A 144179-nucleotide genomic window follows, 5' to 3' on the forward strand; every position below is an offset into this window, starting at 1 on the left:
GTCTGGATTTGGGTGAAGGAGAAGCGGGGGTGCTAAGATGTTGGCTAAGATGCTAAGATGTAGGAGTAGCCAGGTGTAAAGCATGGCCAGCTGTAGAATAATGCTTATTGACATTTTCGATTATCGTAGATGTATCGGTGGTGACAGTGTTTCCTGTCCTCAGTGTAGTGGGCAGCTGGGAGGAGGTGCTCTTATTCTCCATGGACTTTACAGTGTCCCAATTTTGGGGGGAATTAGTGCTACAGGAAGCACATTTCTGATTGAAAAAGCTTGCCTTAGGTTTCCTAACTGACTGAGTATATTGGTTCCTGACTTCCCTGACTTCGCTGGGGCTATTCGATGCTAATGCAGAACGCCACAATATGTTTTTCTGCTGGTCTAGGGCAGTCAAAGTCTGGGGTAAACCAAGGGCTATATCTGTTCTTAGTTCTACATTTTTTGAATGTGCATGCTTATTTAAGATGGAGAGGAAAACACTTTGAAGTGCTACCAGGCATCCTTTACTGACGGGATGAGGTCAATATCCTTCCAGGATACCCGGGCCAGGTCGGTTAAAAAGTTGTGCTCGCAGAAGTGTTACAGGGAGGATTTGACAGTGATGAGGGGTGGTCGGTTGACCACGGACCCATTACGCACGCAAGCAATGAGGCAGTGATCGCTGAGATCCTGTTTGAAGACAGCAGAGGTGTATTTAGAGGGCAAGTTGGTCAGGATGATATCTAAGATGGTGCCCATGGTTATGGATTTAGGGTTGTACCTGGTAGGATCCTTGATAATTTGTGTGAGATTGAGGGCATCTAGCTTAGATTGTAGGACGACCGGGGTGTTAAGCATGTCCCAGTTTAGGTCACCTAACAGTACGAACTCTGAAGATAGATGAGGGGCAATCAATTCACATATGGTTTCCAGGGCACAGCCGGGGGCTGAAGGGTGTCTATAACAAGCGGCAACGGTGAGAGACTGGCTTCTGGAAAGGTGGATTTCTAAAAATAGAAGCTCAAATTGTTTGGGCACAGACCTGGATAGTATGATAGAACTCTGCAGGCTATATTTGTAGTAGATTGCAACCCTGCCCCCTATGGCAGTTTTTTCTTGTTGGGAAATGTTATAGTTAGGGATGGAAATTTCAGGATTTTTGGTGGCCTTCCTAAGCCAGGATTCAGACACCGCTAGGAAATCCGGGTTGGCGGAGTGTGCTAAAGCAGTGAATAAAACACACTTAGGGAGGAGGCTTCTAAAGTTAACATGCATGAAACCAATGCTTTTACGGGTACAGTAGTCAACAAATGAGAGTGCCTGGGGAATGGGAGTGATGCTGGGGGCTGCAGGGCCTGGGTTACATCAACAGAGGAACAGAGGAGGAGTAGGATAAGAGTACGGCTAAAGGCTATCAGAACTGGTTGTCTATAGCGTTCGGAACAGAATTTAAAAGGAGCAGGTTTCTGGGCGGAAAAATAGAATCAAGGCATAATGTACAGACAAGGGTATGGTAGGATATGGTCGTGGCATCCTGCATACTTTTTACTAAATGGTATGTGCAACATAGTATGCGATGATGAGTACATAGAATGCAATTTAAGTATTGGGTACACTTGTATGGGAATTCGGCCACTGTCTGAAACAATTACAGGGCTCAGCTCGATGTCCTATCTACTGAGAACACTCTCACATTAACCAAACATAAGAGAGTGGGAAGTATCGGCCATTTCCTGTAGAAAGATGCATTTGTAGCTTGAGTGTACATTCCACAAAACTCCCACACTTCAACAAAAACTGTTAAAGAAAGGGAAATGTGTAGGCTCTGTCACTCCTGCTCATTTTCTCCATCTCTCTCTCTCTCCCTCCCTCTTTGTCCTCTCATTCACTCTTTCGCTTTCTCTCTCCCCCCTTTGTCACTCACTCACTGACTCTACCCCATCCTCCCCCACCTCTCTCTTCATCTTCCCCATCTCCTCATTCTAATTTCCCATGCTAGTTTGGCCTGTGTAAATATTGCCAGTGATAGATCCTCTGTGGAGCCATTGATTGGGGGGACTAATCATGCAGGCTAGCATGAAAATGAATCTAAATCTGTCTCACCACTCCGTCTCACTCCGTCTCTACGTGTGCGATGGTACTTGCATTCTCTGCTAGAGGGATCAATTCCCTCCATTTTACCTAATTTGGTTTAATTTCATTTTTTCACTTTTTTCTGCTTCGATTTTCAAATTTTCTCCTCTTTCTATCGGAAAGAAAAAATAGATTTAACGGTGCACTGGCGGTGAGAATATATGACCTGGAGATGACCTGGAGATTGGCTATAGGAGACAATTATTTTAATGACAGTATTTATGTTATTTCATCAGGTGGCACCCACGTGCCTGGCAGATATCTCAGCTTGGATGTGCGCCCAACACATGAAGATCAACCTTTACAAGATGGTGCTGCTCTTCCTTCCGGGGAAGGCCTGCCCCTCCAAGACCTCTCCATCATAGTTAGCAACTCGACTGAGTCCCCCTCCCAGAGTGCAAAAAAAGGGGTGACAGGTAGCTTAGTGGTTAGAGCATTGGACCAGTAACTGAAAGGTTGCCAGATCGAATCCCTGAGCTGACAAGGTAAAAAGCTGTTGTTATGCCCCTAAACAAGGCAGATAACCCACTGTTCCCTGGTAGACTGTCATTGTAAATAAGAATTTGTTCTTAACTGCAAACATCAAAACAGGGACTTGTTACTGCAGGTTCATGCTCTATAACATCTATAACATTTGTAGAGTGTGACCCTCCCTTACACAGGAAGCGGCGCAGGTCCTAATCCAGGCACTTGTCATCCCCAGTCTTGACTATTGCAACTCTCTGTACCATCAACTTATCCAGAACACTGCAGCACACCTGGTGTTCAACCTTCCCAAGTTCTCCCACCCCACTCTGAATGCACACTCCACTGGCTTCCAGTCAAAGTTCGCATCCACTACAAGACCATGGTACTTGCTTACGGAGCAGCAAGAGGAACTGCCCTTCCCTACCTTCAGGCTATGCTCAAACCCTACACCCCAACCCGAGTGCCCCATTCTGCCACATTTGGACTCTTGGCCCTCCCACCCTAAAGCTTCTGCTCAGCCCAGTCCAAGCTCTTCCTGTCTTGGCACCCCAATGGTGGAACCAGTTTCCCCCTGAAGCTAGGACAGCAGAGACCTTGCCCATCTTCCGAAAACATCTGAAACCATACGTCTTAAGACTAACTGCACTAACTGTAAGTCGCTCTGGATAAGAGTATTTGCTAAATAACAAAAATGTAAATGTAAAATGAAAGGATATGGTATATGGTTAGGCAGTGGAATACAGGGAGAAGGAAATCAGATAACCCCTGCAAAGACAAATACAGCCGTAAATGTGATTTATCCATTCACCCATTGATTTATGTCCACTCCACTCTCCTGTCTTAGCAGATATGCAGAGCAACAGCGCTCAGTGGCCCTGACATCCTCATGGCTTCACTCCAGACTCTACAGTACAAATAGACCCATAATCAAATAAATGTTATTAGTCACTTGCCGAATACAACAGGTGCAGCCTTTACAGTGAAATGCTTAATTACGAGTCCATTCCCAACAAGGCAGAGTTTAAAAAAATACAACAAATATTTGCTGAATAAAAATGTAATAGTAACACAATAAAAGCAATAACTAGCCTATATACAAGGAGAACCAGTACCAGCTAGTTCAGGTAATTAAGGTAATAAAGTATGTGCACGTGGGTAGGGGTAAAAGTGACTCAGGAATCAGGATATGGTGCATTTAGAAAGTATTCAGACCCCTTGACTTTTTCCACATTTTGTTACGTTACAGTCTTATTCTAAAAGGGATTTAATAAAACATTTTCCTCGTCAATCTACACACAATACCCCATAATGACAAAGTGGAAACAGTTGTTTTTTTGTTTGTTTTTTATCTCACAGAAATACCTTACCTGCATAAGCATTCAGACCCTTTGCAATGAGACTTCGAAATTGAGCTCAGGTGCCTCCTGTTTCCTCCTGCTTGATGTTTCTTAAACTTGATTAGAGTCCACCTGTGGTAAATTCAATTGATTGGACATGATTTGGAAAGGCACACACCTGTCTATATAAGGTCCCACTGTTGAAAGTGCAAAAACCAAGCCATGAGGTCAAAGGAATTGTCTGTAGAGCTCCGAGACAGCATTGTGTCGAGGCACAGATCTGGGGAAGGGTACCAAAACATGTCGTCAGCATTTAAGGTCCCCAAAGGTGCTTCAACAAAGTACTGAGTAAAGGTTCTGAATACTTATGTAAATGTAATATTTCATTTTTTTATGATTTATAAATTAGCAAAAATATTGAAAACCTGTTTTTGCTTTGTCATTATGGTGTGTAGATTAATGAAAAAACAACAACAATTTAATACATTTTACAATAACGCTGTAACGTAACAAAATGTGGAAAAAGTAAAGGGGTCTGAATCCAAATGCACTGTATAATAAACAGAGTAGCCGGAGCACCAGATCTGGGACATAAATTCACCTGAACAGCTTGTGTGTGTGTGTTGGCATGTCAGTGTAGTATGTCTGAGTTTGTGGGTAGAGTCTAGTGAGTGTGCATAGAGCCAGGGCAAGGGAGTCAGTGCAAAACAATTCAAATAAAAAACAATTTAATAAAGCAGTAAATAGTCGAGGTAACTATTTGATTAACTGTTCAGCAGTTGTATGGCTTGGGGGTAGAAGCTGTTCAGGTGAATTTAGTTCCCAGACCTGGCGCTCTGGTACCGCTTGGCGTGCGGTAGCAGAGGGAACAGTCTATGCCATCGGTGGCTGGAGCTTTTAACAATTTGTAGGGCCTTCCTTTGACACCGCTTGGTATAGGTTTCCTGGATGGCAGGGACTCGGCCCCAGTCATCTACTGGACCGTACACACTACGCTCTGTAGCACCTTGTGGTCAAATGATGAGCAATTGCCATACCAAGCAGTGATGCAGCCAATCAAGATACTCTCAGTTGTGCAGCTGCAGAACTTTTTGAGAATCTGAGGGCCTTTGACAAATCTCTTCAGCCTCCAGACGGGGAAGTGGTGTTGTCGTAACCTCTTCACGACTGTGAACACCAAGATTTGGACACAGAGGAACCCACTCCACAACAGCCCACTCGATGTGAATGGGGGCGTGTTCAGCCCTCCATTTCCTGTAGTCCACAATAAGCTCATTTGTCTTGCCCACATTGAGGGAGAGGTTGTGGTCCTGGCACCACACTGCCAGGTTCCTGATCTCCTCCCTATAGGCTGTCTCATTGTCGTCGGTGATCAAGCCTACCACCGTTGTGTCGTCGGAAAACTTAATCATGGTTTTGGAGTCATGTGAACAGGGAGTACAGTAGGGGACTGAGCATATATCCCTGAGAGGCCCCTGTGTTGAGGGTCAGCATGGTGAATGTGTTGTTTCCTACCCTCATCAACTGGGGGCGGTGCATCAGGAAGACCAGGATCCAGTTGCAGAGGAAGGTGATCAGTCCCAGGTTTCTTAGCTTAATGATGAGCTTGGAGGGTACTATGGTGTTGAAAGATGATGTGTACTGAATGATCAGCATTCTCACAATCTGTATGTATTGCTTTTGACCAGGTGGGAAAGGGAAGTGTAGAGTGCATATAGAGATTGCTTCTTCTGTAGATCTTTTGCGGCAGTATGTGAATTGGAGTGGGTCCAGGGTTTCTGGGATGATGGTGTTGAAGTGAGCCACAACCAGCCTTTCAAAGTATTTCATGGCTACAGATGTGAGTGCTACGGGGCAATAGTCATTTAGGCAGGTTATCTTGGCGTTCTTGGGTACAGGGACTATGGTGGACTGCTTGAAATATCTAAGTATTACAGACTGGTTCAGGGAGAGGTTGAAAATATCAGTGAAGACCCTTGCTAGCTGGTCAGCACATTCTCTGAGGACGTGTCCTGGTAATCAGTCTGGGCCTGCGGCCTTGTTAATGTTATCTTGTTTAAAGGTCAACGAAGAGTGTGACAATACCGTCATCTGGAACAGCTTTTGCTCTCACGCATGGTTCAGTGTTGCTTGCTTCAAAGTGAGCATAGAAGGCATTTCGTTCGTCTGGTAGGCTTGTGTCACTGGGCAGTTCTTGGATGGGTTTCCCTTTGTAATTCGTCTTAGTGCCAACATTGGTTGTGGTGGTAAATAGACAGCTAAGAAAAATGCTATACAGCTTTCATGAGGTATTTTAACTCAAAGTGAGCAGAACCTCGAGACTTCCTTAATATTGGAGTGCACCAGCTGTTGTTAATAAAAGAGACACAACACCCCCTCCCCCACAATCTTACCGAACTCTGCTGTTCTGTTCGACCAATGCATAGAAAAACCAGCTAGGTGTACAGTATATTATCCATGTAATTGTTCAGCTATGACTCTGAGAAGCACACTATATCACAGTTGTTAATGTCCATAGATAGGATTTTCTCGAATGGAGTTCGTCCAGTTTATTAATCAATATGTCCTTCGCCTCTGACTCATTGAAGTAGAAATCCTAGTCCAAAACAAGGTTAGTGATACCTGTTCTGATATCCAGAAAGAATATATTTTTGGTCATATGAAACGATAGCGGAAACATGTACAATGAAAGTTAAGATCGGTGTAAAATATACAAAATAGCACAATTGGTCAGCAGCCCGTAAAACGAGCGCCATTCCCTCCGGCACCATTCAGTGTGATACAGTATAGCACACATACACACTATACAAAAGTATGTGGACACCTCTTCAAATGAGTGGATTCTGCTATTTCAGATACACCCGTTGCTGACAGGTGCGTAAAATTGAGCCCACATCCATGCAGTCTCAATAGACAAATACTGGCAGTAGAATAGCCTTACTGAAGAGCTCAGTGACTTTCAACATGGAGAAGCACGTAGCGTGTAAAAACCGTCAGTCCTCAGTTACAACACTCACTACCGAGTTCCAAACTGCCTCTGGAAGCAACGTCAGCACACAAACTGGTCGTCGGGAGCGTCATGAAATAGGTTTCCATTGCAGAGCAGCCGCACACAAGCCTAAGATCACCATTCGCAAATCCGAGCATCAACTGGAGTGGTGTAAACCTCGCAGCCATTGGACTCTGGAGCAGTGGAAACGTGTTCTCTGGTGTAATGACTCACACTTCACCATTTGGCAGTCTGACGGATGATTCTAGGTTTAATTGATGCCAGGAGAACGCTACCGGCCTGAATGCATAGTTCCAACTGTAAAGTTTGGTGGAGGAGGAATAATAGTCTGGGACTGTTTTACATGGTTCTGGCTAGGCCCCTTAGTTCCAGTGAAGGGAAATATTAATGCTACAGCATACAATGACATTCTTGACGATTCTGTGGGTCTGTAACGGCAGATTTCCACCTCTTCTTCTGAAGAGGAGGTGTAGCAGGGATCGGACCAAAACGCAGCGTGGTAAGTGTCCATATCGTTTATTATAAAACATAAACTGAACACTAAGAAATACAAAACAATAAATGTGAACATGAACGAAAACCAAACCGAAACAGTCCCGTGTGGTGACAAACATTGACACGGAAACAAACACCCACCAACCAACAGTGAAACCTAGGCTACCTAAATATGGTTTTCAATCAGGGACAACGATAAACAGCTGCCTCTGATTGAGAACCATATCAGGCCAAACATAGAAATAGAAAAACATAGAAAAACACACATAGACTGCCCACCCCAACTCACGCCCTGACCATACTAAATAAAGACAAAACAAAGGGAATAAAGGTCAGAACGTGACAGGTTCCAACTTCATTGCAACAGTTTTGGGAAGGCCCTTTACTGTTTCAGCATGACAAATCCCCCATGCACAAAGCAAGGTCCGTACAGAAATGGTTTGTCGAGATCGGTGTGGAAGAACTTAACTGGCATGCACAAAGCCTTGACCCCAACCCCATCGAACACCTTTGGGATGAATTTGGAACGCAGACTGCGAGTCAGGCCTAAAAGCCCAACATCAGTGCACAAGCTCACTAATGCTCCTGTGGCTGAATGGAAGCAAGTCCCTGCAACAATGGTCCAACATCTAGTGGAAAGCCTTCCCAGAAAAGTGAAGGCTGTTATGGCAGCGAAGGAGGGATCAACTTATATCAATGCCCATGATTTTGAAATGAGTTGTTCAACGAGCAGGTGCCCACATACTTTAGGTTGTGTAGTGTACACAGGCACTATCCTACAATGCACAGCTAAGCACATACCCAAGCATTTGCTATAGCACACACCTATCTCTTTTCTTCTGTCAGTAATTGTCATTCTCTCTCTTTCACTCTCTCTTGCTCTCACACACGAACACAAACACATCTGCCTGGTGTGTACTGAGCCTGGCAAGCTGCTGTGGGCTGGATGACTTTAGAGCGTGCAGACTTGAGGAATGCAGACTTGCTGTGCAGGAACGACAGAGCCAGGACAGGGCACGACCTCACCCATGTTCTGTTTTTATAACCTCCACTCCCCTAAAATATGCCCGTCCCGTCATTCAACCTCTCCTCCCTCTGTCTCTGATGTTACCGCCGGACAGGGCCCTATTTCCATGCTCATTCTAGAGTTCAAATGCTCATCTCCCAAACTAAATACAGATGACTAGCACAATCAATCCATCAGGCTCCTTCCCTGTCAACAAACTGCCATATTTAGGTGTTAGGATGAGGGGGTAGATCTTAACCCTCCTTCATCCTCCCTCTCTCCCTCTTCTCAATTTCTCTCCCCCCTTCCAGGTGTTCCCATAACTCACAGAGTCTCAGATCCAGGAAAGACATTCCTGAACTTCAGAGGCAAAGGCATCTTGACAAATGAGGAGATGGATTTATGATTCACTGTGGGTGAGGGGTGTAGAGAGAAGAGGGGGGGGGGGTGAAGGAGGAAAGGTGATAGGGGTCTCCAAAACTAGACCTTTAAGCCAGATCATTTAAAAATTGTGTGAGGCAATGCAGATGTCTAGAGACTAGGGAGAAGGGGGAGGGGAAGGGGGAGGAGTGGAGGATGGGTAAAGAAGGGAGGGAAGGTGATAGGGGTCAAGTTTTTTTTCTCTCTTTCGCTCTCTCTCTGTTTCTCTCTGTTCATCTCTTTTTCTCTCTCGTTCTCTCTTTCTGTGCGTCTGACAGCTGGAGTGTTCACAAACATCTTATTCTTCTCCCCGGTCTCAACACGTTTCACCATGGTATGGTCAAGCACGGACAAGGTGCTGCACTATGTCGCGGGGAAAACATTTCAGACTGAAATTGGTTTGTACTCAAAAGAATGATGGTGGCAGGGTTTAGCAGTTCTCTCAAATGTGAATTTAGCGATTTAAATTGACAGAAGAGGTGACATTTCACCAATTGCATTTCCAGTTTCTTATATTCCACCTGCATCAGGTATTCAACCTGCTCTTAGACAATCGCCTTCTCCAATGGTATTTTAATTGGTTTTGAATGACTTTTCCTGCCACGCTATAGGACACCCACGCTCATGTGCCCTTGCTGGCGAGTAGGGAGTGTTATATTGCAGTGCCCTGTGGTGTGTGAAGTTGATGGATGTGCAGACTGGTGTCATTCCTCTGAGCCTCTGGTGTAATGAACCCTGTTCTGCTCTTGTAACATTTGTGCTGATTGATTACAAACAGAAAGTGTTTAACATGCAGCGGTTGCCCGACTTTTAAGACTGTGACACAGCTTCAGAGATGAATGACAGAAAGAGGAGAGAGGAGAGAGAGCTTGAAAGAGAGAGAGAGATGGAAAAGGGAGAAAATTCCCACAATACTTTTTTTCCACACTGCACAGCTTGTTAAATCAAAGAGCTTTTGTAATAAGGCTTTTGTTCCACCCACATAAGAAGAAGAGAAGTCCAAGTCAAGGCGCCATGCTTTCTTGCTGCCTTGCCGCTTTCTATTACGTACTTATCCCTATAGTATCTGGTAGTATCTGGTGGTGGGAGTCTTAAAATGTTATCTCCTACATTGTCTTTCTCCATGTGAGAGGAGAACTGAAGGATTTGTTGCTGTGCCATCACTTTCTCACTTCACTTTCTCGCTCTCATTTACCTCTTTCTTTTTCTCTCTGAATTTTTTTTCTCTCTCTCTCTCTCTCTCTCTCTCTCTCTCTCTCTCTCTCTCTCTCTCTCTCCCCCTATCTGCTTTTCTCTCCCCAACTCATTATCAACACCCATTTAGGCTTTCAATTCCTTCTTTTATTCCCAGCTCTTGTAGTTGTTAAAGTGGAAGGAAAAAAGCTAATGGAAGATGGCTGTTATTCTTACTATATGGGGCTCCAAAAGGCACAGCTCACCCCTCCCTTTATGTTCCAACTCTGCTTGTTCACTCCCCACTCTCACAGTCAGTCACTCCTCTCTTGTCTCACAGTCAATCTTCTATCTCTCAAAGGGCGCTGTCTGGCCTGCCAGCCCTGAGACAAGGCAGGTATTTCCTGTATTTGAGATGGACTAAGAACCCTTTCCCAGCTTGGGACCCCTCCAAGCTTCACTGGTTTTGTTTGTCACCCCCCCCACCCACCCACCCTATTTGTGATCTTAGCTTTAGTTAACCTTGTGTTTCTGAACCAAACTGTTATGATTTAGTTTGTGAGCCAACCCCACAATCTCACATCTTCCTGAATTTGAATATCAACACTCTCTGCTTACTGATGAACCTAACCTGTCCTTCCTCCCCTGTCCTTCCTTCCCCCATCCTTCCTTCCCCTTCCTTCCTTCCTTCCTTCCTTCCTTCCTTTCCTCTCTCTCTCTCTCTCTCTCTCTCTCTCTCTCTCTCTCTCTCTCTCTCTCACTCTTTATCCATCTCTCTTGCTCTCGTTCTTTCCAGCTCTCTCTCTCTCCTGTAGCGAACGCCAGCAACTTACCTACTGGCTGTGGTGTGACAGAGAGGGAGATATAAATAGAGCAGCCCCACAGATCATTGTGCCAGACAGAATGTTGCATCTGCTGTACAAAGTGTTGGGTGCCTCTAAACTCCTCATCTTTCATCTCTCTCTCCCTCTGCTTCTTTCTCTCTCCGCACTATGCACTCTCTGCAATCTGCTCACTCTCTCTCCCTCTCTCTCACACACACACACACGCATGCACACGCACAGTACACACACCCACTCAAACACCCCCATACACCTGCTGCCATATGTTGGGTGTTGAGTGCTCCTAACTATTTCCACGTATAGTACACACAAATACAAATGCACACACACATACATACATGCACACACCAAGTCTGCTGTGCTCGGTTTGCAAATGCATGTGTTACTTCCATCCAGTTGAAACAGTGTAATGAATCTTCTAGTATGATCCTCTGGGTTCACCACCCAGGACAATGGATGGGATCCCAGCAGGCGACCCAAAACAACGGCGCCACAGAATGGGCAGACGGAGCGGTCTTCTGGTCAGGCTCCGTAGACGGTCACTACGCCCACCGCTCCCGAGTATACTACTCGCCAATGTCCAGTCTCTTGACAACAATGTAGACTAAATTCGAGCAAAGATTGCCTTCCAGAGAAACATCAGAGATTGTAACATTCTCTGTTTCACGGGAAACATGGCTCTGATACGTTATCAGAGTCGGTACAGCCACCTGGTTTCTTCACGCATCGCGCCGACAGAAACCAACATCTCTCTGGTAAGAAGGAGGGCGGGATATATGCCTTATGATTAACGAGTCATGGTGTAATCACAACAATATATGGTCACTCAAGTCCTTTTGTTCACCTGACCTAGAATTCCTTACAATCAAATGCCGACCGCATTATCTACCAAGAGAATTATCTTCGATTATCATCACAGTCGTGAAGCTCGACGGCCCTGAAAGAACTTCATTGGACTCTATGTAAACTGGAAACCACATATCCTGAGGCTGCATTTATTGTAGCTGGGGATTTTAACAAGGCTAATCTGAAAACAAGGCTCCCTAAATTATATCAGCATATCAAATGCGCGACCCGGACTGTTAAAATTCTGGATCATTGTTACTCTAACTTCCGTGACGCATACAAAGCCCTCCCTCGCCCTCGCCCTCCTTTCGGCAAATCTGACCACGACTCCATTTTGTTGATCACAGCCTATAGACAGAAACTAAAACAGGAAACGCCCGTGCTCAGGTCTGTTCAACGTTGGTCCAACCAATCTGATTCCACGCTTCAATATTACTTAGATCACATGGACTGTGATATGTTCTGGATAGCGTCGAACAACAACATTGATGTATTCGCTGATTCGGTGAGCGAGTTTATTAGCAACTGCATCGGTGATGTTGTACCCACTGCGACTATTAAAACCTTCCACTACCAGAAACCGTGATTAATGGCAGCATTTGAGCAAAACTGAAAGTGCGAACCACTGCTTTTAATCAGAGCAAGGCGACCGGAAACATGACCGAATACAAACAGTGTAGCTATTCCCTCCGCAAGGCAATCAAACAAGCTAAGCATCAGTATAGAGACAAAGTAGAGTCACAATTCAATGGCTCAGACACAAGTGGTATGTGGCAGGGTCTACAGTCAATCACGTACTGCAAAAAGAAAACCAGCCCCGTTGCGGACCCCGATATCTTGCTCCCAGACAAACTAAACAACATCTTTGCTTGCTTTGAGGACTATACAGTGCCACCAACACGACCCTCTACCAAAACATTCGGGCTCTCCCTCACCGCAGCCAACGTGAGTGAAACATTTAAACGTGTTAACATTCGCAAGGCTGCCGGCCCAGATAGCATCTCTAGCCGCGTACTCAGAGCATGCGCAGACCAGCTGGCTGGTGTGTTTACGGACATATTCAATGAATCCCTATCCCAGTCTGCTGTTCCCACATGCTTCAAGACGGCCACCAAGAAAGCTAAGGTAACTGAGCTAAACGACTATTGGCCCGTAGCACTCACTTCCTTCATCATGAAGTGCTTTGAGAGACGAGTCAAGGATCATATCACCTCCACCCTACCTGACACACTAGACCCACTTCAATTTGTTTACCGCCCCAATAGGTCCACAGACGATGCAATCACAATTGCAATCACACTGCACACTGCCCTAACCCATCTGGACAAGAGGAATACCTACGTAAGAATGCTTTTCATCGACTACAGCTCAGTATTCACCATAGTACCCTCCAAACTCATCATTAAGCTCGGGACCTTGGGTCTATTTTGTTGCAATCTCCAGTTGGCTCCTCTTTCTTATTGATATCATGGTTACTTAATTGAGATTGTAAAGCAGTTGAAATTTGGCCATAGAATCAATTACCAAAAAATACGTGTTTTCAATGTCTGTAAATTACATATTTTCAACGTACAAGAAAAAATATATTTTCGATGTCCAGAAATACTTATTTTTCTCTCAGCACCTAAAACGCAACCGATTTCAACGTCCAGAAAATATGTATTTTTGACTTCCGTATATAAGACGTCTTTCAAAACGTCATTATAAGATGGATTTTTGATGTCTGGAAAGGATGTCTTCTAACCTTTCATTCAGCACCAGAAATGCACGTGATGTCAATGTCTGGAAAAGACGTCTAAAATATCTATTTTCAGCGTAATTTTGCTTACTGGGATACTTTTATGATTATGTTGATGTTATAAGCAGTTCAGTGTTGCTCTAACATTGTTTGGAGGTCTTAGTAAAATAATAGCGTGGGAGAGTTTACTGTATTATCCCAGATTGGTTTGGCCACTGCCTGGCCATCTAGTCTTAGGCAGGGCCGTCCAGTCAATGCTCAGCTACAGTAGATTAAAAGAAAAGGCAAAAGTAATTGGAGGCAGAGATGCTCTGCAGGTAATTCCCCACCTAGAGGCCATTGCTATGCTAACAGGCCGTGCACTGATTAAGAGATTCATTTCCCACCTCTCAGAGATGCCATTACAAAGTCATCATCTCACTCACTCACACAGGCACACACACTGAAGGGATGCAAATCCACACACATTTCTTTTAGCAAGCTGAAGAGGAATGAGTTCCAACCCATTTTGCTAGTACATTAATTTACATGCAGTATTATTATTTACTTATATTTCCTGGTTGCATCACTTAATCTCATAATCTGCTTTTGCCCTGAATAGTTTTGTTTTCATCCAAAGATGCCTGACATACAGCTTAATTAAACAAAAACACATACACACACTCATATGTGCACTGTCAGCCTAATCAATGAGGCTTAACTTTCATTAAATCTACATTTTGATGATGATTATTTCGTTCTCCCTCCTCCTATCCTTTCCCCCTCTTTTCTCTCTTCCCTTCCCTCTCGCTCTCTGTGACACAAAGCTAACAACAAATGTTCCGACAACTTTAGAGAATGTTCCCTTAAGAGTCTCATTAGGTCATAAATGAACGTTGTAGGAACGTTTCCAAGAGACCATTCGCTTAATGTCAAATTGAACTTACCCAGAACGTGGTTATCATGTTCTCAGAACTTAAGGTAATAATGCTCTAGAAATGTTCAATAGGAACGTTGCAAAAGCATTCGTGCTCAGTTTTCTGTGGGTTAGGAGAATAGTTCTTCAAAGTCACACCACATTCACAGAACATGGTTGACATGTTCTCAGAACATAATATATTGATGTTCTAGAAACGTTTCAAGAGAACGTTGCAAGAAAATGAATGTATACAATTACAGATCAAAATACAATGACTACAGCTGATGTGATTCCTAATCAGAGACAGGAGACAAAGGGCTGTGAGACAGGGGTTTAATTCTAGATACATGAAAAGTGGGATGTATACAGAGGGTGCATGGCAACAGAAGGAGAACAGCAAAGGGGCTAAGGACCTTAGAGATGGGGAAATGGCCGATTAAACAGGGGGAAAGTTTGCGGTACTCCACACGGAGGGTCAGATCCCGAGTGGAAAGCCATCTGCCCAAGACGGTAGCGGGGAGCAGGGGTCTGGTGGCGGTCCGCCTGTTGTGGATACCTTTTCGGTGGTCTTGAGAAGACCAGGCTCTCTTCCAGGTACGGCTGACTTCAGATAATGTGCATGGCAAAACAGACTCCAACCCAGTCGATTAGGGGGTTGTGCCTCTGGGGCGCATGAAAACCCCCAAACTATGGGTACACGATGAGACTCCAGAAGCAGAAACTTCATAGCCTCACTGTAGTTGCCTGACACTTGCAGGTTGATAGGAACCGTATTGTGGGTGACTCTGCCAATAGAGCACCCATCCAGCGCTCTGGCGTCCATCAGAATGGAAAGGGGTTGAGTGGAGATACCCAGCTCTGACACCAGGGTAGTGTCCATAAAGCTCTCGTCAGCCCCAGAGTCAATGGACTGGTCTCCCCACAACAGAGTAGCATAGAGGGGGTTACGAGTATTGAGAAATTGGAAACTCCCCGTATGGCTCACCAGTGTACACATTCCTACTGATGAGCCTGGTCTTGTAATGGGCAGCTAGGTAAGAATTGTCCCGTAGCTCCACAATACAAACAGCTGTTGGTGTTCAGTCTGTGTAAGCACTCAGCAGGAGATAATCTAGCCCTGCCCAGTTGCACGGGCTCCAGAGGAGGCGAGTCGACAGCCCTCTGTGATCTCAAAGGGAACTCGGGTGACACCGAATTCTTCAACGTAGTTGGAGCAGCTTACGAGCAGCCTCTCTCCCTGACAACGGAGAATCGAACACTTTTCATACCTCCGCCACAAACTCCTCCAGACTGAGGCAAATGGTGGACTGTTGCTCCCACAACGCCGTAGCCCAGGGCCCTCCTGGACATCAGCGTTATCAAGTATGCTATCTTTGAGAGGTTCGAGGGGAACAAAGAAAGCTGCAGCTCGAAGATGAGGGAGCACTGGGAGATAAATGCCCGGCAGGTTACAGAATCTCCAGTGTAGCACTCAAGGAGGAGAGAAGAGGGGTTCTTGGTACACCAAGGTAGGCTAGGAAGAAGTGACGGTGGTGGCGGGGTTGCTGAGAGTCTGGGGATTACTGTTGTGGCTTGCTGCCTAGTTGGTAATCCGTGGAATTGCTCCAGCAATGTATTCAACCCATGGCCATGGCATTCTGCCAGGGTATGGAGTCGCTCCATAAGGCTTTGCAGTAACTCCTTCCAATGGTGACTCATTGGGAGTAGACAGCGTTGCGGAGCTGGTCCAAGCCTGCTGGGTCAGTCATGGCTAGTTCGTACTATCATGGCTCAGGCTAAGACCCAGGTAAGTCAAGGCAGGCAAAGAGTAGTAATCCAAAGAGTCAGGCAGGTACAGGACGGCAGGCAGGATCAGGGTCAGGACAGGCAGAAAGGTCAGAACTGGGATGACTAGAAAAAGCAAAAACTAGAGCACAGGAAACATGGGAACACTTGACGGGACAAGACGAACTGGCAACGGACAAACAGAAAACGCAGATATAAATACACATAAGGTAATGGGAGACAACTGGTGGGGTTTGGAGACAATCACAAGACAAGTTAAACAGATCAGGGTGTGACAGTTGCCAAATAACAACATTAACATATATTACTAAGAATGTGGTAGTAGATCCCCCCCTGTAGGTCTTGAACCCAGGCTACTAGCACCAATAATAAACAACCTAAGCAGTATCCCAATAAGGGTTATCTATGGGGAATGTGTTTATTGGGCCAGTAAAGTTAGGCCCTGTCCCCTCCTCCCAAGGCACTTACATTTACATTTACATTTAAGTCATTTAGCAGACGCTCTTATCCAGAGCGACTTGCAAATTGGTGCATTCACCTTATGACATCCAGTGGAACAGCCACTTTACAATAGTGCATCTAAATCACTTGTGTAAATCTGAAACAACTTTATCAGTGTAGGCAATGGGGTGAATGCACTTTGAAGTAAATCTCAGCTCTGTTGAAAGTACACTCAACAAAAACTTTTATTGATCATAGTGAATAAGGAATATATACCCCACCAACATTAGACAACAATGCAGAAAGCCCTTCAAATGTTGCAATAAGTCAATGAAATAAATAATGAGAGAATAGTCAAATCAACTGATAGCTGACAGGCATGTTGGCATGGCAGGAAGATCTGAATGCTATGAAACAAGAGGGTGTGAGTTCAAATCAGTGTTGAGGACATGTTGAATAACAATTATTGCATAAATGAACATGGCTATTGTAATCATGCATGTCAAATGTGTAAGCTGAAAGGACTATGTGACTATTTCTAACTTTGCCAACAGACTTTAAAGAGCTATAAGCAATCAGGCCCTTGGTGGGCTTGGCAACAGTAACAAGGTGTGATGTATTTTTGGGTAGAATATTTAGTTGGGGACCATCAGACGACGTCCTAACAACTAACTAACAACAACAACAGAAATGTTCTTGGAACGTTCCCATGAAATGTGCCTTGAACATGAATATCTTGTATTCTGAGAACATGGCAACCGTGTTCTCTGTTTGTTTGGCCGGATGTTGATTGAACATTCTCTGAACCCCCTGAAAACTGGACACATTAATGTTCTTGCAACGTCCCGTAGAACATTGTAAGCACGTTCTGGATAAGTTCTGTTTGACATCAATGGCTCCTTGGGAATGTTCTCCAGTTTCAACTTTTAACACATGCTGGTCATTTATGAAAAACAAGCTAAAAAAGGTTATCGGAAGGGAGTTTTTTGCTTTTACACCTTATCATAGATAGAATGTTCCTATATAAATAATTTGATTTAATGGAACAAGCTGGTTATCAGAAGGTTTTTGTTAATAGGAATGAACATTTTGGGTAATATTACAAAACTGTTCTCTGTCCCTAGAATTGTTAGCTGGACAGATACTCTTCCCTGGTCTGTTGGCTGTCACTGGCTCTACACTCCCTTTGGCACTTCAATAATTGTTTTAGAAGTTGATATTGGACACTGACACAGAGAGATGGAGAGAGAGAGGAAGAGAGAGGGAGAGCACACTCCATCCGTCAGCCAGGCTGAGACAGAGACCAGCGGCAGGTCATAGTTTTATCCTTTTGTTTTGGTGAAGGCAGTGTTCCCGTCCCTGCGAAGATGAAATTCAATCTTCTTCCTTTCACTCACACTTTCTTTTTCTACTCTACCTCTTATTATTATTCTCTCTACCTCATATTCACTCTCTTGCTCCCTTTCCTTTCTCCTTCACTTAACCTCCCCTTCCCATTACTTCTCTATCTCTCCATCAGCCACATCAGCCTAGCCACCCTACACACAAAGCCCTCTCCTCTGTTGTGTTCGCCTCAGGCTTCGTTGGATTGCGTTGTTTGAGGGAACATTATGTAATTCACATTCACCTTCAAATCTGTAATTACCTGAACAATTGTGCCAAATGCTAGCAGCCCCCCCACCTCCCCATGTTACTCTTATAGAGAACAGAACAGGTTTTGATGCTGCTGACTTCTGATTGACAGTTTAGATAAGCTACTCTGAGCTTCATACCAAGCTGAAGAGAGTGCAGAAATGGGGCCCGGTTAGAAGGTTAGATACCGTATGAAAAGAGAAGGACGAGAAAGGTGAGAAAAGAAAAGGAGCTGCACTCCAGAAATAAGAGGCTTGCCACTTGATATAATATGATTATCAGATATTTGTTTTATATCTCTTTTTCGTGGTTATAGTAAGTGAAAGTAACTCTTAAACACAGTCCACCACAAAACTGTCATGGGTCAGTAGCGTTGCCAGTCATTTTCAGGTCAGAGACTGAAGGCAATGATGACATACAGGTATTTTGGCTGTAATCAGTCTACTTCCCTCCTTAACAACCCATGGAGTTGGGTTGTGTCCAGGCTGGGAGCCACAACGTCTGGGGCTCTGAGTGGCAGGCAGGGGGCAGGCCTGGGGGAGAGAGCCCAGTGGTGGCTTTGGCAGGGTCTGGCTCTAGGGCCTTTTGGCTGGACAGTCAATTATGGTAGGGGAGCCACCTAGGGCCACAACAGTGCCAGGATGGCAGTCGCTATACCCAAGCTCAAGACCAACAATTTAAAGTAGGCAACAAAAATCAAAAGGGTACTCTAAAATCATTCCAATCCAGATTAAACTGCAATGTCTGTTTAGTGTATACAATGTCTGGCTATGTGGAGCATCGCTCAGAGAGCAGCTGCCAGTCTGTGAACCTTTTCTGTCACTTTTAGAAAGAAGAGGGCAGAGACAGTGTCATTTGCTTTGCCAGTCAGTCGTTTAGGCAGTGCACAGATTGCTTTGAATTTGATGTTGACATTTGAACTCGGCCTTGTAAACCTTGTAATCTGATAGCCATGCATTAATTGAACCAGGCATTGGGAGCCCTCCTTTTTGGTGACTATTTAAAATGTAGGTTGTGATAGATGTAGGCCTAATTGTTATTTTCATTAATTTGACAGTACGATAGTGCAACTTTGGTTTCATGTAGGCTTATTGGTTTGAAAATAAATGCAACTGGGCCTAGTTTCCCAAAAGCATTGTAAGGCTAAATTCATGTTAGAACCATAGGATCTTATAGTTCTAATGATTAAGTTATTAAGATGCTTTTGGGAAACCGGGCCCTGAACAACTTGCTATTTAGAGCATTTCCCAAAAATACATGTCTTTTTTTTCTCCTTCAAATACAATAACATTTGTGAGCCATAATAACAAATGTACATTGTCATGCAGTGACAGAATGATAATTGAGATAATGCAAATCATTAATGATTACTTAGTTGGGCTAGATCTTCAGTTCCTTGGAAATTTCTCGCATGGCATTGCCTTCATTTCTCAGAACAAGAATGGACTGATGAGTTTCAGAAGAAAGTTATTTGTTTGTAATCGAACCCACAAATGCTGATGCTCCAGATACTCAACTAGTCTAAAGAAGGCCAGTTTTATTGCTTTTCAGGACAACAGTTTTCAGCTGTGCTAACATAATTGCAAAAGGGTTTTCGAATGATCAATTAGCCTTTTAAAATGATAAACTTGGATTAGCTAACACAACGTGCCATTGGAACACAGGAGTGATGAATGCTGATAATGGGCCTCTGTACGCCTACGTAAATATTCCATATAAAATCTGTCGCTTCCAGCTACAAAGGTCATTTACAACATTAACAATCTCTACACTGTATTTCTGATCAATTTGATGTTATTTTAATGGACAAAAAAAATAGCTTTTCTTTCAAAAACAAGGACATTTATAACAAATTTTGCTGTACTACTGAATGAAACTGAGAAGATACACTCAGACCAGCCTTTGAACTTACGTTAACTACATTACATTAGTTGGCTGCTTTGCGCAAATATTGTATGTAATTTAATAACCTATTCTGGGAGTCGTGTGTGTGTGTGTGTGTGTGTGAACCATATGGAATATATTTGGACAATTGGCTTCCAGAAGGAGAAATTTGACAGAAGGAGAAATTTGAGTCTGTCAGAGGTCAACACGCTGATGGGGATGGTGATGGAGGTGTTTGTTGTGTTGGTGGTCCACACAAGGAAGAAGCAGGTGACCCTTCCAGTGATATAGAGCTGACCTTGGACCTGGTGCCGGAAAGGATGGTCACCACGGAGGCTGTAAAACCCTCCGTCCTTGATATAGAAATGCTTTGACTTCACTGCCTCTTCACTGGTAAGGTCCCTTGCAGCATAGGGGCACTTGACCTCCATCACTGCTGTGGTGTCAACCAGACCATCCAGCGACCCAGCGACCCAAAGCCCTGACTCCTGCACATCCATTCCTGTAGCCATTTGCCTTGATGCCTCAACAGATGGTCTGGTGCCCTCCTCTTCGTTATCTGTGCCCCACTTTACAGACAACTCCCCATCCAACAACTGTGATCTGAGGAACCTTTTTAGCAGCAACGGAGTAACGCGCTTGGCGGATCTCAACCTCCCTCTCCTCATGGTGTGCCAGTTGGGGTTGATGCACTGTCCAACTATTGCCTGCCGTACAGCATCCTGCTGCTCCACTACATTTATGAGCTCCACCGAGGCATTGACAGGCGGTAGAGAAAATCCCCTGGTCACCTATAGAGACCCGTCAAGAGGAAGGATGAAGTGCCACATGCCTTTCATTGCATGACTTTGAACACCATGAAATGCATTTGTTGTAAGAAATGTGCTATATAAACAAAGTTTGATGACATTACAGCTGTAGAATATTTAATAAACTGTCATTTTCACATGAGGACAAGTGCAGTTTTTTCATAAACTTTTAATTTATCACTTGGGATTTGATCACTTGATATTAATCATATAGTGAGAAGGATCCCATAAATCAAGAATGTGTGAATGCGTGTACGGTACCACTTGGTGGTCTTCTCACCTATTCATTGTACTTCACCGGGGCAAATCGTCCTGCCATCCATCTAGTCATAAACGGGTCCCTCTGCTACTGCACGGCAAGCGGTCCCGGAGCTGCAAGTCTAGGTCCAAGAGGCTTCTAAACACCTTCTACCCCCAAGCCATAAGACTCCTGAACAGCTAATCAAGTGGCTACCCAAACTATTTGCATTGCCCTACGCTGCTGCTCTACTCTGTTGTTATCTATGCATAGTCACTTTAATGACTACATACATGAACATATTACCTCAATTAGTCAACACCAGTGCCCCCGCACATTGACTCTGTACCGGTACCCCCTGTATATAGCCCCGCTATTGTTATTTACTGCTGCTCTTTAATTATTTGTTATTCTTATCGCTTACTTTTTTCTTGAAACTCATTGTTGGTTAACGGCTTGAAAGTAAGCATTTCACTGTAAGGTCTACTACACCTGTTGTATTTGGCGCACAAGACAGATAACATTTGATTTGATTTGATATTAATGCTCTTATGCTCATCCTTGAAAAATGCCATAAGATCTGAAATAGACACCAACGTTGACAGACTGTACAAATAATTATTTTGTTCTACTTAGCCTAGATAATTGTTTGATATACTGCTCTGCTTACTAGCTAGCTAAAGTGTAGCCAGTGGCTAGCTAAAACAGCGAAAGGGGACACAAGAAGTTAATGGATTGGACACATAAGGTCTCTGGTCGAGCTGGTGAATGGCAGCTGACTGTGTCAGTTGAGTTGACATGCTGGAGCTTACTACAGGAATTTGTAGTCTTGCTGAGGTTTTCTCTGTTGCTAATTAGCATTCAGAAATGTTGAAAATTTAGGTAAATATAATGATAAAACTTACCTTATCCGAGAGATAATTACACAGTTATCAAAACAAAACGCCAGGGTAAGAGACAAGTTATGCTTGATCTGTAAATGTGGTCTGAGACGTCGTATGCATAGTGTGACAACTGTGGCACCTCCGGAAGCAGGCAGAGGCCAAATTGAGCTCTGTTCCGCATTGCTTTACAACTCTCAAATTTTGTAACAATGCAGAGGGCTCCGTAAAGCTCCACATTGACATGATTGGTTGACGGTGGGTGAGGGCGGGAGGTCCTGTATAAAATCAAACTCACTTCCTTGACAACTTCCTTCATAACAGCTCTGCGCTGCTCCACGAAGTGCAATAAGTGTGAATGCCCCGACTTCTGCAGAGGCCATATCACCGCAAATGCTACACGGCCAATGCAGAAGTCGGATTAACCATGCAGCGCCTTTAAGTCTACACAAAACACAGACTTTATATGACAAATTTCTAAAATCCCAGACGTCAAATTGGATAGGTTTTCTGGGTATTATGACGCCTCCACTGTAGTAGACTATTCACTCCCATTGTAAAAGAGCCAAATTCGTTGTCGATTTTTTGTTATACAGATATAACCAAAAGAATGCAGAAAAGCTGGTGTGTTGTTCAATGTACATGTAACCAGGTCAAAAATCCCTCTCCAATGTAGGGAAAGGCCTATCCCTTACAAAAATGTACCATGGTACTTTCATTCATACCATGGTACCACTATGGTACTTACACTTATATAGTTTCAATGTACAGTCAAACTCAAAACCCAACAATGCAATAATCAATAACAATAATCAATAACAATGTAATACCAGAAAAAAACACATGAGAAATAAGAAGAAATATGAAGAACACAATAAGTAAGTAAGCATATTATTTACAGGGCCAGTTCCAATACCATATTTACAATGTGTAGGAATACTGGAATGATGGAGGTAGATATGTATAGGGGTAAGGTGACTAGGCATCAGGATATAAGATGAACAGAGTAACAGCAGCTTGAATGTGAGTGGGTGTGCGTGTGTAAATGTATGTGCATGGTATGTGTGAGTGAGTAGATGATGGAGTAAGTGAGTGTGTAGGGCCCTTTGTGCGTTCATAGAGACAAAAATACAAATTAAAATGTCTATGAGGATACAAGGTTAACTCAGATAGTCTCTGTAGCTATTTTGTTAGCTATTTATCAGTCTTATTGCTTGGTGATAGAAGCTGTTCAAAAGCTTGTTGGTGCCAGACTTAATGCACCAGTACTGCTTTAAGCAGAGAGATCAGTCTATGGCTTGGGTGATTGGAGTCTTGAACGATTTTCCGGACCTTCCTACCACACCGCCTGATATACTGGATGACCTGGATGGCAGGGAGCTCAGCCCCAGTGATGTACTGAGGTGTCCGCACCACTCTCTGTAGTGCAATACGATTGAGGGCGGTGCTTTTGCCATACCAGGCAAAATGCTCTCAATGGTAAAGCTAGGGCTGTTGCAGTGATCATATTACTGCCACACCGGAGGTCATGAGTCATGAAGGCAGTCAAATTCCACGTGACCGTTTAGTCACGGTAATTAGGCTTCTCCAAGCTCTGATGCTGCTCATGGTCATTAGTAGTAGTAGTAGTACTTTATTGTCCCTCTAATAACTCTGACATCAATGCAAATATATTTGAAAATCTAATCACTCACTTCATGAGAGGCCATGAGTTCATGTTGCGCAATATTTCAATTGGCTATGCAATTGCGTGAGAAAAGGGAGTGATGGCCTAAAAATAGGAGGATCAGCTTTTTATAGGCTAGACCTGCCTAACTTTTCTAATATTAAATCCTGCTTATATTTACAACAGGAGTATAGCCTACCTGGCTGGCAGGAAAATAAACCACGGAGAAAAGCGTCCTACATTCACTATTTAAGTGCATAGATGACATATTCTTTTCCCATTGGCCCTGTTTCAATACAGCTACATGATAATGGCCCATTCTAAATTTAAAACAAATTTCACACATATACTAAATAATATATGTAAAGACAAGATTAAACCAAGAATAGTCTGATGGGTGACAATATTAGCTTATCACTTGTGATCTATATATTATCACTTGTGAATTATGCCCAGCATAAGAAACAAAGCCCTTTTTTGTGTGACTTTTTCTAATCATAGTCGCACGCCTCAAGTAGCCTAGCCCATAGGCCTATATGTTTTAATAACATTTGTATCGCAACTAAAGTGGCCAAATAACTTCTTAAAATGAAGCACATTAATGGGCTTTACAAGGGGTGTAGAGCCTAACTGGCACACATAAGCAGCGTGTGAGGTTCAAGTTTGGGGAAGATAATTTTCACCATAAAAATGCACCTCCCTGCGTGTGCACACTCCCTTAAATTGTTTGGAGAAAATATCCTTTCTATTTTATTCAGTTCGTCCAATTATATTCTTCATACTATAAAATAATGCCACGGAATTCTAAGCAAATCTTGTCTGCTAAATGAACTAGTGTAGCCCACAGAAATTGGCATAGCCAGATCAGGACCTAACATAAGGACAACTCAGAGTATGCTATTCTGTTCTTCTTAAAGAGACTACATTTTCTTAATATCATGCTTCTTTAGACCTGTCTCAAATAAATAATGGATTTATTGTGAAGGTGTCGGCTATATTACATGGATTTATTAAACTTTTTAAAGGTGTGGAAGGCAGGAGATGCTAAATGTGTTTATGTTAATTAATGGTCAATTACAGTGAGACCGAAGGTTATTTGCTTGACAATCACCACCTGACGAAATGTTGTGACCGCCACAGCCCTAGGTACAGCTGAGGATTTGAGGGCCCATGACAAACTTTTTCAGCCTCCTGAGGGGGAAGATGCGCTGTTGTGCCTTCACGACTGTGTGCATGTGTTTGTACCTTTTTAAGTATTTAGTGATTTGGAAGAACTTGAAGCTCTTAACCTGCTCCACTGCGGCCACATCCGTGGATGGGATCACGTTTCCTGTAGACCACATGGATGGGCCCACATTTCCTGTAGTCTGCAATCAGCTTCTTGAGCTTACTCATGTAGAGGGAGAGGTCGTTTTTCTGGAACCACACTGGCAGGTCACTGACTTCCTCCCAGTAGGCTGACTCATTGTTGGCAGTGATCAGGCCTACCACCGTCGTGTCATAAGCAAACTTGGTGATGGTGTTAGATTTGTGCATGGCCACGCGGTCGTGGGTGAACAGGGAGTACAGGAAGGGACTAAGCACACAACCCTGTGTTGAGGATCAGCGTGGCAGATGTATTGTTACCTATCCTTACCACCTGGGGGCGGCCCGTCAGGAAGTCCGTGATCCAGTTGCAGATGGAGGTGTTTGGTCCCATGGTCCTTAGCTTAGTGATGAGCTATGAGGGAACTATGGTGTTGAATGCTTAGCTGTAGTCAATGTATAGCATTCTCATGTAGGTGTTCCTTTGTTCAGGTAGGAAAGGGCAGTGTGGAGTGCAATAGAGATTGCATCATCTGTGGTATGCAAATTGGAGTGGATCCAGGGTTTCTGGGATAATGGTGTTGATGTGAGCCATGACCAGCCTTTCAAAGCACTTCATAGCTACAGACGTGAGTGCTATGGGTCGGAAGTCATTTAGGCAGGTTACCTTAGTGTTCTTAGGCACAGGGACTAAGGTGGTCTGCTTGAAACATGTAGGTATTACAGACTCAGTCAGGCATAGGTTGAAAATGTCAGTGAAGAAACTTGTCAGTTGGTCAGTGCATGCTCACAGTACACATCCTGGTAATCCGTCTGCCCCAGCGGCCTTGTGAATGTTCACCTGTTTAAAGGTCTTACTCACATCGGCTGCGGAGAGCGTGATCACACAGTCGTCTGGAACAGCTGATGCTCTCATGCATGTTTCAGTGTTACTTGCCCCGAAAGTGAGCATAGAAGTAATTTAGCTTGTCTGGTAGGCTCGTGTCAAAGGGCAGCTCGTGGCTTTGCTTCCCTTTGTAGTCTGTAATAGTTTGCAAGCCCTACCACATCCGAAGAGCGTTCGGAGCCGGTGTAGTACGATTTAATCTTAATCCTGTATTGATGCTTTGCCCTTTTGATGGTTCGTCTGAGGACATAACTGGATTTCTTGTAAGCGTCCGGGTTAGAGTCCAGCTCCTTTAAAGCGGCAGCTCTACCCTTTAGCTCAGTGCGGATGTTGCCTGTAATCCATGGCATCTGGTGGGTGTGTGTACGTATGGTCACTACTCCTCAATGCCATCGGAAGAATCTCGGAACATATTCCTATCTGTGCTAACAAAACAGTCCTGTAGTTTAGCATCTGTGTCATCTGACCATTTCTTTATTGACCGAGTCACTGGTGCTTACTGCTTTAGTTTTTGCTTGTAAGTGGGAATCAGGAGGATATAATTATGGTCAGATTTGCCAAATGGAGGGTGAGAGAGAGCTTTGTGTGTGTAGTAAATGTGGTCTAGAGTTTTTTTCCCCTCTGGTTGCACATTTGACATGCTGGTAGAAATGAGGTAACACAAGTTGAAGTTTCCCTGCATTAAAGTCCCTGGCCACACTGCTTCTGGATGAGCGTTTTCCTGTTTGCTTATGACCTTATACAACTCATTGAGTGCGGTCTTAGTGCCAGCATCGGTTTCTGGTGGTAAATAGACAGCTATGAAAAACATATCTGATAATTCACTTGGTAAATAGTATGGTCTACAGTTTATCATAAATACTCTACCTCAGGTGAGAAAAACGTCAAGACTTCCTATTAGATTGTGCACCAGCTGTTGTTTACAAATATACACAAAAAACCACCCCATATCTTACCGGAGGCATCTGTTCTATCTTGCCGATGCAGCGTAAACCATGCCAGCTGTATGTTATCAGAGTCGACGTTCAGCCACAACTCTGTGAAACATTAGATATTACAGTTTTTAATGTCCCGTTGGTAGGATATTTGTGATCGTAGCTCTTCTATTTTGGATTCCAATGATTGTACGTTGGCTAATAGTACTGATGGTAGAGGCAGATTACCCACTCGCCGTTGGATCCTTACAAGGCACCAAGACCTACATCCCCGATATCTCAGTCTCTTTCTCCTGCGAATGATGGGGATTTGGGCCTTGTTGGGTGTCTGAAGTAAATCCTTTGCGTCCGACTTGTTAAAACCTCTTTGGGATAGGGGGCAGCATTTTCACTTTTGGATAAATAGGGTGCCCAATTTCAACTTACTGTTACTCATGCCAAGAATATAAGATATGCATATTATTAGTAGATTTGGACAGAAAACACTCTGAAGTTTCTTAAACAGTTTGAATCATGTCTGTGAGTATAACATAACTTATGTAGCAGGTAAAACCCCGAGGACTAACCATTCAGAATTATTTATTTTTGAGGTCACTGTCTGTTCAATGAGTTCACATGGGGAAACAATATTTATTAGGCACTTGTTTGCAGTTCCTTCCGCTTCCACTGGATGTCACCAGTCTTTGGAATTTGGTTGAGGTTATTCCTTTGTGCAATGAAGAATTACGGCCATCTAGGAACAGGGTAACACTGTTGAGAGTTGGGCAAGACTAGAGAAGTAGCTTTAGTTTCCTCTCATCCTATTTTGAAAACAGATAGATTGAAAACAATTTGATCGATTTATTAATGTTTAAAAATACCTAAAGTTGTATTACAAAAGTATTTAGAAATGTTTTGTCAAAGTTTACAGGTAACTTTTGAGATATTTTGTAGTGACTTTGCGCAAATTGGAAGCTGTTTTTTTCTGGATCAAACATGCCAAATAAATGGACATTTTGGATATATATGGACGGAATTAATCTAACAAAAGGACCATTTATGATGTTTATTGGACATATTGGAGTGCCAACAAAAGAAGCTCGTCAAAGTTAAGGCATGATTTATATTTTATTTCTGCGTTTTGTGTAGCGCCTGCAGGGTTGAAATATGCTACTCTCTTTGTTTACTGTTGTGCTATCATCAGATAGTAGCATCTTTAAAATCTGACATGTTGGCTGGATTCACAACGTGTGTAGCTTTAATTTAGTATCTTACATGTGTGATTTAATGAAAGTTAGATTTTTATATAATTTTATTTGAATTTGCCGCTCTGCAGTTTCCTTTCTTTTGGCCAAGTAAGACGTGACTGTCCCCCTATCCTAGAGAGGTTAATTAAAGAAACAATCGTAATCCAGTACGAGGTGAGTAATCGCTGTCCTAATATCCAGAAGCTCTTTTTGGTCTTAATTAGAGACTGTGGCAGAAACATTATGTACAAAATAAGTTACAAATAATGCAAAAGAACACACACAATAGCACAATTGGATAGAAGTCTGTAAAATGACAGCCATCATCTCCAGCGCCATTCTGTCATATCTAAACTAGCCAGCTGCATTTGCTAGTTAAGTAAGTGAAACAGAAAATAAAAAAATTACAAAATCTCTCTCTCTCGCTTTCTTCTCCTTCACCGTTGAATAAATTAAATCCATTTTTCAATCATCCATTTGTCTTGTCTTGTTTCCATACACCTTTGGTTTTCATTTCCCCAATCAATCTACTTGTATTTAACCCTCTGTTTCCCATCATGTTTTGTGTGTAATTGTTTCATGTTATGTGAAGTTAGTTTACCTGCTTTACTTTTATGTTCCGTTTTTTGAGCGTGGTTGTTTTATGTAGTGCTCTGGTTTTTGGAACTATAATAAAAGTGTGCCTATTCATTATACTCTGCTCTCCTGCACCTGACTTCACCTTCAATACACCATTGACACACAGGTAAGACATTTAACTTGATTTGGTATAATCCATTTGTAACACTGATTACTTGTAGCTGAATAGTCTGTGTTCACGTGGCTGCTAGCACCTTTATGAAAAGGGTCATGAGGGAAGCCCTACAATATTACGTTTTTATGAGTACTGAGAACATTCGGGAGCAGGCAATGTTGAAACGTATTCTTAAGACATGTACTTTTCTTAAATGTAGTATCAAGAATATTGTGAAAAGGTAAACGTTTTTGTTGTGAGCCAATGGGGTAACCTAGGTAACCACAGGTTGTTTTCCCCACAGCTGGGCGGGGCCATGACGTTGTATGTAATAACGATTGGGACTTGTAGCAAAGACTTTTATAACTAACCCAAGATGGACCACAGCCTGTCATTTCAAATGGGAACAAATCAGTCATAGAGGATTTTTATTTTTTATTTTTATTTTTTTACACTTCTTTTTTTTACACTTTTAAACTTAGTCCACTCTGTTCATGACAGATTCTAGTTTTAGGAACAGAACTGTATTGAGATCAAATGTTTTATCAATTAGAAGACTGGCAAAATCAATTTTGTTCCATCTTCTCCCAATGCCGGCAACTGGGATTCCTATCACTACCATTTGGAGAGATAATTGCTTGATGGAAAAGTGTTTTCTCATGTGATCCTTATTAAGTATTTGTCAAGTGCTACAGTTTTTTCCCCTATTGTAAATGTCTTTCAAATGATTTCCTTCTTTCAAATTATTTCCATATTTGGTAGTGAGTGGAAATGGCAAGTGGATGCTTCATATTTATACATCCGGTGAGATATATGTCTAAATGTGATGCCAGTCCCCTTCATTGATTTTAACACATAAAGCAATGTATTAATGGTTTCCTTCCTCTCAAGCAACTGAGTTAGGAAGGACGCCTGCATCTTTGTCGTGACTGGGTGTATTGATACACCATCCAAAGTGTAATTAACAACTTCACCATGCTCAAAGGGATATTTTGTTTTTACTCATCTACCAATAGCGAGGCATTAGAAAACCTCCCTGGTCTTTGTGGTTGAATCTGTTTGAAATTCACTGCTCAACTGAAGGAACTTACAGATAATTGTATGTGTGGGGTACAGAGATGAGATAGTCATTCAAAAAATTATGTTAAACACTATTATTACAGAGTGAGTCCATGCAACGTGTTATGTGACTTGTTAAGCAAATGTTAACTCCTGAAGTTATTTTAGCGTGCCATAACACATTTATTTACTCAAGACTTTTCAGCTTTTAATTTTTAACTAACTAGTAAGCATTTCTAAAAACATAATTCCACATTTAAATTATGGGGTATTGTGTGTAGGCGAGTGCCACAAAATGTCAATTTAATCCATTTTAAATACTGGCAGTAACACAACAAATGTGGAAAAAGTCAAATGGTGTAAATACTTTGAATACTTTATATGCATCTATTTCATGTTGCACTGTATGCCCCATTCCACAAGTAAATTAGTCAGTGTATGATGAGGTTGAGTGGTGGTTGACATTGTACATGCCGTTCCACAGACATTTAAACCTAATGTTGAGGTGATAATTAATGTCTGGGGTCATATTTGTTCATTTTTGCTGTTCCTCAAATAGCATTTTGGAGTTTTTTTTTTATTGTGTAGAAATGCATAAAATGAGCTTCAACTTCTACACACCCTACTCTGCCATACCTTAGGTTTAGCTGAACTGACACACAGAGGACCGTTGTGCGCTCACGGTTAGGGCCCTGGTGAAAGGGGAGCACTGGGTTTTATTGTAAAGAGGAGTCCAAGGACATGTTCTGTGTCCTCTGCTATGATGTCACGGCTGTGAGGATTCTAATTGTGGTGGAACAACATGTGAGAATGGAACAGACAGACTGATAACAGTGCCCTAATATGTGCACTGTGAGTGGAGGCATTCAAAGCATAGGCTCTGTGGAGAAGAAAGAGTAAGTATGAGTGATGTGTGTGCATGCATGAGTGTGATGTTGGAATGCCTTTTCTGTATCTTTATAATCCACTCTTCCGTTGAATTGAACCATTATGGTATAGTCCGAGAACACTGTTATCTAACAGTGCCTGTTAGAGAGTTCATGTCTCTGTGTCTGTGGTGTCCTGAAGTGTCTGGCCCTCTGGAGTGAAGTGAAGTAGAGTAGAGCAGCACCCAGACAAGGAACAGGCAGAGACTTGCCAACCTCTGATGAATCACTGATACGGTATATCAGCGAGCGCCTTCAGTGTCCTACCCCATGCCAACACGTGACAGTCTCAGACAAATCCCCATTGTGTTTGGTTAGGACTTTTATACCCTGCTTTTCCTGGCAGAGGAGGTAGTCAGTGTTTCTGTCTCTATTCTGCTGATCTGGACAAGATTAAGTGTTGTGTTAGGACATAATTATACTTGACAACATAGATGACAGTATTTGCTTACTTAGAGCTACTCCTCTTTGCTCCCTGTGGAGCAAGGCCTTAACATGCTTAACAAGCCCAGAAGCTACAGTAAAGTAATTGTAACTCCACTGTTCCCTTGTAAGGATTCTGTCTGAAAGATTGTTTTGAGCCCCAGATTTTTGGCAAATAAATAAATACATTTTAGAAAATGTTTTTGGGGTTGCCTGTTTTGCATGTTGTTTTGGTATTAATGTGTTACATATCAGTTTGCAAACAATGTAAACAATAATAATAAAATCTCCATATAAACATTGTCTCTTTTTTGCTTTCTTGAGTAAGGCAGCTCCAAAATGCAGGTGCTTCAGCTCTAGTTGCGCCGTGATTGGCTCAGGGTTCTGTCACTCATGGGGACACTACGTCACTGCCAAATCTAAAGGGGGAGCTCGAAAATTCAAGGCCCTTGGGTGCTGCCATAGAGTTACATTAGAAGTGCCCATCCAAAAAGGCTCAAGGTCATTGACCACAGATAAAATGATGTCAAATCACATTATATCTAGAGTAGCTTTGATTGGACTGATAATTTCAACATCATACTTTCAAAATTTTAGCTAGCGGTCATGAATCAAGTCGACAACCCTACTCGCAAATACTTTTTAATCCTTGTCATATGAAGAGAAATTATAGCTAAAACATATCGGTGCTAATCGGCCATTGCACATAAACATTACACAACAAGTTGGAAATCGCAAATTCAACAATGAGTGGTTTGGAAGGAATCAGTGGCTAAATGCAAGCATTGCAAAGCAATCACTAGCCTGCTATTCTGTGGAGTGGGTGTGTTGTCCCAATTCTTGGATTATGGTTCTCTTTCCCAGTTTAAAATGATAAACATTCAACATTGGCCATGCTGTCAATCCAGCATGATTTCTGCCACGCTAAAAACAACTGTTAAAACTTCTTGGTAGCTTGGATGAATAAGGTCCCCAGAGTAAACTGCCTGCTACTCTGTCCCAGATGCGAATATATGCATATTATTAGTAGTATTGGATAGAAAACACTCTGAAGTTTCTAAAACCTGTTTGAATGATGTCTGTGAGTATCACAGAACTCATATGGCAAGTAAAAACCTGAGACATCCAACCAGGAAGTGGGAAATCTGAGGTTTGTAGTTTCATTTAAGTGGTTGCCTATCCAATATGCTGTGTCTTTGGGGCCAGATTCCACTTCCCAAGGCTTCCAGCAGATGTCAACAGTCTTTAGAAAGTTGTTTGAGGCTTCTATTGTGGAAGGGTGTTGAATAAGAACTGTTTCAACAAGTGGACTAGGCTGAGGCCAATCAGCTGTTTACTGCTATTGTCCGGATGGAATATTATTGCAGATTTATTATAAAACGACCCTAAAGATTGATTGTAAACATAATTTGACATCATCATCATCATCATTGGAACTCTTTTGACTTTTCGTATGGATTTTGAGCTCGCACATTGTGCCTTTGGAATAGTGAACTAAGCGCGTAAACAAAACTGAGGTATTTGGATATAAATATGGACGTAATCGAACAAAACAAAAATTTCTTGCGGGAGTCCTGGGACTGCATTCCGACGAAGATCAGCAAAGGTAAGTGAATGTTTATAATGCTATTTATGTCTTTTGTTGACTCCACACTTTGGCGGGTAACTGTATGGCTTGCTTTTGTGGCTGAACCTGTTCTCAGATTATTGAATATTGTGCTTTTGCCGTAAAGCTTTTTTTTAAAAATCTGACACAGCGGTTGCATTACAAACAAGTTTATCTTTAATTCTATGTAAAACATGTATCTTTCATCAAAGTTTATGATGAGTATTTCTGTTATTAGATGTGGCTCTGCAATTTCTCTGGATGTTTTGGAGCCATTTTTGAACAATACGCCAATGTAAACTGAGGTTTCTGGATATAAATATGAACTTGATCGAACAAAACATGCATGTATTGTATAACATTGAGTCTTGGGCGTGTCATCTGATGAAGATCGTCAAAGGTTAGTGATTAATTTTAGCTACATTTCTGTTTTTTTGTGACACGTCTCTTTGGTTGGAAAATGGCTGAATGCTTTCTGTGACTAGTTGCTGACCTAACATAATGATATGTTCTGCTTTCGCCAAAAATCCTTTTTGAAATTGGACACTATGGTTGGATTAACGACAAGTGTATCTTTAAAATGAATTTTAATTATGAGATTTCTGTTTTGAATATGGCGCCCTGCAATGTCACTGGCTGTTGGCGAGGTGGGACGCTAATCTGACTTCGGTGAGTTCAAGACAACTGGGAACTCAGGAAAAAACGAGCTCCGAATGGGAAAATACATTTTGAACGGTCATCCAACTCAGAATTGTAAGTCGGGAACTCGGGCCTCTTTCTAGAGCTACGACCTGAAGATCACTGACGTCATCATGATTCAATCTTGTTTTTTTCAGAGTTCCCAGTTGTCTTGAAAGCACCATAAATCCAGAGAATGCCAGACTTTGATGACAAAGTTTGATGACAAAATTTGTCCACAAAGGAACACTGGTCTATTTTCCCCTCTTAATTTCGCCTATTGTTCTGACTTGGTGGTTGACATGCAGCCTATGACCTGTTTTAGAGAAATGTAATCATCGAATATTGTAAGAGCTTTCATTGTCTGCTTACATGCCCCCTGTATTTATCCTACGGTTCTGACTTGGTGTACAGGGATGACACTGTATGAACGGCCCATGTTCTGAATTATGGCGCTGTACATTTCAAAAGTGCTGAGCAAATAGTTATATTGACTAAATCCGTCCTAGCTCGCTTATTGTCTTAATCTTAATAATAATTATGGATTGCCTCTTATCTGCTTGTCATCTTCTTATGCCATAGTTTGTACATCTCATTTGTCAGTAGGAACTACATGCAAGTCAGCCATATCAGCTGAATTAACTATTTTGAACTGCCAGACAAGGCTATGCTGATAGCCAGGTGGAGCAGTGGTAAGGTTTTGGGATTGCTGTTGGGAACTTTGCTAACCTATGGTTCTGTTCAAATAAGGGTTGAAAGTTACACGGATTGGCATAACTTGATCTCTGGAGATCAAGCACAAACAGAAGTGGAAATCCAAGAGAGATATTAGAAGGCAAACAGAATGTCATAATATTAGCTGAATGGGTTGTTTGACTAAATAACTCTCTCTAGTTTCCCCAGCTCTGACAGCAGTCAGAAAAAGCAGGGGCCGACCTCGCTGGAAACCGACGGAGGCACATCGCTGCCCTCAAATTGGTAGTGGAAGATGGTTACCATGGAGACGGCCTGTGTGAAGAGGGGACTAATAAGAGGTAGTCGTGGATCGAGTGGGGTGGAACGAGGCTGCAGAACAGGACTGCGTTCACTAAGGCTCTGATGGTGAGTCACCGATTTATCTGATTATTTACATGTCTGTCTGACTGACTGACATGGCACAGGATCCAAACCGTAGCCAAATCGATAGAATCTTGTTTGCGGCTCGGTGGAGCTCGCCTGGAGCCCAGAGCATGAGCAACGGAATGGTAGGGAAAGGGATTGTGCTCTGACGTCTTTGGAAAATATGGTACACTTTCAACCTTTGGATGACCATTTTGTTTTCACCCCTTTTGAGCAGAGAAAATATCAAATATTGGCCTCAGTGGACAAATTAGTGTTCCCTGTCGTGGAGGCTTTTCTGAGCTGGAACCGGGAGATCAGTTGATTAGCTTTGATCAGTATACTGATTGATATAAAGCAACTTTGATAAGGCATATGACAGTGGTGATGTTTACAAGCTTGCATCTCCTTTCAGTTTGTCTCAAGACAGCTGGCTGGGTGTCAGGCTTGACAGCATCGGGGAAACGCTTTTCATCTGAGCCACAGAGTGACAGGGGCTATTGTCCATATATTGTACTGTCAACACTCAGTGAATCACTGTCAAGGAGTACACCGTTTTCCTTCCAACAGTTATTTGATTGTGCCAGTCTTCTCATCAATCAAACGACTGCCAGTGTTAACCCAGCCACTGTAGCATATTGACTAACCATACATCCTCTCAAAATCGAAGTGTTTTGAACAGATTAACAGAGGATATTGTTCATGATTCGGGATGCATTTTGGTTTATTTTAGGCGCAGAGGACATTGTTAGTGATTTGGGGTGCATTTTGGTTTAGTGGATGAGCCTCTTTAACTTTTGCATATACTGTACTGTAGATATTTACCCTGGTCAGCCAGTCGACTGCCTGACCCTCTCCCAGCCTCTAATTGGCTCAATGGAAGTTCCATTCACTTCTATTGAATCTTTGTGTTCATTTCAACAATTTTGTACTTGTAATGTACTAGACACCTTGAACAAGATTGATGTAAAATAAATTAACTGGGGCTGATTTGCTTGATCCTTTCTTGCTGCAGCTTTCTGCTCCTCTGATTACAGAATCTTTAACACATATTTATAACCTTACTATTATTTCTGGTACCATCCCCAGGGTCTGGAAGGTGGCCATATACTCCCCCTTCACAAAGTTGGGGACCCCTGTGACTTAAATAATTATCGCCCCACTTTAAAACTCTCTTGATTTGCAATAATTATAGAATCGGTGGTAAATATTCAACTTACATCCTTTTTAACTTCAACATTTATTCTAAATGTCCATCAGTCGGGTTTCAGACTAGGTCATAGCATCATCTCTGCTACTTCTTTGGTTTTAAATGATGTTCTTAATTGTTTGTAAAAGAAGAAACACTGTGCAGCACTTTTTATTGACCTGTCTAAAGCAACACTGTGGACTACTCATTACTTATCCATAGGCATTCATACATTTGGCTGGACCAGGTTGCGTGTAGCTGGTTTGGAAATGATTTAAAGGACAGAATAGTGTGTATTTACTGATGGTGTCAAATCATATTTTCTGGACAAAACGATTTTTGGTCCGGTTCTTTTCACCACTTACATGAACAATATTGGTTTATCTGTAAAAAAAAAAAATGCTTTCACCTGACCTCAGATGACCCTGTGGTGTATGCTATTGCCCCCACAGCTGACCAGGCTCTGTCATAGCTTTAATCTGCCTTTATTGCCCTGCAGAAAGCCTTTGTAGAACTGAAATGGGTACTTAATGCAGGTAAAAAAATGTACAGTTCATTCGGAAAGTATTCAGACCCCTTGACCTTTTCCACATTTTATTATGTTACAGCCTTAAATATTTTCCCCCTCATCAATCTACACACACTAGCTCAAAATAACAAAGCAAAATCTGGATTTCAGACAATTTTTCAAATGTATTACAAATTTAAAATGAAATATCTAATTTACATAAGTATTCAGACACTTTACTCAGTATTTTTTTGAATTTTGAAGCACCTTTGGTAGCGATAACAGCCCTGAGTCTTCTTTGGGTATGACGCTACAAGTTTGGCACACCTTTATTTTGTGGAGTTTCTATTCTTCTCTGCAGATCTTCTCAAACTCTGTCAGGTTGGATGGGGAGCATCACTGCATAGTTATTTTCAGGTCTCTTCAGAGACGTTCGATCGAGTTCAAGTCCAGGCTTTGGCTGGGCCATTCAAAGACATTTACAGTGCCTTGCGAAAGTATTCGGCCCCCTTGAACTTTGCGACCTTTTGCCACATTTCAGGCTTCAAACATAAAGATATAAAACTGTATTTTTTTGTGAAGAATCAACAACAAGTGGGACACAATCATGAAGTGGAACGACATTTATTGGATATTTCAAACTTTTTTAACAAATCAAAAACTGAAAAATTGGGCGTGCAAAATTATTCAGCCCCCTTAAGTTAATACTTTGTTTACTTTGCTGCGATTACAGCTGTAAGTCGCTTGGGGTATGTCTCTATCAGTTTTGCACATCGAGAGACTGACATTTTTCCCCATTCCTCCTTGCAAAACAGCTCGAGCTCAGTGAGGTTGGATGGAGAGCATTTGTGAACAGCAGTTTTCAGTTCTTTCCACATATTCTCGATTGGATTCAGGTCTGGACTTTGACTTGGCCATTCTAACACCTGGATATGTTTATTTTTGAACCATTCCATTGTAGATTTTGCTTTATGTTTTGGATCATTGTCTTGTTGGAAGACAAATCTCCGTCCCAGTCTCAGGTCTTTTGCAGACTCCATCAGGTTTTCTTCCAGAATGGTCCTGTATTTGGCTCCATCCATCTTCCCATCAATTTTAACCATCTTCCCTGTCCCTGCTGAAGAAAAGCAGGCCCAAACCATGATGCTGCCACCACCATGTTTGACAGTGGGGATGGTGTGTTCAGGGTGATGAGCTGTGTTGCTTTTACGCCAAACATAACGTTTTGCGTTGTTGCCAAAAAGTTCAATTTTGGTTTCATCTGACCAGAGCACCTTCTTCCACATGTTTGGTGTGTCTCCCAGGTGGCTTGTGGCAAACTTTAGACGACACTTTTTATGGATATCTTTAAGAAATGTCTTTCTTCTTGCCACTCTTCCATAAAGGCCAGATTTGTGCAATATATGACTGTGTTCTTGGGGACCTTCAATGCTGCAGACACAATCCTATCTCGGAGCTCTATGGACAATTCCTTTGACTTCATGGCTTGGTTTTTGCTCTTACATGCACTGTCAACTGTGGGACCTTATATTGACAGGTGTGTGCCTTTCCAAATCATGTCCAATCAATTGAATTTGCCACAGGTAGACTCCAATCAGTTGTAGAAACATATCAAGGATGATCAATAGAAACAGGATGCACCTGAGCTCAATTGAGTCTCACAGCAAAGGGTCTGAATAATTATGTAATAAGGTATTTATTTTTTATTTTTTATATATAAATTATCAAACATTTCTGATAACCTGTTTTCACTTTGTCATTGTGAAGTATTTTGTGTAGATTTATGATATATATACTTTTTTTAAATCAATTTTAGAATAAGGCTGTAACGTAACAAAATGTGGATAAAGGGAAGGGTTCTGAATACTTTTCACATTTATTTTCCATATCACATAAAAATGTATCTGGTGATTTATACATACATACTTTTGATGGTGCCCTTCATTGACTGTATCCCTGCTTATATACGGTATATTTGGGCATCTGGATTGACCTAAAAGCTGTTCATTAAGAAACTAAGAATGAAAATAGGCTTATTCCATATGAACAGGTCCTGTCGTTCGTTAAATAGAGTAAAATAAATCCTTATTGACAATGGCCATATTGTCTATATGAATGTAGCTGCCACTGTATTGGAGGCAGTATTAAGGTTGATGGGTTCAATACACATCATTGCATTTTGTATCAGAAAGTATGGTGGCCCTCTATGAAGTCTCGTAGATCGATGCATTGCGCTCTTTTTGACTTTAAAGACCTCTTACATAAACATCCGCCATACATTAGCTCATTGTTAACCTTCAGACGTACAGTTTAAGTTACCAGACCCAGACTCAGGGATGTCTAAACTTGGAGATCCCTTCCATCTCCACCGAGCTTTTAGTTTTTTTTCATCTTATGTTGGTGCCTCTAAGGCAATTCAGGCAGATGTTAGAGGGCCTTTTTATTGAAGAATGTGTTCGTTTCATATGATTACGTTTTTCTTTTCATGTATTTTGTAAATTAAGATGAAGATGTATAAAGATATGTATAGGTGTAATTGTTTATTGTAATGTTCATACAGAGCTCATCTCCTTGAAAAAAACATGGACTAAGCATGACTCCTAAATAAAGGTTGAATAAGAAAATATGTGGAGTAGAAGATTTCACTCCATCCTGTTGTGTCTTAGCCATTTCTTCTGTTAGTGGTGAAAAATGGCATGTTAAGACCTGCAACTTCCTGCCAAGTGGCTCTCTCCCACACTCCTAGCGTTACCATCTGCTAGTAGCAATAAAGTCCAGGTCAGGCCTGGTTTTATGATAATAGACACGCTACAGACCTTGCTCAGAAAATGATTGAATCAATGACTTAGTGGGGGAAAGTGTCCACTAAACCTGGGTATTGATCCTATGGTAATATAAGAGAAGGAAAAGAAAAATGTGCAGATGAAGGCTTTCGCAGTCTCATAAAATAGCCTGAGAGCTGTTAGTGAAGTGTGAGTGATGTGAAATCACCAACATTACTGAAAATAACATCAGAGCTGAATGCTGCATCTAGATTGTGCCTAACACCACACACACACACACACACACACACACACACACACACACACACACACACACACACACACACACACACACACACACACACACACACACACACTGTGTGTCACCTTTCTATCATTGTATGAAGCAAACACTCTCTCTGCCTTCTCTCCACTTCTCCTTCCTTGCAGGAATGAATGATTCTGCAGAAAATTGTTTGAGAGTTTTGTATTGAATATAGAATATTCTGGGATGATTCTGAAATTATTAGCTTTCCCTCTGGGACTGCAGAGGATCAGGAGCAAATTCAAATGTCCCCCTTTGGCATTATAATCTCTCTCTTTCTGTCTCTTTCTGTCTGACCTATTTTTGTCTCTTTCTCTATATCTCCCACTATGTTTATTAATTGGATGGGTCTCCCATTGATCGGATTCCCATCTACAAATATCTCAGCATCTGGATTGACAAATACTTCATGTTTAAAAAAAGTATGGATGAGCTAGTTAAAAAGCTGAAGTGACATATATATATTTTTAAAGATCTTGCCTCTCCCAAAATATCAGGAAGCAGATTGTACAGTCCACCTTCCTGACAGATCATTATGGTGACACCATTTACCAGATTGCAGCAGCCACCACTCTTAAACCTTTGGATGCCGTCCACCATAGCGCCATTCGTTTTATCATTGAGGACAGTTTTAATACTCACCACTGCATCCTGTATCAACAGGTTGGCTGGTCCTCATTAAAGGCCCAAAGATAAGTGAATTACTCCCTTTTTGTTTACAAAGACCTATTACAGAAGCTTCCAACTTACCTGACTTCGTTGCTGACATCTAAAATAATTTGATACCAAACCAAGCATGGTTTATTAACTCTTCAGATTCCTCGGGTCTCCACGGAATTAGGTAAATCTGCTTTAAGTTTTCACGCTCCACATTTTTGTAATCACTTGCAAAATTTATTACATTTGGATTCCGTGGTGCTACTAGGGAACTAAGACAATTGTTTTAATTGATTGATTGTTTATGATGGCTGTGATGTTCTAATGTAATGTAGTTGTTATTGTATTTTGTAATTTTTTAAATATGTTACTTTATGCTCTCAGTGCACAATTGAAAATGAGACCCTGATTAAATAAAAGTTCATTAAAAAAATATGGATTGCTATATGGATTGCTATCTCTCCCCTCCTCTCTATATCTCTCTCTCCTTCTATTTCTCTTTTTCCCCCTTTCTTTTTCCCCCTTTCTCTTCTCCCTCTCCATTTCTCTCTCCTCAGTAAACTGGATGCAGTCTATCACAGTGCCATCCCTTTGTCACCAAAGCCCCATATACCACCCACCACTGCGACCTCTATGCTCTTGTTGGCTGGCCCTCGCTACATATTAGTCGTCAGACCCACTGGCTCCAGGTCATCTATAAGTCTTTGCTAGGTAAAGCTCCGCCTTATCTCAGCTCACTGGTCACCATAACAACACCCACCGTAGCACGCTCTCCAGCAGATATATCTCACTAGTCATCCCCAAAGCCAACACCTCCTTTGGCCGGCCTTTCCTTCCAGTTCTCTGCTGCCAATGACTGGAATGATTTGCAAAAATCGCTGAAGTTGGAGACTTATATCTCCCTCTCTAAATTTAAGCATCAGCTATCTGAGCAGCTCACCAATCGCTGCAACTATACACAGCCCATCTGTAAATAGCCCATCCAACTACCTACCTCATCCCCATATTGATTTTATTATTATTTTTTGCTCTTTTGCACACCATAATTTATATTTACTAGCAAATCATCATCGGCACATCTATCACTCAAGTGTTAATTGCTAAATTGTAATTACTTTGCTACTATGGCTGATTTATTGCCTTACCTCCTCACTTCATTTGTACACACTGTATGTAGATTGATTTATTGTTATTGACTGTACGTTTGTTTATCCCATGTGTAACTCTGTTGTTTTTTGTCACACTGCTTTGCTTTATCTTGGCCAGGTCACAGTTGTAAATGACAACTTTCAGCTGGCCCACCTGGTTAAATAAATAAAAAATAATCTCCCTCCACACAGACCCATCTGAGCACCACCAGTCCAGACATTGACTTACTCTCTAAAACCTATTGATTCTGCATTATTATTATTTGAAACCGTGTTATACCAGGCAGGGTGTACCGGGCTTGAAGAGAGCAGCCCAGGAACTGACCTGCTTTGAGATGAGTGAGAAACAGGAACGTACTGTATATTCTGCACCTTTCCATTCAACCAAGGTTCATGAACAGAGGGACACACTAGGTTGTAGAGCAGGTATGTCAAACATATTGCCTGTCAGGGGGTCCAATACGGTCTGCGGGTGGTATGAGTAGAAAATATATAATATACAGTACCAGTCAAAAGTTTGGACACACCTACTCATTCAATGGTTTTTCTTTATTTTGAATATTTTCTACATTGTAGAATAATAGTAAAGACATCACAACTATGAAATAACACATATGGAATCATGTAGTAACCAAAAAAGTGTTAAACAAATCCAAATATATTTTACTTTTGAGATTGCCTTGATGACAACGTTGCACATTGTTGGCAATCTCTCAACCAGCCTGGAATGCAATTGTTAAAAGCTCATTTGTGGAATTTCTTTCCTTCTTAATAATGCATTTGAGCCAATCAGTTGTGTTGTGACAAGGGTAGGGTGCTATACAGACGATAGCCCTATTTGGTAAAAGACCAAGTCCATATTATGGCAAGAACAGCTCAAAAAAGCAAAGAGAAATGACACTTCATCATTACGTTAAGACATGATGGTCAGTCAATGAGGAAACATCAAGTGCAGTTGCAAAAAAACATCAAGCGCTATGATGAAACTGGCTCTCATGAGGACCACCAAAGGAAAGGAAGACCCAGGATATGTTCCTTTAATAGCTTTTTCGTTATGTAGGTTGAAAGTCATGCGTCCTCCGATACACAACCCAGCCAAGCCGCACTGCTTCTTAACACAGCACGCTTCCAACCCGGAAGCCAGCCGCACCAATGTGTTGGAGGAAACATCGTGCACCTGGCAACCTTGGTTGGCACGTACTGCGCTGGTGCCCACCACAGGAGTCGCTGGTGCGCGATGAGACAAGGATATCCCTACCGCCAACCCCTCCCAAACCCAGACGACGCTAGGCCTAGGCCAATAAAGAGTGTGCGTCGCCCCACGGACCTCCCGGTCGCGGCCGGTTATGACAGAGCCTGGACACGAACCCAGAATCTCTGGTGGCACAGCTGGTGCTGCAGTACAGTGCCCTTAACCACTGCGCCATCCAGGAGGCCTGGATTTTTATTTTTTTAATATCACTTTTAGAGTAAGGCTTTAATTAACATAACAAAATGTGGAAAAAGGGAAGTAAATTGGCTTTCAATTGGCTTAAAGTGAAGGTCCGAATACGTTGTATCTTTAGACACACCTCTACCACACCTTCATTTATTTGCGCTCCACCTCAAACGGTTAGTGGGTGAATAGCATGCTATTCTCATACTAAAGTTCAAGGTCAGAATAAGCATAGATAAAAAGTGCATAAAAAGGCAATGATGTTCTATAGTGAGTAAGTTATGTGGTCTTGCCATATCTGGTGAATTAGAGCTTACTTAACCCTCTGCATAGTTTCACCCTTCTCCAGGTTTTCACCATCCTTGTAAAGCCCTAGTTATTTTGTTGCTTTGAGAACATTATTCCTGATGATTGTTATATATTTCATGAGGGTTCATCCCTCAATTTTAAGGTTAACCGTGAACTGAACTCTTAATTTGGTGACGCTATTCCTTTTAAAACATGTTTTTTTTCCTAAATCAACATTGAACATCTAATAGTCAAATCATAGTGTAAACGCAAGTGAGCTCGTTCTACTCTTTTTGGCCACTTTCTAGTGCAAAACTGAGTGGGTCGTATAAGCGTAACACCTCAACAATGTTACCCATAGACAGGTTAGAAATGTTTTAATTAATTACATGTTTTATTTTATTTAACATCTTGAGATGGGAAATGTGTTTTTATTAAGTTGAATGTGCTGGTCATGACAGAATTAAAATTAGGTAACTGTTTTATTCCCCACCAAGTTACACAACCCAAAAGGGACTCTTGTGAAACTACCCAAGTGCGATATATCAAGTACCTTATACCACCCACCACTGCGATTTTGTATGCCACCCACCACGTGTTGTCTTTGTTGAAATTCTAGCACGCGCTCCAGCAGGTGATTCTGATTTGTTTTTTAGCCGCCCCTTATTTTCCACTGGAAATCACTAAAGATTTGGACAATATAATTTTCTCATCCATTTGTGCTAAATACGTTTTTTTTTGTTGTCTCTGTTTATTCTCTTGCAGTGTGGCTTGTCTGGCTTTGTTATTTTATATTTTGTAATTGGCAACACATCTTTGTCCACATCCTCTGAGGCCCACTCAGACTGTGATTTCAGTTTACACCTTGACCAAACTGCCTCTGTGCATGCATCCTACACCAAGCGCATGTTGATTTAGTCTATTCCCACCAGATGCATTCATGACACGCCAGTTAAAATAGCAAAACCAACTGTGAACAAGTCAAAACACAGATGAAACATTAATGGACATTTCTAGCTTGCTGTTACTAGGTAATTTGTCTTGTTAGATAATCATTGGGTTGTTGTTGTTTTTTAACCTGAAATGCATATGGTACTTTTTTTTAGCTGGATCTTTGTAGAATTTTGACCCATTTTGTGTCATATTTTTTCTAATCTGACATTTAATCCACAGATAAAGGGGAAACCTAGATCGTTTTTAGTTAGTTCTCTTTTATTAATCTCTCATCTTTCGTATTTTTCTTCTGTGAATTCTATATGGCAGTTGGCAAACAACTAAAGTGAATTACCGCCAGTATTCTCCTAAAAAACAATTAGTAGATGGGAGAGGCCGACTTTCAGCGTGTCAATCGTCTAAAATAGCACATGGCCACTCAACGTAACCGGTTTAGTTAATGGAAAATGTATTTATGTTTCACCATAGAGTAGGAGGCAGCACTCTAAACACAGACCAAACACTTCTGCTTATGTGGAGCCTAGCTCAATAGCCTCTTAGCTCTATCTGAGGAGAACGGTGGAAGAGTTTGTTTCCTCTCCCTCTGAAGACTTCTAATCCTGCTCCGTTGTCTGTGTTTGCTAGCGGGCTGCTCCCTCTGCCTTTATGGTTGTCAAGATAGTTTCTCTCTCCCACTTCTGTGTCTCTCTTTCCGGCTGCCGCTAGAGAACCAGGAAGTAAAGAGAGAAAGGGGGGAGAAAAATAAATACCCAGCAGCTGAGGAAAACAAGGAAGTGAATGCAGTCAGAGCTTCAGCTGTGAAGTGAAAGTAGACCAGGGCAGTTTGCATAAGGAAGTGCTAGCTTGCTAACGTCAACACTGGCTGTGCTCTCCCCAGCAGAGAGTTTAACGAAGAGCGACAGAAAGAGAACGAGACTGCAGCGCCTGCTTCACAGAAATACCAGCAGTGAGTACCCATTTGAACTGAGCTGCCCACTGGTAGGCCTCACAGGGGAAAAGTGAGTGTGTGAATGAGTCAGAGAACTGGATATAGCAGAGGGGAGAAGATGGTTGTTTTTTGTTGTTGCAGCGAAGCCCGGTTTGTGCTGGTTGTTCGTGTCAGGAAGGAGAGAGAATACCCGAGCATTGTTCAGGAGGGAATAGGCCCCAACACGAAGGAGAACCGAAGAGAAAACAAAATAGCGGATTTGAATTAAGTTTAGGCCCTGCTGTGTATAATCGTAAATATTACTACGGAACTACAGTACCAGCCTTTGTCTCATACACTATTACTGAGTTCCAAAATGCATACTGGTGTTCTATCTAGAGCGTGTAGCGAGTACTTAAGACAACTGTCATTTTCAATTGCGAGTCCAAACATTAGAACGCAAAAAGGCAAGTATGTACTAAGTTTACCGGAAGTTCTATGAGCGAAAAGTCTGGAAAACAAAGCACGCATTGGAACATTTTTTTGTTAACCGGGGAGGATATCCCATAACACCTTGCGACAGAGCGACACTTTTAAATGAACGGGGTCTAAGGTTCCTGCTTGGGAGAAAATGTTCCAAAGGAATAACTTTGTAAAATGTAAGTATTAGGTTTATTGATTCACCATATTTTGTTAATATTGCACGAATTACTTTCATATAAATGTTTTATTCAAATGTTGAGTCACTGCGCCAACTGGTTTGGAGGTAAAGACATTTTAACATCGGATAAAAACAACTACAGGAAATGCAGCTAACTGTGTTCTGTTCAATCTCGGCTTGCTAGCCAGGCAAGTTATTTGTGCATTCTTAAATTATCAGTAAATACATGCATGTAGTATGTTTACCTAACGTTAGCTAACTTTCTTCTTGTCACCCCTCCCCTCTTGTTTCACCATTGCATATAATGAAATGAACGTTTTAAAACTTAACGTGATCAAGCCAAGGAATATGAAAAAACATTGCACATTAACAAAGCTAGTTGTGGTTCTCAGCAGCTTCAACCAGCATTTTAAATTTGAGCAGTGAGGTTAATTTATCCTCCCTTGGCTTTGTTTCTGCTCTGTTTTCCTTAGGTTGACACACATCTCACCCCAACACCCAGACAGATGTGAAGAACTTGAGGACCTCCTGTCCACCAGGAAAATCACCCTATCACAGGACTTTAGTCAGGAACTTATTCAGCAGTGTGCAACGTCATTATGTTAGAAGTGGATCCACACATTATTCTCCATCATGCAGAATTGTCAGCTCATTGTAACATATGAAGCTCTTTCTAATATACAGATGTGGATGATTTCTGCCCCAGGGTACTGTACTGTGTGCACATTTTATTACTGCCCAGCAAACACCATGTTCAACTATTTGTCTACAATTTAGACAACAATTAGTTGAATGAGGTGTTGGTGAAAGGTTGGAACAAAAACCTATAAACTCCTGTCCTGTGTATTAAAAAAAAAAAAACTTGTGGCTGTTGTGAATAAAGGTGCCCTCATGTCCTGAACAAGATTTTGAATGTTAATCTCCTTGATGTGTATCTCTTGGGGTTGATTAAAGGTTTATGCTACTGAGCCATTTACTCTGTTGGTATTCATTTTATTTCTTATTATTACTTTGTCGAGAATGAACAAGCACGTAAGCACTTCTTTGGACCATATGTATACTGTTGTATTCATACTGTACACAGATACAGGAAAACAACAGGGTTAATATTTTATAAGAAATAACCAGTGTTGATGTCCACACAATTCTGGTTGAGGCATGGGCATCTGGGGACTGCAGTTCATCTGTCTAATCTCCTGCAAGGAGAGAGAAGGGCATTCATCATATTTGGTGTATTCATTTAATAGATATTCCTGTTTATGTATGCATATAATTAAATTGGTCCTGTTCTTCTTTTATAATATGCCAGTGTTTGTTCTGAATCCAATACATTAAGATGAAGTAGTCTAGACTTAATGTAGTTGTATTGAATCATATTGCCTATAAATTAGTTGTCAATGTATAGGGTTCAAGCTGTCTTGACCATCGGTGTAATTTAATAATATGCATGGTTGTTGTATGAATTTATCACAATGTAAGCCTGCTCGTTGGAAATAAAACACCAGCAGTCCTAATGCAATGCAATATTAGATTTACAGTTTTCTGGCAATGTATCATTCTTAAACAGTAAGCAAAATAGCTTATTTCACTTTTCTTTTTTTTGTTGCTTCAGCCGCGGTACAATTCATGAAAGCTTACCTGTCATACGTCCACAATGATGTAGCAGCAGACCAAGCAATTCTGGTTGGTTTCAGCTTAATTTAGTGAACTACTAGGGTACTCAGAAAATTGATTCTGTTCCTTCACTTAGTATTTGTCTTCAATATTTCAGTTCTGGCATAGTCCTTCACTGAATTGGTAGCACTAGTGGCTAACACTACTACATTGGGTATATTGTAAATGGACGTAGCTGGCTATACTACATGATTAAAAGTATGTGGACATCTCATTCCAAAATCATTGGCATTAAAATGGAGTTGGTCCCCCTTTGCTGCCATAATAGCCTCCACTCTTCTGGGAAGGCTTTCCACAAAATGTTGGGATGTTGCTGTGGGGGCTTTTATTCAGCCACAACTGTATTAGTGAGGTTGGGCTTTGATGTTGGATGATTAGGCCTGGCTCACAGTCGGCAATTCATCCCAAAGGTGTTCGATGGGGTTGAGGTCAAGGCTCTGCCGGCCAGTCTAGTTCTTCCACACCGATCTCCACAAACCATTTCTGTATGGACCTCACTTTTTGCACAGGGGCATTGTCATGCTGAAACAGGAAAGGGCCTTTCCCAAACTGTTGCCACAAAGTTGGAAGCACAGAATTGTCTAGAATGTATGCTGTAGCGTTAAGATTTCCCTTCACTGGAACTAAGAGGCCTAGCCCAAACCATTAAAAACAGCCCCAGACCATGGAAACCCATTTTATTAAGATCCCAACAAACAGTTATTGTGCTGATGTTGTTTCAAGAGACTGTTTGGAACTCAGTGAGTGTTGCATCTTAGGACAGACTATATTTTTTTCTTGCTACCCACTTCAGCACTAGGCGGTCCTGTTCTGTGAGCTTACAACTTTGCAGCTGTGCCATTGTTGCTCCTAGATGTTTCCACTTTACAATAAGAGCACATACAGTTGACCATGGCAGTTCTAGCAGGCAGAAATTTGATGATCTGACTTGTTGGTAAGGTGGCATGCTATGATGGTGCCACGTTTAAAGTCACTGAGCTCTACTACTGCCACTGTTTGGATATGGAGATTGCATGGCTGTGTGCTCGATTTTATACACCTGTCAGCAACGGGTGTGGCTGAAATAGCCAAATCCACTAATTTGAAGGAGGGTCCACATGCTTTTATGCTACACAATATATCTTAGTTGACGCCAGGTGCGTGATGAAATTTACTGTTTGGGTTAGCGGTCACATCGAGGTACCTTTCAATTTTAAGCGCTCTGTGTTCTCCCAATCTACACGATATGCTGTTTCAGGTGTTCTCAGAAGATCACCCTTGAATGAACAGAACGCAGAATGCAAGTGGGTATTTTGAACACAGACTATGTGAAGGTGGACACATGGAGTGTGAACTGTCTGACTGTTAAGGGGCAGGGCATTCTACCACACGTTTATATCTCATTTCTTGCTTTATACGTGTGGGTCAGCTGTAATTCAAGCCACCTTTTTATATCTTATTTCTTGGTATAAATGCGGGGACTTAAGGAAAGTGTTGGCAGGACTTATGGGAAGTGTACAGTGTATTTATAATTGTGCTTAGTTCTGCAATGGTCACACCTCATTAAGCTAGCCTCTTTGCATAGCTTGTTCACTGTGGAACACATAAGAGCAAGAGTCTAGGCAAAATGGCTGCAGGGTAGGCGGTCCCAGAACCGGAAGGCTAAAACCGCGAGGGTTCTGGTGGACAGTCCCACAGACAACTAAGACAAACCGCCAGCGCCGCAATACTGGTCGACCAAATTGAGTATTGCCCATGTTGGTACACTGTCACGAGTGATTTAAAAACAAGAACAAAACCCGAACGAGATGACACAAGCCAAACTGAGTAGGGGGACAGCAGAGCACCCAAATGGAGAGGCTAGCTAGCTGCTCCAAGGTATTGAATAGCAGCGGGTATACTTCTGTGCTTATACACTCTCTAATATAGAGCTCTTACCAAGCAAATCCTCTCTGGAATGAGCCAAGAAATGAAAGATTTGGAAGTAGTGCGGTGGCAGCAGCACTACCCGGTACATGGGACTAATCTTACTTTTAAATGTATCCTTCCGCGCAGAAGGATACCATATTGGAGTGATTCAATATAGTGCCAGATAATGGGTTTGTATGAAGCTTAGGTCCTGCTGTGTGTGTCAGGCAGGCAGTGCGGGTAGCTTGCATTCTTATATGCTCTCCTGTAGAGTGAAATGAAAGAAAGGGACAGGAGCAAAAGATGACGAGTGAAGCGATTAAAAAAAAAAGGTCAAGTTCTGACGGTTGACAGAAGGAGGGAAGAGAGAAAGGGAGTTCATTCTGCGTGGCCGGTGTCCGGGGTGGGCGAAGTTTGTACATTTTATACAATTCCATTGGTCCTTAAGTAAAATCTTCACCCACTCATGGCACTGGTCTATGGAAAACGAACTTGCCCAGAGAGAGAGAGTGTGTGTATTTGCTTGTGCTGTTGCTGGGTATGCATTCTCAGTAGTTGTGTGACTGTGTGTATGCATGTATGTGGGGCAAAGTCTTCAAAAAAGAGTGTATGTGTGTGCAGACCAAGACAGTAAACCTTGGCAGGTACAGTCTCCGGGTTGGGGAGTAACGTATTGCCAAAAACCTAACTGTAATCCGTTACGTTACCAGCAAAGATATTGTAATCAGATTACAGATGATTACTTCTAGGATTAGAAGAAAATATTTATCTTTAACATTTTTCTGTTTTCTCAATTACATTCAAATCAGCATTGAAAAAAGGCACAAGTTAAAGTTTGTTCCACATGAGTCTGACAACAAGTCAGAGACCACAATTACACACCAAATCTGTGATGGATTGCGGGAAAAGAGCAGGAATACACTTTTATAGGCCATAGTCCAAGCTATGTCTTCCAATGTGTGACTGCTGTCGGCATCCAAAGATTATCCAACTTGAATAAATGCTTGGAAGTAAGGATGACAGCAGTGGCAGGACGACAGCAGTGGCATATTCAATACCTGTTGAATATGCATAAATTGTAGTTTACCAGGAATGCATTTAAATTAACAGGTGTGCATCGTTAAGTTAATTTGTGGAATTTCTTTCTTTCTTTATAGCTTTTCAGCCAATCAGTTGTGTAGTGACAAGGTATGGTTGGCATACAGAACATTGTCCTATTTGGTAATAGACAAAGTCCATATTATGGCAAGAACAGCTCAAATAAGCAAAGAGAAACGACAGTCCATCATTACTTTAAGACATGAAGGTCAGTCAATGCGGAAAATGTAATGAATTTGAAAGTTTTTTCAAGCGCAGTCGCAAAACCTATGAAGTGCTATGATGAAACTGGCTCTCATGAGGACAGCCACAGGAAAGGAAGACCCAGAGTTACCTCTGCTGCAAAGGATGAATTCATTACAGTTACACGCCTCAGAAATTGCAGCCCAAATAAATGCTACTTAGAGTTCAAGTAGCAGACACTCAGTAACAGACATCTCAACATCAACTGTTCAGAGGAGACTGCGTGAATAAGGTCTTCATGTTTGAATTGCTGCACAGAAACCACTACTAAAGCTCACCAAATAGAAGAAGAGACTTGCTTGGGCCAAGAAACACGAACAATGGACATTAGACCGGTGGAAATTTGTCCTTTGGTCTGAAGTCCAAATTGGAGATTTTTGGTTCCAACCGCCTTGTCTTTGTGAGACGCTGTGTAAGTGAACGGATGATCTCCACATGTGTATTTCCCACCATAAAGCATGGAGGAGGAGGTGTTATGGTGTGGGGGTGCTTTGCTTATGACACTGTCAGTGATTTATTTACAATTCAAGGAACACTTAAGCAGCATGGCTACCACAGCATTCTGCAGCGATATGCCACCCCATCTGGTTTGGGCTTAGTGGGAATATAATATTATTTTTCAACTGGACAATGACCCAACACACCTCCAGGCTGTTTTAAGGGCTATTTGACCAAGAAGGTCGAGTGATGTAGTGCTGCCTCAGATGACCTGGCCTCCACAATCCCCCGACCTCAACCAAAATTAGATGGTTTGGGAGGAGTCAACAAGTGCTCAACATATGTGGGAATACCTTCAAGACTGTTGGAAGAAAAGCATTCCAGGTGAAGCTGGTTGAGAGAATGCCAAGAGTGTGCAAAGCTGTCAAGGCTATTTTGAAGAATCTCAAATATTGTCACGAGTCCGACCGAGGGTGTTTCCCCTTCCCGGGCGGGTGGCGCTCGGCGGTCGTCATCACCGGCCTATTAGCTGCCACTGATTGTTTTTCCTCTCCCTCCTTGTATGTTTAGTGGTAGCACCTGTTCATGTGTAATTAGTTTAATTAGTTTGTCTTTATTAGACAGCCGGCCCGCCTGGTTGTTGTGCGGGATTATTTTCATTGTAACCTTCGGCTCTGTTGTAGAGGTACGTGTTTAGTGCCTAGTCGTGTATTTCTTCATTGTAATTTTTCCCCTGTGTTTGGGAACGTTACTTTTGTGAGCACCCTATGGTACGTTGGTGCTAGTAAAAGACGCACAGCATTGAACTCTGTCTCCTGCATTTTGACTCCACACCCACGACACCCGGAGCATTACAAATATAAAATATATTTAGATTTAACACTTTGTTTTTGGTTACTACATGATTCCATAAGTGTTATTTCATAGTTTTGATTTCTTCGCTATTATTCTACACTGTAATAATACAGAAAAACCCTTGAATGAGTAGGTGTTCTAAAACTTTTGACCGGTAGTGTATATTTATATCACTTTTTTTTTTACTCCACCTGTCAACCACAGGAGCCCACTCTGCTAATCATCAAAGGAGAAGAGGTAGGGGGCCCACATGGGTAACTGGGGGCCCCTCCTTGGTTGGGTAAATGATTCAGGGCCGGCCCTAGCCTTTTGGGGGCCCTAAGCGAGCTTTGGATTATTATTTGTATTATTATCTGTAGTAGAAAGCAATGGGTTATAAGAGGCCTACATAACCAACCCATAAATGAAAATGCAACATTGATTTATGGCCAGCTATGTAAACTCTAACATTGGTTTATCCTGCAATATATCATTGTCTTCTTCTAATTGCCTCTTCAGGGGAAAGTAACCCAAAGTAATCAGATTACTTTACTAAATTTGGTTAATCCCAAAATTACTTTGCTGATTACAATTTTGGACAGGTAACGTAACGGATTACATTTAGAAAGTAACCTATCCAGTACAGTACCTGTGGAAGAATTGGGTTGTGTCTTCCCTCTGACAGTAGTCGCTACAACTTGTTGCTGTTGCTTAGGTGATGTACAGTAGGAGGATGTGTTTGTTAAAGGTGTAGATTACTGTTGTTTTCTTAGAGAGAGATTGTCTGTCCCTCCCAAACACATGTGATATGTCTAGAAGAGCTGACTGTAACATTCTGACTACATAACCTTTCTGCAGAGCTTGGTGTGAGTATGTTCCCTGGTCACCACTATTTATTTACTCTGTCCTGTACTACTGATCTCTCCTACAGGGTGTCCTGCTCATCGCCTCCTATTGACCCTACTCATACCCACCATAATGACAGACCAAGGGAAACCCTGGAGAGGAAGTGGAGGACCTGAGGAGGAGGAGTTACCACAGATGGACGGGTCATGTGACGCTTGTGAGCCTGACGAGGCCCAGCAGGCAACCCAGGTGTGTTACACCTGCAGCTTTGCCTTCTGCTCTACCCACGCTGAGAAACATGTCCACAGCACACGACACCTACTGACGCCCTACGACCAGGAAGTGGCGCAGCCCCAGGCCCGGTCCCAACAGCCGGCCAGGGACAGAGACCCAGGGGAGGGGGAGGAAAGGGTTAGAGAGATTGGGCGTAGGGCAGAGCAAGAGGTGGTGGAAAATGGGGCATGCGGTGGGGCTAGGGTACAAGAGAACGAGGCGTGTGGAGGAGAGAGAGTCCAAGGGGAGGGGAAAGTTGATGATGAAGTTGATGGTGATGAAGAGGCGGTGGCAGCCCCAGAGGGGGGCAGTAAGAGGGAGACGGTGACAGTGGAGAGGCTGCGCTGTAATGAGCATGGCCAGGAGGGTACTCTTTACTGCAAGACTGACGAGAAGGTCATCTGTGTGGTGTGTGCCGTGCAGGGGGAGCACCGCGAGCATGAGATCATCACCTTGCGCGAGGCCTACATCTGGCAAAAGGTGAGTCGCACTTAAAAATATCATACCTGCAGGCGGACTCGCAATGACTTCACATAAGAATGATCACTACCTGTCAACCCATGTTTATAACATTGATATTACACTGTACCACTGTTAATAAACTTGATATAAGCGCAGTACCACATTTATAACATGGATTTAAGCACAGTCCCACAATTTAACAAACACTACAGTACATGACCAAAGGTTTGTGGACATCTGCTTGCCGAACATCTCATTCCGAAATCGTGGGCATTAATATGGAGTTGGTCCCCCCCCCCCTAGCTGCCATAACAGCCTCCACTCTTCTGGGAAGGCTTTCCACTAGATGTTGGAACATTGCTGTGGGGGGACTTGCTTCCATTCAGCCACAAGATAATCCGCTATTCTGAAGGGGTGTCCTTTTATACTTTTGTATATAGAGTGTATACAAACACGCAGACCCTTAACAACGGCCAACAAGAGTTCTGAACTTGCATTTCATTGTAACGGGGGAGAGAGATCCTTGCCACCTGTGTCCTTGATTAAATGACCTGCAAAGTTATTCTTCATGGATAGAAATCGTATAGCAGTAGCAGTCATTGCCATTTAAGATGAGGGAGGCATTTTGTTTTTTTTCTTCAGCATGGCCTTATTTCTATTACAGCATATTGGATGACTGTCATTCATGTTCCATTCACCCAGTTCAATGTATCAGCGATAGGTTTAGACTACTACACGATACTCAATGTTTCCCGATACCCATCACGAGGTTGCTACAACCTAGCCTATGAATGAAAGTTTACAATGTAGGTGCACACAGGTCGAGAGACAAATTTGAGGTGGCAGACAGTGACACATGGACAGACAGTGAAATTCCATACAGCCTTACACACTCCTGCTTGCATCTAGCTGATATAGGGTGTAATCATTAGTCCAACATTTGCAAACAAGAGTTTCGATTGGAGATATTCAGGTATGTTTATCCCCATTTTGGTCCGTTTGCTTCTGTTATGAGAATAATTTTTCAACAGAATTGGTGAAATGAATACACCCCTGATCACATTCACTTTCATATCAGCCACGTTGTATTTCTTCTTGCGTCTATGGGCTCTCCTCCTCTCAACTCTTCCTTTCGCTTGTGGATTTCAATGCACATCAGCTGTATGTGACCAGGTGAAAAAACCTTTCCAAGCCAAACCACTACACACAGCCTATATCGTAGTCACCATATTAGCTAAAGTAACGTCATAGTCTGCATAGCCAATAGAACTAACGCGTTCGTAAACCCGCTACAATCATGCAGTAACGTTACAGTGTAAAGTCAGTAAGCACTAAATTAGTCAAACCAAAGTTTACCTAGACTTGGAAGAGTTCCAGTGTTTTGTTGGATAGTCATAGCCTGCTAGCTAACATAGCATCCTTCTGTTTGAGCAGGATGTTTGAGTAGGCTAAACCTGCTAGCTTCATTTGATAGCTAAGTAAGGGAAACAAAGTGAGAAAAAAGACAATCTCTCTCTCTATTTCTTTCTTGCTTCTCTTTCATTTTGGAAGACATTTACAACTACTGTCGTTCTTTCTCTTTGAGTAAACCACTCACCACATTTTATGCACTGCTGTAGCTTATGCTTTCAGTACCAGATTAATTATCTGACCCTTTGATTGGGTGGACAACATGTCTGTTCATTCTGCAACAGCTCTGATAGGTTGGAGGACTCTCCTCTGGAAGTTGTCATAATTACTGTGTAAGTCTATGGAAGGGGGTGAGAACCATGAGCCTCCTAGGTTTTGGATTGAAGTCAATGTATCCTGAGGAGGACGGAAACTAGCTGTCTTCCGGCAACACCATGGTGCTACCCCACAGATAGCTGTTGAGGCTACGGTAGACCTTCTTTGCAAAATAGTGTGTTTTAATCAATTATTTGATGATGTGACTATATTTAGTATAGTTGTATTTAAAAGGATAACTTTTTCAATGTTTTACCGTTTTAATTTTCATGAAATTCACTGAGGAGGATGGTCCTCCCCTTCTTCCTCTGAGGAGCCTCCACTGGCATACAGTGGAGGCTCATTCTAAGCCCTCTACTGCAAATTACATCCCCTATAGGAGAAACAATACTATCAATATTGTTTATGTAGTGTCTGTAATATTATATGATTACAATAGACTAATAGCTTTCATGCACGGATACATTACCTCCAGTCAACACACTAGGGATTTATAAAAGTTGAGCAGAGTATCTCCCTCCATATGTTTAACACAATGATTTCATGTAAAAATAATAATAGTATGCCACCATGTAAAGGCTACAATGACCTCATGACAAATCCTCCCAATTATTAAGGCCTATTAATAATTTGTATGGAAACTTTTTTTTAATATATGATTAACATATTCCAATGTCTGTTTGGCTAGGGAGCGATTCCTTCCCAGATGGCTTTTTACTGCAGGCGTTTTACAGCCCGTCCCATCCCGTGACTAACTGACTAACTGACTGCTCTCTGTGGGCAGAGGAGATATCATGGATAATGTGCAGGAGAGGGAATGACACATCATCATCACTACGCAGGGAGGAGAGAGATGACATTATCATGGCCCCATTTACACTCCGTATCATTATAGTACCAATTAGTGATGAACCAAGTGGGGTAATCATCATCATCATCATTTTGCCTCTGAGGAATAGATTAAGCCTAGGAGTGATGGAATTTTACAAAATTCAAAAACAAACCAACTTCAAGTTGTGTGACTGTCTGTCTCTGTGTTGTCTTTGTTCTCCTCCAGAGCAGGGAGGGTTATGACTTGCTGGGCTGCACACAGAACATGGCTGACCATATCAAGACCAAGTGGACCAACCCTGAGGTCAGTACAACCACACTATTACAAATAACATTCCAATATGGCCGACAGTGTTTCTACCTCGGGAACACTGCTTTGAACGAGAAAGTCTGATTTATTCTCCTAATTCTCTAAGAACAAAACCCAGCTGTGGCAGTATGACACACATTAGTCTAGTGTGAGCTAAAGATGGAATACACAGAGATTACATCCTAAATGAGACAGAGGAAGTATACATGGGAGCCAATTATTCCTATTTACTCACTGTGTTCCGTTCACTGAGAAGGCTTCCACTTGGCTTTCTGGAGCGTCATACCTTTCTAAAAATCTAGATATTTATGACATCACCACCTAAATCTGTCTTCATAAACTCTCAGACAGACATCTATGGCTTTGTTGAGCAGTACTGGAGTAACAGGGATACCAACTGGTTTACTTCTGAGACATAGCAGAGGGCTCAGAAGTGGCACAGCAGTCTAAGGCACAGCATCTCAGTGCTGGAGGCGTAACTACAGACCCTGTTTCGATTCCAGGCTGTATCACAACTGGTCGTGATTGGGAATCCCATAGGGCGGCGCACAATTGGACCGGCGTCAAGGTTTGGCCGGGGTAGGCCGTCATTGTAAATAAGAATTTGTTCTTAAGTGACTTGCCTAGTTAAATAAAATAGAAAATAGCAGAGTCCTTTAGCACAGAGTCCTTTATACTGTGTTAGTGACTGTAGGTTTTCCTCTAAGGAGTTTATTGTTCATTGTATGGGATTGATTATTTGGCAGCAGTCAGAGTGATATTAATAATTTCCCTCTGTGCTGTTGGTTCCTACAGTAGGCTATAGGATTGGCAGGTAGCTAAGTTGCTAAGTTGGTCAACCTTGGAAATAATGTCTTTAATGTCAGCCTAAATAACTTAGTGCGGGGACACAGTCACTGGGAGTAAAACTGTGTGTTCGTGCGTGCGCACACGGGAGGTCATTGCTAATCAGCCAGGTCTAATTTATTTACCATAGACAGTGTTGAACCTGGCCCTCCAGCGAACCCTGCAGCCTTAACACTCTGCTGTGTCGTTACATAACTATGTCTCTCTCTGTGAGAGGAGCGGTGTGACGCCGTCCCCTCTGAGAGCTGACCCGCTGTCAAGCACCATAATGTAGCAGGTTCATTTGAACACCCTGTGAAAAGGTAATACCCTTATTGGCAAGTAGCCACTGAGTACAGTTACATGTATACAATATTATGATTATTGTGGATTAAAACAACGACATGCCTTGCAAGAAGAACGATTTCCCTAATAATTATATTTACATGGACACATCTGAAATCAGGCTACCTGCTAGCACTCTTATCAATGCCAATCAAAATAAACATCCTATCACAGTGTTATGTTTGGGAAGCCTATTTGATTCTGAGTTCAGACATATATAAAGTTTGTATGTGAAAACTACTTCTAAGACACATGCATTCCGTTGTTACGAACTCACTTCACTTGTGCTAAAGAGGGAGGCTCTCGGCTGGTGGTAGCACATGAGCTGATCAAATACACCGCTGGAACGCCGAATGAGGTCTTTACATGTCCTAATAAGTTGAGAGATTGCTCAGAAAACCAGGTGTTTTAATCGACATATGCATACTTCAATTTGGACCTCATGGTGATTTAATATAAGCAGAATGAAGGTGTTTCCGTGACTATTGCATAATCTGCCTACTGTCATAATCAGTTTAATATCGTACTCACTGGAATACCAGCCCTGGCATATTATCATACTAGAATACCAATGCTGCCCCTGGGCCTTCCTGGACCTTTTGTCTCCTGTCTTCCCACCAGAGAGGTGTGGCCTGTTCAGGAGAATCCACTTCCCTCCTCACTCACAGGCTGAAGCGTCAGGAACCATTAGGTCGATTTGTCAGTGTGTCCTCTCCATGCTCTCAAATGCCACAGCTTCTCATTATGCAAGACTACTACAGTTCAGACTACAGTTCAATGCTGGCAGAGGGAAGGGTGTGTGTGTGAAGGGGAAGTTTGAAGAGATTAAACTTTAGCATGGTCCCAAGGGAGTGTGTGTGTGCGTGCGTGTGTGTGCTTTTCAGGGAGGTGAGTGGATAAAAAGGTTTAACCCATAGCTGCTGTTTACTTATTAAATTCCCTCTACTTAATTATGTACTCTGCCTCAGGTATGGGGATTTTAATCTTCACGTCTCTTAACTCATATCTCCATGCTCTGCAGGGGGATGGAACACACACACACACACACACACACACACACACACACACACACACACACACACACACACACACACACACACACACACACACACACACACACACACACACACACACACACACACACACACACACACACACACACACACACACACACACACACACTATACCTGCAGGGAGAATGGAATATTATACAAAAAGCACAGTAATGCTGTGACTCAGCCCATACATATTAATGGGTGACCAAGGGATTAGGATAGCATGGGGGGTGTGCCTGCCTGCATATCTAACCGCCTGCCTGCATACCTAACCGTCTGCCTGCATGTCTCTCTGTCTGGGCATCTCTCTGTGTGTGTCTACGTGTCTGTCTCAGAGAGCAGGTAACATTGTGTGAAGCGGGGAGGTTTAGATCAAGGCAGCAGGTAGTCAGCATATTTACCTCTGTCTCTTTTTTTATTTACTGTCTCCTCCATAATTCTGTCAGTGGCGCACTGCCTTCTGTGGTGTTGCTGGCTCAATCACCTCAGACAGGACCCATTGATTTGTGGGATTTCACAAAGTGTAATCCATAATTCATTTTGGAGGAAGAATTGTTGACATATATTTGACATTTGTATCTAAAAGCATAATTGAGAAATAATTGAGAAAAGTTGGCATATTTGTGACATTTGGCCTTCCACAGGCCTCCTTTAAGACTCCATAGTGTTTCATCTGTAGGTGCTACTAAGCATTGGTGTCATATGAAGTTTTATTGTTTGCTCTGTAATATCAGTAGTGTTTTGATTTCAATAACTTTTTTATTTTTTTATGTTACTTTACAAATATAAAAAATATATATAAACATGTTTGACTGGGCAAGATATTGTTGAACATAATATACTTTATAGGCATATTAAGCATAGGTCTCTGCTACTTTTAGAGTTATGATCCGATTTGTAGGCATTACCAACAGTGAATGTGAAAATTGATTCAAAAAGGTTGCTCTCTGCTGGTATTTTGCTGGATGTGCAATGATACAAGTAAAAAGAAGGCTGGGATTGGTTACACTGCCTACTATGCGAAATTCTCTGTATAAAATGGGCAATAACTTTAAAGCAGAACTTCCTCCTCAAGAATTGCTGGTGGCCATGACAGAAGCCAAGCGTGAGTTGGTTTGGGGGTGTGGTTTGATGTGGATGTTTCTTGGATGTGTCCTTGACAAACAACCTTTTATATAATACCATAGAATCAGTATTCTGCTGATATAACAATGTGTACCTTTCACCATTCCCAGCTGATACAGACACTGTGCCTATGGGCATTTTGTCTGGTGGTAATGAAATTACTTTGGCAAACATGTCACACACCTTCCTGTGTGGTGTCCCGTATACAGCAGGGGTTCCCTGATCCTGGTGCAGAATACACAGGGTTTCTCCCTCCCCATATTGAATGATACCATTCAAATCAATAACAACAAAAAATACAATACAAGTAAAAGTTGTCTAGTAAAATGTTAGTGCTGAGTGACAGGTCTCTCCACTTAGATACATCAGTATCAAGCTAGTCTGTCAGTCTGGACTTCATCACATTCTTCTCCATGTGCTGGCTCCATACATGTTTCTGTGAACACATACACACATAGTACCTGCCACTGGTAATAGAACAGTGACTATGTTTTACCAAAACAGGCAAAATGTTGAAGTTCAGTGCATTCGGAAGGTATTCAGACCCCCTGACCTTCTCCACATTTTGTTACATTTACGTAAGTATTCAGACCCTTTACTCAATACTTTGGTGAAGCACCTTTGGCAACGATTACAGTCTAGTCTTCTTGGGTATGACAGTACAAGCTTGGCACACCTGCATTTGGGGAGTTTCTCCTATTCTTCTCTGCAGATCCTCAATTCTCAATTTCTGTCAGGGTGGATGGGGAACTTCACTGCACGGCTATTTCCAGGTCTCTCCAGAGATGTTCGATCGGGTTCAAGTACGGACTCAGTAGGGCCACTCAAGGATATTCAGAGACTTGTCCTGAAGCCACTCCTGTGTTTTCTTGGCTGTGGGCTTAGGGTTGTTGTCCTTTTGGTTGTTGTCCCCCCCACCCCCACCCACCCAGAGGTCCTGAGCGCTCTGGAGCAGGTTCATCTTTCCCTCAATCCTGACTAGTTTTCCTGTTTCTGCCGCTGAAAAACATCCCCACACATGTCCAGGTTACCTCCAGACGTAATGCTTGGAATTCCAGCCAAAGAGTTCAGTCTTGGTTTCATCAGACCAGAGAATCTTGCTTCTCATGGCCTGAGAGTCCTTTAGGTGCCAAGCGGGCTGTCATGTGCTTTTTACTGAGGAGTGGATTCCATCTGGCCACACTACCATAAAGGCCTGATTGGTGGAGGTTCTCCTATCTCCACAGAGGAACTATGGAGCTCTGTCAGAGTGACCTTCGGGTTCTGGTCACCTCCATGACCAAGGCCCTTCTCTCTGATTTCTCAATTTGGCCAGGCAGCCAGAACTAGGAAGAGTCTTGATGGTTCCAAACTTCTTCCATTTAAGAATGATGGATACCACTGTGTTCTTGGGAACCTTCAATGCTGCAGAAATGTTCTGGTCCCCTTTCCAGATCTGTGCCTCAACACAATCCTGTCCCGGAGCTCTATTGTCAAGTCCTTCAACCTTATGGCTTGGTTTTTGCTTTGGGTTATACCCTGATGAAGACAGCTTGGCTGTCAAAAACGTTGGTATTACATTTTTGCATCTGAGCTCCAAGAGTGTGAGGCTTTCTTTTATTTTCAAGTTTCTACTCCGCTAGCCAGCACCTCGTCTTAATAATAGGTGTGCGTTTCTTTTTCTTCTAGATTGGTTTTTGCTTTGACATGCTGTCAACTGTGAGACCTTTTTATATAGACAGGTGTGTGCCTTTCCAAACCACAAGTGGAAACATCTCAGGGATGATCAATGGAAACATGATGAACCTGAGCTCAATTTTTATTTAAAGCTGCGTTTGACACGATTACCTAGACATACTGACCAGCTCCAATAGACAGACGAGTGCTATATGGCACACCAATCCAAACTCATCTCTCGGCATGGCCAGCCCACTCATTATCTCAGCCAATCATAGCTATTGGGAAGGTTGCCTGCTTTTTCTGTGGCAAAACCAACTATGCTTGTAATTGAACTCTTATTCATATTTACAGATGGCATTCAAGTTTGATATTATGCACATGAAAGGTCACATGGTCGAGAAGGCATTTCTGCTGAAAAAATGTTTTACTTTCACACAGCTCTCCTGTGAAGTCATGACTTGTCTAGTTTCCTGAATCGGGTCACAAATGTAAATAATGGTGGTCATTTGATTAATTGTTCAGCAATGGGGGGGTAGAAGCTGTTAAGGAGCCTTTTGGTTCTAGACTTGGCGCTCCGGCACCGTTTGCCGTGCTGTAGCAGAGAAAACAGTCTATGACTTGGGTGACTGGAGTCTCTGACAATTGTATTGTCTTTCCTCTGACACCTCCTATTATATAGGTCCTGGAAGGCAGGACGATTGGCCCCAGTGATGTACTGGGCCATATGCACTACCATCTGTAGCTTCTTACGGTCAGATGCCGAGCAGTTGCCATACCAGGTGGTGATGCAACAGGTCAGGATGCTCTCGATGGTGCAGCTGTAGAACTTTTTGAAGATCTGGGGACCCATGCCAAATCTTTTCAGGGGAAAGAGTTTTGTTGTGCCCTTTTCACGACTGTCTTGGTGTGTTTGGACCTTGATAGTTCGTTGGTGATCTGGACACCAAGGAACTTGAAACTCTCGACCCGCTCCACTACAGCCCGTCAATGTTAATGGTGGCCTGTTCGGCCCGCCTTTTCATGTAGTCTTCTATTATACCAGAGAGTGCATTATATTCTAGTATCTCTGGTCATAATTAACCACCACGGGTCATTGCACACCAAGCCAGCATTACTAGTGCAGACAGGGGCCGACGAACTCCAAGCACCTATTCTGCATACTAGGGTCCTTCGGCAGAGCATGCATACCATAGATGCATGGTCAATACGTATTGGGGTTTTCATTCTCTAAAGGCAGTGATCCTTTGAGCGTGTTGGGGGAGATGAAACAACGGAGCCCTAATCATAAGGGAAGGGCAGAGGGGTGATTTGCATATGGAGCTTGGCATAACGGGGCATGATTTCTTGTCATAATTGTTCACCCAAACGCAACCTTCATTTACTTGTTGTGACGCACGGAAGTTCCAAACTACATTTCGACACGAGAATAGATGTTACTGACCCATATCGATGCCACACAGGCCATTTTCAAATTGATTACTTGCTTTTTAGGGGAATTTGCTCTTTAAAACTAGCTGAGATCCCACTTTGGAACTTTGATTTGCACACGGAGTGTAATTTATTGAAAAATGTGCTTATTTTTTCCATAGTCATTAATTAATGTAACAATTATTATATTTGAATAAAATACTCATTGCATAGCAGGCGCTAAATCTTCATATGACACCAATTTATGCTTTGTAGCATCTATAGGTTAAACATTATAGACTCTCTTAAAGAAGACCTGGGTATGGCCTTCATGCCATCCACGACCTCTATACCAGGTGGTGTCAGAGGAAGGCCCTAAAAGTTGTCAGACTCCAGCCACCCTAGTTATAAACTGTTCTCCCTGCTACCACACGGCAAGCGGTACCGGAGCGCCAAGTCTTGGTCCAAGAGGCTTCTACTCCCAAGCCATAAGACTCCTGAACATCTACTCAAATGGCCAGACTATTCACATTGCCCCCCTCTCCACACCACTGCCACTCTCTGTTGTCATCTATGCATAGTCACTTTAATTAAATCTACCTACATGTACATAATACCTCAACTAACTGGTGACCCCGCACATTGACTCTGTACCGCCACTCCCCTGTATATATTGTTATTTTTTTACTGCTGCTCTTTAATTACTTATTACTTTTATCTCTTATTCTTATCCGTATTTTTTTAACTGCATTGTCGGTTAGGGGCTCGTAAGTAAACATTTCACTGTAAGGTCTACCTACACCTGTTGTATTCGTCGCATCTGACTAATAAAGTTTGATTCGAAGGACTGGGTGTGGCCAAAATGTCATAAAAACGCCAACTTTGATCAATTATTTCTCAATTTTGTTTTTAGATAAAAATGTCAACATTCTTTCCTTCAAAGGACTATTCGATGGATTACATTTTGTGAAAACCCACCAAATCATTAAATCATTGTCTGGGTTTTGTGAGGAATCACTCCATTTCAGGAGCGGCTAGTAATACATACAGTATATATACCATCTGTCTCCATCTCTTTACCCTGCTTCAGAAAATCTACAAGAGCAGTAGACACATTAAAGCTGTCATGGGGAGGCCAGGAACAGACAGAAATGCATTAAACAATACAGTGCCTTGCGAAAGTATTTGGCCCCCTTGAACTTTGCTACCTTTTGCCACATTTCAGGCTTCAAACATAAAGATATAAAACTGTATTTTTTTGTGAAGAATCAACAACAAGTGGGACACAATCATGAAGTGGACCGACATTTATTGGATATTTCAAACTTTTTTAACAAATCAAAAACTGAAAAATTGGGCGTGCAAAATTATTCAGCCCCTTTACTTTCAGTGCAGCAAACTCTCTCCAGAAGTTCAGTGAGGATCTCTGAATGATCCAATGTTGACCTAAATGACTAATGATGATAAATACAATCCACCTGTGTGTAATCAAGTCTCTGTATAAATGCACCTGCACTGTGATAGTCTCAGAGGTCTGTTAAAAGTGCAGAGAGCATCATGAAGAACAAGGAACACACCAGGCAGGTCCGAGATACTGTTGTGAAGAAGTTTAAAGCCGGATTTGGATACAAAAAGATTTCCCAAGCTTTAAACATCCCAAGGAGCACTGTGCAAGCGATAATATTGAAATGGAAGGAGTATCAGACCACTGCAAATCTACCAAGACCTGGCCGTCCCTCTAAACCTTCAGCTCATACAAGGAGAAGACTGATCAGAGATGCAGCCAAGAGGCCCATGATCACTCTGGATGAACTGCAGAGATCTACAGCTGAGGTGGGAGACTCTGTCCATAGGACAACAATCAGTCGTATATTGCACAAATCTGGCCTTTATGGAAGAGTGGCAAGAAGAAAGCCATTTCTTAAATATATGCATAAAAAGTGTTGTTTAAAGTTTGCCACAAGCCACCTGGGAGACACACCAAGCATGTGGAAGAAGGTGCTCTGATCAGATGAAACCAAAATTGAACTTTTTGGCAACAATGCAAAACGTTATGTTTGGTGTAAAAGCAACACAGCTCATCACCCTGAACACACCATCTCCACTGTCAAACATGGTGGTGGCAGCATCATGGTTTGGGCCTGCTTTTCTTCAGCAGGGACAGGGAAGATAGTTAAAATTGATGGGAAGATGGATGGAGCCAAATACAGGACCATTCTGGAAGAAAACCTGATGGAGTCTGCAAAAGACCTGAGACTGGGACGGAGATTTGTCTTCCAACAAGACAATGATCCAAAACATAAAGCAAAATCTACAATGGAATGGTTCAAAAATAAACATATCCAGGTGTTAGAATGGCCAAGTCAAAGTCCAGACCTGAATCCAATCGAGAATCTGTGGAAAGAACTGAAAACTGCTGTTCACAGATGCTCTCCATCCAACCTCACTGAGCTCGAGCTGTTTTGCAAGGAGGAATCGGAAAAAAATTCAGTCTCTCGATGTGCAAAACTGATAGACATACCCCAAGCGACTTACAGCTGTAATCGCAGCAAAAGGTGGCGCTACAAAGTATTAACTTTTTTTAAGGGGGCTGAATCATTTTGCACGCCCAATTTTTCAGTTTTTGATTTGTTAAAAAGTTTGAAATATCCGTTCCACTTCATGATTGTGTCCCACTTGTTGTTGATTCTTCACAAAAAAATACAGTTTTATATCTTTATGTTTGAAGCCTGAAATGTGGCAAAAGGTCGCAAAGTTCAAGGGGGCCGAATACTTTCGGAAGGCACTGTATATGGTGATGGGCTATTTCTCTCTCTCTTTTTTCCCTCTCTATCTGCTTCTACCTCCAGTTATCCTTCTTTCTCTCTTCACAGCATTTTAATTTAATTACCGTATGTATCATTAAACAGGAGCTCACTGTAGCTGACGTTCTTTCACAGCCGATGTCACAGGCCCTCTCCTTCTCTCCCTCTGTCTGACCCTCTCTCTCCCTCTCTTGCTTTCCCCATTTGTACATTATTTTAGAGGGAAAAAAGGGAGAAAGTACATTAAAAAAAATGTACTTCTCCTTTTGTTGAGTTAGTGGGTAATTTGGAGAATGTGATTGCTTGCAGAGAAATGCCGATAACGGAGAGCGAGAGTTAGAGAGAGAGAAGAATGGGGCTTTGGATCTCTCTGGAAAAGTGTTTAGAGCAGGGCCGTTGTTGCCAGAGGGAGGGATAGACCGTTCAAAGCCATTTAGTCCTAATGTTCCATTAGTGCTTTTTAGGCCTTGTAAAAACAGTACGCAGAGCCTGGCACTGGGAATAAGCACCAGCCGGACCTACAGTATATAGAGAGAGGAGATCTGCACACAAAGTGTACAGACCTTAATGTTTCATTTATGATTTGCTCAGTGTTGCTTTTAACCCAACCAGGTCTAAAGATCTGACCCATTATTACCTATAGCGGATCTCAGGGACCGCATGGTCTAACCATTTGTTTACACTCTGTTCAGACATGTTACCTCATTGGCTAGCTAGCTAATAACCTGGTAGATTTACCAGTATAGCCAAACATTTGGAGCACAGAAAGAAAGTTAAAGGGATAGCTTCTTCAGGAGATCAATGATCATAGACATGGCAATGAATGATTGACAGATCTCTTGCATGTCATCATCACTATGTATTTAGGGGACGTGTACAATTTTCAAAATAATGCATCTCAACAGGGAAATTGTGTTTTTACACCATGTAGAAACCTAATATTTCACAAATCACTTTGTATTTTCAATTCCAGATATTTGTATAAGCAATTTAGCTTTTATAATAAACTCATGTCTTTACAGTGTTACATATTAGTTTATAGGGCACAACATGTGCTTCATAATAAACCACCCACTGGGCACACACTGGTTGAATCAACGTTGTTTCCATGTAATTTCAATGAAATTATGTTGAACCAACGCAGAGTAGACCTTGAATTGATGTCTGTGCCCAGTGAGTAGAAATCATATTGACCCAATATAGGCTGTTTCTCGGTCAATTTAGAAAATCTTATTTTCTGGTGCTCCTACATTTTAATGTGGTGCTTTTCACTTTTAAAGTTAGCACCTGGGTGCATTGCTACTAGTGTTAGCACAATTACATGCTAGCAGTTCCCATAGGCTTCCAGTCATTGAGCCAACAACAATCCCTTTAAAAAATATATACATATGTGACCAACCTCCTCGATTCGGTCTTATGTAGCAAAATTTGAAATAGTATTTTTTACAATGGATAAAAGTAATGACTCCGAGCTAGTAAATGGTATATCATACACTGCAGTTGAGGAACAATGGGAAGTAAGTCTGCTTTGCAAGTTGATAAACTTGTAACCCCACTTTTGAGAAAATGTCCCTTGACTAATTTGCTACATCTACTGGAGAGTTCTTCTTTGTCTACACCCTTTCAGCATCTTTCATACCCTCTTAAGCCTTAGCCCCACCCATCTCATTAAGGATTCACATGTGAGGCCATGTGGTATATATATATATGTAATAAAATCTATGTTTATTTGTCACATGCAAAGGATACGGAAGGTAGAAATGGTTCACTGAAATGGTGACTTGCATAGTAGCAATATCAAAAACAGTGTCCAGATAAAAAATATTTTAGAAATATTTTATAATTATTAGATGACACTTACTCAACACACAAATTTGATGGGCCATATGAAGGAAATTCTATAACCACCCCCTAGCCATGTTTAGCTAAGTGGATGGGTCACTATTGTCTAGCCATGTACACATGTTCATGAAGTACAATAGATGGCCGTAATCACCCCCAGATACACCTGGCTAATTTGATGAGTCATGTAATAATCTGTCCGAAGTGGAGTCTTTTTGTTTAGACATGTAGCTAGCTAGCTAAACAATGTACCGGCATAATCCGAACTTGTATTACTACCAATACAAGCATTGTCATAGCTGTAGTACGAATCCGCAGGATGCTAAAGCTAACAATCTAGGTTCAGTGTTAGCTAGCTAACATTAGACTAACTAGCAATGCGCATGGATTTCTGATTCAAATACTTTTACTTCATAGATCAACGACTTTCTGATAAAATTAGAAGCATATATCTGAATATGTGGCGAGTCTCTTACCTGTATACATGGATGAACGCTTCACGGCAGACTGGAACCTCAGTTTTGTTTGTAGCTAAATCTTGTTTTGTCAAGTCACTCCAGCTCCCACTAACCGTGGCGTATGCAGAAAGGAGCCCATCACTTTTTCCAACTGATCTGTCGATAGCGCCTGCTAAATTCAGGGCATCAATGTTGTTGAGGAAAAGTAGCAACATTTTTGTAATTCTCGATGGTTAACGTTATATACTTTTCAAAAACGGTGTGTTAGTCCTTTCTATCAGCACATACTGAACAGCTCACTTTACAGACAGAAGCATGCTACATGGCAGACCAATCCAAGCTCATCTCCCGGCATGTCCAGCCCATCCATTATCTCAGCCAATCATGGCTAGTGGTAAGGTTCCTGTCTTTGTCCGTGGTTAAACAAACTAGGCTCATAATTTAACCATTTCATTTGTATTTATGGATTGAATACAAGTTTATTATTACAGCACATGAAAGTTCACATGTTCCAGAAGACATTTCTGCCAAGAAACTAATTTTGATAGATTTTTTATGTTTACATTCAAATGGCTCTCCTGTGAAGTAATGATGTGCGACATATGCCTAGTTTTCTGAATCGAGTCACATATTTGTTGCAGCAGGGGAGGAATCAATATAGGGGAAACGCTGATGCTAAATATTTCAACGTAACCAAGACTAAGGAGATGATTGTGGACTACAGGAAAAGGAGGACCGAGCACGCCCCCATTCTCATCGACGGGGCTGTAGTGGAGCAGGTTGAGAGCTTCAAGTTCCTTGGTGTCTACATCAACAACAAACTAGAATGGTCCGAGGGCACGACAAAGCCTATTTCCTCCTCAGGAAACTAAAAAGATTTGGCATGGGTCCTGAGATCCTCAAAAGGTTCTACAGCTGCAACATCGAGAGCATCCTGACTGGTTTATTATAAAAGCTAAATTGCCTGGTGCGGCAATTGCTCGGCCTCTGACTGCAAGGCACTACAGAGGGTAGTGCATACGGCCCAGTACATCACTGGGGCTAAGCTGCCTGCCATCCAGGACCTCTACACCAGGCGGCATCATCACCCCAGCCACCCCAGTCATAGACTGTTCTCTCTACTACCGCATGACAAGCAGTACCGGAGTGCCAAGTCTCGGACAAAAAGGCTTCTCAACAGTTTTTACCCCCAAGCCAAAAAGACTCCTGAACAGGTAATCAAATGGCTACCCGGACTATTTGCATTGTGTGTGCCCCCCAACCCCTCTTTATACGCTGCTGCTACTCTCTGTTTATCATATATGCATAGTCACTTTAACTATACATTCATGTACATACTACCTCAATTGGGACGACCAACCAGTGCTCCCGCACATTGGCTAACCGGGCTATCTGCATTGTGTCCCGCCACCCGCCAACCCCTCTTTTACTCTACTGCTACTCTCTGTTCATCATATATGCATAGTCACTTTAACCATATCTACATGTTCATACTACCTCAATCAGCCAGACTAACCAGTGTCTGTATGTAGCCTCGCTACTGTATATAGCCTGTCTTTTTACTGTTGTTTTATTTCTTTACCTACCTATTGTTCACCTAATACCTTTTTTGCACTATTGGTTGGAGCCTGTAAGGAAGCATTTCACTGTAAGGTTTACCTACACCTGTTGTATTCGGTACACGTGACACGTAAACTTTGATTTGATTTCTAATGTATGCATGACTACGAGTTCAAGTGATGGTCAAATACAATTGTAAACACGTACAGGTTTTAGCTGTCAGCTATGCGAATATGATGTTTTGCTGGTCCAAAGAGTGTTGGCTTAATGTTAGCTTTCTCTATCAGTACTAATTGGTAGCACCTTCTGAATCTTTAATCCCAAAGGAGCCACTGTCTGATGTTAATTTCATTGTGTCTAGACTTCTGAAGTCATGTGCACAGCACTATTTCTCTCTCTCATGGCCAATGTCTAAGAAGTTTACTATATCTAGTCAAACCCACAACTCTCCTCTGTAACATTTTGATTCCTAGCAGTCGTTCTCTGTCATTGTGTAGCCTCGGAGGCACAGTGGCCCAATGCCCATGGCCTTGCCAGTGTGTCCTCTCTCTCCTTTCCTCTCTCTCTCTGCCTCTCTCTCTCTTTGTTTCTCTTGCTCTTTCTCATCATCAAGTCCTGTACCCGCTCTCTCTGGTGTCTCCAGTTGAAGGCCTCGGTCTGCTCTAGTGTAAATGAAGATTAGCATGGATGGCTGACTCCCCTCTCACTATCAGGGCAGATGCTTAGCTCCATCCAGGGAGAGAGGTCCAAGGGCAGAGGGCCATGCTCCACAAACAGGGGGGCAGTGCTAGGAGCATGTCCCCCATCTGGTGCAGGGGTCGTGGGGACCCAGCAGGAAAGGGCAGGGGGCTCAATCGAGGGCCTGGAGGATGGGGGAGGTGGTGAGAGAATGTGTCAACTGTGCCAGATTGATGACATGTTTTTGCATTAGGGACATGCCCTAAGAACCTTGCTGCAAGCTATGCTGACTGAAATGTTCTTCCCTTTTAATTCTTCAATGGATGATCTTATTTCTCAGATTGATCTGTGTTAAAGCTAATGGGATAGCTGGGACTGAAAAAACTACTTTTAGATTCGGTACAGTGACTCCATGCCTACTAATTTGCTGTGATTCGATTTTCCTGGACTCTGAATGAGTGATGGGCATGTTTCTATCCCCCCATACAAAAAAAGTTAATTAAATGTTTTAACTCTCTCTTGAGTTGGGGGGTAATTTGGAGAATCTGATTGCTTGTGCAGAAATTGCAGCTACTGACAAGACTTTGGTCTCCAATGGCCTCATCCAATGGCCTCAGCTATGCTAACATCTGTGAGACTGCTCCACTGGAGCAGTTAGGGGGAGGGATGAGGGAAAGGAGGTAAAGATAGGAGGCAATGTGAGATATGTTGAGGGCAGGTAAGGTGATATGAGGGCATTCAGGGGCAGAGGGGGTGCCAGGAGACCTTGATAGGGGGCTGGCTGGAACTCCTCAATGCATCACCGTCTATGTTGGCGTGTTGCGTTGGAGGCGTCCCAGCGAGGGGCCTGCTAGTGAAGGTGTCGTATTCTAATGAGTCGTAGCTAAAGAGAGCCCAGAAGCCTGGGGAGCTGGGAAATTGATTAAAATGCAATCTCAGTTTGGAGTTCAATTGCCCTGAAAGCCAAACAGATGGCATGGCGGCGGTGCAGACGGGCTCTGAGGTCTCTATCTACAGACTGGCACCGTGGAGGAGAGCTTGGGGAGGAGATGCACCACTCAGAGAGAGACGGAGAGAAATAAATAAATATAGAGAGACTGTTAAAAAGCAAGCGGAGGTTGAGGCCTGGCAGTTACTCAACCCATCCCTTTTTCACTCTTTCTTTTTTTTCACTTTCTTTCATGGTCTTGATTTATTTTGCTATTTGTGTGTCGATCTCTCGCTATACCTCTCCCTCTCTGCTACCGTCTGGTGTTAGTCTTTTACCTCAACATCCTCTATTCTTTTATAGTCTCCTCATGTCTTTTTTACTTCTACATTTATGCACTCGCTCTCTCCCCGTATTGGTCACTGTTCACAGTTTTATGTCTACAGTGCATTCGGAAAGTATTCAGACACCATGACTTTTTCCATATTTTGTTACATTGCAGCCTTATTCTAAAAAGACAGCTTCATTAAATAGTACCTGCAAAACCCCAGTCTCAACGTCAACAGTGAAGAGGCGACTCCGGGAAGTTGGTCTTTTTTTTTTTCTTGTAATTTTGCATGCGCAATTTTTCAGTTTTTGATTTGTTAAAAAAGTTTGAAATATCCAATAAATGACGTTCCACTTCATGATTGTGTACCACTTGTTGTTGATTCTTCACAAAAAAATACAGTTTTATATCTTTGTTTGAAGCCTGAAATGTGGCAAAAGGTCGCAAAGTCAAAGTTCAAGGGGGCCGAATACTTTCGCAAAGGCACTGTAGATTATTTTGTACCTGTTTCCTCCAGCATCTTCACAAGGTCCTTTGCTGCTGTTCTGGGATTGATTTTATTTTTTGGGGGGCGGCAGGGTAGCCTAGTGGTTAGAGCGTTGGACTAGTAGCCAAAAAAAGTTGCAAGTTCAAATCCCCCAGCTGACAAGGTACAAATCTGTCGTTCTGCCCCTGAACAGGCAGTTAACCCACTGTTTCTAGGCCGTCATTGAAAATAAGAATTTGTTCTTAACTGACTTGCCTATTTAAATAAAGGTAAAATAAAAAATAATGTTTTTTTTTCACTTTTACATTTACATTTACATTTAAGTCATTTAGCAGACGCTCTTATCCAGAGCGACTTACAAATTGGTGCATACACCTTATGACATCCAGTGGAACAGCCACTTTACAATAGTGCATCTAAATCTTTTTAGGGGGGGGGGGAGGGGGTGAGAAGGATTACTTACCCTTACTTTTTTACCCTTACTTTTCGCAGCAAAGTATGTTCATCTCTAGGACGCATCTCCTTCCTGAGCGGTATGACGGCTGCGTGGTCCCATGGTGTTTATACTTACCATTGTTTGTACAGATGAATGTGGTACCTTCAGGCGTTTGGAAATTGCTCCCAAGGATGAATGAGACTTGTAGAGGTCTACACCTTTTATCCTGAGGTCTTGACTAATTGCTTTAGAGGCACTGAGTTTGAAGGGAGGCCTTGAAATGCATCCATACCCCCAATTCCCTCAAATGATGTCAATTAGCCTATCAGAAGCTTCTAAAGCCATGACATAATTTTCTGGAATTTTCCGAGCTGTTTATTAAAGGCACGGTCAACTTAGCGTATGTTAACTTCTGACCCACTGGAATTGTGATACAGTATAAGTGAAATAATCTGTCTCTAAACAATTTTTGGAAAAATTACTTGTCATGCACAAAGTAGATGTCCTAACCGACTTGCGAAAACTATAGTTTGTTAACAAGAAATGTGTGGAGTGGTTGAAAAATGAGTTTTAATGACTCCAACCTAAGTGAAAATAAACTTCCAACTTCAACTGTAGATTTAAAAAATCAGACCCTTTACTCAGTACTTTGTTGAAGCACTTTTGGCAGCGATTACAGCCTTGATTCTTTTTAAAATTGTATTTATTTTTATTTCACCTTTATTTAACCAGGTAGGCTAGTTGAGAACAAGTTCTCATTTGCAACTGCAACCTGGCCAAAATAAAGCAAAGCAGTTTGACACAAACAGCAACACAGAGTTACACACGGAATAAACAAACATACAGTAGAAGAAGTCTATATACAGCATGTGCAAATGAGGTAGGATAAGAGAGGTAAGGCAATACATAGGCCATGGTGACAAAGTAATTACAATATAGCAATTAAACACTTGAATGGTAGATGTTCAGAAGATAAATGTGCAAGTAGAGATACTGGGATGCAACGGAGCAAGATAAATAAATAAATACAGTATGGGGGTGAGGTCGTTGGATGGGCTATGTACAGGTGCAGTGATCTGTGAGCTGCTCTGACAGCTGGTGCTTAAAGCTAGTGAGGGTGATATGAGTCTCCAGCTTCAGTGATTTTTGAAGTTCATTCCAGTCATTGGCAGGAGAGAACTGGAAGGAAAGGCGGCCAAAGGAAGAATTGGCTTTGGGGGTGACCAGTGAGATATACCTGCTGGAACGCGTGCTACAGGTGGGTGCCGCTATGGTGACCAGTGAGCTGAGAAAAGGCGGGGCTTTATCTAGCAGGGACTTGTAAATTACCTGGAGCCAGTGGGTTTGGCGATGACTATGAAGCGAGGGACAGCCAACGAGAGCGTACATGTCGCAGTGGTGGGTAGTATCTGGGGCTTTGTTGATAAAAGGTATGGCACTGTGATAGACTGCATCCAATTTGTTGAGTAGAGTGTTGGAAGCTATTTTGTAAATGACATTGCCGAAGCCGAGGATCGGTAGGATGGTCAGTTGTACGAGGGTATGTTTGGCAGCATGAGTGAAGGATGCTTTATTCCGAAATAGGAAGCTGATTCTAGATTTAATTTCGGAAAGGAGATGCTTAATGTGAGTCTGGAAGGAGAGTTTACAGGCTAACCAGACACCTAGGTATTTGTAGTTGTCCACATATTCTAAGTCAGAACCATCCAGAGTAGTGATGCTGGACTGGCGGGCAGGTGCGGGCAGCGATTGGTTGAAGAGCATGCATTTAGTTTTACTTGCATTTAAGAGCAGTTGGATGCCACGGAAGGATAGTTGTATGGAATTGAAGCTCTTCTGGAGGTTAGTTAACACAGTGTCCAAAGGAGGGCCAGAGGTATACAGAATGGTGTCGTCTGCGTGGAGGTGGATCAGAGAATCACCAGCAGCAAGAGCGACATCATTTTTGTTTTATACAGAGAAGAGAATCGGCCTGAGAATTTAACCCTGTGGCACCCCCATAGAGACTGCCAGAGGTCTGGACAACAGGTCCTCCGATTTGACACACTGAACTCTTATCTGAGAAGTAGCTGGTTCACCAGGCGAGGCAATCATTTGAGAAACCAAGGCTGTTGAGTCTGCCGATAAGAATGTGGTGATTGAGAGAGTCGAAAGCCTTGGCCAGGTTGTTGGATACGGCTGCACAGTAATGTCTCTTATCAATGGCGTTTATGATATCGTTTAGGACCTTGAGCGTGGCTGAGGTGCACCCATGACCAGCTCTGAAACCAGATTCCAAAGCGAGGAAGGTACGGTGGGATTCGAAATGGTCGGTGATCTGTTTGTTAACTTGGCTTTCGAAGACCTTAAAAAGGCAGGGCAGGATAGATATAGGTCTACAACAGTTTGGGTCTAGAGTGTCTCCCCCTTCGAAGAGGGGGATGACCGCGGCAGCTTTCCTATCTATGGGTTTCTCAGACGGGGGGTTGCAACAATTTTGGCAGATAATTTTAGAAAGAGATGGTTCAGATTGTCTTGCCCGTCTGTTTGTAGGGTTCCAGATTTTGCAGCTCTTTCAGAACATCAGCTATCTGGATTTGGGTGAAGGAGAAATGGGGAAGGCTTGGGCAAGTTGCTGTTGATCGGGGAAGGGGTGACAGTGTTTCCTAGCCTCAGTGCATTGGGCAGCTGGGGGGAGGTGCTCTTATTCTCCATGGACTTTACAGTGTCCCAGAACTTTATTGAGTTTGTGCTACAGGATGCAAATTTCTGATTGAAGAATATAGCCTCCTAACTGCCTGTGTATATTTGTTCCTATCTTCCCTAAAAAGTTGCATATCACGGGGGCTATTCGATGCTAATGCAGAATGCCACAGGATGTTTTTGTACTGGTCAAGGGCAGTCAGGTTGGGAGAGAACCAAGGGTTATATTGGTTCATGGTTATAATTTTTTTTAATGGGGCATACTTATTTAAGATGGAGAGGAAGGCACTTTTAAAGAATAACCAGGCATCCTCTACTGTCGGCACGAGGTCAATATCCTTCCAGGATACCCGGGCCAGGTCGATTTAGAAAGACATGCTCGCTGAAGTGTTTTAGGGAGCGTTTGACAGTGATGAGGGTTGGTCGTTTGACCGCAGACCCATTACGGATGCAGGCAATGAGGCAGTGATTGCTGATATCTTGGTTGAAAACAGCAGAGGTGTATTTGGAGGGCAAGTTGGTTAGGATGATATCAATGAGGGTGCCCGTGTTTACGGATTTGGGGTTGTACCTGGTGGGTTCATTGATAATTTTTGTGAGATTGAGGGCATCAAGCTTAGATTATTGAATGGCCCGGGTGTTCAGCATGTCCCAGTTTAGGTCACCTAGCATCACAAGCTCTGAAGATAGATGGGGGGAAATCAATTGACATATGGTGTCCAGGGCACAACTGGGGGCAGAGGTTGGTCTATAGCAAGTGGCAATGGTGAGAGACTTGTTTCTGGAAAGGTTAATTTTTTAAAGTAGAAGCTCGAATTGTTTGGGCACAGACCTGGATAGTAAGACGGAACTCTTCAGACTATCTCTGCAGTAGATTGCAACATTGCCCCCTTTGGCAGTTGTATCTTGTCAAAACATGTTATAGTTAGGTATGGCATTTTCAGGGGTTTTGGTGGTCTTCCTACAGACATGGCTAGGACATCCAGGTTGGCAGAGTGTGCTAAAGCAGTGAATAAAACAAACTCAGGGAGGAGGCTTCTAATGTTAACATGCATGAAACCAAGACTTTTACGCTTACAGAAGTCAACAAATGAGAGCACCTGGGGAGTAGGAGTGGAGCTAGGCACTGCAGGGCCTGGATTAACCTCTACATCACCAGAGGAGGAGTGGGATAAGGGGACAGCTAAAAGCTATCAGAACTGGTCACCTAGTGCGTTCGGAACAGAGTAAAAGCAGCAGGTTTCTGGGCGCGATAGAATAGATTCAAGGCATAATGTACAGACAGAGGTATGGTAGGCTGTGCGTACATTGAAGGTAAACCGAGGCATTGAGTAATGATGAGAGAGATATTGTCTCTAGAGACGTTTAAACCAGGTGATGTCACCGCATATGTGGGAGGTGAAACTAGTTGGTTAAGGCATATTGAGCAGGTCTAGAGGCTCTTCAGTGAAATAAGACAATCACTAACCAGGACTGTAATGGACAAGGCATATTGATATTCGGGAGAGGCATGCGTAGCCTGGTGATCATAGGGGTCCAGTGAGTGGTTGGGCTGGCTGGAGACACGACGATTCAGACAGCTAGTAGGCCGGGGCTAGCAAGCTTGCAGAAAGGCCTTAGAGGGACGTCTCGATGGAGGAAAAGTCTGTTTTAGCCTCCGTGTGCGGTGACGTCGATAGAACCAGTCGTGATGGGTTAGTATGGTTCCGAGTAGCAGAGGGGTCCAAGTCCAATTGGCAAAATAGGTAAAGAGGACCAAGAAATTGTCCGATGGGTGTATACAGCGTACAGTCCAATATTCTCTAGACAGCTAGCGGGCTGCGGCTAGCAGATGGGCATTCAGGGGACGTCATGATGTAGGGGCCAGTTGAGTACCCCCTCGAGCAGATCACGTCATAGTCCGGTCGTGAAGGACCGGCGGGTTCGGTGCCCCGTACCGGCAGTAGAAGGGGTCCGGCTATTGTATCTCATTCTTATTGGGTATGACGCTACAAGCTTGGCACTCCTGTATTTGGGGAGTTTCCCCCTTTCTTCTCTGCAGATACTTTCAGGTTGGATGGGGAGTGTCGCTGCACAGCTATTTTCAGTTCTCTCCAGAGATGTCCGATCTGGTTCAATTCTGGGCTCTGGCTGGGCCACTCAAGTACATTGAGACTTGTCCCGAAGCCACTCCTGCGTTATCTTGGCTGTGTGCTTAAGGTCCTGAGTGATCTGGAGCAGATTTTCATCAAGGATCTCTCTCTACTTAGCTCTGTTCATCTTTCCCTCGATCCTGACTCGTCTCCCAGTCCCTGCCCCGCAGCATTATGCTGCTCACACCATCGTGCTTCACTGTAGGGATAGCGCCAGGCTTCCCCCAGACGTGCCGCTTGGCATTCAGGCCAAATATTTCAATCTTGGTTTCATCAGACCAGAGAATCTTGTTTCTCATGGTCGGAGAGTCCTTTAGGCGCCTTTTGGGAAACTCCAAGTGGGATGTGATGTGCCTTCTACTGAGGAGTGGATTTCGTCTTGCCACTCTACCATAAAGGCCTGATTGGTGGAGTACTGCAGAGATGGTTGTCCTTCTGGAAGGTTCTCCCATCTCCACAGAGGAACTCTGGAGCTCTGTCATTGTGACCATCAGGTTATCTGTCCATTCCTTAACCAAGGCCTTTCTCCCCCGATTGTGCAGTTTGGCTGGCGGCTAGCTCTAGGAAGAGTCTTGGTGGTTCCAAACTTCTTCCATTTAGGAATGATGGACGCCACTGTGTTCTTTGGGACCTTCAATGCTGCAGACATTTTTAGGTACCCATCCCCAGATCTGTGCCTTCCTTCGATCTCATGGCTTGGTTTTTGATCTGACATTCACTGTCAACTGTGGGAAATTTATAAAAGCAGGTGTGTGCTTTTCCAAATCATGTCCAATCAGTTGAATTTACAACAGGTGAACACCAAGTTGTAAAACAACTGAGGTCACTTCTGGTGACTTTTTAAAAGGACATTCTACACCAAAATCAATTTAAATTAAATTATGGTGACACCATCCAAAATAAAATGTTCCCTTTAAAAGCATTATAACCTGTATCTCAAGTAATGCAACATTGTGTCATTCAATAAATAGGCTGCCCATCTGCATTTACCTAATTGAAACCCCCAAAATATTCTACAAATACACGTTTAAACTTGCCACTTCAGGTGTTTTTCTGGATCAAAATGGGGCTTAGGTGGTGGGTGTGGTGGTGGGCGTAGTCAATGATGCAGTCTCCGACCTAAAATTGTCGTGGCTCTCCTTGGCCGCAGAGACATTTGACTATTCCTAAAGATAATTTCCTATGAAAAATGAATGTTGCTTTTACATTGATAAAGTTTGATCATAAAGTTACTCGTCTCCCCCGTATCAAACACCTGGATTCAGGAGGCAGGATTATTAATGGTTTAGGGTGACATCATCATTTTAATATACCAACGGTAACATGATATTTTCTTCCCTAATTTAAATAAGTACCGTAACCAACATCAAAGAAGGAGTGGTTGCAGAGCGGTGTGATTTAAATAGCTAGAGAGCTACTCTTCTGTTGGGAACATTTGACTGTAGGGTGTCAGTAAATATAATTAAATGTTTACCATATTCATCTATGGCAAAGATACTTGTTTTCCCTTTTCATCTGTGTCTGTTGTTGGCTAGTTACTGGCTAGCTAGGTCTTCAGCCAGAATGAAACAAAGGGGGGCAAGGGTCATTCAAAACTCCAACGCAGATGTCATGTCAACACACCTGTTAGTGCTGCTGTGAACCACATCACAGAAGATGATCTTAGTTGTTTAAGTTTACAAAGATTTTTTTTTACAATCCCGATTTACAAAAAAAAAAATATTTACTAGGATATCTGAAAAGCCACAGCATGTTGATTGGTAATTCAACATGCTATGCCTTTTCAGATATCCTAGTATGATGGTGGGTTAGGATAAAACATTTATATAGGTCAGTTATAAGGTCGGTGCTGAGTACAAAGGGATAAAATCAGTTTACACCACTTTTTTAAACTCATGTTTAGTCTGAGACCAGGCAAACACAGTAAAGTTAAATTCGGGTCACTCAAATTAGTATTATATGTTATGTTTGGTATGGTTACATAAGACCAGGTGGTTACTTGAGGCAAAAATTAAAGTAGGGTGGTTGTTCTTCGTGGATGGGCAGGCATATAACGCGAATGTTTAGCAACCCGAAGGTTTAGATTTCAAATCTCATCACTGATAACTTTAGCATTTTAGCTAATTAGCAACTTTTCAACTACTTAAAAAAAATGTGTTTGTTCTTTTTTTGAGAAATTGATATAGGGGAGACACTGACTCAGGCCGACTGTCTGTAGACCGTCAATGCGACTGTTGCACCTTTTCATCCTGCTATTCTTCCTCACATCTCTTCACCTTCTTTCACATTCTTCCATCTCTCTCTCGCTTTCTCTCTTGCTCTCTCGCTCTCCTCTCTAGATGTCTACAGAGCAGTTGGAGGCGTATGTCAACAGTCAGTTTGATGAGCTCCACCGGCTAGTTCGTCTGGAGGAGAAGAGGACCCTCCACCTAGTGGACCTGAAGGAAGCCTTCCTGACTGCCGCCGCCGCCGAGAAGATTGCTGAGATCACCGTCCACACCGAGCGGCTCCAGGAGGAGATGGCCTGTATCACGCAGCAGCTGGGCCAGCTGGACCAGGCCGAGGCACAGCCTGGAGCCGGAGTAGCCGCCCTAGCCCAGGAAGGACCATGCCCCAGACCAGCGGTGAGGCACCCCTCCCTTATACACCACCATTGTCAGGGTAGATGTTACCACTGTAGACACTGATCTTGGATCAGTGCATCATTGAGTGAGTAACGCACCCCCGACCTTATAACTGACCTTATAACTGACCTATATAAATGTTTCATCCTAACCCACCATCATACTAGGATATCTGAAAAGCCACGGCATGTTGATTGGTAATTCAACATGCTATGCCTTTTCAGATATCCTAGTATGATGGTGGGTTAGGATAAAACATTTATACAGGTCAGTTATAAGGTAGGTTATAAGGTCGGTGCTGAGTACAAAGGGATAAAATCAGTTTACACCACTTTTTTAAACTCATGTTTAGTCTATGAGACCAGGCTAACACAGTAAATGTAAATCCGGGTCACTCAAATTAGTATTATATGTTATGTTTGGTATGGTTACATAAGACCAGATGGTTACTTAATGCAAAAATTGAAGTAGGGGGGTTGTTCTTGGTGGATGGGCAGGCATACAACGCGAATGTTTAGCAACCTGAAGGTTTAGATTTCAAATCTCATCACTGATAACTTTTGCATTTTAGCTAATTAGCAACTTTTCAACTACTTACTACTTTTTAGCAACATTGCAACTACTTAGCATGTTAGCTAACCCTAACCTCGCTAACGTTAGCCAGCTAGCTAAAGTTCGCCACCTAGCTAGATTTGCAACATATCATACGTTTTGCAACATTCGTAACATATTATATAATTTGCAAATTCGTAACATGTAATACGAATTGTAATTCATAACATATCATATAAAATGGGTGATGGTTATCCACAAATTAATACAAACTATATGAAACGTAACATATGATACTAAATGGATTGTCCCGGATTTACCCAGAGAATAATACAAAATGCCCTGAGACCAGGTTTTTTTTATTTGGGAAGTTGCTTGTGTAAAACTAGGGTGGGTTCTTAGATGTAAACATGTTTAGCACTGCATAGCTGGGGGCTTAAGTGTAACTATGTATGTCCTCTGGCTGCTTGTCAGGTACACACACACACACACACACACACACACACACACACACACACACACACACACACACACACACACACACACACACACACCCCCCCAGCTGGAAATACTCTTCTACATACCAATCCCTGCCAAGGTTACTTTCTCATACGCCCACACCATTATTCGCACACTCATACAGTGACACACTGACATTTACATACGTACACATTTATACACATGTATTCTCACTCACATGCACACATCTCCTCCTCCCTCATACTAGTTAAAAGAAGGCTCTTATTTCTACAGGGGTAAATTAAAAGATCCTCATGGCCCATTACTCAACTGTTATACTTTCACTGTTGGAGACTGGACTATTGTCTTCCCTGGTGGAGCCTCTCAGGCATGAGCCAGTCAGGGTGGCTGGCAGTCAGGGAGAGACGGAGGGATGTAGTAATGGCTGTGGCCAGCCTGCAGATTGCTTTCCTGTGTGAAATGATCGGCTCGTGGTGGTCCGAGTTCATTAAGGGCCTAATTGAATGGTGATGGTTGCCCTGTTTGTTCTCTCCTGTAAGTCATTTCTGCTTTGAGTAATGCCCCGCTGTGACTTAGAGATGTCTATAGGAGCGAGAGAGAGACATGTACAGTGTTTGAGATGCCTTAGGGATATATGTGTGTGTATGATGAGGTACAAATAGAAACATTTGTGTGTGTGCAAGAGATACAAGATAGGGAACGAGTTAGAGAGAAGACCCTAATACCAATTTATACACACAATCTAATCACATTCTCGAGCGCGTTTCAGTTCTAGCCGTCTGTATTCTCTGATGTAGTGGCCCCACTATCTATTTACAATATGGAAAAGATGCCAACTGCAGATCTGAGAGAGAAAAGCAACAGAAACGCACTGTATGAATACCAACAGACCAGCAACCACAAACCACATCTGAAAGAATAAGACTATGGAAATAATTTAGGATGGAATAATATCATCCCGATCATTATCCTTCCTCAAACCCCTCTCTAAAGCATACTTCTCATAATTGAGATGAGTCCGCTTGCTTTAGATCAGGCAAACGTAGTGAATATTACTGGAAATATTTTAAGGATTTTAGGTAATCTATCACAAGACATCTAGTTTCCCTTTTGGGTACTTCGGATTATCACAGGTGTCTGTCATTTTCTCTGGCCCTCTGTTTTGCCTTTTCACATGTATAATATATAAAATGGTTTTTAAACAAAAAATAGAATGACAAAGCTGTAAAACCATTATCCTAAATATATACCATCAACTTAGTGAATGCCACTGGTGTTTAATATGAGGGCTTCAGCATGAATTGTACTATGTCAATATGTCTTTGTTGAAAATGTTTTGTCGCCAAACTGGTGGCAGTTTTGAAAAAAGTCAATAGTTGGAAGAGTTGCAGAGTTAATTGAAAATAATGCCATTGTTGATTAGATGCTTTTTTTCATAAATTAGGCTATTTTCTATTGAACCATATGGTCTATCCTCCAGAAACTCATGGGGAATATGGACACCATTTAGAAAAATGAATACTATACATGAATAGTTTTTGAAAAGTTATTCAAGTGTAAATTACCAAAGTTACCCTAGATTGTCATACATGACGTGTTAATTACCCAAATTATCTGATAGTTTTGCAATTTTAGGCAAAAACATTAACATAATCCCATAATGTATCCTATAAGATACATACTAGTTTGAGAAGTCCAGTGCATAAATGGAGAATGATGCTTGTGCGTGTGTTTGTGTTAATGCTTGCTAGGAAATTAGCCTAAATAGAGGTAAAGCTGATAAAGAATGGGCCAGCTGTTATGGCAGTTGCTGTGTACATTTATTACAGAATGAATGGGCTCCTGTTTTGCAGTGTAATCTACAGATCTGTCATTAAATCAATAGAGAGCGGGGCGGGCTGGCGGGTGGTAGGTAGGTAGGTAGGCAAGTAGCTCTACAGACGTACGCCCGCTGTGTTTACCCTCCAAACACCACCCACCATGATTACTGAGCACTGATCTGTCACCCCGGAGGAAATCATCCCTCAGCCTGTCTGACAGAACACACACACAAAGTCTCACATAGCACATGCACACAACCACACACATAGTCAGAAAATACACACACACACACACACACACACACACACACACACACACACACACACACACACACACACACACACACACACACACACACACACACACACACACACACACACACACACACACACACACACACACACACACTTTTGTGTGTATAAATTGGTATTAGGGTCTTCTCTCTAACACGCTTCTGAGCAGCTTCTGTTATTATCTATGCATAGTCACTCTACCTACATTACATATTACCTCAGTTACCTCGACTAACCGGTGCCCCCCACATTGACTCTACCGGTACCCCCTGCTACCTAGTGGTTAGAGCATTGGACTAGTAATCGGAAGGTTACAAGTTCAAATCCCCGAGGTGACAAGGTACAAATCTGTCGTTCTGCCCCTGAACAGGCAGTTAACCCACTGTTCCTAGGCCGTCATTGAAAATAAGAATTTGTTCTTAACTGACTTGCCTAGTAAAATAAAGGTTAAAAATATATATATATATATCCTCGCTGTTGTTATTTTACTGCTGCTCTTTAATAATTTTTTACTTTTATTTCTTTTTTTTAAGGTATTTTCTTAAAACATTGTTGGTTAAGGTCTTGTAAGTACGTATTTCACTGTAAGGTCTACACCTGTTTTATTTTACGCATGTGACAAATAACAACATTTGATTTCATTTGTTTTAATGAAAAGGAGCCGAGAGATGGAGTTGGCAGGGCCCTCCAGGGGAAGCTACAGTATCGTACTGTCTTGTTAGTCTCTGCGGTTCTCCTCTATAGCTGGCGGCTGCATGGTGACTGAGGTGGCTGCTTGTGGCTGCTAATTAAAGTGTGAACAGTGTCTACTGTCAGAGAACTGATCCACCACTGGGCTCATTTACTCTCCTCTCATGTAACACACCGATATCTTTGAGAATAGCTTTTGATATGTGATGTCAGCTGTGTGATGTCTTGCCATCTGTGTAGATGTTTGATTGTGTCAGTGTCAACCACAGTGCTGTGTTATAGTCTTCTGTATTTAAACTGCTGTTTCTCTTGTCTTTTTCAGCAGCGCGACATTGAGGCCAGGCCAAGGTAAGACTGATTCATAACAACCTCTTTTATAGCATCTGGCAGAACTGGGAGAAAAATACCCTTTTAAATCCCCACACTCAGGTGGTTTTACAGTGGGCTTACAGGGAGAGAGGATCAGTATGCGACACACATCCATACTCACACGTACAGTAAACTCACACATGCACTCCTCTCTCACACACACACACACACACACACACACACACACACACACACACACACACACACACACCCTTGTTTTACTATCCTTGTGGGGACCAAACAATTGATTCCCATTCAAAATTCCCACAAGGAATAAGGCAATAGCCAAAATGTCCCCACTTTCCTTGTTTTACAATCGTTGTGAGGACTTCTGGTCCCCACAGGGATAGTAAAAGCTAAAAACACACACACACACACACACACACACACACACACACACACACACACACACACACACACACACACACACACACACACACACACACACACACACACACACACACACACACACACACACACACACACACACACACACACTTCTCTCTCCAGCCCTTGCACAGTGTCCCCCCCTTCCTTTTCTCCTCCTCCCCTTTAGTACTGTATGTGTGTCACGTCCGTGGCCCAGCCAGGCAATTAGCTGCTCTAATCTCTGTCCCCGCTGGAATTAAATGCTTGAAAAGGTGACGACATGCCCTCTTTAATCACACGGCAACACAGAATGACCTGCCCCTGTCCGCTTCAATGGACACTGGGCCGAGCCGGGCTGGATGCTGGAGAGACACACTGTCCACTAGTGTGTGGTCAAGCTGTAGTCTGATTATTGGGGTCAACTCAAGCCTTCAGGTGGATCGACCGTGCTTCGGCAGCACGGTCTGTGTTGTAGTAAGCTGGTCTGGTAGGTAGTCGTGTAGGGGGTGTGTGTGTCTTGTCTGTCTGCCTGCCTGCCTACTATCTGTAAGTCTGTCTGTTCATCCTGTCGTCCATCTGTCCACCTGTCTCTCTCTTGTAAAGGTGTAGGTGTAACAGATAGCCTTTACCCAGTCACACACATATTGATTCCCTGACACTGACATGGATCTCAGAGGAGCTGCTTGCTCGGAGCAGCTGCCTTCCCATCACCCCCTGCTGTATCCCTTTGGTGTGTGTGTCTCTCCCGGCCTTGATGTCAGGCTGCCTCCCCACCTCTCTCTCACACATACACACACATGCACACGCACACACTCACTGGCTCGCTCAGTAAAGGTCTGAGACACAGGCAGTGCCTCTGTCTGCCTTTCTGAAATGTCAGCCTCAGTATATCCGGTGGGAAATAAACGCTTTATCTGAAAGGGACTTTGTGGTTGAATAAAGGTTAAAGAAGACAGTGTCTTTTAAGACAGACACCATCAACAAGCTTTGAACTAAAAGCTTTAGAGAAAGACAGACAGCTCTGTGTTTTATCTTTGGAATGTTGTTGGATTTTCAGAACAGATAAGTGATAACACAAATAACCAAATAGCAGCTACGGCAGGGAAACTGAATAAACACATCAATCAGCATTGCCTTGTTTTGTCACACACCTGCAGAATATGGAGCAAGCACATAGAGGAGTTGGAGTATTTGTTTTGGAGAAATGTACAATATTTGCAGATTCTAGTGTTTTGTTTTTAATGGCCCTGACCCAGCCATGGAGAGGCCCAGTGTAACTGCCAGCTCAGGAGCTGTAAATGATGGGCCTGCCAATGGTAATGCTGAGACCCAAGCACAATCCACTACTCTCTATCCAGACCAGATGGCTGAGAATTGGGACCCCACGGTTGGATAACGCTTCTACAATGCCCTTGGTTAAGGTTAACCCACATAGATAGATAGATATCTAACACACACACACTCTCTACCAGTCAAAGGTTTTAGAACACCTACTCATTCACAGGTTGTTTTTTTTTTTTTTTTTTTACTATTTTCTACATTGTAGAAGAATACTGAAGATATCAAAATTATGGAATGACACATATGGAATCATGTAGTAACCAAAAAAGTGTTAAACCACAGGATTCTGCAGCGATACGCCATCCCATCTGGTTTGCGCTTAGTGAGACTGTTTTTCTACAGGACAATGGCACCACACACCTCCAGGATGTGTAAGGGCTATTTACCAAGAAGGAGAGTGATGGAGTGCTGCATCAGATGACCTGGCCTCCACAATCCCCCGATCTCAACAAAATGTAGATAGTTTGGGATGAACTCTTCAAGACCTCAGAGTGAATGAAGGAAAGCTGTCATCATGCCAACAAATATAAATATATTTGGATTTGTTTAAAGTGTGCTATTTCGAGGTTATTGATGTCTTCACTATTATGCTACAATGTAGAAAATAGTACAAATAAAGAAAACCCCTTGAATGAGTAGGTGTTCTAATACTTTGAACGATACTGTACACAAATGTATGCACACACTCATACATGTATGCACATACACTACTCTTTTCCATCTTCATAAAATGCTGTGGATGCAGAATTTAGCCCAGCTCCCTGCCTGGATGAAGGCATCAGATACCAACACGTATAAAACATAATGAAGTCCTAATGCAAGAAGAACAGGAACTAAAGGAAGGAGAGAGGGAGGAAAGTGACTGGGAAAGTGGAGGGAATACATGTCTTTTTCATTTCTGTAGGGTTATAGCTTACAAGCTTACAATTGTTGTGAAGAAGGCTTCAGGGCGCCCAAGAAAGTCCAACAGACCGTCTCCTAAAGTTGATTCAGCTGCGGGATTGGGGCACCACCAGTACAGAGCTTGCTCAGGAATGGCAGCAGGCAGGTGTGAGTGCATCTGCATGCACAGGGAGGCGAAGACTTTTGGAGGATGGCCTGGTGTCAAGAAGTGCAGCAAAGAAGCCCCTTCTCTCCAGAAAAAACATCAGGGACAGACGGATATTCTGCAAAAGGTACAGGGATTGGACTGCTGAGGACTGGGGTAAAGTCATTTTCTCTGATGATTCCCCTTTCCGATTGTTTTGGGGCATCCGGAAAAAAGCTTGTCCAGAGAAAACAAGGTGAGTGCTGCCATCAGTCCTGTGTCATGCCAACAGTAAAGCATCCCGAGACCATTCATGTGTGGGGTTGCTTCTGAGCCAAGGGAGTGGGCTCCCTCACAATTTTGCCTAAGAACACAGCCATGAATAAAGAATGGTACCAACACATCCTCAGAGAGCGACTTCTCCCAACCATCCAGGAACAGTTTGGTGACGAACAATGCCTTTTCTAGCATGATGGAGCACCTTGCCATAAAGCAAAAGTGATAACGATGTGGCTATGGGAACCAAACATCGATATTTTGGGTGCATGACCAGGAAACTCCCCAGACCTTATTCCCATTGAGAACTTGTGGTCAATCCTCAAGAGGCGGATGGACAAATAAACACCCCACAAATTCTGACAAACTCCATGCATTGATTATGCAAGAATGGGCTGCCATCAGTCAGGATGTGGCCCAGAAGTTAATTGACAGCATGCCAGGGCGGATTTCAGAGGACTTGAAAAAGAAGGGTCAACACTGCAAATATTCACTCTTTGCATCAACTTCATGTAATTGTCAGTAAAAGCCTTTGACACTTATGAAATGCTTGTGATTATACTTCATTGTTTCATAGTAACATCTGACAAAAATATCTAGACACTGAGGCAGCAGACTTTTTGTGAAAATTCTAAAAACCTTTGGCCACGACTGTACTCTTCTCTCCCTAGCTTCCTCTCCCCTGTGTTAGTGAGGTGTTAGTGATGAGCCTCACTCCCTAGTCCCCTCTCCTCTGTGTTAGTGATGAGCCACTCTCCCTAGTCCCCTCTCCTCTGTGTTAGTGATGAGCCACTCTCCCTAGTCCCCTCTCCCCAGTGTTAGTTCTACATAGACACAGGTCATGACCATACTTGTCATCTGGCTCTAATCGCACAATTGAAGCATCTTTATGAACTTGGTCATGGTTTGCCTGTTTGTGTGCTAATGATGTATTATGAGATTCTCTTTAATTGAATACATTTATATCCCACCAAGAGGTGCCATTGCCCCCCTTGCACATCTCTCACATAATACACCACGGACACACATTGATTTGGTTAATGGTTTCTCATCATCCTCCCTGAGCCCCCTTGAAATAACTCTTCCCTGATCAGAGAGTGGTGTTGGTTTGGGAGATGGTAGGCCCACTGATCAATAGTTTGTGTGTGCGCATGGGTGTGTGTTAGTTTGTTCTGATCGATGGAGGAACAGGAGAGGTGCTTAGCGTCTCCACACACACCTCCTCAAACCATCCTGGGACAGCAGGGGATGGGCCATAAACGGTTCATTTCACAGAGCCAATGTGTCTCCCTGGAGAATATAGGAGGATTTGAGAGAAAAGAGAGAAAGGGGGAGAGGGACAGCAAAATAGGTGAGATGGAGGGGGAGTGCATGAGAGGGAGGGAGGGAGAGAGAGACAGAGACATTGTGCAACTTTGGAAATGAGAAGGGTGAGTTGTACTAAAGAAAGGAAATGAAACATCCCAATCGATGGAGTTGATCATTGCTTGCATTTTTAGATTGTTTTTCACCCTGGGTGAGTTGCAAGTTATGCTAGACAGGTGGTCCTTAAGGGACGAAGATTAGGAGAGCAGGGTTTCTGTTAGTTTTCTGATAAAAAGAGAGGCTGGACATTCACTAAGGCCTATGCCACCGGAATCTTCAATAATTTTGGTAATTAACAGAATCTATGGCAGTCTACCAAATGTATGTAGTTCTGTTTTTGAGCTGTTCTTGTCTATTAATGTTCTGTACTATTTCATGTTTTGTGTGGACCCCAGGAAGAGTAGCTGCTGCTTTTGCAACAGCTAATGGGGATCCTAATAAAATACCCCAAAAATACCAAATCATAACTTTGGTAATTTATACTTGAATAACTTTTTAAAAAATGTGTTCATATACAGTACCAGTCAAAAGTTTAGACACACGTACTCATTCAAGGGTTCTTCTTTATTTTTGCTATTTTCTACATTGTAGAAATTATGAAATAACACATATGGAATCATGTAGTGGTCCTGTAGCTCAGTTGGTAGAGCATGGCGCTTGTAACGTCAGGGTAGTGGGTTCGATCCCCGGGACCACCCATACGTAGAATGTATGCACACATGACTGTAAGTCGCTTTGGATAAAAGCGTCTGCTAAATGGCATATATTATTATTATGTAGTAACCAAAAAAGTATTAAACAAATCCAAATATATTTTTGATTCTTGAAAGTAGCCATCCTTTGCCTTTACGACAGCTTTGCACACTCTTGGCATTCTCTCAACCAGCTTCACCTGGAATTATTTTCCAACAGTCTTGAAGGAGTTCTCATATATGTGTAACACTTGTTGGATGCTTTTCCTTCACTCTGTGGTCCAACTCAACCCAAACCATCTCAATTGTGTTGAGGTCGAGTGGTTGTGGAGGCGAGGTCAGCTGATGCAGCACTCCATCACTCTCCGTGCTCAAATAGCCCTTACACAGTTTGGAGGTGTGTTGGGTAATTGTCCTGTTAAAACAAATGATAGTCCCACTAAGCGCAAATGAGATGGGATGGCTTATCGCTGCAGAATGGTGTGGTAGCCATGCTGGTTAAGTGTGCCTTGAATTCTAAATAACTCACCGTGTCATCAGCAAAGCACCATCACACCTTCTCATCCATGCTTCACGGTGGGAACATCACATGCGGAGATCATCCGTTCACCTACTCTACATCTCATAAAGACTCATCAGACCAAAGGACAGATTTTCACTGGTCTAACGTCCATTATTCATGTTTCTTGGCCCAAGCAAGTCTCTTCTTCTTATTGGTGTCCTCTAGTAGGGGTTTCTTTGCAGCAATTCGACCATGAAGGCCTGATTCATGCAGTCTCTTCTGAACAGTTGATGTTGAGATGTGTCTTTTACTTGATCTCTGTGAAGCATTTATTTGGGCTGCAATTTCTGAGGTTGGTAACTCCAATTAACTTATCCCCTGCAACAGAAGTAACTTTGGTTATAGGGCTATCTTCTGTTTACCACCGCTACCTTGTGACAACACAACTGATTGGCTCAAACACATTTAAGAAGGAAAGAAATTCAACAAATTAACTTTTAACAAGACACACCTGTTAATTTAAATGCATTCCAGGTGACTACCTCATGAAGCTGGTTCGGAGAATGCCAAAAGTGTGCAAAGCTGTCATCAAGGCAAAGGGTGGCTACTTTTAAGAAATATAATACATATTTAGATTTAACACTTTTTTTGGTTACTACATGATTCCATGTGTGTTATTTCATAGCTTTAGATGTCTTCACTATTATTCTACAATGTAGAAAATAGTACAAATAAAAAAAACTTCAATGTGTAGGTGTGTCCAACCTTTTGACTGTTACTGTATTATATTCCTTTTTTATCTGTCCATATTGTCTGTTAGTTTCCAGTATGTAGGCCATATGGTTTAAGAGACAATCAATTACCTCTGCAACTCGTCCAACTACAGACTTTCTTCACAAGTACCACCGGTTTGACACCAAAACATTAGCAACAAACACACACTGACAGTCAGATAAGTGATGTAAATTAAAAGGATATTTCATGCCGAAACCCCATATTTAACACAATGGTATTAACTAAGTTGATGGTTTATATTGAGGATAATGTTTTACAACTTTGTTATTCTAGTTTTTGTATTTTAAAATCATCCTATTTAATAATTATCTGTTTTTGTGATGAGGCCACATAGATGGCCAGAGAAAATTACAGACACCTGTGATAATCTGAAGTGAACAAGGGCCACATACAGTGGGGCAAAAAAGTATTTAGTCAGCCACCAATTGTGAAAGTTCTCCCACTTAAAAAGATGAGAGGCCTGTAATTTTCATCATAGGTACACTTCAACTATGACATACAAAATAAGAAAAAAAAATCCAGAAAATCACATTATAGGATTTTTAATGAATTTATTTGCAAATTATGGTGGAAAATAAGTATTTGGTCACGTACAATCAAGCAAGATTTCTGGCTCTGACAGACCTGTAACTTCTTCTTTAAGAGGCTCCTCTGTTCTCGACTTGTTACCTGTATTAATGGCACCTGTTTAAACTTGTTATCAGTATAAAAGACACCTGTCCACATCCTCAAACAGTCAAACTCCAAACTCCACAATGGCCAAGATCAAAGAGCTGTCAAAGGACACCAGAAACAAAATTGTAGACCTGCACCAGGCTGGGAAGACTGAATCTGCAATAGGTAAGCAGCTTGGTTTGAAGAAATCAACTGTGGGAGCAATTATTAGGAAATGGAAGACCTACAAGACCACTGATAATCTCCCTCGATCTGGGGCTCCACGCAAGATCTCACCCCGTGGGGTCAAAATGATGGCAAGAACGGTGAGCAAAAATCCCAGAACCACATGGGGGGACCTAGTGAATGACCTGCAGAGAGCTGGGACTAAAGTAACAAAGCCTACCATCAGTAACACACTACGCCGCCAGGGACTCAAATCCTGCAGTGCCAGACGTGTCCCCCTGCTTAAGCCAGTACATGTCCAGGCCCGTCTGAAGTTTGCTAGAGAGCATTTGGATGATCCAGAAGAAGATTGGGAGAATGTCATATGGTCAGATGAAACCAAAATATAACTTTTTGGTAAAAACTCGTCGTGTTTGGAGGACAAAGAATGCTGAGTTGCATCCAAAGAACATCATACCTACTGTGAAGCATGGGGGTGGAAACATCATGCTTTGGGGCTGTTTTTCTGCAAAGGGACCAGGACGACTGATCCGTGTAAAGGAAAGAATGAATGGGGCCATGTATCGTGAGACTTTGAGTGAAAACCTCCTTTCATCAGCAAGGGCATTGAAGATGAAACTTGGCTGTGTCTTTCAGCATGACAATGATCCCAAACACACCGCCCGGGCAAGGAAGGAGTGGCTTCGTAAGAAGCATTTCAAGGTCCTGGAGTGGCCTAGCCAGTCTCCAGATCTCAACCCCATAGAAAATCTTTGGAGGGCGTTGAAAGTCTGTGTTGCCCAGCAACAGCCCCAAAACATCACTGCTGTAGAGGAGATCTGCATGGAGGAATGGGCCAAAATACCAGCAACAGTATGTGAAAACCTTGTGAAGACTTACAGAAAACGTTTGACCTCTGTCATTGCCAACAAAGGGTATATAACAAAGTATTGAGATACATTTTTGTTATTGACCAAATACTTATTTTCCACCATAATTTGCAAATAAATTCATTAAAAATCCTACAATGTGATTTACTGGATTTTTTTTCTCATTTTGTCTGTCATAGTTGAAGTGTACCTATGATGAAAATTACAGGCCTCTCTCATCTTCTAAAGTTGGCCATTACAGGCCTCATCTTTTTAAATGGGAGAACTTGCACAATTGGTGGCTGACTAAATACTTTTTTGCCCCACTGTACATGTCTTGTGATAGATTACATGAAATCCTTGAAAGATACCACAATTCGGGTAGCTTACTGGCAAACTTCAAAAGTTTCCAGTAATGTACCATCACTTTACAACCCCAGTTGTGACGAAGATATGTGTGTCAGAAAGAGTTACGGGACTGTGATGTGCAGATAGTCTGCTTAGCAGGGGAGGCTTGGCAAGCATATAAATCATGCAGTGTAATCACACTAATATGATAAGGCACACTAGGGAGTCTGGCACTTATAAGGATGATAGGTCCCTCCACTTATTCCTCCACTCTGTTACATCGCTATGGTCTTTCTCTGGAGCCATGCAATGCACCCTGACTTCCATGCCCGCATTTTCATGCGTGGGACCTGTGCGCGTGCATACACACCCATTTCCTCTGTTTTATCATGAATAAGACCTGAGCAGAAGTAGCGTTACCTCAGAGAGTAGCGATTGCAGGGCTAAGGGCTAGTGCTCTCACCAGAGCCTTAATGTAATCACACATACTCTTCTCTCTCTTGCTCCTTTTCTCCATCTCTTGCGCTCTCTCTCTCACTCTCTCCCCCGGCTATCTCCCTCACCCCCCCCACCCGCTCTCTTGTTCTCGCTCGCTCTCTCGTTCTCTCTCGCTCGCTCTCTCGTTCTCACTCGCTCGCTCTCACATACTCTACTAACACCAATACATTTATGTAACACACACAACCTGAACTGTGAAATCGGTTGCTGTTGTGATCTTTCTCTCCTTGAATGGATGGTTCGTTAGTAGTGTTTTGGTTGTGCTGGCAAGGCTGTACAGGAAGAGGAAGTGGTAGCTCTCTGGCGTTGCCCTCCTGATGTTCAGTCAACACATCCAGGGTTAGGAGAGGGAAGGGTGTGGTGTTGAGATGATTTGGCTCAGCTTTAGAAACTATGTTGAGCCCTTTGCCCTTCAGAGGGTCAACCAGATGGGTGGAAGGGAGGAAAGAGTGGAGTTAAGTGGTAGAGGGCTGGGGAAAGACCCCTGAGATGGAAACACAGAGCTGGGTTTCCGGCTAAATTATATATTTACAATCCCCAGAGAGAACAAAGGCACTGCAGCTTCCTCCCCCTCTCCATTATCCCATCACATTGTGTGTGTGTGTGTGTGTGTGTGTGTGTGCGTGAACGTGTGTGTGTCTTACTGTGTGTAACTGTATGCCGTGGTATAATCAACATGCCCTCACTTAATAATTGAAGTGGCTGTAGTTGGAAACACCAGCCAACATGGTTTAAGTGACTGCTGGTGCGTGCGTGTGTGTGTGGCGTCCTTGCGTGCGTGAGTAACAAGGCCCAGCTGGCTGCTGTGGATGATGATGGAGGATCACACTCCTTTCCTTTCACATTCCAATGGGACTGTGGATCTCGCATCCCACACTTCACCCTCTACACTATCCTGCTAAACATGCACTGGCATGTGTGCACTAACACACACACCGACATAACACTGTTCTCTGTGCAAGCACATATATACACACTCACACACACCACTCACTGAATGTCACACCACAACTAAATATGCATTATTAATCGAAAGAGTCACATGTACTACACACAACCCACAGAATTCTTTAGGTTCATGTCGCTGGTACTCACTTTGAGATCCACTATCGAATGACAGACAGCCACAGCAGCTCTAATCTTAAACCTGTGTGCTCGGGTGTCTTGCGTGATCTTTAAAAAAAAAATGTATCTCCGGGTTAACTGGAATGCAAAAAAGGTCAATTTACCACAACAAAGCTTCCGATCACAACCACGATTTTACCTTGGGAGTTGCCATAGCAACTCGTACATTATGGTTTTGTATTTTGTTCCCCTGTTCAGCCATTCTGAAGAGATGTGGACCTAAATGGAAAGGGTAGTGCTGCTTAAAGTGGATTGGAAAATGTAAAGCTTTTTAGATTAATAGAGTTTCTGAAATGTCAGAATGTGAATCATAAGATTGTATTCTCGCACATCAAGAAAATGGTGCAGTTGACAATAATATATTTTCATAAAAGATGTGACTGAATGTGACTGGCTTTATAATGGATGTGGAGGAGCTCAGATTTTGTTGAGTTGTAGAGAGGTAAACTTTAAACAACCTTAGCTAGATATAGCCTGTGGAGTTAAGTTTTGAATCCTAGGGGTTGGAGTAAATACTAGACTCTGGTCATGTGTGTTGTTCTATCATCCCCAGTAAGAAGAAGGGAGGTGTAAAGTGCCAATCTCCGACTAGTTATCTGCCTGGACTTTGATCCCAGAAGTCCTAAGAAAACAGTGGCAAGTGTTACTGAGTGGATTATCCTTGCTCAATAAAATTCAATGAAATATGGTTAGTTTTAATGGATACTTTGGGCAATGTATTATTAAGGGATTCTGGCAGTAAAATTGTTAAAGTGCATTCTCTTCTGGCTCCTTTTAAATAGCAGCAGAAAACTCTGAGGATAACTGCTTTCAAATGAATGAGTAGGCAAACACACTGTTTAGATATACTTAACTGACGAACCGACACACACACAAATACTGCAGACAATTCATTATTTATAGGCACTATAGGCTTGAAACATAAAAGGGATACTTCGGGATGTATCTACTTCCCCAGAGTCAGATGAACTCGTGGATATCATTTTTATCTCTGCGTCAAGTGTGAAGGAAGTTAGGGGTAGTTCTGCGAACAAATGCTAACTAGCATTAGCACAATGACTGGAAGTCTACAGGAACAGCTAGAATGCTAGAAGTTCCCATAGACTTCCAGTCATTGCGATAACGCTAGTCAGCAATTGTGCTAAAGCTAGTTAGCAAATTCCTTTAAAACTGCACACAGAGACATAAAAATTTCAGTTCATTTGACTCGGGGCTAAAGGGCATCATTGCCAAAATCCCGAAGTATCCCTTTAATGTTTCAAGCCTATAGTGGCTATAAATGATGGATTGTCTACAGTAGTTCTGTGTGTGTTAGTGCGTGTTTGTCGGTTCGTCAGTTAAGTATATCTATTTATATCTAATTCTTTTGAAAGCCGTTGAAGTTTTCTTCTGACATTGAAAAGGAGCCAGAAGAGGATGCACTTTAACTATTTAACAAGGGAATCAAGAGGATAGCTTAAAATGTTAATATATATACCCCCAGTTACCGCTTTAAGTATTCAAGAAAGGAGAGATCATGTTTAACTCAGAATAGAGAAGGGAAAGAGGGGAGATGGTAAAATGGGGGGGTAAGCTTTCTGGGCACGAGGTAATATAGAAGGACAGGGCATGAAAAATGGGAGCAAGCCTGGTGAATCATATCTCATAGGGCTCCAGTGCACAAGACAACAACAATAACAGTCTGACAGCCAACTTCACCATGTACGGTGGTATAAACAGTTTGCTATCTTCTCCTGTGTTGCACATTGAGTTATATCTGCTTCCAGTGATACCCTTGCTGATAAGCTTGTGGTATCCAATATGTTACCAAGTATTACACTTCCTACCAAGTCCATGTACTGTTTATGAATACCTCATGGGCTCAGTACAACTGTTTGACCCTATCAAACTCAAAATGTATTAACGGATTGTTTCTGTTTTGACTGCATGGACTGTCAGTCCTTGCATCCGTAGCTCTGTCAATTCAATTGAGTGGTTGTATGTTTAGCTTGTTCTGTTCCAAACCAAGTAGTGGGGCTGCTTTTGGGCTGAAACAGACTCCAAATTGTGGCTGTAACACATTATATCTGAATATTTATTTTGTTTGGTTGCTGGTTAATCACAACGTTGATGGTTTGTTTTTGTGAAACACTCATCCTTTCTCATTTGTTTGTTCTTTGTCTCTTTCTCTCTCTGCACCTGCTCATTAAAAGGATCTGCTCTCCTCTTTTACTCTGCTCTCCTTTCCTGGAAAGTAATCATGCCACTCGTTGTCAGCACTAACTTGAAAGACTGGGCTGTTGAGGAGGGAGAGCGAGGGAGTAAGAAATGAAGTGAGCTTAAGACTGAAAATGGAGAGTGCGTGTCAGAGAGAGAGAGCCTATATGAGAGAGGTAGACTGCTGGAGAAGATAGCAGCAGTGTATAGTAGAACACAGATGTGTTGTGATTCTGTGTGTCCATCAAACACTAGTCATCGTCTGTAGGGAATCGTTCTGGTACAGCTTGACGAGACAGTGTTCAGTGTTCAGCATCGCCATCGGTAAGGAGCTGACGCAGGAACGATGGAGAACATTTAATGGTTTGTAATGGGCTATGATGGCGAACTGAACACTGGCCACGTATGGCAACCATTCCAACTAGGAGATGCCAGTCAATCTAGCAGTCTCAGTCTCCAGGCTGGTAGAATCTTGGGTAAAAGACAGTGAATGCCTGCTTCAGTGTTTACTGGGACAGAGGGTTGAGTTGAGTTGGAATAACTGGGTGATGTGACTTAGTAAAATAAGTATAACACTCCCTCCTCCTCTGTCACATACAGAAACCGATACAGACAACAAAGTTGCAATCTCTCTCTCTTTGAGTGCCAGTGGTTTTCCCAAAGCAGACTGTCACCCCGTATCTCTGTTAAGGGTAATCACACACACCACTCTAGAAGTTACAGAACACACAAACATTATTTATTGCATTCCCAAGTACTAAACACAACACGCACACATACTTCTTGAGCCTGATGTAAAATATTCCTTCCTTCAGCCACATGAAGACGATGCTCACTGTGCCCCTCTCACCTCTCTCTCACACACAAACATACACACAGTCTGACACCCCGGGGTAGGGTTCCAGGTCTGGTGTCAGCTCAGTGGAGATGTTGGCGGGGTGATAGTGGTGAGCTGAACAAAGGCTGATGAATCCTGCCCCTCGCTATGACCTGTCAACACGGCAGCAGCAGAACCATATCACACCGCCTCATCTCCTAGCCCTGCTCCCTCCCGGCCCACTACACCACCAATATACTGTTAACACTGTTACATGCAGACAGGGGCCCGCTGAATCGTGTGACATCACAACACACGGCTCACGGACCCCAGGCTCAGCAGAGTGGAAGGGCCGAAGATGCCTGTCTCTTCTCTCATCCTTTCCTCTTTTACTGCCTCCATTCCTCTGCTGGAGAGAGCGCAAAGAGAGAGAGGGAGACTACGAAGGTTGTCATGGTCATGTTTAATTCAGCAGCCTCCCGACAGGCGCTGTCACTGTTGCAATTTATGTGTTGCTGTGGCGTTATGTTGCCTAGCACATCAGTATCAGTATTCGGCAGCGGTGGGAGAAGGCAACCTTGAGTGGAATGTAGAGAACGGGAGGAGTGGAGGAGTGTGAAGGGAGACGGTTCTTAATTACCCTACTATAGAGGAGTGTTAGTATGCACACCACATAGCACACCACCTCTCACTGGTCACACATCAAGAAAAGCTTCTTTCTCTTTTACTATTGGACTTAGTTTTTTCTCTCTTTTGCATTGGATGGTGCGAGGGGTGTTGAGGGAGATTACAGATCAGTTTTTCTTTGTTTGAATGACATTTTAGAGTTGTTTTTTCTCCATCTTTCTGGTGGTAGGTGAGAAATATCTTCGTATAGGAAAAATATATATGTAAAGGTTTGGTGGTTGCTGCGGGCTTGGTCCTGATTTAAATGACAGTGTAGTGTTGTTTCCCTCCTAGCCTCCGCTGAAGGTGTTTGTCTGGGGAGGGGGGGTTGTGTTTTAACTTATAGGCATGGGTGGACAGGCCACTGGATTTCCCAAAACACTGAAATTGCCTTCTGTCTTGTGCTATGATAAAATATAATGGGGGGAATATTAGTTCCAGGGGCTGGCAGGCTTTTATGACAGATGTTTTACAAGACGCATTAGCACCCATAAAAATGTATTAGTCATCCAACTAGCACTGTGGAGCTGTCAGGGCCCAGTGAAAGTGTCTGCCTGTTTCTCTTTCCGCTCCTGTCCCAGCTCAGTGTCAAATCAAATCAAACTTTATATGTCACACGCGCCGATAAGTGTAGACCTTACCTTGAAATGCTTACTGACAAGCCCTTAACCAACAGTGCAGTTCAAGAGTTAACCAAATTAACAAAAGGTAAAAGTAACACAGTAAAATAACAATAACGAGGCTATATACAGGGGGTACCAGTAACGAGTCAATGTACGGGGGTACAGGTTAGTCGAGGTAGGTAGGGGTGAAGTGACTATGCATAGATAATAAACCGTGAGTAGCAGCAGTGTACAAAACAATGTACGGGGGTGCCAATGTAAATAGTCCGATGGCCATTTGATTAATGGTTCAGCAGTCTTATGGCTTTGGGGTAGAAGCTGTTAAGGAGCCTTTTGGTCCTAGACTTGGTGATCCGGTACCGCTTGCCGTGCGGCAGCAGAGGAAACAGTCTATGACTTGGGTGACTGGAGTCTTTGACAATTTTGGGGGCTTTCCTCTGACACCTCCTATTATAGAGGTCCTGGATGGCAGTAAGCTTGGCCCCAGTGATGTACTGGGCCGTACGCACTACCCTCTGTAGCGCCTTACGGTCAGATTCAGCTCAGTTGCCATACTAGGCGGTGATGCAACCGGTCAGGATGCACTCGATGGTGCAGCTGTAGAACCTTTTGAGGATCTGGGAACCTATGCCAAAACTTTTCAGTCTCCTGAGGGGGAATAGGTTTTGTTGTGCCCTCTTCACGACTGTCTTGGTGTGTTTGGACCATGATAGTTTGGACACCAAGGAATTTGAAACTCTTGCCCAGCTCCACATACGGCCCTGTCGATGTTAATGGAGGCCTGTTCGGCCTTCCTTTTCCTCTAGTCCACGATCAGCTCCTTTGTCTTGCTCACATTGAGTGAGAGGTTGTTGTCCTGGCACCACATTGCCAGGTCTCTGACCTCCTGTCCAGTCTACTGCTGCTACTGCAGGAACACACAACCACAGGGACCCGTCAACACAGCTCTATTCTATTGTATTCACTTCTTTCTATTCTATTCATCATTAGCACAGGATTGTATGCTCAAACATTAAACATGTGATATCCCCAGTGGTAAGTATTCTGGGCGAAGGTTCTAATTCTGTGTTTGTTTTTTTGAGAGGACATGTGGAACTGAGGGACAGGGAACATTTATCAGGAGAAAAGGGTTGTGACAGCAGTATACAGGCAGGCAGCAGGCAGAGAGGATGCTATAGTCTTCCTTTGTGTCCTTCAGACTAAGGCTATGTACGTGGGGATGACAGAACTTGGATGGGGAGCGTTCACATAACAGAAGACTTAGCCGTGCTGTCTCTTCTCTCTGCTGTCTCTTCTCTCTGCTGTCTCTTCTCTCTGCTGTCTCTTCTCTCTGCTGTCTCTTCTCTCTGCTGTCTCTTCTCTCTGCTGTCTCTTCTCTCTGCTGTCTCTTCTCTCTGCTGTCTCTTCTCTCTGCTGTCTCTTCTCTCTGCTGTCTCTTCTCTCTGCTGTCTCTTCTCTCTGCTGTCTCTTCTCTCTGCTGTCTCTTCTCTCTGCTGTCTCTTCTCTCTGCTGTCTCTTCTCTCTGCTGTCTCTTCTCTCTGCTGTCTCTTCTCTCTGCTGTCTCTTCTCTCTGCTGTCTCTTCTCCGTCACACTCTCTCTCTTTCTCTCTCTTTTAATCTCTCCTTTTCTTCCTCTGCTGCCATATGGTCTTCTACCATCTCTCCATCTCTGATGAAGGGAGAGAATGGGGAAAAGTCCTTTCCTTGACATCGCTCAGAGACACAGCACACACAGCACACACAGCACACACAGCACACACAGACACAGCATTCCAAAGCATTCCCCGGAGAGCTTGCCTCGGCACCTGGGCAATTTCCCCCCCCCCCCATGGTGGCGGCGACAGTAGTCCACCGTTAGGGAGGGAGATGAGGGCAGGACGCAGCAGTGCCAGTCTGCCAAGTGTGTTCGTGGGAGCGTGGGCACCGTGACCAGTCACTCTTCATAATGGCCCAGCCTGGAACGACTCCCATACATCACATGGGACAGATATGCAAATAAAACCAGGGGGAGTCCATCTCTAGCAGAGTCCACTTCTAGTAGAGCAGGATTGATGGCTCCGGGAGGAGGGGGGGTGGTGGGGAGGAAGAGTGTAGGGATAGGGCAGGGTTTCACTGTTATTTATCCCCTGTTAGCTATTGATATGGTTTCTCAGCACACTTGAGGTGTTGTTCAATAGAAGGATAGATAAAAGTTTATCTGGCTCTAAATAGTTTTTCTCTTTGCTGTCCTTGACGCTCCAGCTTTTTGAAGGGAAGTTTAAGGTATATTTAGAGCAGTGGTGAAGAAAGAGGCTTTTTAAACTGAGAGGAAAATAAACCTTGTTTCAAGAAGCTGGAGAGAAATGGCAATGGTTCCTCCAAACTCTGCTCTCCTCTGTAGAAATGTCAGTATATACCGCAGAATGATACAAATACCTATTCCAGGGGTGGAGCCCACACAAAACTCAAATTCAGGTGTGGCCAACCCTCCTCCTGGAGCACTGACTGGGTACGAAGGATTTTGTTCCAGCCCTTCTCCGAATTACCTGATTCAGTAAATCAAAGTCCATCCCTGCTCTAATTCAATAATTCTACCACCCCCTCGTCACTCCGAAGGACTTTTTCTCCATTCAACCACATTCTGAGCTTATAATTTTAGCAATGTTCCGGAATGCAGTGTGATCGTAGTGTGACAGCTCAGCAGTTCCATAAGAATGGCTTGTCCAAGCTGATTAGAGCCTCTACTCTGTTACCCTCTGACACATGGTAGAACTCTATACTCTACAGTCACTACTGCACCCCAAATGTCACCCTGTTCCTTACATAGTGCGCTACTTTTGACCAGAGCCCTGGTCAAAAGTAGTGGACTATATAGGGAATAGGCTGCCATTTGGGACACAGCCTATACTGTCATCGTCTGGGAGCTAGTTAGTAGTGCAGTACCATACCGCTTCAGGCCCTGTTCTCATATGCAGTCCCAATGAAACCCAGGACCAAATGGCATTGCAGCACTACGGGGACAGTCTTTATAGTTCATTATAAACAGAGAGGGCTTCAGCACCAAGACCTTGGTTGTTATGGGTCCTTCCTTCACTTCCTCATTTCCAGGCTGTCTGTGTGTTCTGCAGGCTGCAGAACACACTGTCGGGGATCCCGGCACATTGTCCTCCATTATAGTACAGCATTACTGGAGGCACTGATATGCTCCATTTCTCCATTTTGCCCCAAATAGAACTATGGTGGAGAATGAAACGAATATCATCTGCCTTTCAGGCCTGATCCATCACTTCCATTAGGGGAGCGAACAATCATCTCTATCTCTTTCTCTGTCTCTCGGCAAGGCCAGATGGCTATTGGCAAGTTCGGCATGGTGGCAGCACTTTTTACTTTACTCTACATTAAAGAACGATACATTCTCAGTAACTTCTGTCATGCCAACACTTCTGATGGCATCCAGCACTTCGGATTTGGAAGGAATGTTATATACCAAAACGATCATCCAAGGCCAGTCTGAAATCTCAAATTAATGGAGATCTTATAACTCTATGCCTTCTCTTATCAGGTTATATACATCAATGTCTCAGTTTATCATGAACACAAACGGCCTAATGCACCTCCTGCGAACATTGAGTTAGAGTAACAGCAAGGCTGTGGTATGTTTGGAATACGCGCAGTGGATTCATCTAAAATACAGCGATCCTAGCTTTGGGCATGGGCTCAATGAAACTTACCTTTGCTGTCAGTACCCACCAGGGTTTGTGAAACAGTGTAAAGTACAATTTACTTCATATTGGTGTCTGATAAATCCAAAATATTGCAGAGTAATAGTAATAGTCTTTGGAATCAGTGATCATTTTATTACATTTTGCACAAGGATGGTTTTTCAAGATATTGTTAAGTGTCACAAAACTATTTGAATCAAATGAACTAAAAATATACCATGTTGAAATATTTAGGGGGCAAGAGGGTAAACTTGTCTGGGCATCTGTTTTGGATAGTGTAGGGGTAGACAGTGCCTGGGAAGCCTTTAAATGTAGATTCCTTGAGGTGGTGAATGTGATGGATCCCATTAGATGGGTCAGAGTAAAGCTGAGATTTATTCCTTGGTTTAATCATGAGATTCTACAATCTATTAAAGCGAGGAAAAAGGAACTCTCAAGAGCAGCCTGATTTGGTCCTATATAAACGTAACAGAAATGTAGAACAGAGCAGGATGGATGAAGCACAGAGCAGGATGGATTAAGCACAGAGCAGCCTGATTTTGTCCTATATAAACGTAACAGAAATGTAGCACAGAGCAGGATGGATGAAGCACAGAGCAGGATGGATGAAGCTAAGAGGGGTTACTTTGCTGATCAAATCATTGAGAACAAAAATGACCCTAACAAGTTTTAGAACTAGGCTGTAGTACTACCAAAAACAAACTAAACAGTATTGGACTGAACATCAGGGGGGAGATGGTATATGAAAAAGCAGAGGATGCCAATGAATTCAACTCTTTATTTACGTCTGTTGCCAGCAAGCTGGTTAGCAAGCTGATCACCAATTCTGGTTTGTATGGAAACACCCAAGTCAAGAAGTATTATGCAGAGTTAGGGGTTCAGCTAAAACTTTTTTCTTTTGCAAAGGTAGCAACAACCAAAGTAGCCTGTATGCTAGCAGAGCTTAAATGCTCCAAAGCCACAGGCCTGGATAATATTCCTGCAAGGTTTCTTAGAGATTCTGCTGAGCAAATGTCCCCTTGTATTACGCATATCATTAATCTCTCTCTTGAACAAGGCATCTTTCCTAGGGACATGTAACACACTAAAGTTATACCTCTGTATAGGAAGGGGATCAAGTCTCACCCTGGGAACTATAGGCCTGTATCTATCCTCAGTATAACATCAACGTTCCTGGAGAGAGTTGAACATGAGATATTTATAAATGTAAAAAAAAAAAAAGCAAAGTCTATAGTATGATTTTCAGTCGTGGTTTAAAAAAAACCTATTACACTGATTTCAATTTGACTTTACTTGACTGACTACATCAGGAAAGAGTTTTATGAGGGAAAACTCTGTGGATTGGTACTGCTTACTTAAATGTACTGCTTGACCTACAGAAGGCCTTTGATACAGTTAACCACTGTCTAATTTCCAAACTGAAGGCACTGGGGTTAAGCAGTATCCCTCTAGGCTGGGTAAAGTCCTAGTTGTCTTATAGGGAGCAAGTGGATAGAGGTTAATGGTTCACCGTCTCAGGCAAAACCCTCTACTGTTTTTACTGTATATAAACAATATGAAATATGCTTGTTATTTTCGTCTTTTCCTTTTATGCGGATGGCTCTACACTTCTAGTGTCTCATAAAAGTAAAACTTTGTTGGAGAGGATAGTTTGCACAGCGCTTACTAACATTAGCTTATTATCTCCAAGCCAATTGCTATCTCTGCACTTCGGTAAAACTGAGGCCATTACTTTTGGATCCAGACCTAAATTGTGTAGGTCCTCTGAAGTCAGAGTGGAGTTAGGGGGTGAGGTGCTAACTACAAAAACCTCTGTTAGTTACTTGGAATGCATCCTTGATTGAAGTTTGGGAGGTGTGAGCATGGCCACTAAAGTGCTAGGAAAGGTTCATGCCTGGACTAAGTTTGTGGCTAGAAAGTCCAAGCTGCTTGATAAGGACTCCATGAGAGTGCTAGCCACTACCCTCATTCAATGCCGTTTTTGACTCCGCTAGTACTTCCTGGTTTGGGGGCTTATCTAAGCTTCTGAAGAGGAAGCTCCAGATAGTTCAGAATAAGCTGATCAGGGTAGTATTGAAGGTGAGTCCACATACTTACATAGGCAGGAGCTGCTTTCAGGAACTCAACTTTAAAAATACAGTTAACAGTTTGATGTGCTCTGTTTGAATGTACCTTACGATCCAACTGCTGTCAAACTGTGCGCAGCCGTGTTGGATCTTGCCTCGTCATCTTGTCTCAAGAGGACCACAATGAAAATAAGTCCCAGACTTTGTGTGTTATTTAACCTCCGTGATTTTACTCATGTGCATGTTTGGCTTTTCAAGTTTCAGGTGTGCCGTTTTTTTTTTAATGGTCGAATGAATAAACTAAACCTCTCTCTCCCTCCGGCTCCTCTTTCTATACCTGGCCCTCCACTTTTGGTTTTTTTCTTCTCTCTTCTTTAGGATGCTCTTTAAGAAATGAATTACGGGGGACTAATAGGACTTTAACGACTCTGAAGGAGATATAGGAGGCAGACGCCGGCTGATCCAGGATGTGCTGAATGCTCTCTAATTGTTTATCAATCTATTTACATCTCTGTGAAAATGGTTTTATGGGGGAATTATCAGCCACGTGATGCCGCGCTACACTAACAGCCCTCCCCGGAGCACAGAGCCGCCAAATTAAATTTCACACTACTAATTAATGAGAGATTTTATTTCTGCGGCCTACGCAGGCGGCGGAGACAGTGTTGCTCAATGCAACTCCCCTCAATTAGGCTAATTCCTCAATTGTCCCTGTGGCAACAAGTGATTGTAAAAGCATTAAATGAGCCTGTGTCAGATTGACTCTCTACAATAGTTAATGCTCTTATCAGAATGTCTCTTTGTTAATTCCTGTAAACGAGTAAGGCAGGTGCGTACGTTGTCGGACACGCACAGGAAATTGGCTCTGGGTGGATAAGTGTTCACACCGGCTGCAAAACTGCTGCTAACTCACATCTCCTTATTCTATTGGATAAACATCACCAACGCTTGTTTTAATTCCACATCACTGACCTTGTGTGTTCCAGAGTTGTGGTTCAGAGCCGGTAGCACACAGAGGCATTTTCAGGCTAATGTATGCTACACTTCACATGGTGGGGGGATTGCATGGATTTCTTCTGGCGAGTGGGTGGTAGTATCCAGTGAATTTCATAATGTACATTTTTACATAATGGCATGTATGAAGATGAGCTAGAATCAGGGCGGCTGGAGGCTGTGGATCAGTAAGCTAATGAGATGGATTCATCTCCAACTGCACTGAGCAGCATTTTGCTCACATCAATCACATGCAATGTAAACTAAAGGTCATATCCTATGCTCCTCTGCCTGTAGCATCACACTTCTCCCATTGGTGTACACTATTGCTGTACCCTTGACAGTACTGTATAAATATATGTATGGATACGGATGAGAGGGAATGCAGTATCTATCTGGCTATGGGCTGAGATTACAGAATGGTTAGTACATAGAATGGTATGTGTGTGCGTCACATGACAGGCTTCTCCATAGACTCAGGACATGATTGGTGGCTAGATGGCTTTTGCGTTTTCACTACTGCAACTTAGGTGTGAGGTAGCTCTATCAAAAGAATTGTTTTCAAGAATGTTCTGGGAATTATGTCAGGCATCACTGAATGGTTTGCGATGATATCTCTTTTCTCATGGAAAAATATCCCTCTACTCTTGTTATTTTTCCCTCTGCTGCTTTATTTCACAGCTTTATTAGCCCGTCTGTTCACTCTTTGTCTCTATTTTAGTGTGCATGCTTGTGTGTGGGCTGGTGTGAAGTGAAGAGGAGTGAGATGATGTGTGGGTGGATGGGCATGAAGGCGTTCACTCCCTCTCAGGGGTAGGTTGCATCACCAAGCCGCTCCAGTTTATAATACACTCCAATATCAATAACAGCTTTTTATAGAAAGAATATCTACTCTTATCCAGCGTACTGAATCGCTATTGACAGCTCTTATCTAGAGGCGCTGTGGTGAAAGCATACATTTACAAAATCCTCTCTCACCCTTTCAACCTATGAAACGCTATGCGCTGACAAACACACAATCTCCAATTTACATAATAGTAGTTCCTCCTGCTTCCTCTGAATCACTCTGACAGAGAATCCATTTCCTCCTCAAGCTTCATGTGAAGCACTGATACAGTATATCTTTGTCTTCCTCTCTGCCTTTCAATCTCTCTCTTTCCCTTATTCCCTACCCTCCCTCCAACGCCTCCTTCCACTCTGCATTTCCCCTCATCACACTCCATCCCCAGCTCAGATTCTCTGTGGCAGGATGATTGCAGTACAAAGTGCTGGGGGATGGCACAGGGTCTCCCAGGGACAGGTGGATGAGCAGGAGCCATTTCTAAATTACACATTTCACACATGTCAGATGGAAGAGGACAGATCTACTGACATTAACCATAAGACGGAGAGAGTGGGATGGAGAGAGGGAGATGGGGATAAAGAGACCGAGCGAGCGAGGCAGACATGAAGACGGAGAGAGGATGGAGAGGGAAAGAGGAAGAGTGCTAAATAAAGATAATGAGAGACAGAGAGAGGAGGAAAGGGATGTAGTGCCTCACAGGACAATGGCCAATTAGGCCCAGTGGAGTGTTCACTCTGCTATGTCAAATTACCCATCATACTCCTGGTTCCATTTTCCACAACAGACTGCCATCTGGACTCTCTCTCTCTTTTGTTCTCTCGCTCACTCTCTTTCTCTCCCTCTCTTTCTTCTCTCATTCTTTTGCTAATAACCCTCAACTCAATCTTCATCACTCATACTCCCTCTCATCCTCTCTTCATCCCTTTCTCCCTCCTTTCCTATGTCACTCCCCCATCTACTTCTCGATTGGTCCATGTCTCAGAGCTGTGTGCGATGTTAAATCATCCCGGAGAATATTCAAGTTTTACTTCATTAAGTAGTGGCAGAGTGCAGTGCTTACTGGAGAGCCAGGGTAAGAGACTGTCCTGGAGGCCCTATCGATAACCATTAAGGATCCTCTCTCATTACAGCCCCCTTCCCTCACAGGTCCCCAGGGGTCCTGAGAAATGGGCCTCTCTCCCTAGCTAATGTGATTGAGTAGTAGGTCCAGGCGCCATCACCGCTGTTTGGAAATGCAAATGGGGGATATTTATTTACCACTTGGATGACTGGCATGAGTGCCTCTACTCTGGTGAAGTGCTCACTCCGACAACCTCTATGCTTAACCAGGAAAGACCAAAGTTACTTCCCTGTCCCCTCCTCATCAGCCTCTCCTCTTCGTCTCTCCACGACTCCCGCTTTCCCCCATTCGCCTTCAAGCACTAAAGTGCTGCTAAATCAGCCCCACCCCCCCCCTACCCCTGCCCCCCCCCCCCACATTGAGCCTATCCAGAGTACCGCAGTCTGATTATGCACAGAGCAATAATGCTAGATTGACGCGGCAAGTCTGGAGCGTGATGGGCGCATTTCCGGATGAAGACTTAGAAGCCCTGCAATTTCTCTGCCAAGAGCAGGGAATCAAACTCAATCAGGCCACAGCTCCTCTCCTTCCCTCTCTGTCTGTCTCTATAGGCCTCAGCAACCCGCCCCCCCAAAAAATAAATAAATAAAGAACAAAGTCATCAACACCGTGCTTGATCCTACCCCCTGTTCCTCGCGGGGAGAACAAAGTTTTCCAAAATGAGCAATTGGTTCATTTTAAGAGGGAGGGTGAGACATTTCCAATTTACACAGTCAGTGGATGTTAGTAAGATTCAGAGACTTTTTGAAAACTTTTCCCCCAGAGCACGCTCTTTTTCTCACATACACATTTATCTCTCGCACACATACACATCTGATCCCATCCATTGAGACCCCATTTATGCATCCATCACCCAGGGGTCTCAGAACTCTCCCGACCCCAGACAGTGAGCCCCGCGTTGGGATTTTCAGCTCAACGTGCCCCCTATCCACGGGCCACGATCACGGGCAAAGGGACGAAAAACGTATCGATGCTAATCAATAATGCATGGACTGCATTAGTCCTCAGTAAGACGGTACTTAAGATGGAGGGAGTGGGTGGTGGTGGTGGTGGTGAAGGGAAAGGGAGAAAGAGAGCGACTAAGAGAGGTGTTGGAGGAGAGGTGTGTACAAGCCTTTGCACGTTTACAGAAACAGAGAGAGGTAAAAGCAGAGAGCAGGAATCTAACCTTGTAGGGAATATTTCTCCCCTCATCCTGACATTTTGTTCCTTATTAACGCTATCCCTGTTCTCTCTCTTGACGTACTGCCCTGTCTCCTGCGGGTGAAATAAATAAGTTATTACGTCCAAGGGCTGAGCCAGGACTATTGCAATAGAAATAGTTAATTTCCCACCGTAGGGGAGCCATGTGAATATATGTATAATTACATTTTCATATCAAACAGCAGGGAGACTTTTTGGTTGACTGGAGATGAAAGATGAAATTGCCTTACACAAATAAGACTTTCTGAGTTACTCCCTAAACACGGCTTCTCCTCCTCATGTCAGGCATGGGGGAACAGTGTCACTGTGTGTGTGTGTGTTCGCCAACCTCTCTCTTCTCTCTCTGTCTTGCTCTCACTCTGAGGAAAGGCGTTTAGAGTATAACAGCCATCAGAGGTGCGAAGGTGTATACTTTCAAACTGACTTTGTTGAGGAAAAATATAAAGACAACAACTTGGCCTAAAAGACATAACATAGTAAACAGTTACATAGGACAGAAGGTTACATCAAAAAACGAAAGGAAGGTGGGCGTATAACGTGAAGATCTAGCAACCCAAAGGTTGAATGACATTATGGACAACTTTAGCATTTTGACTAATTAGCTACTAAGCAACTACTTAGCATGTTAGCTAACCCTTCCACTAACCCAAACTTTAACCCCTAACACTTATTCCTAACCTTTAACCCTAATCTTAACCACTAGCCTAGCTAATGTTAGCCACAACAAATTGCAAATGTATTATTTGTCACATATTGTACGATTGGAAATTCATTAGATATATAGAACGAAATGAGTGATGAACATCCACAAATTAGGATGAAGAGAAGTGGTGGGTGGGATTGTGTACTTGCAGGTGTGTGTGTTCTGCTCTTTGAGGTGCCCTGATAGCTGCCTGCCTGCTTCCTATTCATGAATGTGCTGCTCTGCTGCCTGAGGCCGCACCACAGTCTGAGGGGAGCAAGAGAGGGAGGAGGAGAGGGGGAAAGGCCAAATATCTGGGTTGTTAAAGGAGGAGAGAACAAAGTAGTAGCCTCTGAGGAGGTGCTAGAGGCAGGAGAGGGCTGTTGGGTTGTTAGAGGAGAGAACAGAGTTGTAGCCTCTGAGGAGGTACTAGAGGCAGGAGAGGGTTGTTAAAGGAGGAGAGAACAGCGTAGTAGCCTCTGAGGAGGTCCTAGAGGCAGGAGAGGGATGTTGGGTTGTTAAAGGAGGAGAGAACAGCGTAGTAGCCTCTGAGGAGGTCCTAGAGGCAGGAGAGGGATGTTTGAATTCAGACAAAGTGAGATCCAGCAGAGATGTGGTCTTTGGGAGGAGATCAGGGGGTGAGTAGAGTGAGAGGGGAGAATGGTTAGAAGTACAGAGAAAGTTCAGTTAGCAGAGTGGGGAGTTGGAGGGGAAAGAGTAGGAAGTGGGCAGAAGGAAGAGAGGGAAGGATATAGAAGGAAAGAGAGGAGATTGAGTGTGCAGACATGAGGAGGAAGAAATTAGGAGGAGACTGTCTGTTTCTTGGCTTCTCTCTCTCTCTCTCTCTCTCTCTCTCTCTCTCTCTCTCTCTCTCTCTGGGAGGAAAGAGGAGGAATGAGAGGAGTAGGATGAGAGGAGGAGAGAGGTCTTTTTTTTCCTGTCCCTTCCCTTCTCTCTCTGGGAGGAGGGCTGTTCTGTCGTTCTGTCACCCTCAGAAGGTTGTCCAATTAGGGGATATGATTAGTGCAGCCTGTCCCCGGTGGAATGGAATCTATCACACTGTCTCTGATTGCAATAGGCTCCACCAATTTGGCAATCACTTTACCTGCGTCACTCGACAGCCACTAAGTAGAATAAAGCATTTCTACTTAACATCTCAAAATAATACAAGCTAAGATTTTTGATTGGTGACATGTACTGTAGTGTTTGTGCATGCACCTGCAAATGTTTCTGTTTTTTGGGTCCTCACAAGGATAGTAAAACAAGGAACATTTGGACAAGTGGGGACATTTCACTGGTCCCCACAAAGAAAAAGGCATTTTAGGCTTAGTGGTAAGGGTTACAATTAGTTACAGTGCCTTGCGAAAGTATTCGGCCCCCTTGAACTTTGCGACCTTTTGCCACATTTCAGGCTTCAAACACAAAGATATAAAACTGTATTTTTTGTGTGAAGAATCAACAACAAGTGGGATCTTTTTGTATCCAAATCCGGCTTTAACAACAGTATCTCGGACCTGCCTGGTGTGTTCCTTGTTCTTCATGATGCTCTCTGCACTTTTAACGGACCTCCGAGACTATCACAGTGCAGGTGCATTTATATGGAGACTTGATTACACACAGGTGGATTGTATTTATCATCATTAGTCATTTAGGTCAACATTGGATCATTCAGAGATCCTCACTGAACTTCTGGAGAGAGTTTGCTGCACTGAAAGTAAAGGGGCTGAATAATTTTGCACGCCCAATTTTTCAGTTTTTGATTTATTAAAAAAGTTTGAAATATCCAATAAATGTTGTTCCACTTCATGATTGTATCCCACTTGTTGTTGATTCTTCACAAAAAAATACAGTTTTATATCTTTATGTTTGAAGCCTGAAATGTGTCAAAAGGTCGCAAAGGTCAAGGGGGCCGAATACTTTCGCAAGGCACTGTAGGTTTAGGGTTTAGGGTTCGGGGTTAAGGTTATGTTAGGGATAGGGGTCAGGGAAAATATGATTTTGAATGGGAGTCAATTGTTTGCTGACCACAAGGATAGTAAAACAAATGTTTGTATGTGTGTGTGTGGCAGAGAGAGTGAGAGAGTGAAAGAATGAAAGAAAGAAAGAAAGAAAGAAAGAGAAAAAAAAAGATGTTCCTCTCACCAGATCTTCTTGTGTGTCTCGTTCCTTCAGACTCCCTGAGCCGAGACGAGACCCTCAGGACCCCAGGGACTATGGAGAGGGTGGGTCCAGATCCTCAATGGGACACGCCCCTTGACACCAGCTGCCCAATCACTTCCCACTCCTCTCTTTCCTCCTACTTCTGTCCAGGAGACCAACAAAACCCAGAGAGATTCTCCTCTCCATGTCTGAAGAAAATGGAGTGAGAATGAAGAAGGCTGTAACAAAATGGATGGCTCTTTCTTTCTGCTTTCAGAACTTTTAAAACTCTACTAAGTCTTTTTTAAATTGAGGTTCATGAGTCGATTGCAATCTATTACCGTCAGGCAACATTTTCACACTCAATCAGATCCTTGTCTGGTGAGCTGTGCTCAGTGAGGAGTGTAGGTAGAAAAGCTGAGGACCTGCTAAAACCCAGCAGATGTCAGGATTGGATCATGAAATTCTGAATGTGACACGCTGTGCTTTACATTAATTTCTTCTATGTATTTAGTAATGACAAGCAGCATTGACCAAAAAAAAGCCAAGCAAAATAAGTTGACAGAACACCTTAGATCAGAGGAGGAATATAGAATGTACAGGACAAGGTGGGTGTTCCTGTTTTATACTCTGAAGGGAAATATATCACAAGTGTCTTAAATCTGCCTTGACGTATAAACACAACCTAGTACTTACTAACTGCTCTCCTCTTCTCTTGTTTGTCCTCACCTTCAAATTCTCCTCCTTCCTCTTGTGTTTGTCAGATTCATCATCAGATGATGCGTTGGCACATATTGATTTCTGAGAGCTGCTGCGTACATGTTACGGGGAATCGAAGTGTATTTTGCCTGTATGTAATAGCTCTCTGTGCAGTGTCAGCGTTCTCTGTAATACCATGCCTCATTACCCGAGACAATCTGCAGTGTACAACAGACAGTGCAGTCCTGACTCCTGACGACTAACTGCACAGTACTTTGTCTTACTCCATCATGTCATTCAATAATCACACACAGAAGGTATATATTTTATTTTGATGCGGCCCATTTTGTTTTAAAGGAGAAAGTAACCTTTAACCTAATCAATATGATTTGGGTTGTGACCAGGACCAAGCCCTACTCAATGGATCATGGTATTTTGTAGCAGTCGTGAAATGATTAATAGAAAGATATATAATCATTTCATGACTGCTACAAAATAAGTAATATATATATATATATATACTACATAACCAAAAGTATGTTGATACCTTCTCGTCGAACATCTCATTCCAAAATCATGGGCATTAATGTGGAGTTGATCCCCCCCTTTGCTGCTATAACACCCTCCACTCTTCTGGTGTTGGAACGTTGCTGCGGGGATTTGCTTCCATTCAGCCACAATAGAATTAGTGAGGTCGGGCACTGATGTTGGGCGATGAGGCCAGTCTCGCAGTCGGCGTTCCAAAGGTGTTCGAAGGGATTGAGATCAGGACTCTGTGCAGGCAATTTCTTCCACACCAATCTCATCAAACCATTTCTGTATGGACCTCGCCTTGTGCACAGGGGAATTGTCATGCTGAAACAGGAAAGGGCCTTCCACAAACTGTTGCCACAAAGTTGGAAGCACAGAATCGTCTAGAATGTCATTGTAGGCTGTAGTGTTAATTAGTCCATCGGACCGCCAGATGGTGAAGAGTGATCCATCACTCCAGAGAACGCATTTCCACTGCTCCAGAGTCCAATGGCGGCAGGCTTTACACCACTCCAGCCAATGCTTGACATTGCGTATGGTGATCATAGGCTTGCGTGCGGCTGCTTGGCCATGGAAAACCATTTCATGAAGCTTCCTACAACCAGTTCTTGGGCTGACATTGCTTACAGAGGCAGCACTCGGCGGTACCGTTCTGTGAGTTTGTGTTGCCGACCACTTCGCGGTTGAGCCCTTGTTGCTCCTAGATGTTTCCACTTCACAGCAACAGCACTTACACTTGACCAGGGCAGCTCTAGGAGGGCAGAAATTTGACGAAATTACTTGTTGGAGAGGTGGCATCCCATGACGGTGCCACGTTCAAAATCACTGAGCTCTTCAGTATAGGCAACGGGTGTGGCTAAAATAAAATAGCCAAATCCACTCATTCGAAGGGCTGTCCACATAGTTTTGTATATATATATTAGTTTTGATTCAGCAATCATGGTAAGAGTAAAGGTAAATAGTCCGGATATGAAATTGTTTATTAATGCTGTTGCCTTGAATGAATTAATAAATTAAATGACATAATTGTTTCACAAGCATATTTTTTCCCTTAGTAATTATTTATTAGACAAGCTAAGCTGTGGTGTTTTCCACCTCCATCTGTGAGGGACATTTCTCAAAACATCTGCCATCACCCGTCCTCGGCACCTCAACAGCACTTCTTTGTAGGGGAGGGAGGGAAGGAGGGGTAGATGAGCTGGGTAAGGAAGGGAGTAATTTTCTGTCTTTCATTAATCAAGATTCATGGCACCCTTTCATTCAGACAGGACTGGGGGTTGGGGAAATAGAGGAATGGAGGGAAAGGGGAGAAGGATAGCTGCTCTTAAATTATGTCTTCTAACAGCCAGCACCATTTAATTGCAGTCAACAGCCAGAAAGAGATTCCCCGTAGACCCCGCCAAGCTAGAACCACTCTCTCACGGCCACAGGCGAAAACTCTTTGTCTCATCTTCCGCTCCCCCCGCTTCCCTTTTTATGCATTTAACAGAATCCTGGCGCAGCGCAGCGCACACTGCGGCTTCACACCTGCTTTCAAATGTATATGGGACGCTCCATCAAGTGTGGAGCTGCAGTTTCAGCAGACCTGCCAATGTCTTTGCATTGAGAACTCAACGACTATAAACGACTCGCCGTGGTCAGCTGGAGCTTAGTATGCCTTTCTACATGTTCTCTCCTCACCTGTTTCCCTTTACAGACATGGGCCTTAATGACTTACTGTAGGAGTCATTGATCCCCATGCAGCCATGGCTAAGCCACTGCTGAGTGTCAGCGGACCAAAGCACTAAAAGCCTATTAGTGGTGCATATTTTTCCTCCTTGTGCAGCTAAATTGATTTTGTCCAGACAAGACGTATAGATGGAGAGGGGCTTTATGCTATCAAAGGAGGGCTGGTTTCAACGCGTTATCATTAGCCTGTCATCTACGTCGCCTCGATCGTTGATTCCAACATGATCAAAGCAATAATAACAGACCTGAGGGGAACAATGCACCCTGTTGTCTGAGGAGGAAATGGAGAGGAGAAGATTGTTTGATCTAATTGAGCGAGAGAGACCACAAGTTTCCTTTTTCCCCACATCCAATTACACCTGCTCTCCCAGGCTGGGCTCACCTCGCAGAGCACGCACGCACACACACATCTGTTAGACCTCCATTTTCCCGATGGGCAAAAGAGACAATATGTTTGTTTGTATTGACAGGAATGAATTGCTTTGTGGGTTGTGAGATGAAATTAGTTACGTGATAGGGATGCTAGTGGCGGGTGGCTTTAATTAGTGTGTTTAATCATTTTAAAACACGTCTGTAGGCTGTGGTTTCAGAGTAACAGAGCAGCTCAAACGCCCACTTTCCCACTATGACATGCTTTAATGATTCTGCTTATTGGCATGCAAGCCTGGAGTAGCAGGGAGAAATTGTACCATACACTGCAAGAGGCTCAAACCTGGTTGTACGGTTGCCCTTTTCAATATGAGGCTGTACTTCTGTGTGTGTGCGTGTGGGTGTGTTTAACTATTCTTGTGGGGATCAAAATGTGACTAACTGGGGACATTTGGTTAGGGTTAAGGTTAGGTTTTTGGCTTAAGGTTAGAGTAAGAGTACGGGTTAGGGCTCAGGGAAAATAGAATTCTTCATGGGACTGAATTGTGTGTCCCACAAGGTTAGCTTTACAAGACGGCCTGTGGTTGTGTGTGTGTGTGTGTGTGTGTGTGTGTGTGTGTGTGTGTGTGTGTGTGTGTGTGTGTGTGTGTGTGTGTGTGTGTGTGTGTGTGTGTGTGTGTGTGTGTGTGTGTGTGTGTGTGTGTGTGTGTGTGTGTGTGTGTGCCTGTCTAAGATGGCATCCATTTATTTGACGAGACCCACCCCTGCCTAGGGCTGTTATGGTAACCGTATTAACGCCACACTGGCTGTCACGATTCATGACGGCAATCAAATTTCACTTGACCGTTTAGTCATGGTAATTAGCCTGCTCAAAGCTCTTATGCTGCTGATGGTCATTTGTAGCCTGCCAAACTTGCTAACTGCCTGGTACTCTAATTCTGACATCAATGCAAATGTCTCAAAAATCTAATCCAACACTTCATGAGAGCCCATGAGTTCATGTTGTGCAACATTTCTATAGACTATGCAGTTGCATGAGAAAACAGAGGGATGGCCTCTTAGAAAGAGGAGGATCCAATCAGCTTTATTTATTTCATAATTTTAAGCACATTGCTTCTCTTTACAACAGATGTATAGCCTACCTGGTTGGCATGAAAATTAGCCACTGTAAAAGCATCCTCCATTCGCTATTTAAGTGCATATATAACATGTAAACCCAGCAAAAAAATAAACATCCCTTTATTAGGACCCTGTCTTCCAAAAATAATTTGTAAAAATCCAAATAACTTAATTGTACAGGGTTTAAACACTGTTTCCCATGCTTTTTTCAATGGACCATAAACATTTATGAACATGCACCTGTGAAACGGCCGTTAAGACACTAAAAGCTTACAGATGTTAGGCAATGAAGGTCACAGTTCTGAAAACTTAGGACACTGAAGAGGCCTTTCTACTGACTCTGTAAAACACCAAAAAGAAAGATGCCCAGGGTCCCTGCTCATCTGTGTCAATGTGCCTTAGGCATGCTGCAAGGAGGCATGAGGACTGCAGATGTGGCCAGGGCAATAAATTGCAATGTCCGTACTGTCAGACGTATAAGACAGCACTACAGGGAGACAGGACAGACAGCTGATCGTCCTCGCAGTGGCAGACCACGTGTAACAACACCTGCACAGGATCGGTACATCTGAACATCACACCTGCGGGGACAGGTACAGGATGGCAGCAACAACTGCCCGAGTTACACCAGGAACGCACAATCCCTCCATCAGTGCTCAGACTGTCCGCAATAGGCTGAGAGAGGCTGGACTGAGGGCTTGTAGGCCTGTTTTAAGGCCGTCCTCACCAGACATAACCGGCAACAACGTCGCCTACAGGCACATACCCAACGTCGCTGGACCAGTGCGTCACAGCATCATCGGACTGAGCTTGTTGTCATTGCAGGCAATCTCAACGCTGTGCTTTACAGGGAAGACATCCTCCTCCCTCATGTGGTACCCTTCCTGCAGGCTCATCCTGATATGGCCCTCCAGAATGACAATGCCACCAACCATACTGCTCATTCTGTGTCTGATTTCCTGCAAGACAGGAATGTCCGTGTTCTGCCATGGCCAGCGAAGAGCCCGGATCTCAATCCCTTTGAGCACGTCTGGAACCTGTTGGATTGGAGGGTGAGGGCCAGGGCCATTTTGCACCCCCCCCCCCCTTTGTTAAAGGGACATATTATTACATTTCTGTTCGTCACATGTCTGTGGAACTTGTTCAGTTTACCTCTGTTGTAAACTGAATCTTGTTATATTCATACAAATATTTATACATATTAAGTTTGCTGAAAATTAACACAGTTAACAGTGAGAGGATGTTTCTTTTTTTGCTGAGTTTATTTCGGTTCCCTGCCCGTTTTGAGACAGGTGCATTATACTTGTCCATTCTAAATCAAAACTAATTTCACACATACAGTGCATTTGGAAAGTATTCAGATACCTTCCCTTTTCCCACATTTTGTTACGTTACAGCCTTATTATAAAATGGATTAAATTAAACATTTTCCTCATCAATCTAAACAGAATATATCATAAAGACAAAGTGAAAACAGGTTTTTAGTTTTTTTATACATTTGCAATAATGTCGAAAAAAAACGATACCTTAATTACGTAAGTATTCAAATCCTTTGCTATGACACTCGAAATTGAGCTCAGGTACATCCTGTTTCCATTGATCATCCTTGAGATGTTTCTACATCTTCATTGGAGTCCATCTGTTGTAAATTCAATTGATTGGACATGATTTGGAAGGTCACACACCTGTCTATGTAAGGTCCCACAGTTGACAGTGCATGTCAGAACAAAAACCAAGCCATGAGGTCAAAGGAATTGTCTGTAGAGCTCTGAGACAGGATTGTGTCGAGGCACAGATCTAGGGAAGGGTACAAAAACATTTCTGCAGCTTTTAAGGTCCCCAAGAACACAGTGGCCTCCATCATTCTTAAATGGAAGAAGTTTGAAACCAACAAGACTTCCTCGAGCTGACTGACCGTCCAAACTGAGCAGTTGGGGGTGAAGGGCCTTGGTCAGGGAGGTAACCAAGAACCCGATTGTCACTGACAGAGCTCCAGAATTCCTCTGTGGAGATGGGAGAACCTTCCAAAAGGACAACCATCTCTGCAACACTCCACCAATCAGGCCTTTATGGTAGTGGCCAGAAGGCAGCCACTCTTCAGTAAAAGGCTCGTGACAGCCTGCTTGGAGTTTGCCAAAAGGCGCCTAAAGGACTCTGACCATGAAAACAAGATTCTCTGATCTGATGAAACCAAGATTGAACTCTTTAAATAGTTAAATAAATAAAGGTTACATTTACAAAAAAAAAATGCCAAGAGTAACAAGAGTCTGGAGGAAACCTGGGGTTGGAGTTCTCGAATGGTGCAGCGGTCTAAGGTACTGCATCTCAGTGGAGACGCCCTGGTTGAAATCCAGGCTGAATCACAACCGGCAGTGATTGAAGTCCCATAAAACAACGAAATAATGTATTGTAAAAGTCTCTACGGGGAAGGATGGTGGTGGCAGCATCATGCTGTGGGGATGTTTTTCAGCAGCAGGGACAGGGAGACTTGTCAGGATCGAGGGAAAGATTAACAGAGCAAAGTACAGATGAAAACCTGCTCCTGCGTGATCAGGACCTCAGACTGGTGCTAAGGTTAACCTTCCAACAGGACAACGATTCTAAGCACACAGCCAAGACCATGCAGGAGTGGCTTCGGGATAAGTTTCTGACTTGATCCCGATTGAACATCTCTGGAGAGACCTGAAAATAGCTGGGAAGTGACGCTCCCCATCCAACCTGACAGACCTTGATAGGATCTGCACAGAAGAATGGGAGACACTCCCCAAATAAAGGTGTGCCAAGCTTGTAGCATCATACCCAAGAAGAATAAAGGCTTTAATCGATTCCAAAGGTGCTTCAATAAAGTACTGAGTAAAACAAGATTTTCAGGATTAATAATTTGCTACTGGGGAGCTCTTCTTTATCACCACCCATTCAGAATCATTCACACCCTCTTAAGCTTTAGCCCCACACATCTCTTTAAGGATTCACATGTGAGGCCATGTGCTAAACAGAGTGAGTCGTTTATTTAAACAACCAAAGATTTCAAGACTAAAAGTGGTAAAAGTAGTAACCTACAATAAGGAACAACTGCAGGTAAATATACACTTTATCTAGTCCTTAATCTGAATTTGGTGCAGGTCATGTTGTCCTTTACATTAACATATCTGGTAAACACACTCTTTATCAAATAAAATGTATGTTTATTTGTCACATGCACATGATTCACGAGGTGTAAACGGTACATTGAAATGGTTTCATGTATAGTAGCAATATTAAAAACAGAAAGTGTATGGATATAAATATTTTATAATTAGATGACGCTTACCCAACACACTTGTCTAAATTGATGGGCGTGTGAAGGAAATACTATAACCAACCCCCAGCCACATCAAACTAAGTGGATGGGTCACTATTGTCTAGACATCTACACATTCATGAAATAAAATATATGGCGTAATCACCCCCAGACACACCTGGTTAACTAGATGGCTCATGCAATCATCCTTTGAAGTGGAGTCTTTTGTTTTGACATCAAATCAAATTTTCTAAGTGACATGCGCTTAATGCAACAGGTGTAGTAGACCTTACAGTGAAATGTTTACTTACGAGCTCCTAACCAACAATGCAGTTTAAAAAATAAAAAATAGAAATAAGAATAAGAAATAAAAGTAACAAGTAATTAAAGAGCAGCAGTAAAATAACAATAGCCAGACTATATACAAGGGGGTACCGGTACAGAGTCAATGTGCGGAGGCACCGGTTAGTCGGGCTAATTCAGGTAATATGTACATGTAGGTAGAGTTATTAAAGTGACGATGCATAGATGATAACAACAGAGAGTAACAGCAGTGTACAAGGAGGGGGACAATGCAAATAGTCTAGGTAGCCAATTGATTAGATGTTCAGGAGTCTTATGGCTTGGGGATAGAAGCTGTTTAGAAGCCTCTTGGACCTAGACTTGGCGCTCCGGTACTGCTTGCCATGCGGTTGCAGAGAGAACAGTCTATGACTAGGGTGGCTGGCGTCTTTGACAATTTTTTGGGCCTTCCCCTGCTACCGCCTGGTATAGATGTCCTGGATGGCAGGAAGCTTTACCCCTGTGCTGTACTGGGACCTGCCAGGATGCAACCTGTCAGGATGCTCTCGATGGTGCAGCTGTAGAACCTTTTGAGGATCTGAGGGACCCATGCCAAATCTTTTCAGTCTCCTGAGGGGAAAAGGTTTTGTCTTGCCCTCTTCACGACAGTCTTGGTGTGCTTGGACCATGTTAGTTTGTTGGACACCAAGGAACTTGAAGCTCTCAACCTGCTCCACTACAGTCCCGTCGATGAGAATGGGGTCATGTTCGGTCCTCTTTTACCTGTAGTCCAAAATCATCTCCTTTGTCTTGATCACGTTGAGGGTTCCTTTTGTCCAGATCGGAAAGGGAAGTGTGGAGTGCAATAGAGGTGGGTAGGTAGTGTGGTCTGCAGCTTAACTCAGGTGAGCAAAACCTTGAGACTTCCTTAGATATCGTGCACCAGCTCTTATTACAAAATAAGTAGTCCGCCTCCCCTCTTCTTACAACACGCCGCTGTTCTATCCTGCCGATACAGCGTATAACCAGCCAGCTGTATGTTGATAGTTCAGCCATGACTCTGTGAAGCATAAGATTTTACAGTTTTGAATGTCCCGTTGGTAGTTTAATATTCCACGTAGGTCATTGATTTTATTTTCCAAAGATTGCACATTTGCTAGTAGAATGGAAGGAAGTGGGGGTTTATATGATCACCTACAAATTCTCAGAAGCCCGCCCGCCCTCCGGCCCCTTTTCCTTCTCTTCACGCAAATGACGGGGATCTGGGCCTGGGCCTGTTCCCAGGAAAACAGTATGGTTACTGTATATTCACCTCGTCAGCTCGTCAGACACATTAACTTGTTATGGCTGCAATCCTGTTAACGGGATAATTGTCATCAACAACCGCTGAATAGCATAGCGCTACATTCAATTTATATTACTAAAAATATTTATATTCATGAAATCACAAGTGCAATATAGGAAAACACAGCTTAGCCTTTTGTTAATCCACCTGTCGTGTCAGAGTTTGAAATTATGCTTTACAGCGAAAGCAATCCAAGCGTTTGTGTAAGTTTATCGATCGCTCAACAAAACATTAAGTACACTTAGCATCAAGTAGCTCTGTCACGAAAATCAGAAAAGCAATCAAATTAATTGTTTACATTTGATGATCTTCAGATGTTTTCACTCACGAGACTCCCAGTTACACAATAAATGTTCCTTTTGTTCCATAAAGATTATTTTTATATCCAAAATACCTCCATTTGTTTGGCGCGTTATGTTCAGAAAACCACAGGAAAGAGCGGTCACGACAACGCAGACAAATTCCAAATAGTTTCCGTAATGTCCACAGAAACATGTCAAACGTTTTTTGTAATCAATTCTCAGGTTGTTTTTAAAATATATAATCGATAATATATCAACCACAACGGTCTTGTTCAGTAGGAGAGGGAACGGCAACGTCTGCCCAAACTCTGTTGCACGAGCAAAACTCATGCGAACACTTGACGCGATGTTATCGTTCTGGCTCATTTTTCTAAATAAAAGCCTGAAACTATGTCTGAAGACTGTTGACACCTTGAGGAAGCGATAGAAAAATGAATATGGTTGATATCCCTTTAAATGGAGCAAAGGGAGGCTATGGACCATGGAGTTTTCAAAATAGAAGCCACTTCCTGGTTTGATATTCCTCAGGGTTTCTTTCTCCTGCAATATCAGTTATGTTATACTCACAGACAACATTTTGACAGTTTTGGAAACTTGAGTGTTTTCTATCCAATACTAATAATAATATGCATATATTAGCAACTGAGACTGATTAGCTGGCCGTTTATAATGGGCACTTTTTCATCCAAGCTACTCAATACTGCCCCTGCAGCCATAAGAAGTTAAAGGGGAAAAAAGGATTCTGCCAGTTCGTGGTGAGTAATAGCAGTTCTGATGTCCAGAAGTTATTTTCAGTCATAACAGATGGTAGAAGCAACATTATGTACAAAATAGGTTTTAAAAAATAAGTTAAACAAAAAAACACAATTGGATATGAACACATAAAGCATAAACCTTCTTCTCTGGTGCCATCTTAACATGTAGCTACTAGCTAGCTAGCTAAACAATGAACGGGCATAATCCCGACTCATACTACTACCAATACAAACATTGTCATAGCTGTAGTATGAATCTGCAGGTAGCTAAAGCTAACAACTAGGTTCAATGTTAGCTAGCTAACATTAGGCTATAACTAGTAATGCAAATAGTTTTCTGATTCAAATAATATTACTACACAGATCATACACGTAACTTTAGCTAATGTTTCTAGCTGGCTAACAGTATGCTTTAACTTGCAATTAAAATGTATAATATCTGAACATTTTGCTCGACTCCTACTTGTAAACATGGATGAGTGCTTCACGGCAGACTGGAACCATTTAACTCCGTTTTGTTCGTAGCTTCATCTTGTTTGGCAGCTGTTGTGTCAAGTCACTCTGGTTAACACTGACCGTGGCTTGTGCAGAAAGTAGCCCATCATTTTTTCCACCTGATCTGTCAATTGCGCCTGGTAAATTCAGGACATCAATGTTGTTGAGAAAAGTAGCCAAACTTCAGTAGTTCTTGATGGCTGGCATTATATCTTTCAAAAACGGCATGGTAGGAAAGACTATCAACGTATACTGAGCAGCTCACGTTATAGACAGAAGCACGCTACATGGCAGACCAATCCAAGCTCATCTCCCGGCAACTCGTAATTTACCAATTTTATTTGTATTTATGGATGATATACAAGTTTGGAATTAAGGCACATAAAATTCACGTGTTCCAGAAGGCATTTCGATAGTTGGCACCATCGATTTGAGTAATCATCTTGTTCAACGTGCAGAGAAAGGAATCCAAAAATCTACCCCTAAACTTTGTTTCAACAAGTCAAAAAACATTTATATTTACTCCGCAGATACCCTAAAATGTAATCAAACTATAATATTTCTTACAGAAAGAAATATGTTCAATGGGAAACCAATTTTAGCAGATGCTGCAAAGTGTTTTCTTTCCAATGATACCAATTATATGCATATCCTGGCTTCAGGGCCTGAGCTATAGGCAGCTTACTTTGAGCACCTCATTCAGGCGGATATTGGGAAAAAAAGGGGGCCTAGCCCTAAGATGTTTTAACCTGAAAGAGGACTGCTTCAATAGATTGATTAGTTATGTGTCTGTCTGGGCTAGTTGAAAACACAGCAGACTAAAATGCCTATTCCTGGAGCTCTGAATCAGAGAGTGACTGTTTGGTCTGGGGTTTGGCTCATCGTCGTCATCATCTGGTCTTCTGGAGCCGACGGGATGAAAAGTGGGACTTCCACAACTGCCTGTCCTCCATTGCAGATGGAGGCTCATACCTGAATCAGAAACTGCAGGGACCAAAGCTCTGTCCTGTGTTTGTGTGTGTGTTCGTGTCCTTAAAGCTGAAATCCTTAAACTGTCACTTCTGTTTCTGATATTATAACAACAAAGAAATTACTGCAAACAACAAACACTGTATTTCTTTCCCTTGGAATTCACTGCACGCACGATAGAGCAGAAGCAATGACCATGTGGTGGACAGTGGCACTGTTTCCCCTACTGCGGATTCCATCTTTAAGTTTGTCCGTGTGTGCGTGAGTGAGACAGATAACGTTGTCTGAGGCTTTGGCCAATCCCAGACTGAGTGACAGGAGGCATCTGTAAGGTGTGACAAGGAAAGACTGGTGTCTGGCAACACACACTGATGAGCGATGACTGTGTGGAAATGAGAGGGTCCAGAGATCCATCTCTCACTGACAGTCTGCATCGCTCTTCTCTGTCACTCGGCCTACAACATGACCTCCTGTCCATCAATCTGTTTGTAGGTCTTTCTGGTTCTCACTGGCTCTAGATCAGTTTGTGTGTCTGGAATTGTCTGTCTGTCCTTGTTTGTGTTCTCTGCCTGCTCTAGGTCTGTTAGCCCATTGAATCTGTCTGTCTCTGGGTGTGTGTGTGTAGAGATGGTTGGTTCCTTCTCAGTTGGTGAATACTGAACATGTGCTTGAATAAAATGTAAGGCTGCGGCAGATACCCATCCTCTTGGTGTTCCATCTGGGAGCCGTAGCAAATCTTTCACTTGCGCTCTCTCTCTCTCCACACCCACCATCTCTCTCCCCCCATCTCCCCCTCACCCAGGTGCAGAATTTCAGCAACACAGATGATGAATCATATTCACGACTCTGGGTGTGAGAGAAAAAAGCTCAACAGTTTCCAGGAGTTTATAATCCAAACTCTCTGTTCTCCCACAGGTACAGGTAACAACAAAACAATGGAACCCTGGATTGCATCATCAAAATGGAGCATGAAAAGACTCAACCCAAAACAGTTTAATCATGTTTGTGTCAAGGAAGAAAGGTGTGCATCCAACTCTCAGAATTTGAAGCGTTATTTTCTCAGTAAATGGACAGCATTGATTGTTGTGATGATTCTGCCACCCGCCTACACCGGCTGTTCACTACAACCCGGCAACCGGGCCTGTCCACCCTCTTGCATGGGTTTTCTCTCCGTTCTCCCTTCACCCTACCTCTCACCTCCCTCTTTCACCCACCTTCCTCTCATCCCTCACGCTGTGTGTGCAGTCTTTCACTCTGTCGTTGTTCAGGCTCCTCCGGAACTTGGTAATTGCGGTGGCGACAGTACAGTGTGTGAGGCAGCAGGTCTAATTGCTCTGTCCAGGAGTGTGGCGGGCAACGTGGCAGTGCAGGGTGATGCCATATGGCCTATGTCCTGCCCCCAGAACCTGCCCTCTGCTGGCACATCACACAGCTGCTTTCTGTTTGATGACATGGTCAGGTCATTCTTTATTACTTTTCAGAGACGGTTAAAGGACACCGACACCTTGTTAGGAGTGTCAGCTCAAGGTACACCAATTTGTTACTGTTGATCGGCATCGGACTGAGATGTAGTCAGCAGATAATACACCCAAATTAACAGGGTGGAATGATGAAACTGAGAAAAGTTAGCATTCTCCAAGATTGAAGAAAAGACATCCAAGACCTCGCAATCCCACTACGCTCCCCATTGACGTCACAGCTCCCCCTAGCTGCAATAATCATATACATTACTTTCATTGCAAATACCTGGGAGGCCTAGAAATTATACACGGGATGGCTCCATAAATAGCTAACTACACTGAACAAATAAATACAAGCAGCAAGCAACAATTTAAAATATTTTACTGACTTACAGTTCATATAAGGAAATCACTCAATTTAAATAAATACATTTGGCCCAAATCTATGGATTTCAAATGCCTGGGAATACAGATATGCATCTGTTAGTCACAGATACCTTTAAAAAAAGTAGGGGTATGGATCAGAAAACCAGTCAGTATCTGGTGTGACCACCATTTGCCTCATGCAGCGCAACACATCTTCTTCGCATAGAGTTGATGAGGCTGTTGATTGCGGCCTGTGGAATTGTCTGGCTGTGCGAAGACGCTGTCGTACATGCTCAATGGGTCACATGTCTGGTAAGTATGCAGGCAATGAAATAACTGGGACATTTTGTTTCCAGGAATTGTGTACAGATTCTTCCAACATGGGGAAGTGCATTATCATGCTGAGACATGGGATGATGGCAGAGGTTGAATGGCATGACAATGGGTCTCAATCTCCTCACGGTATCTCTGGCGTTCAAATTTCCATTGATAAAATGCAATTGTGTTCGTTGTCCGTAGCTTATGCCTGCCCATACCATAACCCCACTCTGTTCACAACATTGACATCAGCTAACTGCTCGCCCACACAACGCTGCTGTCTGCCATCTGCCCTGTACAGTTAAAACCGGGATTCATCCATCAAGAGCACACTTCTCCAGCACAGCAGTGACCATCGAAGGTGAGCATTTGTCCACTGAAGTCTGTTGCGACGCAGAACTGGAGTCAGGTCAAGGACGACAGACACATCGATGAGCTTCCCCAAGGTGGTTTTTGACAGTTTTACAGAAGTTCTTTGGTTGTGCAAACTCAGTTTCATCAGCTGTCCGGATGGCTCGTACCAGACCATCCTGCAGGCGAAGAAGCTGGATCTGGAGTTCCTGGGCTGGTGTGGTTACACATTGTCTACGGTCGTCAGGCCGGATGGATGTTCTGCCAAATTCTCTAAAATGACGTTGGAGGTGGCTTATGGTAGAGAAACTAACATTCAAATATCTGCCAACAGCTCTGGTGGACATTCCTGCAGTCAGCATGCAAATTACACAGTCCCTCAACTTGAGACATCTGTGGCATTAAGTTGTGTGACAAAACTGCACATTTTAGAGTGGCCTTTTATTGTCCCAAGCACAAGGTGCACCTGTGATCATGCTGTTTAATCAGCTTCTTGATATAAAACATCTGTCGTGGATTTATTATCTTGGCAAAGGAGAAATGCTCACTAACAAGGATGTCAACACATTTGTGCACAACATTTTAGAGAAATAAGATTACTGTGCGTATGCAATATTTCTGGGATCTTTTATTTCAGCTCATGTCATGCCTACTCCCGCTTAGGTGCTTGACATCGCTGGTTTACTTATCACCATTCCTGGCAACCCATCATTGTCCACACTTTGCAACCATCATTACGCACACCTGTGCCCATCATTATGCAAATCTGGACATCACTACCTTGTTTACTCCCCCCTTATCTAGCACTTTGTAGACTCACTCATCAGGCAGTACTGCTTCTGTTTTCTTGTCTAGACGCTTCTTGGTTTGTATCTGTTCGCTATTATTAAACTCACGGACTGCACCTGTGTCTCCGTTGCAGCTCATCAACCATGTGACCAACATGTTGGGTTTATATTTTTGTTCGGTGTATATAAATACAACATTTAAAATATGCCATACAGTGCCTTGCAAAAGTATTCATCCCCCTTGGCCCTTTTCCTATTTTGTTGCATTACAAACTGTCAAGGTTTTCATATGGTGAAGTAGAGTCGGACCAAACTGCAGGGTGTCGATTGCGATCCATGTTTATTTAAACAAACATAAACACGACTAAACACGAACACTACAAAACAAAAACCGAAAACAGCCTATACTTGTGTCAACTAACATCAAACAAGGACATCAAGACAGTAAGGACAATCACCCACAATACAACCAAAGAATATGGCTGCCTAAATATGGTTCCCAATCAGAGACAACGATAAACACCTGCCTCTGATTGAGAACCACTTCAGACAGCCATAGACTCTCCTAGAACACCCCACTAAGCTACAATCCCACTAAGCTACACACCACATACAAAAACCCATGTCACACCCTGGCCTGACCAAATACATGAAGAAAAAACACAAGATACCTCGACCAGGGCGTGACAGAACCCCCCTAAGGTGCGGACTCCCGAACGCACCTCAAATCAATAGGGAGGGTCCGGGTGGGCGTCTGTCCATGGTGGCGGCTTCGGCGGGGGGCGTGGACCCCACTTCACAATTGTCTTAGTCCGCCTCCATGGCTTTCTCACCATGGCCACCCTTATCAATGACCCCACTGGACAGAGGGGCAGAAGCGCCGGACAGGCGGGAGACTCCGGCAGCAGCTCCGGACAGGCGGGAGACTCCGGCAGCAGCGCCGGACAGGCGGGAGACTCCGGCAGCAGCGCCGGACAGGCGAGGCGCACTGAAGGCCTGATGCGTGGTGCTGGCACTGGTGGTACTGGGCCGAGGACACGCACAGGAAGCCTGATGCAGGGAGCTGCTACCGGAGGGCTGGGGTGTGGTACTGGATAGACCGGACCGTGCAGGCGCACTGGAGCTCTTGAGCACCGAGCCTGCCCAACCTTACCTGGTTGAATACTCTCGGTTGCCCTGCCAGTGCGGCGAGGTGGAATAGCCCGCACTGGGCTATGTAGGCGAACCGGAGACCCTGAGCGCAAGGCTGGTGCCATGTAAGCCAGCCCAAGAAGACGCACTGGGGACCAGATGCGTAGAGCCGGCTTCATGGCATTTGGCTCGACGCTCAATCTAGCCCGGCCGATTCGCGGAGCTGGAATATACCGCACCCGGGCTATGCACCCGCACTGGGGACACCGTGCGCACCACTGCATAACACGGTGCCTGCCCGGTCTTTCTAGCCCCCTGGTAAGCACAGGGAGTTTGCACAGGTCTCCTACCTGGCGAAGCCATACTCCCTGTAAGCCCCCCCCAATACATTTTTGGGGGTGATTCCCGGGCTTCCATCCACGTCGCCGTGCTGCCTCCACATACCAGCGCCTCTCCGCTTTTGCCGCCTCTAGTTCCTCCTTGGGGCGGCGATATTCCCCTGGTTTAGCCCAGGGTCCTCTCCCGTCGAGGATTTCCTCCCATGTCCAGAAATCCTTATTGCGCTTCTCCTCTTTGGGCTGCTCCTGCCTGTTGACACGCTGCTTGGTCCTGTGGTGGGTGATTCTGTCAAGGTTTTCATATGGTGAAGTAGAGTCGGACCAAACTGCAGTGTGTCGATTGCGATCCATGTTTATTTAAACAAACATAAACACGAATAAACACAAACTCAACAAAACAATAAACGAAAACCGACTATACTTGTGTCAACTAACATCAAACAAGGACAGTAAGGACAATCACCCACAATACAACCAAATAATATGGCTGCCTTAATATGGTTCCCAATCAGTGACAACGATAAACACCTGCCTCTGATTGAGAACCACTTCAGACAGCCATAGACTCTCCTAGAACACCCCACTAAGCTACAATCCCACTAAGCTACACACCACATACAAAAACCCATGTCACACCCTGGCCTGACCAAATACATGAAGAAAAAACACTAAATACTTTGACCAGGGCGTGACACAACCTGTAATTTAGATAGATTTTTATTTGGATTGTAATCGACATACACAAAATAGTCCAAATTGGTGAAGTGAAATGAAAAAAAAACTTGTTTTAAAAAATGTAATAAAATGGAAAAGTGGTGAGTGCATATGTATTCACCCCCTTTGCTATGAAGCTCCTAAATAAGAGCTGTTGCAACCAATTACCTTCAGAAGTCGCATTAGTTAGATTGCACACAGATGGATATTATTTAACTAGGTGTGACGTGATCTGTCACATGATCTCAGTGTATATATACACATGTTCTGAATGGCCCCAGAGTCTTCAACACCACTAAGCAAGCGGCACCATGAAGACCAAGGAGCTCTCCAAACAGGTCAGGGACAAAGTTGTGGAGAAGTACATATCAGGGTTGGATTATACAAAAATATCCGAAACTTTGAACATCATTAAATCCATTATAAAGAAAATTGAAAGAATATGGCACCACAACAAACCTGCCAAGAGAGGGCCGCCCACCAAAACTCACGGACCAGGCAAGTAGGGCATTAATCAGAGAGGCAGCAAAGATGACCACGAAGGAGCTGCAAAGCTCCACAGCAGAGATTGGAGTATGTATCTGTCCATAGGATCACTTTAAGCAGCACACTCCACAGAGCTGGGCTTTACGGAAGAGTGGCCAGAAAAAAAGCAATTGCTTAAAGAAAAAAATAAGCATACACGTATGATGTTTGCCAAAAAGCATGTGGGAGACTCCCCAAACATATGGAAGAAGGTACACTGGTCAGATGAGACTGAAATTGAGCTTTTTGGCCATCAAGGAAAATGCTATGTCTGGCGCAAACCCAACATCTCCCATCACCCGAGAGCAGCATCCACACAGTGAAGCATGGTGGTGGCAGCATCATGCTGTGGAGATGTTTTTCATTGGCAGGGACTGGGAAACTGGTCAGAATTGAAGGAATGATGGATGGTGCTAAATACAGGGAAAGTCTTGAGGGAAACCTGTTTCAGTCTTCCAGAGATTTGAGACTGGGCCAGAGGTTTACCTTCCAGCAGGACAAAGACACTAAGCATACTGCTAAAGCAACACTTGAGTGGTTTAAGGGAGGTTTAACATTTAAATGTCTTGGAATGACCTAGTCAAAGCCCAGACCTCAATCCAACTGAGAATCTGTGGTATGCCAGAAAGATTGATGTACACCAGCGGAACCCATCCAACTGCTGAAGCAGTTTTGCCTTGAAGAATGGGCAGAAATACCAGTGGCTGGATGTGCCAAGCTTATAGAGACATACCCCAAGAGACTTTCAGCTGTAATTGCTGCAAAAGGTTGCTCTACAAAGTATTGACTTGGGGTAGGTGAATAGTTATTCACGCTCAAGTTTTCTGTTTTTTTCTTGTTTTTTCACAATAAACAATCTTTTGCATCTTCAAAGTTGTATTCATGTTGTGTAAATCAAATGATACAACCCCCCCAAAATACATTTTAGTTCCAGGTTGTAAGGCAACAAAATAGGAAAAATGCCAAGGGGGAGAATACTTTCACAAGCCACTGTACATATTTGTGTAGGTCACATTACATCTGCTTATTATTATCATTATTATCTTATTATTATCAATTCTGCTCTGACTTCAGATTCAGGATGAGAGGGAAAGAGTGATACTTAGTCACTCTGGTAAAGAGCATCTGCTAAATGGGCAAACATTTTGCGGTTTTAAGATGACTTCAAAGCCATAATGACCCTTTAAAGACTGAAGCTGTCTCACAGAGTTGGAATTATGCAGTCATTTCTGTTCCATTTCAGTGACTCCAATTGGCTTTAAGTCTTTAAGTCTCTCCACCCACTCACTCCTGCGTCTTCCTGGTACTCTGCTCTCTCTCTCTCTCTCTCTCTGACTCTCCCCATGGCAATCAGTTAATCAAGATGACACGCAGATTAAAAAGCGGATACTAATTGGATTTGGGTGATGATGATAAGACATTTATTTACTGTATGTTGTGTACTGATATGACGTCACCACATCAGTTAAGAATAGGGTTGAACAGTTTACATGTAGATGTCTGTAGATGTCCTTATGATAATCGCTGCTGATTCTCTGCCGAATTTTATAAAAGCTAGAGCAGCAGCAGTGATGTCCTGATGACTGAGGAAGAGACTCTGGTAAACAAACCACTGATGGGTAAGCATTCACTCACTGAGCCGAGCAATGTGCATCTGGCTTGATGAATCCATCCCCTCTACTAAACACAGCTGCATGCAGGCAGGAAATATTGTATTCTGTATACGGAGTCTGGTTTTGGTTGTGTGTGTTCCTCACAAATGACTCCTTATATAGTGCACTACTTTTGACCAGAGCCTCACATAGTGCAGAAGAACGGTCTAGTTATCTGGTCTAGTTCGTACATCTTATGGAGTGTCCAGCCCTCGGACTCTTTATCATGGCACCTGTATTAGACATATTGTCAGGCTTCAGCTTATCTTGTCTTAAATACCCTAAATAATTGCACTTATTACTCTGAAAAAGTGACTCAATAGTCTACTCTACTACATGGAGACACTGTACATGTTCAGGCCTGTATGGGAGACTTTATTTTTGCAAGGAAAGGGAGAAAGTGTGAGAGAGGGAACAGAAATAAACAAGTGATGTGAGAGAGGGGCAGGCAGGGTGTGAGGACAGAGGTAACAAACAGTCTGGAGACGGGATGAGTTATTCAAGGAGGAGTGAGAGAGAGAGGAGGGGGACAGGGAGGAAGAGACAGGCAGATGAGAGGAAAATGAACGTTGAAAAGGTTTGCCAGTGTGGGGAGTGAAAAGATAGAATGAGGGGGCACCATCAGGGGGAAGCTACAGGTAACTGCCAAAATAAAGGAAACCAACATAAAGTGTCTTAAGAGGGAGTTGGGCCACCACGAGCCGCCAGAACAGCTTCAATACACCTTGACATGGATTCTACAGGTGTCTGGAGCTCTATTGGACAGATGCGACAGCATTCTTCCATGAGAAATTCCATCATTTGGTGTTTTGTTGGTGGCGGAAAAAGGCTGTCGCAGGCGCCACTCCAGAATCTCCAATAAGTGTTTAATTGGGTTGAGATCTGGTGACTGAGACACACACACAAGCACACAAAAACCATATGCTCTTTTGAGACCCCTCTTTAAAAGTCACTGAGATCTCTTCTTCCAGCCATGGTAACCAACATAATGGGCAACTGGGTATTTTTAAATATGAACCTAAGCATAATGGGATGTTAATTACTTAATTAACTCAGGAACAACACCTGTGAGGAGGCGCCTGCTTTCAATATACTTTGTATGCCTCATTTAATCAAGTGTTTACTTTATCTCCCTCATCCCCATACTGTATTTATCTTGCTCCTTTGCACCCCAGTATCTCAACTTGCACATTCATCCTCTGCACATCTACTGTTCCCGTGTTTAATTGCTATATTGTAATTATTTTGCCACCATGGCCTATTTATTGCCTTACCTCTCTTATCCTACCTCATTTGCACATGCTGTATATAGATTTTCCTACTGTATTATTGATTGTATGTTTGTTTATTCCATGTGTAACTCCGTGTTGTTGTATGTGTATAACTACTTTGCTTTATCTTGGCCAGGTCGCAGTTGCAAATGAGAACTTGTTCTCAACTAGCCTACCTGGTTAAATAAAGGTAAAATAAAACAATTGTCAGGTACCTGTATATGTGACACCGGTGCTGGATGATATGAACACGGTCAGTCTGGAAATTGAGGCCATGTTTTGCTCATCAAGGCTGTATCCTCAATACAAACATATAGATCATACATGCAATGTCAGATAGGCCATGTGTTTCCACTCTTTAGTATTAGTTGACATACCACAGAATCGTCTCTGCTTTCTTTCCAATATGTCTCTGCTAGTGAAATAGAGGCCCGTGAGGGTTGCTATGGGGAATGGAATTAATCTATTTCTATTTTGTGACAGCCCTCTGAGAGTGCTGGAGGCCTGAATTGAGAGTTTGACTGAGTGAGTGTGTGAATGTAATGTGTATCCCAGGGCTCTGCAACTTGTTTAGTCAACTTTCAGGCTCTCCCTGTTGGTGGCATAGACACACACTGAAAACACACGCACACATTCTTAAAAACACATACACTCTTCCAACAGCAAGCACCTCTTTTGCGAAGGCCACTCTCTAACAATGTATCTAATGAGCCTGGTGCTGGACTACTTTGCCTGTACAGAGTCCTGGGTGGCTGATAGTGTAGCAGGATAACAGATGGTGGAGAAATGAATGCAGACACACTCATCTCAGCTGGCTCACTGAGGAGAGAAAGAACAGCTCGGCCCTGAGAAATAGAGAGAGAGACTATTTATTCACATTACGCTTCAATTGAGGCCTCATTGTATTCAGAGCACTGTTGCAAAGAAGTACTTCTGGGAAGTTAAGAGCATCAATAAGGGAGTGCACCTCTGAGTGGAACAAACCATTCTCTTCTTCTTCCTGTGTTTTCTGTCTGTCATTTCAATGGTGCTCTGTATTCACGTGTTGCACCGTCATTCTGTCGCGCCATGCCATTGTTATTAACGTTCTTTAGCCACCCTCTGCCGTAGTTGTGCCTGAAAGTCGAGCGATGCCAAGTCATTCTGAAGAGGGCTAATGACTGTTTTGTATAAATTACACTCTAGTGTCCTGGAAATACATTGACATTGCTAATGTAGGCAAGGTTTTAGCGATGTTCAGGCAAAGTTGGTCAAAAATAGTTAGCAATGCTAAAGTGAGCTAGCAAAATCCAGTCCTGTCCCCAAAATCTTAGTTGGCTGCATCTAAAGTCAATCTGGCTACAGTGATGACAAAAAGTTGTCCTACTAATTATTTACCTCCTTTTAGAATTGTTATTGTAATTCCAAGCTACTGTAATAAACTTTTGAGGAAATCTTCATCAGCGCCAATGACAATGCATTGAGTAGAACACTCAATCGGGCGTCAGTCCTACAAACTGTGACAAAACGTGCAACCCACGAATAGGGCCAGGGGTTTTTCCTGACCACATGACCCTCCATATCCCCATGGCCAGGAGTAACTCAGGGCCATAGTTTGATTTGAAGTGTTTTGATTCTTAGATCACAGATCAGAGTGCTGCATTTCCTATGTGCCAGCCTCGGTGCCCTAGCGACCACATTAAGGGAAACTAACAGGCTCTGACTGTAACCATGATGTATGGGTTCCCATAAAGATAATGATAATAAAATGCCCGTCTGATTAAATGAGTGCCCAGTCATATCAATTGTTCTTCTGATGAAAGGTCAGCCTCAGCTTGTGTCTGTGCACTTTCCGCCACTGGAAATGCTATTTAATGAGACTTACTCGATTAAATACTTAGCAGGGAAACAAAGAGAGAGGCCTCTGCCATCAGCTGACATTTATGAGATATACTGAGTGGTGTTCTTTAAGATGGTGTGGCTTGCTGTTTGTGTCCCAATGAAAGGTTCTGGTGGAGGAGTTCCTCTCATCCCCTCCAGAATCCTAAATACAGCCTGATTAGTTTTTAGGCGCATTAAATGTTGGAGCAGATTCCTGGCTCATAATAATGGCTTCAATGGAGTCAATGGAATGGTCTCAACCACATGGAAACCACATGTTTGATAACATTCCATTGACTCCATTCCAGTCATTTTTATGAGCCGTCCTCACCTCAGCAGCCTCCACGGACACACACAACTCTCTCCGCTCAGAGACCAGCTCATTTTAGGCTCACATTTACTGTACAATGCACATTCACACTTCCCCTGCAAGAGGCGGCCGGGAGGGCGGAAAGGAATGAAGGGAGTAGTAACACGCGGGCCCCGCCCACCTGAGTATCTGTCTTTTCAGTCATCTATTTCCTGTGTTTGAGGTTTGCAATATCCACTTGTCACTTAAATGTCGCTGGATTGATTGCTTTAATTTGATTCCTAAGACTCTTTCATACTCTTGCTTGTGCCTGTCGTTTCTTCCCGTTAACGTTACAACCACAGAATGTTTGTAATGACCTGTCAAACACACCCCAGTAATGGCTGAAATGGACTGAATGGCTGAAATGGAATATGTGGGCGTGTCCGAATACCGATACTTGTGTCCTAAATAGTAGACCGTTTGAGTATGCGACATTTCGAAAATTAGTCCCTAGCCCCTAGTTCTCTCCAAATAACCAAAAACAAAATTAGGCTACTTAATTGGGAAGATGCCCAAGCCAATCAGGAGCCGCTACTGTATTGCAGTCGTGGCATACCTTTGACTAAACAGTACGTGCTAAATAGTATGCAACAATAAGTAAATAGTATGCAGTGTAAGTATGCAGTATGCTAGTATGGGTATTCGGACATGACCATTGTCTTTCGATTGCATCTATAAGAACCCTAATGCTTCGTCTGGGATTTAACGCGTCTCAACAATTACATCACAAGAAAGAGAAGAAAGATCATTTTATTTAACTGGGTGTACATTTTTCGTGGAATTAAAACAAGTTATAATTTAATACAGTTGAAATGTTTACAAATTAGATGTGTGAAATGAAAGCAACTTCCGAAAATGAACACTTGGATTATAGTGATATTATGTCTGATCTCGCAAACAATGTAAAGAACGCATCAGGGGTTGGAACCGGTTCAGGGAACAGAACAGAAAACTGGAAAATAACTGCATTTTTTTGAGGAACAGAAACTGGAACGAAAGTGGTCTATACTATTCTGGCACTAAAGCATCATTTTTAAAGCATAGGAACCGATTAATAACGTTATTTTACATTCCGGGACATTTTTTTTCAGTCCCACAAGAATGCAACAACTCGCCTATGCCAAAACCCTCACTCTGTCACTCAGAAATGTAGTCCAGTGTCTGCCTGGCAGCTGAAAATCTTTGCCAGTGTTAGGCAACATGCCCGTCCCCCTCTGAAGCTTAGGCTACTGTAGCCCACTGACGTGACAAGCATGATTCCTACCACTGGTATGTATAGGTGTAATAAAGAGCCAATCGTGTTGAGGGTATCCTGTTATTGACATACTGGTTTGATATGGCTTTTGGCTAATTACAATTCAAGATCATTTACTGATTTAATTACTGTAATAATTAATTGAATTATTTACTTGGCTATCCTATCCAAATGAATCTATGAGGGCACCATTAAGAGTTGGATACAGAGAAACACTTAAATTAGCTATATCAGTAGTTATCATTAACTGTTATACCATTAATCACTACATATCAACAATAGCCTAACCAACAGGCAATTTACAATATTCTCATTCTGAATAAGCGTTACCCCTGGAACTGCAAAAACCCAGTCGCTCACAAATGACTGAAGTGCCACAAATAATTAGATAATGAGGTGCAGTTAAACGATATGATATAAAGACAGGGTACAATGGAATACAACACAGTTATTGAGGTGAGAAGCTCCACAGGTAAATATGAATAGGCTTCTGTATTCAATTCAAGACATGAGAATCATATGATTGTATTCATTTGAAGAGAAAATGAGAGAGGGCTACTTCGACATATGCTTTCACAAACGTGAAACTATATAGAGCACAGGAGGTTGGGGTCACCTTAATTGAGGAGGGGCTTGTGGTAATGGCTGGTGCGGAATCTGTGGAATGGTACCAGATACATCAAACGCATGGTTTCCATGTGTTTGATGCCATTCCATTTGCTCCATTACAGCCATTATTATGAGCCGTCCTTATGGGGTCAATTTCATGCCATATGTATTGAATTCTAAATAAAATAAATAGTGAGCATGAAAAATAATGTTGATAATGTAAACATTATATTTTCGAGGATGGATTAAATAATGGATGTTGAAATCAAAAACCAAACAATTGAAAGCAAAATGTTTAGAATTGTAAGCAAAAGTAAGACATCTGTGGCTCAGTTGGTAGAGCATGGCGCTTGTAACGCCAGGGTAGTGGGTTCGATTCCCGGGACCACCCATACGTAGAATGTATGCACACATGACTGTAAGTCGCTTTGGATAAAAGCGTCAGCTAAATGGCATATACTACTATACATAACTCCAAAACCTGTATGTAAATAATTTTAAAGCAAGTTCAAAACTCAGTGACAAATTATTTTTACAAATATTTGAAAACTAATGCAAAGCTAGTTTCCGGTTAAACTCTCCCAGCAACCAATCCTATTGACTGTATTTTGCCTACACTCTTGCCTGCATTGCCTGTGAGTCATTCAGTTTTAATGCATTGTTCTAAAATGTGTTTAAATGACACTGGTGCAATTGGCGGTACTTTTCCCAGTTGTTACAAGGAATATCAATGCCTGAACCCCGCCTTTCTTGGAATCCACATCTCTAGTGCCCGAAAGTCTAGTTGGTAATCCCCTGTAACACATGTAAATCATAAAGATGAAGTCTACTGATCTGCAGAAAGTGTCTGTTCTTTGTCCTCCTTCTGAAGACACATAGTCTTAAAAATAAGAAAGGGAGAAGAGTTATTGTTCCTGTGATAGGGGCATCTTGTAAGATACTCAGTGACAGGAAGGGCTGACCCCCCTTCGCCCCATTGATGCGTGCACAGGAAACATTTGCTCCTTCATCATTCATAGCTTGAGGAAGGCACTATCAATAGCAGAACACTTACTCTGGCCTAGAATGTGGTACATAGGGAACATCTGTTTTCCACCAAACCACACAGTACCTGAATTCCATTGTCCAACTGTTTGCATTTATTACAATTGTTTTTAAAACGTTTTAATAATTTTGATGAGCATTGCTAGAGGGAGGGAGGGAAACCCCACCGACCAGCACTCACACTAACTCCCCTGCATTAGCTTACAGAGTAGCCACCCCAGGCTGTCAGTCTACACCAGTGGCAGTCGGTGCTGTTTAAGATTAGGGAGGCCTTTTTTCTATTACAGTATGTTGGATGACTGTCTGTCATTGATATTTCATTCACCCAGCTCAACGTAACATCAATAGGTTTAGGCTACTACATGACATCCAAATTTGACATATATCCATCATGAGATTGCTACAACCTAGCCTACAAATTCAAGTTTAAAACGTAGGTGCAAGAGACAAATTGGAGTAATCAAGATGACAGACAGTGACACGTTCAATACCGCCTTGAACAATCTTGCCTGCATCTAGCTTAAATGACAGTTTCTATTGGACAAATTCCGGTAGGTCCATCCCCATATTGCAACAGAATTGGTGGAATGAATACACCTGATAACCCGCACACACAGTTCACTTTCATAGCAGCCAGAAAAACAGCATCATCGCATCTATGCGCTCTCCTAATTTTCCCTTCGCTTGTGGACTTCAGTGTACAACACAGCAGCTGTCTGTGACCAGGTGAAAAAACCTCTCCAAGCCAAACATTCATATACATACCATAACCGCTACACACAGCCTACATCGCTGTTACTATATTAGCTAATGTTATAGTCAACATAACTACTAGAACTAGCATGTTAGTAAACACACAATCCATGTGTACAATCACGCAGTAGTGTACAGCATGCAGTTTAGCAGGCCCCGGTGGCAATATATTTGTAAAAACGAAAGCTTACCTTAAATTAGAAGAGTTGGAATGTTGGACAGCCTTATCCAGCTAGCTAAGAAAAGTATCATTCCTCTCTGTTTGAGTCAGGTTGTTGAGTACGCTAAATTAGTTGCATTAGCTAGCATAAGTGACAATGAAACTGAATAAAAAAGATATGATGAAATATCTCCCTCTCTCTCTACTGCTTCTCCTTAATGTTTGATTACATACATTTGTTTAATTATTGTCTTTCTCTCTTTAAATCAATTACTCACCACATTTTATGCACTGCAGTGCTCCCTTAGCTAGCTGTAGCTCATGCTTTCAGTAATAGATTCATTCTCTGAACATGTCAGTTCATGCTGTAAGAGCTCTGATAGGTTGGAGGACGTCCTCCGAAAGTTGTCAGAATTACTGTGTAAGTCTGAGGAAGTAGGTGAGAACTCTCTCTCTCAACTTTCTAAATGTTTGAATATTAAATTTTTTATGAAATTCACTGAGTAGGATGGTCCTCCGCTTAACTCCCCTGAAGAGCCTCCTCTGGTCTACACAGACGTATCTAATTATTATAAATGTAAATTATACATTTTTATCTAAACCTTATTTAGGCAAGTCAGTTAAGAACAAATTCTTATTTACAATGACGGCCTACTGGGGAACAGTGGGTTAACTGCCTTGTTCAGGGGCAGAAGGAAAGATTTTTACCTTGTGAGTTCCGGGATTTGATCAAGCAACTCAAATAACTACTACTACTCCCCTTGTTAGTTCCTGATACGAGGGTGGGGGAGGACAGACTGCATTTGTGGGGAGGGAGGAACCCTGCCTGTCAAGATAGGGTTGCTCATGGAGAGCCGATGAGCACTGCTACACCTGTCAAGACGGGCTGAGGACGTGGTGGCTGAAGTTGTGCACGTGTGTGAGTGAGACTGCTCCATTGCTTCGCCTGTCAAGAGGGAAGAAGGGGGATATTGAAAAAGCTGCCGCGGTCATCCACTCTTCAAAGGGGGAGACACTCTAGACCCAAACTGTTATAGACCTATATCCATCCTGCCCTGTCTTTCTAAAATCTGCAAAAGCCAAGTTAACAAACAGATCACCAACCTTTTCGAATCCCACCGTACCTTCTCCACTATGCAATCTGGTTTCCGAGCTCGTCATGGTTGCACCTCAGCCACGCTCATGGTCCTAAATGATATCATAACCACCATCGATAAAAGACAGTACTGCCGTTTTCATCGACCTGGCCAAGGTTTTCGACTCTGTCAATCACTGCATTCTTATCGGCAGACTCAAAAGCCTTGGCTTCTCTAATGACTGCCTCACCTGGTTCACCAACTACTTCTCAGATAGAGTTCAGTGTGTCAAATCGGAGGGCCTGTTGTCCGGTCCTCTGGCAGTCTCTATGGGGGTGCCACAGGGTTCAATTCTCGGGCCCACTCTTTTCTCTGTATATATCAATGATGTCGCTCTTGCTGCTGGTGATTCTCTGATCCACCTCTACGCAGACGACACTATTCTTTATACATCTGGCCCTTCTTTGGACATTGTGTTAACAAACCTCCAAACAAGCTTCAATGCCATGCAACACTCCTTCCGTGGCCTCAAACTGCTTTTAAATGCTAGTAAAACTAAGTGCATTCTCTACAACCGATTGCACTACAACCCTCCTGCCCGACTAGCATCACTACTCTGGACGGTTCTGACTTAGAATATGTGGACAACTACAAATACCTCCGTGTCTGGTTAGACTGTAAACTCTCCTTCCAGACTCACATTAAGCGTCTCCAATCCAAAATTAAATCTAGAATTGGCTTCCTGTTTTGCAACTAAACCTCCTTCACTCATGCTGGCTAACATACCCTCGTAATACTGACTATCCTACCGATCCTTGACTACGGCGATGTCATTTACAAAATAGCCCCCAACACTCTACTCAGCAAACTGGATGTGGTCTATCACAGCGCCATCCGTTTTGACACCAAAGCCCAATATACTACCCACCACTGCGACCCATATGCTCTTGTTGGCTGGCCCTCACTACATATTCGTCCAGTTCATCTATAAGTATATGCAAGGTAAAGCCCCGCCTTAGCTCACTGGTCACCATAGCAACGCTCACCTGTAGCATGCGCTCCAACAGGTATATTTCACTGGTCATCCCCAAAGCCAACACTTCCTTGGGCTGCCATTCCTTCCAGTTCTCTGCTGCCAATGAGTGGAACGAATTGCAAAAATCTCTGAAGCTGGAGTCTTATATCTCCCTCTCTAACTTTAAGCATCAGCTGTCAGAGCAGCTTACTGATCACTGTACCTGTACACAGCTAATCTGTAAATAGCACACCCAACTATCTCATCCCCATGTTGTTATTTATCCTCTTGCTCTTTTGCACCTCGGTATCTCTACTTGCACATTATCATCTGCACATCTATCTCTCCAGTGTCAATGCTAAATTGTAGTTATTTTGTCTCTATGGCCTATGGCCTATTTATTACCTTACCTCCCTACTCTTCTACGTTGGCAGATTTATCTATTGTGTTATTGACTGTTATGAGAAAGAAATAAAATAAAAAGTCCTGAGCTACATGTCATTTTATGCGAAAATTGAAAAAAAGGGTCCGATCCGCAAGAGTTTTAATTCCAGAGATTCTTATCATTGCCTCAATTCAACAGTCTCGTCCAGGTCATCATGGCATTTGTAAATCTTTATGATAGCCACATTAGCAGCTAATTAGCATTTCATTTTTGGGTGGTAAATACCATTGAATAAATTGATAAAAAGTCACCTTGTCCTAGAAAAATTATTAAGGTTATCAAAACATCACGCCACGGTAAACCTACATGAAACACAGCCCTTATTTTAAGTGTTTCCAAAAATGAATGGTGGAAAAACGATTGGAACCATTTCCCTGTTTGACCTCTAGGTTTTATGGGTATTATGACTCATGCTGTGATACTCTTGTACCCTGGAGTAGGGGTGTCTCTCCTTTTCTGTAGGACATATGAGGGAGAGGTTACTAGGTTGGGTATAATCCTGTTAGTACACACACTGCTACACTTCAGGTCTTCACCATGATAATAAAAAATCCTGAAGCTCACCTCAACGCATCCAGTCAAGTAATACAGAATAGGAGCAGAGGCGAATTGTGTTGGGGACAAGGACCAAGATCTTTCTGTTATCTCAGCCATCCAGGGCAATAGAGTATTGAGTAGGACCCCTACTAAGGCAGGCTAGTCTACCTGTCGTCACATCTGGAATCACAAACAAGATTTAAGTAATTATCGAATACAGTCCCCTAAAAGTTAAGCGCTGTAGTACAAGTTAAATGTCCCAGGTCTTTGAGGGCTCGTACATTGCCGAGCTACAATATTTAAAGGAAGAGATAGAAAGGCTACAGATTAGGCTGTCAGAACAATCTAGTGCCTTGCTACAGGCAAGATAAGAACAAAGAGAAGTTCTCTCCCTTGTGAAAGCTGTCATCGAAAAGCAGACCTTGGCTCACCAAGTCCCTGCTACCGTCTATTCAGAGAAGCAATACAAAAGCTGGCCACATGCCAAGAAGTGCTTTTTAAGGCGGTGCATGACACATAGAGAGTGAAGCATTCACAGAGCAAACCGAAAAGACCACCACTGAAGGACAACGACAAACGGTTAATCTGCACCATGTATGGGCAGCCAGGCCATACTAGCCAATCGTGCCAGCAAACAAAGGGGCAGAGCAGAGAACTCTGCCAACCAAGCCAAACTCGGATGAAGATGGTGCTCCAGCAGAAGATCCAGAAGATGGTGTGCAGAGGGGTCTTTACCCATCTATGGTGGGCAGTAGGAAAGTAGAGTGGGCTGAAGGAGAAGAGACCCTGTCTCTAAGGAGTAAAGGGTTCAGAGACTGCTTGACTATTGAAGTAAAGATTGGTGGTGTTAAAACTAACTGCTTACTAAACACCGGATCAGAGGTAACAACCATCACTGAATCTTTCTACAGGAGGCACTTTGAAGGCCAGCACCAGCAGTCGTCTCTCACCTCTGTAAAATGGGTGCCACTCACTGCCCCAAATGGCCTCAACATTCCCATAGTAGACTGGCTAGAAGCTGATGTGGAATGCATGGGAAAGACCCTTCACAGGAAGTGTGTGTTTGTGCTGACAGACACTGGCCCTGGGGTAGAAGGTATGGATCTAATTCCAGGTATAATAGGTATGAACATCATCAGTGAGTTGCAGGATCTGCTCATTCAGGCAAAAGGAGTGAAAAGGATGGATCGGTATGGCTTACAGGAGAGGCCAACCTGAGGCGTGTGTTGGCACGGTTGGGGAAAGTGTCAAAGTTTGTATGTCCGAGTGGAACGATTGGATACGTCAGGGTAGCGAAAAAACAAGCAGTCAGTATTTCCCAAATTCAGCGAAAATGTAATTGAAGGGCACTGCAGAACCCAGGCAAGACAACATGCCAGGTCCTTGTGGAAGCCTACCAGGAAACAAACTTGCCCAGGGGACTCCTTGTTGCCAACATCCTAGCTAAAGCAAGAAATGGTCCCTGAAAAGATACTCAACACAAGCAGGAAGGCCATAAAGCTACCTCCCAGAGCTAGGTTAGCAGAGCTATATAAACCACAATAAGTGTTTAACAAAGAGCTGGTGGCAGTCGAAGAAAAATAGGAGGCACTCTTTGTTAGAGCTATGAAGCAAGATGTGAGCCAGACTGCAGAATGGGTGCCAGGGCTGTTGGCAATTCCTGTCCAAGTACATCTTCAAGAGCTCACCCCAGCACAACACTAAGAATGCAATAAGCTGCTTGAGAAGTACTGAGATGCTTTCCAAGGATGGGAATAATTTTGGTTGTACCACCACTGTGACACACAGCATCCTGACTGGAGAGACAGACCCCAGAAACATTGGAGGGACCCTCCCCAGGTGTTCCAGGAGTTTAAGAGGCATGTCCAGGACGTTGTTGCCCAAGGCGTCCTCAAAGGGAGTAGTAGTCCCTGTGTGTCACAGGCCGTCATAGTCTTTAAGAATGATGGCAGTGTACGTTTTTGCTGTGATCATAGGGGCCTGAACTAAGTTCAGAAAACAGATGTTACTACTCCATTTGGCCTTTTCGAGTGGACCCACATGCCTTTTTGGCTGTGTAATGTAATGACCACTTTTCAGCACCTAATAGAGGTGGTGCTGGGTTATCTTGCCTTTGATGTCCTGTTCATATATTTGGACAATACCATACTCTTCTCTGAGGACTTTGAGAGTCACCTGAAGAAGCTGGATCTTGAGCTGAACAGTCTGAAGCAACATGGATTGAAGTTCAAACCTAGTAAGTGTTTCCTGTTGAAGTTATTTGACCATGTGGTATTGGCAGACGGTATCCAAGTTGATGGGGAGAAAGACAAGGCCCTGGAAACCTGGCCTGTCCCCAAAACACCAAAAGAAGTATGGCAAGTGCTAGGGTCATGAGTTATTATCGCCGCTTTGTGCCAAACTTCGCACACATTGCTAAACCACTGCACATACTAGTGGGTAAAGTGGGTAAGGGAAGCAAGGTTGTTACAGCTATATCCTTTGTCTGGAGCGAAGAATGTCAGATTAAGAAGATGTCTGTTATCCCGACTAGTGCTGGCTTACCAAGATTTTAGTCTCCTCTTGAGAAAGTGATAGCCTATGCTAGCCGAGGTCTGCGAGGGTCAGAAAGAAATAACAAGAGATATAGCGCATTTAAGATAGAGCTCCTAGCTCTTAAATGGGCTATAACTGAGAAGTTCAGGGACTACCTACCTGTTGTTCTCCAAGTTCAATGTTGTCACTGATCACAATCCCTTGAGATACCTGGAGATGGCTAATCTCAGAGCGATTGAAAAGAGATGGGTAGCCCAGCTGGCTGAATACGACTTTACGACAAGCTGGGGAGAATGAACACTAATGCTTGATAGGGAAGTCACAGAGAAAGACTTAATGATATTGAAATCAAATTAGTTCCAAGCATGCCTGTGGCCTGCTAAAGGAGTTGAACCTGGCAAAACAGAAGTGGAAATCGTTATGCAGGCTACTGTGAAGGGAAGGATTGAGGAGCACAGATGGGATGAAATCTACGGACTGCAAAGAGATGATTCCACTGTTGGCCCCATCCTCGTTGCATTGAAGAGAAATTACCGTCCAAGCCTAAATAGGGTCTATGGGATGGAGCCACCTCTGAAGAAGTTGGCTAACCAGTGGGAAAGGCTGAAGCTACACTATGGAGTGTTGTTTCGCTGTACATGAGATCCTGGGGACAGATAAGAGGTGTGGCAGTTGGTGGTGTCTGAGCCACTGCGTCACAAAGTGTTTTGGAACTTGACCACGGTGGTCATTCCGGTGGAAGGAGGACACTTGATATGATGAGGAGGAGTGTTGGGTGATGCAGTGCAAACGCTGTCCACTAGCCAAGGATGTATTTCTGAAGATTTCTGCCCCTATAACCTGTTCTGGATGACTGGGTCTTGTACCACCATGAGAGACTGAAAACTGTTGCAGGAGTTGGCAACTCCGCCACACAAGAGGCTTCAAAGAGAAACAAGAGGATGTATGACAGGAAGTCCCACACTGCACTGGTTAGGCCTGGTGACCGAGTACTCATGAGAAATCATAAGCCCAGGGGCAGGAACAAAATACAGGATAAATGGGAACCCCACTCACACTTAAAGCACTGTATATTTCAGTCACCAG

The 144179-nt window shown here is 43.0% G+C and overlaps 1 protein-coding gene across 3 annotated transcripts; it reads left to right on the forward strand.

Moving 5' to 3' along the window:
- The first annotated feature begins 34421 nt into the window (after positions 1–34421).
- Positions 34422–112934, forward strand: LOC118401141 (tripartite motif-containing protein 44-like). 3 transcript variants are annotated; one of them, XM_035798416.2, is made up of 6 exons: positions 34422–34556; positions 52493–53160; positions 55925–56002; positions 79099–79383; positions 83542–83567; positions 110698–112934. In XM_035798416.2, exons 2-6 carry the CDS (start codon positions 52540–52542, stop codon positions 110780–110782), a joined length of 1095 nt encoding a protein of 364 aa, XP_035654309.1. In that variant the 5' UTR covers positions 34422–34556; positions 52493–52539; the 3' UTR covers positions 110783–112934. The 3 variants fall into 3 exon arrangements, with proteins under 3 accessions (XP_035654309.1, XP_035654310.1, XP_035654307.1); XM_035798417.2 differs by lacking the exon at positions 34422–34556 and adding an exon at positions 44241–44765 and having other exon boundaries at positions 83545–83567; XM_035798414.2 differs by lacking the exon at positions 34422–34556 and adding an exon at positions 44252–44765.
- The last annotated feature ends 31245 nt before the right edge of the window (positions 112935–144179 follow it).

Source organism: Oncorhynchus keta, chromosome 22, assembly GCF_023373465.1.
Source record: "Oncorhynchus keta strain PuntledgeMale-10-30-2019 chromosome 22, Oket_V2, whole genome shotgun sequence".
NCBI classification, from domain to species: domain Eukaryota; kingdom Metazoa; phylum Chordata; class Actinopteri; order Salmoniformes; family Salmonidae; genus Oncorhynchus; species Oncorhynchus keta.

Excerpts from the sequence above, each read along its gene's own strand:
- LOC118401141 (XM_035798416.2), top strand. The coding sequence starts at position 52,540 with ATGACAGACCAAGGGAAACCCTGGAGAGGAAGTGGAGGACCTGAGGAG. Across the intron at positions 56,003-79,098 it reads CCAAGTGGACCAACCCTGAG|ATGTCTACAGAGCAGTTGGA; the intron begins GTCAGTACAACC and ends TCTCCTCTCTAG. Across the intron at positions 79,384-83,541 it reads GACCATGCCCCAGACCAGCG|CAGCGCGACATTGAGGCCAG; the intron begins GTGAGGCACCCC and ends TGTCTTTTTCAG.